The sequence below is a fragment of the Phacochoerus africanus genome, chromosome 1 (genome assembly GCF_016906955.1).
Source record: "Phacochoerus africanus isolate WHEZ1 chromosome 1, ROS_Pafr_v1, whole genome shotgun sequence".
NCBI lineage: Eukaryota > Metazoa > Chordata > Mammalia > Artiodactyla > Suidae > Phacochoerus > Phacochoerus africanus.
The window spans coordinates 248,783,988-248,928,166 of record NC_062544.1 but is presented as its reverse complement, the minus strand read 5'-3'; the positions used below and the strand labels follow the sequence as shown (position 1 = coordinate 248,928,166).

Here is a 144,179-nt window from a genome sequence, read left to right as displayed (position 1 = left end):
AGATCTGTGCTCTGGGAAAACTGGTAGAACAGGTCTTCAGATAGTTAGATATTTTCAGAAGATTTTATGAGTCCAATTCTTGCATCTCTTTGTATCTAGAAAACACTAAAATCCTTCATAATGATGTCTACTCCTCCTTGTAACTAGTAATAACATTCAGGAGACCAGCAGCAAACTTCTGTAAAATGTGTGCTTGACTGCATGCACCTCTCCCTTCACCAAAATTGCACATCCTTTGACATTCCCACCTACTTCTTTGAAACAGTTTTTCAGCACTATCTGAAATGCTGCCTCTCAGGCTATAGTCCTTATTTTGCCCCCAATGAAACTTAACTCTCAACTTTTAAGTTGTACATACTTTTAAGATGACAAATGTAACCAAAAATAAATAAATAAATAAGCTGTGTAAGGAGATCAGTAGAGATGTACAAGCAGGTTGGTCAGGGAAGACCTCTCTAAAGAGGGAACATTTAAGCAGAGTCCCTTCTTTGATTCTGGTGGGACTTTTTAAATAATTATTTAATATTTTTATTATTCCTAAATTGAGGAGAAGCCAAAGCTACCAGAAAAATTTAAAATATAAATGGAAGCATTCTATTTACTGTAGGAAGCCACAGAAACGTTTTTACTTCACTTACACAAAAAATATATTGTTTAAATGGCGCACTGGGAGATACATAGAATTGATTTTTGATTATTATGAACATAATCACATGAACCAAGAATTCTGGCAGAGCTCAGCTGGGATAGCCTATATGGTTTTGACGAAGGCCACTCTGGTATTCAGCAGGAGATAGGCTAGTCTGGAAGGACCAAGGTGTCTTCATTCACATATCTGGAGCCTTGGTGGGGATGACTAAAAGGCCAGTCTCAGCCAAGGGCTGTCAAGGAGGGTACCCTCACAAGCCTGTCAGCATGGCAGTCTCTGGGTACTCACAATTCTATGTAGTGGCTCAGGAATACTGGAGAGGTTGTTCCGAGAAAGAGTAAGTAGATGTTTCTATACTCTTAAAACCAGATCCAGTGCCTGCCCACAGCATCACTGTAGTTTTATGATATTGATCAAAGTGGTCACAGTGCTTACACAGATTCATAGGCTCTGATTCTTCATGGGGGCACAAAGTGTTTGTGGCTACCTTTAATCTGCCATACTACTCATTTAAAAAATTACAAAATATTGGAGTTCCCATTGTGGCTCACCAGTTATGAAACTGACTAGTATTCATGGGGATGCTGGTGTGATTCCTGGCCTTGCCCAGTGGGTTAAGGATCCCAGTATTGCTGTGGCTGTGGCTGTTGCAAAGGTTGGTAACTGCAGCTCCGATTCAACCCCTAGCCTGGGAACTTCCATATGCCATAGGTGCGGCCCTAAAAAGCATAAATAAATAAATATTATGAAACTTACTCAAGGAAAAATGATCAGAAGCAAATTCCCCTAAAGTGTTTGGATACCTCTTTAGCATTTTTCATATTTGTGTCCTTAGTATTTGAACCAAACCTAAAATGACATTGATGTCATAAGAATACAGAATTTTTCAAATTGTATACTTTAGAATCCATAAATTAAAATCCAGTCAGAGAAACATTGTGTAATTACATATTGAGTTGTGACAAGCATCGATAATAAGGCAGCAAAAAAAAAAATGTACTATTGGTATTTCTCCTATAAAAGAGGTTTTTATAGATTTCCATCTCAATGTTGATTTTAGCATGTTTTAATTCTTACATAAAAGATAAAAATGACTGCTCATTGTGACATAATGATCTCCCTTATTTTTAAATTCCCACGAAAGAAAGTTATAATTACAATGCACATATTTGACTTAAAGGCTGTGTTTTGTCTGCTTGAAAATAAATTTGCAAATCATTCTTTTAACAGCCTAAGCTACCAATACAATCAGTATGGTCTCTGCTTCTAATGTCTTTTTTGACACATAATTCTATATTCCAAGCAAATTACTCATTTAACCAATTTCACCTATAGTAGTGCAACCAAGCAAGGTCCTGTGGGGTTCCTGGGCACAAAGGCCTTTATGCGTCCACCATTTCTTATTTTCAGCCTCCATATTTTTCCCTGAGTTCCAAGGGACAGGTTCAGACAATTGCTGATTGGGGAAGGAAGTGAAAGCGAAGATAAGGGAGGAAAGGTCAAGAAATAAACAGTACAGCTTTGGAGCAGGATCTTGGTCCCCTCAAGGGACACACATAATGATGTAGGCATCTTACACACCTAAGAGAAAATTTGTATTCCTTATGCTTCTCTTAGAAATGAACACTTTAAAACTGAACAGCTTGGAGCCCTTCCTTGTGCTTCTCAGTAATTTAATTGCACCCTAAACACAATCACCCTTAAGCAACAGATTAGGCATCCTGAGCACAATTGCCTGTGGGTTAAATATTATTAGCACATTATGTTTTTCAGGAACTCTCACAATTTGGTTCTAATCTCCAATCAATATGGTTCTAATCTCCTTTTCGCAAGTACTGTTATTCTAGGCAATAATGCAGAAGACCCCCACCATGATCAGGCCAAGATCTCCTGACACCACCTTCAATGACTAAAATTTTCCCCAAAGAAGGAAGAACAAATTTTTGCCCCATCCTGACTTTCACCTGAAATTCTGTTTTTCTCCTTTTTACAATAAAACTTCCCACCATAATTCTTCCCAATGGAGGGCATAGTTCTTAAGGCATTAGCCCACCATGGCCTCCTTCTCCTGGCAAAGCAATGAAAGCTCTTTTTCTTCTTCACCTTAAACTCTGTTTCTGAGTGTCTATTTGGCACCAGTGGACAGAGGCCGAGTTTCACTAACAGTAGCAATAAAACCATCCTACTCTTCTCCCTAACTATGGTACCTTTTGTATTCACCAGACTTAATTTAATAGGACAGATAAGATCATTTAGAATATATGCTAAGCCATAGAAATCCTTACTCTGGGGAACTACTAAGGACACATACTAATTGGGATCTAATGAGTCCAACTACAGACCACAAGAGAATTGAACTAGAGAAGAAGATAGCTATGTGCACTATTAACCTGGATGCAACACACTTGCTTTAGACATTTTCTTTTATTTTTTCCATTTGAAGTCCTTCTTACACTAGGTATGACTAGAGCCTCTGTTAATTAGAGAGGATCCTTCAAGACCTAACTTTTCACAGCATTTCTTTTTAAGGTAAAGAACCTGGAAGACATATGTCTGAACAATTTGGAAAACAAAAATTCCACCTGCATTTTTTTCTCATTAAATATAAAAAAATTATGCAGAAATTGACCCAGGACACATGCCAGTTGAAATAAAAAAGGAAACTCCTTTACTTTCTCCTTTGCTGATCTCATGGAACAGTCTCACTTACTCTTTAAATATGTCTCTAAAGTTTGACCTCAGCCAGGAATTTGAGAGAACAGTCTATCTCTTTGAACTGGGTGGGTCTGCTGGACAACTCCTCTTTTGGCATTCGCAGGTTGAAATTAGTCCTGCAATTAATTAATAAATTCTTTAATTCCTTTCTTGAAAAGCATGATAAAAAGTCAATCTCAACACTTAAATGCCTAGCATTTAATGTCATATAATCACCTGGAGGTGAAAACAATATCTACCTGGCTCGATATCACTGTTAAAGGAAATATTTGAAAGCCTAAATAAGCTTTTGTGTTTCTTTCAAAGTCTTTCTCTTTTGTCTGGGCTTTTACCATTAGATAAGTCTATCTAGAGATGATTTGATAAGAAATGATTTTTACAGGAAGTACTCATAGTGTTGAGCAATTTATAGGAAATATTCATAGCACTGAGTGTTCCTTTAAATCACTGATTCTATTTTCTGGAAGCCGAAGAATTTTTATAGCAATGGATCCATGAGCACTTAAAAAAAAAAAAAAAGTACTAACTTTTAGCGAGGTGTTACTCTAAATTATTCTTTGGGTATTTACTCAACCTTCATATTACCACTATAAGGAAGATATATTTTTGGAAAAGAATAAGTCATCCCCAAATATAGATGGGGCTTCTGACCCAGAGAAGGTTACAAATCAGTACATAGATGAAGGATGATTTGAAGGCGGTTCTAATTAGTCTGTCTTGTCCTTATGTGCCTCATTGTTCTTCCTCTCTATATTACATTTGTTTGTTTGTTTGTTTGTTTGTTTGTTTGTTTTTGACTACACACCCCTGCATGCAGAAGTTCCTGGGTCAGGGATCAAGCCCACACCACAGCAGCAACTTGAGCCATGGTAATGACAACACTGGATCCTTAACCCACTGAGCCACCAGGGAACTCTTCCTCTCTATATTGGATTTAGGAAGAAACTATTTGCAAAAATTCAGTGACCTGAAAATAAGTCATAACAGAAGCAACAAATTCAGAATTTCTTGGTTTGAGTCATTATGTAGTTTTCAATTTTTCAGGTGTATTAACTTTGTTTAAGCTAAACTCAACACTGTAGAGCACATAGGAATCTCTAATCATAACCTCTTTCAGTGATGGACACTTCTGTTCATAATTTCTCATGGGTAAAATATGACTATGATTTGTACAGATATATGTATATGTATGTACGTATATATGAGGGAGATAATATTTTGATTATTAGATTTTTTTTATGGTCACACCTGTTGCACATGAAATATCCCAGGCTAGGGGTAGAATCGGAGCCGCAGCTTAGGCTCACACCACAGCCACAGAAACACCAGATCTGAGCCACCTCTGTGAACTACACCAAAACCATGGCAATTCAATGCCAGATCCTTAACACACTGAGTGAGGCCAAGGATCTAACCCAAATCCTCACAGAGGCAATGTTGGGTCCTTAACATTCTGAGCAACAACTAGAATTCCTGATTACTAGATTTTAAAATACAGTTTTCCTTTTAGGTTTACCTTGTTCTGAAGAGTTTCTAGAGGGAAAAAAAAATTGAGTCAAATTGCATTTTGGAAATTTTTTTCTAAATTAATGTTCTACCCTCAGAGTGAAAACTTGAAGATATTCCAGAAAGACTGGGGGCAGAGCCTATTTAAAAGGCAGAAGTTTTTCACATATTTTGGTGTTCAACAACATGTACTTTTAAGTGACTAAAGCATGGCTATGAATGGTAGAACTGATGTCAAAACAATAATTGCATTTCTCATATTTACTATTGGTCATAGTACTTAAGTGAAATTTGATCTTATGGAAATATTGGACATATAGTACTAGATATACAACAAAATTTACTTCAGGAAATTTACAAGATGATTTTAAGAATTGTTTAAAGATAGTTTTGCATTAGTAGTTACAATCATGAAATTATTTCTTAAATATAATGACAGAAAAATCAAGTAAAAATTTTCAAATTGACTGTTTCTTGTAATTTGTTCAATGGAGCCTTTCCTGAAGAATTTAAAAAATTAACACATTAGCCAAATATGCTAGCAAATTTCAAGTGTTTATGAAATAACACATTTTATTTAAATTGTTATTACATGGTGTGATTTTTCTGCTCTTACAATCTAAGGTTTGGACTTATTAAAAAATAAATTCAAGAAATTTCTATCTGGAAAAATAATAATTAGGTCCCCAAATGGGTCTTCCTTACGATCTCTTCTGAAGTGAACTTTTTTTTCCCCAGACATAATTTAGCTTTAGCATTTTGTCAGTAAATCAATAAATGTGGAAGTTATGACTTCTATGGATATCATAAAAGACTCAATGCTATGTGTGGATATTAAAGAGCAGGAGTTTTTGAGATGTTAGCTTGGCCGTGTTCTGTGGGAACATCAAAAGCTCCCTGAGGTTGGGACCATATGTTTTTCATCTTGAGTCTAGCACACTCTGACACATAGTAGGCAGTTTAAAATATTTGTTGAATGGAAAAAATGACAATAGCTGAATGTACTAATCTGTTCCTACTTAGCATGTGGAGGTTATTTTTAAAACTTTTAGAGTGATGAATATACTCATTGAAAACAGCAGAAAATATTTTCCTTTCACAAATCTTCAAGATTTTTTGATAGGTATGCTAGTTTCCCAAGTGTGCCAAAAGCTTCGGTCACTATTTTCTTTTAAATACAAACACCTGGAAGTCTTAGGTTAGCTCTCAAAGAACGTAAGTTTTTATATCCAATTGTTCTCTTTGTGTAAATGTTAACTTATATATTGGACTTTTCATTTTTTTAAATATCATTAATGGTTTTTATGCATGATGCTTGATAGTTATAAGCAATCTTTCTTAAAACAATTCTGCATATTAAATACAACTTAACCATTAGTTATAATGGTATATTACTGTACATAAACTTCACATCAATCCTAAAATGTAAGTATTATAATTATATTCTTCTTAAACTAGACATAGAAATGTTACAGAATCTGTCCTAGTTTATTCAGCTAGTAACAGGGTGAGACGACAGATTCTAAATTTCTGCCAATAAACTATGGTCTTTGAAAAAGCTACTTTTTCTGGCATTTTAGTATGTGTATATACCACATTCATAGCTTTAATTTTTTAAATAATTTGTTCCTAGGTTATGTATAATTGATTTAGAGTGCTTGCTTTAGCAAATTCAATACTTTAGGTATAGAATCAAAAGTACATGACTAGAAATGTCAATTTGTCAAAGTATTTTAAGTGATGTAATTCATTTTTCATACTTTAAAATCTATTTTCATTTACTTTTCCATTCCTAAGGGTATATGACCAGAGACATAAAAGCTCAGAGAATAAAGACACATTTTATTTTTAACCACCAGATATGCCTTTCGCATGGTAAATTTGTTTTTAATTTGTTTTGTTTTCGTGTTTTGAAAATGCTTACATAGTGGTGCCTGGATACAGGTGTAGTTGTTTATGAAATTCTAGTATTTTTCAGGCAAAGAAAAGTTTCTCTTGTTTCATACCTTTCTTTTACCAAAGTCAGTATACCACTACAAATTCTACAAAAAAGACTGAATTAAGGAACAAATAGAAACCATTATTGTCCAGAAATGAGTAGAAAACACATGGATTTAAATCACCAAAAAAATGTGCTAATATTACTTCTTCAATTTGAACAGTTCCGAGATGACTAGATGGAACAGACTCTGAGAGACATAATTGTATTCCTATTATGTCATTTGGATGCTCTTAGCTGCTTGTGTATCAAGAGAGCCACATCATGACCATAGAACAAACTGTTTCTTGTCAAAAGCAGCAGCACTGTAACATATTCTCCATAAAAAGAAAGGCAAAGTACTGCCATGTTTGCATTTTCATTATTTTTATAGTTGCTTCTATTTTTCAAAGTTGAACATTCATTAGGGTAATTATTACAGCCAAAGAATCAAAAATAGCTATACAAATCAAAACATTTTTATTCTTATAGAAAGGTAATAACTGATTTAGGGGCTTAATATAAAACTCCAATTCTAGTATAATACTCTTAGTATCCATATTTTTGACCACCTCAATTTATATGTAATTTATAAGTCAATAAAATTTGTAAATGTGTATGGCTAAATTTCCCTCATTATGTATACCAGTAATCCATATCTCAATACATTTACATATCTGTTAGGTAAACTAGAGACTAAATGAATGAACTAAGCCCACCTCAGCTGTTTATGAGAAAAGCCAAATCAATGAGGCAGTGAGAACACAGTGGGAGACCATGGATGTCCAATTGAATACTACAGGTACTAAAAGAGAGAGGAACATCTTCCCCTTAATTATTGGTGTTTGTTAATGGCATAATTTGAAGATTGTTGATTTAGGAGACAGAGGCCTGAATGCTGGTTGGTTCTGCACGCATTCTGCCATACTGCGTTACCTACTGCCATTTATCTAATCACATTGGGTCCCAATTTCCTCATGGAAACTATCACAAATTTCTTTGACTCATGACTTTGAGGTGACTATCAAAAGATACAAGACACCACACAAATATATGTAAACTATGAAGAGCTTTACTAAGAAATTTTTATTAAAATTGAAAAGTGTCTGGAATTTGCCTACTTTAGATGGAATCCTAATCCATAGTACCCTGTTGCTTTTTAAATATTCAGAATTTTCTATGTCTACCCCAAGAATAACAAATGGAAATTTCCCTTAATGAGCTTACAGATTGTAATTTTAAACAAGGCAAATGTATACATGTCATTAGGTTAGATGACCGAACTAAGGCTATCATTCCAGATTTCCTTAAGTCTCATGTACTCAAACCAACATCAGTAGTCTTACATACATGTGTTATGTGAACAAGCTTGTATGTGCTTGTGTATATACCTATCTGAATTTTTATCTTAGTAATGAATATTTATCCTTTCAAAAATATGTAAATTTCCAATACCTGAATAATCTACTGCATGTTGGAACTATTCTAAGTCAATACTCTACATCTTAGGGGAAACCTCTCACACAAAGAAAATAGATTTATGTTTCCCACAAGACAGCAGAGCTGGAAAACATTATACAAAAGAAACAACAAGTTTGTCCAAAAGGACTAGTATTAAAATGAAACATGCTTTATGTTAGCATATAGAAATGATGAATGACAGTTTTCTTGTAGATATGGAGCATATCTGATAGCTACAATATTGACACCAGTTAGACAAAAATGGAAGAGCAGTGCCTAATGGACAGCACACATCCATTCTTGTAATGTGAAGTACTTCATAGAATTTGAGACTCATCCAAGAAAGAGTAGGGGAATTTCACACACTTTGACTTTGTTTCTAGTTAATATTTCAGAGGCAGAGACACCAAAAACCTGTGTTGATACTAGAGAGACAACACTCTACAAAAAAAATCTAAATATCGTTAAATTAACGTTGTGATTTTAAGAAAGAAAGAAAATGTTGTGTATTTAGGGAAGAACTTTGTTTTCTGAGTAGTTAACTAAAAGAATATATACTGTTTCTTCCGTTGCAAAAGTAGATTCAGTTTTGAAATATATAAAAAAAAAAATTAGCAATGCAAATGGAAAGGAACTTTTTTTTTTTTTGGCTTTTTAGGGCTGCACTTGCAGCATATTCAGGTTCCCAGGCTAGGGGTCTAATTGGAGCTACAGCTAGCGGCCTATGCCACAGCCACAGCAATGCAGCACAGGATTCGAGCTGCATCTGGAACCTACACTATAGCTCATGGCAACACAATGCCAGATTCTTAACCTATTGAGTGAGGCCAGGAATCAAACCAGCAACCTCATGGTTCCTAGTCAGATTCGTTTCCGCTGTGCCACAATGGGAACTCCCAAGGAACAAATGTATGATCACCACATAGATATGTACTCTTTTTTATTAAGAAATTAAAGAATGTCAATGTTTAAATTGTACTTTGCTTCAACTGCTGTGATTGTTTTTATTATAATCAGCTATCTAACTATGTGGTAATAGAGAAAAATTTTTTTGTGTTTAACAGCCCAGTGGTCAAGATACCCCAAACTAACGCAATTAGAGATTTGAAAATGAAAGTAACTTACTCTAAAAGTTTTTCAAAAAAATTTACATATATTTTTGTAAATTAGCATAAAACTTTTTTTAGTGTTCATTTATTGTTCAGTTTCAAATACACCTATCTACTTTCCTATTGGAGGGTTATGACTAAAAATAAATTAATGACCCTTTCTTCAATCAGCACATTTAATGCAAACAAAGTTTTCCAATGCAATGAACAAATCGATAACTGAGTACTGAGCACATATTCTGAAACCTCTGCTATTTGATATTTTTTTCAAATGTTAGGAACAATGACATAAAACTTAAGAAATATAATTAATAAACATACAAAAATTATGCTGCTGTATTTTCTTCTATAAAATTGGCAAATAGTGTATACCATGAAGCCAATACTGGCATTTGGTATGCTCTCTATCCCATATTTTTTTTTCAGTGCACTTTCAAGTTTCCCTAAATTACACATGATCTTTGGGAAAGAGAAACATAGGCAAATTTAGTGGCATAATTGAAAATGTGTGGTCCATCATTCGTGGTTTTAGTGTAGAATGTTTGAAGAATAAAGCAAGTAAAGCATCATGGTTTAGATAGGTTGCTCTCAAACTTTGTGCCCATCAGAATCACTCAGTAGTGATTCCTGAGTAGGCTCAAGAAGTTTCAGTTCTATCAAGTGACCAGGTGATGTTATTGCTTCTGAATCAGGGAGCATACTTTGAGAACTACTAGTTTAGAGGCATACGAGTTGCTAGCTTTATTTCTGAATTAAAGTTAATTAGATTTAAAAAATTATTGTTTATAATTAGTAGAACAAGATGCTCAATTTTGGCCTACAATGTTAAAAGCTTATGAGTGAAAGGGTAATTGAATATAAGTCTAAAGGGTCTATTGGGAACAGATTTATTGCAATGGAGTCTGCAGCTCATATGACTGTATAATGGAGTGACTGCTTAAAGCCCTAAAGATGAAAGCACTGTTTATATTGGCATGAGACCAATACACTCATAAGAGCAATAATTAAAGCAACAATCAGTGCCTTGGTTGTAGTAACATATCAACAATACACCCAAAAAGGAGACTAGAGCAGCAAAGTAATACCATGTGACATAAGATAAAGGAGATGCTGTGTAAGAAGAGACAAAAGAAAGATCTTTTAAATTTCTATTTGAAAAATTACTACAAAGGGTCATGAATTGGTACATGCCTCAAACATGTCCAGCTGAAGTGGACAGGGGTCTTAAAGTCCACTTCCAATCTTTTCACCTTGACACCAGACATTGAGGCAGGGGTGCAGTTTTATCCATACAAAATCGTCATATGTCCAAAAGGTACATTTTTTTCTAATTCCTCTCCCCTCAGGAGTCTATTTTTAATTTAAATCCAGTAAGTGAAAGAATTTAACCAATATGTTAGTTTCTGAAATATGGAAGGAAAGTAACCACAATCATAAGGCCGGTATTGTAGTAACTGGTTACTTGATCTTAAGTAAGTAGTATTACTCTTCTATGGTATATTTCCCTAAAACATAAATTGAAGTAGTTGGAATAAGTAATCTCAAATGTTCTTTCATCTCTGAAGCCTCATAATCCTATGTTTTAAAATAAAGGAAGAGAGTATATAAAAAGAGAAATATTATGAACATTGACACCAGGAAGACTTGAGTTCATATCCAAATTCAGAATAATTTCTTGCTGGATGGCTTTAGATGCATCATTTAATCTGTCTCAGCTGACTCATTTGCAAAATAGAGAAAGTAATTCTTACACCATAAGAACAAGTAAAACTGAAGAATAACGAGTTCTAATATAAATATTTTCTTAAAATCATTGAAGAAAAACATTCTCACACTATTTCGCTGCTCTTGGTAAGATAAAGAACCACATAAAATAAAAAATCACACTCACCTCTATGTCAAATCTCCCCTCTCCCAATACTTCAAGGCTTATTTCAATAGATAAATGTCTTTAAAAACGTAGGAAAGAAGGAAGACAGAGTTAGAAAGACATGGAGAAAAGAAAGGAAGAATAGCTGTAGGAAAAAAAAATATCTTTTAATTCCAGAAAAGAACACTTTCTCCTTAATCCAGAATGACTGAGTTAAATCTTGATAGTACAAAGATATATAGAACACCTGGAAAGTTACATATTACAAAAATTAAATTGTCAACAGCTATATATGAAAGGTATGACACAAAAAGGGTAAACAGCATTTTATGAAATATTGAACAAGTAAATACTATTTAAAATAGTTTCGGAAGTCCTGGTCAAAGCAATTAGGCCAGAAAAACAAATGAAGTCTTCCAAATTAGAGAGAAATAAGTAAAAATGTCACTCTTTGTAGATGACGTAATATTACGTAAAGAAAATCCTAAAGTCGCCACCAAAAAACTGTTAAAACTAAGAAATCAATTCAGTAAAGTTGTACAATACAAATGAATATAAAAAATCTGTTATGCTTCTATATACTAACAGCAAACTATCAGGAAGAGGAATTAAGAACGCATTTCCATTTATATTTGCACCAAGAAGAATAAAATACTTTGGGGTAAATTTAACCAAGGAGGTGAAAAAACTGTATTCTGAAAACTGTAAAACGTCAATGAATGAAATTGAAGAAAACACAAATAAATGGAAAGATAGCCAAAGCTTATTGATTATAAGAATTAATATTGTTCAAATATCTACACTACCCAAAGCAATCTACAGATTCAATGCAATCTGCAAATTCCCTTGGCATTTTTCCACCTAAATAACAACAAGAAAAATCTAAAACATCTGTGGAGACACAAAAGACCCCAAGTAGACAAAGTAATCTTGAAAAAGAAGAACAAAGCTGGAGGCATCACACTCCCTGATTTCAACCTATGTTGCAAAGCTATAGTCATCAAAACAATATAATATTGGCTTAAAAACAGAGACAGAGATCAATGGAATAGAACAGATAGTCCAAAGATAAACTCACATATTTTGTCAATTAATTTATGACAAAGAGCTAAAAATATACAATAGGGAAAGGACATTTCTTCAATAAATGGTGTTGAAAAAGTGGAAAGCAACATGCAAAGGAATAAAATTGGAGCACTATCTTACACCATACACAAAAATTAACTCAAATGTATTAAAGACTTGACTGTAAGACCTGAAACCAGAAAACTCCTAGAATTTCTTCCTATGAACACAGGAGTTAAGATTCTTGACATAGTCTTGGTGATATGAGGGGGAAGGAGAATTTGACACCAAAAGCAAGGGCAACAACAGCAAAAATGAATAAGTGGGACAACATTAAACTAAAAAGTTTCTGTACAGCAAAAGAAACCATCAAAAAATGAAATGAAAACCTACTAAATGGGAGAAAATATATTCAAGTCATATTTAATAAGGGTATCCAAAAATATAGAAAGAACGCATAGAACTCAAGAGCAAAATACAACTCAATTAAAAAGTAGGCATACGGCTTGAGTAGACATTTGCCCAAAGAAGATAAGCAGATGGTCTATAGGTACATGAAAAAGTGCTAGCATCATTAATCATCAGGGAAATAACAAATCAAAATCATAATATCACCTCACATCTGTTAGAATAGTATTTTCAAAGAGACAAGAGATAAACAATGTTGGCAAGGAGATGAAGAAAATGTAATACTTGTGCACTGTTGGTGGGAATGTAAATTGTAGCAACCACTTACAGAGTATGGAGGTTATTCAAAAATTTATAATAGAAATATTTACCATATAATCCAGTAATTCCACTTCTTGGCATTTACCCAAAGAAAGTAAAGACACTAACTCAAAAAGATATATGCACCCCCATGTTCATTGAAGCATTATTTAACAATAACCAAGATACGGAAAAAACTGAATTATCCATTGACAAATGAATGGATAAAGAAGATGTGGTGTGTGTGTCTATTTATACATGTGTGTGTACATTAGAATAGTTTTCAGCAAACAAAAAAAAAAAAATAATAAAATCTTTCCATTTGTGACAACATAGGTGGACCTTGAGCACATTATACTAAGTGAAATAAATCAGAAAATGACAAGTACTACATGGTCTCATATGCAGAATCTAAAAACAAAAAAATAAATAAAGAGGTTTATAGATACAGAGGACAGATTGGTGATTGCAAATGGATGAAAGGAGTCAAAAGGTACAAACTTCCAGTACTTATAAATAAGTCATAGGGATATAATGTACAATGTGATGACTATAGTTAATAATACTGTGTTGCATATTTGAAAGCTGCTAAAAGAGTAGTTTTTAAAAGTTCATCCATCATAAGAGAAAAATTCTGAAGCTGCACATGCTAACAGGTATTTACTAGACTTACAGTCACTATTTCTCAATGAATACAAATATTAAATCATTAAGCTGTACAGCTAAAACTAATACCATATTGTTTGTCAATTATAGCTTTATAAAACAATTAAATTGTCACAGCTCTATATGAAAAGTATGACCACAAAAAATATATGTAACCATTATGAGAAATATTCAACAGGTATTTATAAAAGCAAGATCAATGATTAAGATGCAAATTTTTAAGAGTATCATTACCCTTGATGAGAAGTGATACACTGTTTTCTAGGAACATTGGAAATGATGTGGGCATAGAGATTCACACAAAATCCTGTTTGAACCTTGATTCCAACACTGTGCTCCAGTAATGTGACTCTAGGCCAGTTATTTGCACTCAGCATCTATCAGATGTAGATTATATTCCTTTTTCTCTAATCAATCTGTTGCCTATAGCCTAGTGACTGAATAACAAAAGGAATTTATTTCCATTTTGTGATCCATCTCTAAGCATTCTTTCTTCTTGTATCTTAAATGAGATAATGCACAAAAGCTCTGTAAACAATAGCCATTCAATGAATATCAATAGTAATATAAAGATTAGCATAAAGATATTTACATATGTATACCATTATTTCAATCATTTTAACGGCAAAGGATTTTTAGCTATGTCAAATTAATCCAAAATATCTATTTTTTTCTTCAAAAACTGATGATGTTTAAATGAAGATGAATTAATTTTCTACAGATTCTATTACTATTCATGGAACAAAGGGAAAACATGGCTACCTCAAGATTAAGGTTTTCCATGGAAGTCAAATGATAGCACTACCATATCGGAATGTTAGTCAATGTATACAAACATCCAAACATAATAACATAAGCAGTACTTTCCCAAAACACAAATAAGTCAGCCATCTATGCTTAGGCCCTGAACTTTGTAACCTTTTCTTTAGAAATTCCAAGAAGATAATGATGTCCCAACAAATATCCTTTTATCTTCTTAGTATCTAAAATTCCAAGTTTTAGTGCTTCCTTAAGTTAATTATATTATATTCAAATAGTCCTAAAAAATACTTTTTAATACACTCCTTGGCTCTTCAAACTTATTCTCATTTATAATCATGATTTTGACCAACTGCTTCATCTGACACAGCCAGCTTCATAATCCAGGTGACTTTTCCACTCCTCTTTGGCTGTGTGCTTTCAATCCATAAGTAAGCATATTTGAAATGATTGAAAAGTAATAATACTCCTTAGACTATGAACCAAATATATTTTATTTTTGTTATATTTTATCATGTTTTATAAGTAAATATGTAGGTTTATTTTATAGATCTCAAGTCAAAGAAGAAAATCAGTATCATCTTTCACTCAGAGATATCCTAATAGCAACAAGAACTCATACCCTGCTATTTTCATGTATCAGAAGTATTTTTCCTCATAATTAAGCATTTTTATAAGTAACTCGTCTAATAATTATGTAGTATGCACATTTGTGCTATAATTCTCTTCAACTCCTACTGTTGATGTCATTTTTTATGTGTTATAATAAATATATTTATAAATAAAATATGTGAGGATTTATGTATTACTTTAAAATAGCTTTCTAAAAGAGGAATTCCTGATTCAAAGTTAATAAATCACCTAGTTTTTCTAAGTACTTTATTTTGCCTTCCAGGAAGATTATAGAAGTTAACGTTAAATAACACACTATTTAAAATCTTCTCAGTAACATTCACTTTTAGTTTAATGCAAATATAACTAATTGACAATTTTGATTTAGGTCTTGTTCATGATTTCTTTTCATGTGCATTATATTTTCAAGACCCTAATTAAATTAGAAAGATATTTTAAGGACCAAGCCTTACATTACAATAGATTATAAGCATACAATCTAAAAGAGATTGAGTCAAAATCCACTTGTATCTAGTATTTTTCTGTATTATTTTCAAGGAGAAAACAAGTAGCACATGTCACACAATATTTTGAAAACTAACAACCAACCAGTTATATTTACTAAGATCATAGGTTATAATAATCAGAACTAAGCCTGATAAGAAGACATGAAAGAAAAAAGATATAGACTCTAAAAAATGCTTAGGGCTTTCTTGAGTTTCAGACCACACCTCCACAAGCTTATTTAAAAATGCTTGAAAATGTATAACAGGCTATAATTCAGAGGATAAGCAAATTAGAGCAACACAGTGCCATTGGTATAAAAAATACATAAATGAAACCAGTAGGACAGGATTTTCTAGCTCAACATTGAGTTATTTCTTTCTTTATTTTTTGGCCACCCTGTGGCACATGGAGTTTCTGGGCCAGGGATCAGATCTGAGCCACAGTTGTAACCCACACAGCAGCTGAGGCAGTGCTGGATCCTTTAACCCACTATGCTGTGCCACGGATGGAACCCTTGTCCCGGCACTGCAGAGACACCCTGATCCTCCAACGATGAAATATTTCAGATGTGACTTTTAATTCATATTATAAGGTCAGACAATTGTACTAGGATTTGAATAGAGAAGTTTAAAAATAGCTATGAGCGATGAATAGCACACTTAGTCAAGAAAGAAGAAATAAAACATGAACTGAAAAGAGCTTTTGGGAGGATGTGAAGCAGTTGGCAAATTCTCTCTGCCTGACATTTTATTAGGAAATAAATAGGTGAGTATACTACAAATCCTGGAAGTCTCTTTCCACACAAATCTTTAAGTAAAAGTGAGTGAGACAAAGCCACTTTGTAGATGAAGCCACTTTGTAGATGAAGATGTAATAAACATAAGTATTCTTGTAATGCCACTAATGTTATTATAAGGCTTATAACAACAGTAATAATAGTAAATAATAACATAATAATAGAATTACAACTAATTACAATGATGAAGGTGGTAAGATTACCTTTATATTAATAGACTAGGGGAAGCAAGATATAAGTTCAAATATATAAGTATAAATATATATATATATATGTATGAATTCTAGATTATATTGTTTACATACTTGAAAAGCCGAACACCTGGGTATCTAACATGAACTATACCAAATAATATGCTATTACTTTTCTAATAAAAAAGAAAGATATTAAAAGGCAAACAAGTAATTTCCAGTCTTTCGGTCTCCAAGTCTCTCTTACACAAGAGGAATTTGATGAGTTAAGTGTAAATGCATAAGAAACATGTGGATTACATTTTCTTTAAAAATACACAAGGGTTTAAAAATTAAGGAGAAAAAGTGTTTGGCACAATACATTTTTCATGAAGCCAAACCAAAAACATTTGAGATAGTTTTAGATTATAGTAAGACCTTCAACATAGTTGTGTTTGTCTATTAACCTAAAAATAAACACTATTTTTCAGAAGGAGAACTGAGGCAATAAAATAGACATCAAGGTATGGATTTAAATGAATAATTTCTTAACAATTTTACTGACTTTTTTTTTAAATAATCTCCCATCCAGAGATGTTCAAGCAAATGCCCACCATATGTGTCACACTCTGTGTCTATTCCATTATTTCTTCATAATGTTTCTGGTACACGTATTAGAGGAGACAACATCTGAATATGTGTAAGAAAAATGTCAGCTGTCCCCTCATGGTAGGATTAAGTTAACCACAAATTCTACATTTCAAATAGTTCAAAATATACTCAATTTGAGTCACTTTTTAATACTTTGGCCCATGTTTTATTCCAATCACTCCCTATATATCTGTTGGAAAGACACTTTCTAAGATGACACTCTGTTCCTCTAAATAGGCAAGAGTTATTATGAAATTTGAATAGCTGGGTTATTTTGAGATTTACTTGTGAGTAAGTCAAATTTATGAAACACACATTATGACAGGAAATGTCCATCTTGACAGGCAATGTCCATCTTGACAGCCTGCAACAAGTGTAAATAAATAAAATTAAAATAAAATAATAAAATTGATCTCCAAACTACCTCCACTACTTTTTGAAGCACACAAACTCTCCATGGTAGGCAGAATGGCTCTACAAAATGTCCATCCCCTAATCATTGGAACCTATGGATATGTCATGCTACGTAATAGAAGAAACTTTGTAGATATAATTATGGTTACAGACTTCAAAATAGGGCATATACTATGGATTATCCAGGTATGTACAATGTAATCACATGAGCACTTAAAAGCAGAGACACTCTTCTGACTAGAGGCAGAAAAAAATGTGTCAGAAGGAAAGCAAGATATATATGAGAGAAGGGAAAATCAGAGAGATTATAACCATGAGTTAATTTGATATACCCTTTCTGACTCTGAGGTGCAAGGACCCACAGGGAAAGACCTTAGAGTCCACCAGGGGCTAATGACAACCCCAGCAGACAACTAGCATGGAAATGCAGACCTCAGTCCTACAACCACAAGGAACTGGATTCATCCAGAAACTTGAATGATACTCTTCCAGGACTTCCTGATAAGAGACCAGTTGGCCAACATTTTTATTCCAGAGCAGAAAAGAGAAACAGAGCAGAGTAACTAGCCAAGCCAACAGAACTTTAAGATAATAAATTTGCTTGCTTTAAGCTAAGGTTTTGTAATTTGTTATAGCAGAACATAGAAAACTAGCACACTCTTAAATATTCTGTCCTTGAGTTATGTTTATGTGTGTCATTATCTCTTCACCTCTGATAGACATGCTACTTACTTATGACAGTAACAAATTTTTATATCACTTCCTAATCTGACTCTAATCCATAGAAACTTATTTTTAAAAAATTGCACTGGGTCCCTCTCAGCAAAGTATTTTAATTAGTTAAGGTTTGTAAAAGAAAACACTTAGAATTTCTTTGGTTTTTTAGCTAAAAACACAATATACACTTTTTATTCATTTGATATTATGTATAAGAATTTCTCATTTGGAATTCCTGTTGTAGCTCAGTGGGTTAAGAACCTGACATTGCGAGGATGTGGGTTTGAACCCTGGCCTCACTCAGTGGGTTAAGGATCCAGAATTGCCTAAGCTGCAACATAGGTCACAGCTGCAGCTGCTATTCACTTTTGTCCCAGGAACTTCTACATGCCACACGTGTGGCCATAGAAAGGAAAAAAGGAAAAAAAAAAGACTTTCTCATTTGATTTATGACTAGAAATTTAAAAAGAAAAAAGCATTTCAAGCCAGTGCTCAGAAACCTACATCTGCATGTAGATATCCTATTAAGATGTTGATTCTGATTCGGTATGTTTGAGGTGGGACTGGAAATTCTTCATTTCTTGTGCTCTTTAATTACATTCTGTCATTTACTTTTTTTGTGTGACCTTGGGTATATTACTTCAGAATCAGAACCTAAATTTTCTCATCTGTAGAATGGATATAAGGAGAAAAATGTGATCATGAATATAAGGGAAATGCTTCTTTTGTGCCCTATGACATATCCCCTTGCCCCACGTCATCTAAGCTACATTTTCCACAGACAGAGCTTATCACATCTATCATACCCCATATGAAACAACCATATTTCTCTACTTTTCTGTTACAGCAACTCAGGCAGTATCAGCAAAGCAGCCTAGCAATGCAAAGAGTTAATGCCTTTGGATGACTCCATTAATCAGTGGAGCTAGAGGTTAGTGACCAAGGTCCAAGGCTCTGGTTCTTCATTCAACAAGTACATACAACACAGTTCTTTAGAGAGTGAAGCCCACAGTGGGATTAAAGGCCAATTGTTCTCAGTGAAAACAAATATTTCCCATCCCTGTATCACTTTCCCTACCTCTTCATTTCTGTTTCTGAGTATCCGCTTCCAAATAAGCTACATGCTAATAAGTCCTTGTCTCAGATTCTGCTTTTCACACCACAATCACTAATACTTTCACCTGTTTTGGATTTGGATGGGGAGCAGGAGATAGAGAAAATACTGGCTTATGGAATAACTCTAAATACTTGAAGTATATGGGGGTAATGATCATTTTAAAGAATGTAGAATTAGATAACTTTTTAATTTGCTTTATTTATTTATTTATTTGGAAACCTTGAAGAAAGACGATGGCATCCTGAATTTTTCTACCTATTAACTTAGGGAATGCTATATAGCTACATCATCATTTCCTATAGCTAGAGGTAGATTGAATAGTAAAGATAGAAAAACTGCAAAAGAGACTTAGTGTTCAGCCTTGATGGGTCTTCTATGCTAAAATTATGGTGATGACACAGAATAAGCAGGAGCCTGAAGTCTGGAATGGTGATGCCTGGCATACTACATAGTAGTGAAGAGAAATCTAGCATCTTTGAGAAGTTCAGTGAGGCTGTCCTCTGTAAGACAGAATTAGCAGCAAGAGATGATGCCATGAGGAAGATCCCCTCCCCCTTGTCAATGAAGATGACAGGGTGGAGGCACATAGCCCTCAGGAGCAAAGTCAACATAATTATTTTAAAGTACAGAAATACTAATAAGATACACAAGGGCTCCTTAACTCATAGGGTTCTGTGATGATTGTTAGAGACCGTGATATGTCTAAGGGTGAAATAAATGAGCAGCCAACAAGAGTGCTGCTTGATATGCTCAAGAGATAGTAAGCCAAGGCTTCTATTAGCCTCTACAGTGAAAAACCACCATCCCTTGCCCAGTTTCTAGATCTGAGCTAAACTCACACAAAGGGCCTAGTGACCAAAAGGGAGATAAATTCTCTTAAGACTCTGTTATATGATCAAAAGCATATGTAGCAAATGTTTCACCAATCTCTCCTTGAAAGGATCTGTGGCCTTAAAGTAACTGCATGTTGAGGAGGAAGAATACCAAAATCCTTCCTGAGGTATTGAAAATTGAGCCTTACTGAAATTAAAGTGAGCTTAATACCTACTATATCATTGCAAGGCATTAAGTGGATTTCTGGCCTAATCTATCCAGCAGTGGATCCAATCATTTCATGGATTCTTCCTGTGTCATTTTCCAAAACCCTGAGTTTACAATCAATGCATAATTATTTATAAGCTGTTAGAACCCCTACATTAGATTTCCAATCCGGAGAATGAGAGATAATAAGATGATAAGGGTAATATATTGACAGCAAATTTGAAGTTACCCTAGTCATGTCAGTCATGACAGTGAATCAGACGTAATGCTACAACCAGGGTAGAAGCCTGTGCTCCCAGGATCATAGAAACTGTGACAGAATGTGAGAATATCCTCATAAAAGCTCATCTAAAATGCCAGCATGGGGAAGACACCTTTTGTGGTTAAGATACTGCTTTCTAGGATGCAATATTCAAATTTAATCAACAGCTATTATATGATGCCTGTACCCAGTACTGGAATACACAGGTATGAGAATCAAATATTCAAAGAAAATAAATAACCACTGTCACCATGCCAATTTTAAGTTCTGTAGGATTCTAGATCTTTAACCCTAGCAGGGAAGTGTTTCTGCTAAGCTTTAGGATTGGAAGACTCCTTAACTTCAGCCTAGTTATTCTGAGTTCCTTATACCTGAAGACCAGCAAAAGGAGTTAGTAAAGTGACAGCATTGTTGACTGTGATTATCATGAGCTGTCATGGTCACAGCCATGTAATGAAGGCATGGAGGAGTATCTGGGATGTTGAGGGGATTACTGTGGTATCAGCTGGTGTTTCTCTGCTCAGTTATAACAGAAAAAAATTTCAGCAATAAATGCCTGAAAAGAGGGTAAGGCAAACAAATACTCAGACACCTAAGGGATGATGGTCTGTGTTTCTCTCTCAAGCAAGCAGCTTATTTGTTAACTGCAGAGCTGGCCAAGTGGCAGGGGACTCTCGAATGGGTATAAGAGCAGGGAGACAATGAATATGAGTCATAGCCTGGGGGCTCCCAACTGTAACAGGAACTGGAAATTTCTATTTATAAACCTGTTTGGAATCCTATTTTTCTCAAGAGATGGTGGCCAGTGACACTTTTGAAAAGTTATTAAAAAGTTAAACTTCCTCTGGGGCAGCGACATTTCTGAGCGGTGAAAAGAGGAGCTATAGGGAGTTCCTGTCATGGCGCAGTGGAAATGAATCCAATTAGGAACCATGAGGTTGCAGGTTCAATCCCTGGCCTTGCTCAGTGGGTTAAGGATCCGGCGTTGCCGTGAGCTGTGGTGGAGCTCCCAGACACAGCTCGGATCTGGCATTGCTGTGGCTGTGGTGTAGGCTGGCAACTACAGCTCCTATTAGACCCCTAGCCTAGGAACCTCCATATGCCTCAGGTGTGGCCCTAAAAAGGCAAAAGGCAAAACAAACAAAAAAGAGGCGCTAGAGCTCATTTAAGGGCCCTGTGTTAAGGTCCCCTTAGAGAATCTACAATGTCAACTGTGGTAGTGGAGCACTCCCTGCCAGGCAGCCTGGCAGCGTTTTACCTTATGTGCTAGATGCTCTGCTCTTCTGTTTGATGGTTTCTGCAGATGTCAGAGGAAGTTTCCTCACCCTGCACACAGGGCAGCTTGGAAGTGAGGGATTGCTAATGTCCATAGGCCACAACCCTCAACAGTGACATGATGGTCAAGGACCCAGCTTTCTCTCCTTCAAAGAGATAATTCTAAGGGGTCCCCAGCTGAGGCTCCGTGGTCCACAGTGGTGATCTATACTTCACTGGCATCTAGTCTTTCCAAGTCTCATTCAACTTACTCCATCATGCAATCTGTCCACTGTCATTACTTCTACAATAGTTACATGAACAAATATGGAATATCTTTAGGTCCCGTTTTTCTCCAGGCAGCTGGTTAAAACCCTACAAGAAATGCCTGCCCCTTGGAATATTTCATCACCTTCCTAGCAGCACCTCTCTGAATCTAATGTGTTTTTAAAATGTGTGAGTCTAGCATATTCAAACCTGGAATAAAACTTTTAAGATCAAGGCAGTTAGAGTTTAAACTTTGGGTATTACAAAATTCCAGATTCAAGGTGACTTCTAATTGATTCCATTTAAAGCAGAACCACTTATCTCAAGAAAAATGAACTTGAATAAAATTATAAGTAGGTGAACATATGGGTAGGCATGCTATGGTTAATTAATAGGAAATACAGTCATTTTATCTGACTGGATATGCCCAGTGAATAAATATGAGTAGTTAGAACTTTCTGTAAAACTTCTGAAGAAATAATATCTTTATATATTATTTCTGCATGTATTAGATTCAAAGACTTAAAGAGAAATCCTAGGATCACAGAATATTAAAGACGGAAGACCTTAGAAAACTTTCAATTCTGTAGCACTAAAGTTAAATGCAGAATATGGGGTCAGATAAGCTTGGTTCCAGGCTTGGCTGTGACCAAATTACCTAACTTTTCCATCTCTCAGTTTTTCACCCTGCAATGGGGATGATAAAAGTAGTAGCTAATTATGGGGCTATTGGATAATTGAGTGACTTAATACATAGGGAATCTTAAAACAATTTATCACAGGCTAATAACAAATAAGTTTTATTATTATTTTTTTGTTGTTTTCCTTCCTTCAGCAACTGTTTATTGAGCACCCACTATATGCAGTCACTGGCCAGGTGCTAGAAGTATAAAGATGATTGTCAGGGTCTCTGTCTTCAAAATGCTGAGAAACTGGGAAGAAATGAATACAAGATTGCACAGGACACCACAATGGGATAAATGAACATATTTCCCTGGAGCAATCTTTTCAGATGAGATATTTTAAGGCAAGGTAAGGTAATCCCTTGAAGGTTAAGTAAGAGTTTTTCCTGTTGATGATGATAAAAATGATGACAAAAATAGTAATTAATAATATAATCTTTAGTTTGTGGGTAACATTTACTGGGCACTTATGATAGGCCAGATAATTTGTAATATCTATAGATATTATTTTCCTTAATCCTCAGAAAGATTCCATTAATTTGGTTTCTTTTTTTATCTGTTTATTGAATTATAGCTGATTTACAATGTTGTGTTAGTTTTAGGTGTACAGCAGTTATTCAGTTATATAAATATATATACATATATGTTCTTTTTCGTTCTCTTTTCCATCATACATTGTTACATGATATTGGATGTAGTTCCCTGTTGTTGTAAACGACAGCAGGACCTTGTAGTTTACCTATTTTAAATATAGTGATAGACATCTGTTAGTCACAAGCTCCTAATTTACCCTGCTCCTTTCCCTTTGGTACACATAAATTTATTTCCTACAATAGACCTAGTCAGAGATTGTCAGACTAAGTGAAGTAAGTCATACTGATAAAGATAAATATCATATGATATCACTCATATGTGGAATCTAAAAAAAAATGATGCAAATGAAATTATTTATAAAACCGAAACAGTTTCATTTCTCTCTAGTCTTGAACGTAGGAATCTGAGGCCCAAAGAGATTCTGACATTTTCCCAAAGGAGAGTAAAAGGCAAATCTGCACGGTGAGACAGGAGAAGAAATACAATTTAAGCAGTGAGATAAACAGTAAAGAGTATGCCTATTTATGAAAAGTGAGGCTTAATGCTGATGGAGAAAAAATTCAGAGTACCTTGAGTACTGAATGTTCAAGTTATTAAGGATGGTGAAAAAAAATAAAACATCTTCAATATTATGCTGGGTCCAACACAGAAGGACCCAGCAGGAAAGGAGAAGCTTGTGGAAGTTTATGAGGAGAAAACCAAGAGTAATATTATCATTTATCAAGAAATTTACATACATTTGTTATCTCAATTTTTTAACAACCTGTGATCTATGTAATAATACACTTGTTTGAAAAAAAGGAAACATACATTTAGAAAGATCAATTATTTTCCTAAGTATTTAGGGAAGACAACTCTGAAGGCAGTACACTTGAGTGAGTCACATCTTAGCTGCAGGCAAGGGTAAGAATGAGGAAGTGGTGAAGTAAATTGTGACTGTGGTTTCTGGAGTTGGGGACCAAGTTAGAAATAATAGTATTATGTGAGATTTATAGGAGACTGTGAAGAGGTGGAGGAGGATGGAAGGAATTCAGATTTTGCTCAAAGACTTTGCATTGATTTATACAACTTCTAGGTAATAGAAATTTTTAGATGGGTAGCAAAATATACATCTAAAATCAAAGGAGAAAACAGACAAAAGTGTCAATGAAAGTAATGATTTGAAAAGCAAAGACAAATACCATATGATATCACTTATAACTGGAATCTAATATCCAGCACAAATGAACATCTCTTCGGAAAAGAAAACCATGGACTTGGAGAAGAGACTTGTGGCTGCCTGATGGGAGGGGGAGGGAGTGGGAGGGATCGGGAGCTTGGGCTTATCAGACACAACTTAGAATAGATTTACAAGGAGATCCTGCTGAATAGCATTGAGACCTTTGTCTAGATACTCATGTTGCAACAGAAGAAAGGCTGGGGGAAAAATGTAATTGTAATGTATACATGTAAGGATAACCTGACCCCCTTGCTGTACAGTGGGAAAATAAAAAAAAAATATTAAAAAAAAGAGAAAAGTATGAATGAACTTTTATTTTTCTGAGTAACTAGTTACCTGAGCTCCAGGGCTATAAGTGTCCGTCAGTGGGGGATGAGAAAAAGTATCTTTCAGAAGAAATGCAAAGAGAAAAAAAGGTAATATTACAGCAATGATATTTTATAATAAGACAGTTATCTTAAATTCCAACATTGTAGAGAAAAATAAAGTTTAGCTCGATTCCCTTAGTTTCATTTAATATATGAAGGGCTAAACTAGGTATTTTCCAATAGTTAGAGAAAGCAATCATGTTCTCCTAAAGTTGATACAGAAAAGAAAGTGGCAAAGTGCTCAGTGAAATAACATTTCACCCTGACCTTGATGGTTGGTCAGAAAATGGAGGTGGGGAGAGCAGGAGATTGCCTTGTGTCTCAGTATTTCCTCTGGGGCTGAGAGTCTATTAGACAATTTGAAAAGAATATCAAATTCAGGGACTTGTGACTCACTCCTTCCATTGAGATCATTTGGGTGGAACCAGTATGTTCTGCAAACTGTGCTGACATGAGGCAGCCTAGTCTGGTAATGAGGCAGAGACATGGTTGTCTCCATGTGGTAAGAAAGACATGGTTGACAGTTTCTTTGTCCTGCCATATAGTTCTATAGTAGACAGACCACATGGCAAGTCACCAGGTCTGTGAGTATCCCTACTGAAGGGAGATGAGTTAACTCATATCAAGACCAGGGAGATGCATGGAAAACTGTAACTCTCTGCCAATGGAAATTGAGGGTCAGCTGAATTAACCAAGTAGGAGATGGCTATGTTCCTGCAAGGACTGTCACAACCATATGTTCAAAATCTCAAACTTTAGTTTCAGAGGCATGTAGGAGGCCCAACTACAAAGACTGACAGAAAAGATATCAACTAGTGCATTGTGCAATAAACAGAGGGAGGCCAAACCAAAATAAGATAAAATTAGAGCCCTAATGAAGATATATGACAGACATACCCCTTCCTCTGTCCCCAAAATCCAGCTTCTTAGCAAATGAAGTAGAATAGCTGAAACCAATTTCTATTTGTTATTCTTGTCCTTTGCTCCTATTTTTTGACTTTTACTTTCTTCATTGTGTGATTTTAATTGAGCATTTTATGATTCCATTTTCTCTTCCTTCTTAGTACATCAGTTTTATTTCCAAATTCATTTTTTTTCAATTTAGCATTTTTAATTGAGGTATAGTTGATTTACAATATTATATTAGTTTCTAATGTACAAAATAGTGATTTAATATTTTCATAGATTGCATTCCATTTAAAGTTATTATTTAATATTGGATATACTCCCTGTGCTATACATTACATCCAAGTCTGCTTTCAATTAATACTTCATGGGTAGTGTGAGTTCCTTAAAATAACAAAATAATCTTAATTCCTTCCCCCATCCTGTATATTAATATCATCATTCGTTTCACTTATATATAAGCATACATAGCAAGTATACATAATATACTTACATAAGAATACATAATTAAAATATTTTTCCATTAAGTTGACATAATGTTAGAAAAATGAATAAGAAAAATACATGTTTTTATTTTACCTTCATGTATTTACTTTCTTTTTGTAGATCTAAGGATCTGAACTATATTGTTTTTTTTCTTGGAAGGTTTTTTCTTTTTTATATTTCCTGCAAAGTATGTTTTCTAGCAACAAATTTCCTCAATTTTTGTTATCTAAGAATGTTTTTATTTCTTCTTTACTTTTTACAGTGTAGCGAATTCTCATTGTTGGGGTTTCCTATCTCAGCATTTTAAATATGCCATTCTACTTTCTTCTTCCTTACATGGTTTCTAATGAGAAGTTAGATGTAATTCTTATATTTACGCCTCCAGAGATATGGGCTTTCCCCCCCCTCTGGCTTGTTTCAGGATTTTTTTATATCTTTGATTTTATGTATTTTAAAATTTTTATCCCGGGGTGTAGTTTGTTTGTTTTTGTTTGTTTTTGCATTTATCCTGTTTGTTGTTTTCTGAGCTTCTTGGAGCAGTGGTTTGATGTCTGACATTAATTTGGGGGATATTCTCAGTCATTATTGTCTCAAATCTTTCTTCTGGTTTTTCTCTCTTTCTCTCTCCTTCTGGTATTGCCAATATGTGTATGCTACACCTTTTTTAGTTTTCTCACAGTCTTTGGATACTCTGTTCTGTTTTTCTTGGCCTTTGTTCTCTTTCCCTTTTAGTTTTTGAGGGTTCTATTGATTTATCCTGTAGGTCAGAAATTCCTTTCCCCTGCCATATCCCGTCTACTAATAATCTCATCAAAGGCTTTTTTCATTCATGTTGCAGTGTTTTTGATCTTTAGCATTTCTTTTTTATTCTTTATGAAGACTTCCATCTCTGCTTACATTGCCCATCTGTTCTTGCATGCTGTCTACTTTATCCATTAGAGCCCTTGGCATATCAATCACAGTTGTTTTAAATTCCAAGTCTGATAATTCCCACATCCTTGCCACGTCTGGTTCTGATACTTGCTCTGTCTCTTCGGATTTTTTGTTTTGCTTTTGGTGTGCCTCAAAATTTTTCTTGAGAGTTGAGCAATGACAATATGAGCAAAAGGAATTATTATAAATAAGCCTTTAGTAATATGGCAGTGAGGTGCAGAGGGAAGGGAAACTTTCTATATTCCTACAACTAAATCTCAGTCTTTCAGTTATCCTTTGCTTCTGGACTATGAAACACCACAAGGTGTTTCACAGGGATTTTTTTTCTCCCCATTTAGCTGGAACAAGATGGCTAGAGTGGGGGTGAGTTAAGTATCCTCGCAACTTCATATCCGTGGGGATTGATTTCAGGACCAACAGTGGATACCAAAAATTGAGGATGCTCAAGTCCTATAGTCAGCCTATAGTCCACAGTTCTTCATCTGCAGATTTGACCAGCCATGGACCATGTGGTACTGTGGTTATTTATTCAAAACATTTCATCAATTGGTGAACCCATGTACTTCAAATCTATGTTGTTCAAGGTCAACAGTATTTCCCTTCTGCCACATGGAAGGTTAGAGTAGGCTGGAGTTGGGTATTTCCTTTCCTCATGTCACTTGGACTCTGATAAAACCCTACCATGCTAGTTTTCACTGACTGCAAGCTTTATTAAAAATTATAGATTATAGGTATCCCCTGCTTTTTGAAAGTTCACCTTATACTACTTCACCTTTATGAGAGACTTACCTTAGTACCTGTTTTAACTAACCAAAAGAAATCCAAAGAGGATTCTCACATTTATAGAAAAAGGCAAAAAGCAAAAATAGCTTTTTGTCTGTGTTCAGTGTTTGTTTTGCAGTGAACCATACAGAGGCAGCATATACTCAGAGAAAGGAGAGTGGCCCTACCAAACTCCTTCCCCAGGAACCACATTCAGGTCTCAGCATCAAGCCATCACAGCTTTGAGTTGTGCCTGTGAGCATCTGTGCTTTATTTTGCTTTATTTTCTGGATCTGTTAGCAAAACATGTCCTAAGGTAATTGCTTCTTCACCTTACACATTTCAGTTTACAAAAGGTTCCGTAGAAATGCTCTGCTTTCAAAAAGTGAGAGAAATTCATACTCTTGGGTATTTCACAATGGTTCCTTCACCTCCTTCCATTGTAGGAAGACTCAGAGGATTTTTCTTAGACATTATTATGAGAAGGTGGGCAAACTCTTAAAGATAAATCTCAAAGTATTTTGGGGATATCCCCATGACTTGAGGTCCCCTTGGAATTTTTAACTCTCAGATTTGTCTACCAAGAATCTCCAGAAATGTATCAACCATAGTTTAGGTTTTCCTACCCCAGCACTGGTTCCTGCAGCAGTTTCTGCTGATGAGCCTCTGTTCCTGTAGCCTCTATGTATTTGCTTTGATGTCTCTCCAGTTTTGAGGGAAACAGTTTGCCCTGTGGCTTTCCTCTTTTAGGGTGAGTTGTAGATTTTTCAGTCTGTTCAGCTTCTTACTTGTTTTTAGGACTGCGTAGTGACTTCCAGTCTTCTTATATGCAAAATTGGAAACCAGAAGTCCACCCGTGCTCTTTTGCCATATGCTAAAAGGCCTTGGCTGGGAGGGAGGGTCTGTGTCACTATAATTGTGTATGCATGCTTGTGGATGAGAGGACAAAAATCATCATAACAGCAAAGTAGTATTTAAGCTCTTCAAAATGAGAAGGTACTTTGAATGTATTATAGCAAGGGAGCACACTTGCTGGGAACTGGGAATTCCTCCTCTTGCTGCAGGAGATCCCTGGACATACTCACTTCAATTTAGAGTTGAGATACAAAAGAGAAATCCTGGGTCAGTAGCCCCAGAGGACTGCAGTAGAGTCTATGCTACTCACTTTGTCCATCCATAAGCCTTCACAGAATCAGCACCAAAGTCCTGAGGGTAGAGAAAAAACTATCCTTGAATATGTTTTGAGAGAAATATGTCTTTGAAATACATATACTAATAAAATCTGATAGAAATGTGATAACAACAAAATCTCCTTGATACAGTTATGACACAAACTACTTTAGATATACCTTCTGTGGAGGAAATACGTTGCAAAAAAAAAGCTATATTAGGCACTTAAGATGGAGAAAACGCCAAAAGAATTTGTATATTTATTAGAGGGTCAGATAATGGGAGGCTACAGATAGCTAAACAAGAGTAGACTGAAGAATCATTGGTCAGTGGGAATTCAGATTCCTTCATTTTGTTCTTAAAAATATTTCCAGGAATTGCAAATAATGTTGAAACTTTAAAAAATCTCAATAGAAAGCCAAATGTTTATAAAAATGGTTGGACCACTTCAATTGCTGCAGATTTTGCAACTATGTTATCAGGCAATCCGGGATGTTCCTTCAAACTCCCTGGGCAATAAGTAGTAGAAGTAGGTATAAAAGGACCAAGCTTGTGAAGTGTTTTCAGATTTTCCTCCTGTTTCCAAACAAAGATTAATTTAACTATCATAAGGAGAAAAAATGCTCTTACTTAAAAATGGGGCAAATCCTCTCTCATCAATGCTTGCTTTTAAAAACTAGACTTTGGCTGTCAAAACATAAATTTTGAGTTTAGACTTTCTAGGTAGACGTCTGGAAAAAAAAGTTACTTCTAGAGACACTCTAAAGAGAATCTCAACCCTAACTTGAAGTAAGTATGACCTTATAAACTGAGAATTTAAGATCTTACAGAAAATAGTAAATAGTAAAAGAGTTCAAATTTACACTTCCAAGGTAGAATGGAAAGTTAAAAAACATATAGCAAATGCCTATATTATGATAGTGGCTTTTACATGTACCTCTTTTAAAGTAATTCTTTAGCCTATGTATGAACTGGAATTTATTGTCCAGCTAGAGATGATAAAAACAAAACTCAGTAAGGACAGTACCTAATTCAATATTCACTGAAAATCAGAGTCTGGGTTCAAAGCCACCTCTCTCTTGCAGAAGCTATTTGATGTGACCAAACCAATACTTTGTAATGAATTTTTCAAGTATATGTGATGATATAAATTCAAATAACAAAAAAATACTGAAAAATGGTATAATTGTGAGAGCATAGTGTACTTTTTATAAGATTTTATGTTTCAATATGTATTTATCTTGTCTCCAAGACTATCAACATCCTCAAAATCAATGGCCCCAGGATATTTAGTTTTCTTATTCAAGTTCTATTTAAGTTCTTCCCCAAACTCACTGACTTCCTATTTTAATTTTATTTACTTGGTTTCTACACTATTTAACCTTCTATTCAGAACTTTCTATTTAGTTTCCAGAATCTAGAAGATGGTTCTTAAGTTCCCTATTTCCTTTTTCTTAGATTCAGGCTTTATTTTGCCAGATTAAACTTTTATATACTTCTTTAAGGAAGGATTTATAGGTGGTAAACTATTTGAGATTTTATATTTCTGAAATGCCTTTGTTTCTCACCTTGATTAATAGTTTTTCCATGGACAGATATCAATTTTTAAAGCCACTTATCCTAGACATCCATTTGAAGGAATATTCCATCATCTTCTATCCAATGATGATTTTGAAAATATGATGTCCATCTTAAAATTAAAAATTGATCTTTTGTATGTGACTGTTGTTTACTATATTGTTGCTTTGATTCTTATTTTAAATTCTTCTGCCAACAATTTTAAAGATCTTCTAAATTTTGTGATGTACCTAGTTGGTTTTTTGTTTGTTTTGCTTTTTAGGGCTGCACCTTAGGCATAGAGACATATAGAAATTCCCTGTCGAGGAGTCAAATTGGAGCTACAGCTGCCAGCCTATGCCATAGCCACAGCAACACCAGATCTGAACCTCGTCTGTGACCTATACTACAGCTCATGGCAACACCAGATCCTTAACCCACTAAGTGAGGCCAGGGATTAAACCCACGTCTTCATGGATACCAGTCAGGCTCATTATCACTGAGCCACAATGGGAACTTCCCAGCTATTTTGTTTTAAAAAATTCATTTTATAGTATTTATTTTGGTGCTCCACATTACCATTATTTTGATGGGATAGCGTAAAAGCAAAATAGATCTTGATTAAAATCCAGCAACTCCCACAATCTGTAAGTAAGATAGATGCTCTTGGTGCCGCACCAACTGCCCTAATGCAACTATTTTCCTGCATATCAGACTAACTCCCAATAGCTAGCACTTGAGTCTCTCTACCTGAGTTCTTTTTCTGGCCATCAAATCCTTCTCTGCCCATGTGAAATAAGCTAAAATGTTGGACATTAGTTCTGGACATCAGAAGTCCTAAAATCAAAGTGTCAACAGAGCTGCATTTGTTCTAGATGCTCTGAAACAGCTCCATTTCCTTTCATTTTCCAGCTTCCAGAGGCTACCTGCCTTCCTGGGCACATGCCTCCTTCCTCAAGTCATTTAGACTTCTGCTTCTGTCATCACTTTCTCTGACTCAGACCTTCCGGTCCTCTTCTTATAAAGAGTCTTGTAATTACATTGGGCCATTTGAAGAGTTCAGGATACTCTCCCCATTTTAAGATCCTTAATTTAATCACACTTGCAAATTGTTTTTAGCCATGCAAGGTAGCATATTCATAGGTTCTAGGAATTAAGACAGAGCTATCTTTCAAAACCAGCTTCCATTTTCTTCCCAGAATGACTCTCTATATCTCTAATACTTATTTCTTACTTTTTCATATTTTTCTTTTGGTGTATATTCTGGTAATTTCCTAAATGTCTTCTTCAAGTCTATTTTTAACATTTTATGTTGGTGATGGTGTTTTTTTAAATATAATAGTCTATTTTTATTTTATGAAGTTTTCTTCTTTATTACCTTTAAATTTTACTGCTCATCTGATTCATCTTTCAAATAATTCCATCTATATTTCATTATTCAGAAATTAATCTAAATATTTTTTCTGATAATAGCTTCACTTTACTCAGCTCTTTTTTTGTTGCTGTTCATTTGTATTATTTCACTGAATTTACAGGAAGGAAGTGAGATAAATACATATGCTTTGTCGTACAATGAGAACTGAAAGTTCTATAAGTCTGGATTTTAGTTTAACATTGCTTTACAATTAATAAGAGATCTTTGGTGATGAATGGAGGAAGTGATAAGAAAAGCTGAAAAAAAAAGCATCTCTAGGAAGAGAAATAATGACAAATGGAAATGCAGATGAGTAACAGTGATGGGCAACAAAATGTAAGAAAAGGGGGGGGTGAAAGAGAGGCATCCTGGTAGTAAGTGGACTCAAAATATGAAATATTTGAAAGAAAATGATTATACTTCAGCTGAAAGTTAAACTGACTTCCTATACAAGGATGATAGAAGGAAACATAAACAAAAAACAATACATTAAGCAATAAAGACTCTCTTACTCTTGCTGCCAAATGAGAAAATAAACTTAGAACATTATATGGGAGCTGCAATGGTCGATATTTAGGCTTTTAATATTTTGAGATGTTGAAAAATATGTAAGGATATAAATTTTAATCCAGATAAATTGACTTGAGCTATGTAATAGTTCTTGTTTTGTATTAAACATTCAACAAAGAATTTGAAAAATAATGGATATGTATATATGTATAACTGAATCACTTTGTTGTACAGCAGAAATTATCATAACCTTGTAAATCAACTGTACTTCAAAAACTTTTAAAAAATGAAAAAAAATAAAACATTAAGCACTTTAAAAAAAAAACATTCAAAATAATACCAAGATGTGATGCATGAATATAGTGGTGTTTTTGCCATCTAATAAGCATAAGAAGCATGATGTTTCTAAAAGTACTGTAGGTGTGAAATTTATTAGACAAGGGTGGGACCTTTATTCAGTTCTCTAGTCTACTTTGTGAGTCAACTAACAGGCACGTAGATAACCCCAGGGCATCTTTACTGACAACACATAGAACATCTGGCTTGAGGAGGGAGCCACTGCTGAACAGGACTTTCTATCAGCATCAGAATCACAACCTTGCTAAAGCCAAATATGTCAAAGAAACTTGGCTTCCTGGACTGTTCTTGGGCAAGCATGACTGCCAGCACCCAGCTTGCTTATGGCCAAAGACTTGATACATTACCAAGCAAGGACTCTAAGAATCTATTAAAATACATCACAGAGGTACCTTCATTCAGGACCAGAAAGAAACCTTTGGGTAACAAATGTACTAGTTGCCTGGCTTTATCAAATGCTCTCAAAGTCCAGTTGTTCTATTCAGATTACTAAGTGTAAACTTAGAATCTGTCCCATTCTTTCCCAATTCTTGTTGCAAAACTATTTGAAATAGCCAATGACATGTGAGGTGGCTTAGTGCAGGGGTTATGGACCTGCTCCTTGGATCCAGACTCTGTGTATTGAATCCCATTTCCTCCACTCACCAGCCACATGTGAGCTTGAACTTATTGCTCGACCTCTCCATGCCTCTGTTTTTCCTTCTGAACAACTAGGATAACAACAGCACTTACCTCACTTACCTCTTAAGGCTACTGTAAACTTAAGAGAGTCAATATACGCAAATTCCTCCAAAGAGTGCTAAGACAAATAGGCACTAAAAGAATGCAAACTTGATGACCTATTTATTTCCTGCCTCCCTTCCTTACAGGAATAAATGAATGGCTAACAAATCAGTGCATCTATATGTTTATATGAATAGCTTTCACATTAATAATGACTTTAAATTTTAGTAGTCATGTAGCTGACAGATAATTGAAGTGTTTCCATGAGAGTCTTGGACAGCCAACAATACTTCAAACTCTTTCTCAACTCAAACAGCCCCATGGAGGAAATAAGACCATACTTAGCTTCTTCTGCTATGGCTTCTTTAGTACACAAGTAGATCTGGACCCCATGCACCAAGAACATATTTGAGGCCAACCACATATTTTCTTCCTCCAAGCTCTTCTTTCATCTTTCAGTTCCAACTTTTTTTCTGCCTACATTTCCAGTATATACCTGTGTTTTAATTTTCACAGTTGTAAGGGTTAAGCTACTTTCTCATTTTTGCTGAGAATTGCATTGCATTCCACCCTCTTGTGGGAAAAGTTAAAAAACATGCAAACTTGAATACTACTGAGTCATGATAAATGGTGAAATTTAAGCCCACAGGACTTTTATCTTTAAACATATTTTTACCCTGACATCTTGAAAATATTATATGATGCAATTATCTATACAAGTAATTTTAACTGTTTTTCCATCCCAAATATATTGTTCCAAATGGAGCCCCAAGTTATTATCATCATCTTCCTTTCATGAACTTCTACTCTGAGTGAGGTGCCTCAGAGATACTAACATTGAGAAGTGTATCACATGATCTTGGCCATGGAGAGGTTAAGAGTCTATTTGGGAAAATTGTACTATTCCAGAAAGCTTATACGCCCAGGTAGAATTTTCTGTGTGGCTTATAATTGCAGCAGGTAATAAATGCTATATGCAGAATTAAGAATGGCTTTGAGAGTCTTAAAAGATGAGCATGATTGAGATAAAAAAATGATTGTATCAGAACATCTTCAAATAGAGGTATGTAGTAAACACACGTTGTGGAATCTGGAAGGTATGTAACATGTCTGAGAAACAAAGTAGGGTGATTTGGCCACTGTGAGAAATTTTAATATGGGGACATGTTTTTCTATCTAGTAAAAGCTACATAGTCCCTAAGAGAAAAGGAAGGAATCCCAAACATCAACAAAAACAATATGGATGGCCGGTATTAGCTGGATATTCTTCTTGCTGTCAACTAGTATTTCTTTTGTATGTTTTTCTCTTTTCTCCTTCCTTTTTGATGGGGACCTAATGTTCCAAGAATCCATTTGACTTTGACAAGCTACATGAGTCACCAAGATCATGTTTAATTTGCTTACATGAAACAAATAAATAGAAAAATTTTAAAAAATACAACAAAATAGAATGATCATCAACTTAAGAATCCCCAAACTGAGAAAAGCCTGGATAATGTACCCAATATGAAATGGGTGCATATGTCTCTAGAAAACCCCTACTTCTGCTCTCCAGGCCAGCTTTGTTGTACTTCAGGAAATGGCCAAGCTCTGAGGTATATTAGACTCCTTCTTTTTCTCCTTCTCTTCGAAGATTAAAACAAATAGGAGAGACTGGAAATGATCACAAGAAGAATTTGACCGTGGAAGGAGTGAAAAATCAGTTCCTGGGACCTGAGTTGGTTTTCCCTTGAATGACTGGAAATCACAATACGACCTGATGACCAGAAAGTGCACCAAGAGTTTGAGTAGAACTTATAGGCCAGGCCCATAGAAACAGTATTCCAATCATCCTTTACTCATGTTTGCCAAAACAATCAGCCAGGAGAAGAATGTCCTTTTCCCCTGAGGACTTGCTTCTTTCTCCCAGGATGTATTATTGCCTATTAGGACAATTGGGACAGCTTCAAACACATCCTGACAGCTGCAGAAGATTTTGATAACAGCCCTAATTCTACTTTCCCTTCCATCTGTCTGCAGTTGGTTTAAATTTGACCCCTGGGGGGTGGGGGAAGGTATCCTACCAAGAAGCAATTACTATGCTTGTAGATTTCCCATTTTAAAAAATGACAGGATTGTGATTTGCAGGAGTCTTGTAATTGTAGATTATGTTGGGAGTTTGACACTCATTTTGGACATGGAGGTTTTGACACTTGGAGCTAGACTGCTAATATTTCATGAAGATTTATTCAGATTGTCAATCATAACAACATAGAAAATAATCAGAAATGTCAGCCAGAATGCTGAAGGAAGTCAGTCCTTTCAAAACTATTAGCACTGCTTTTGTTTTTCTTTTTCAAAATACTTTCAACTACAACAGGATGATACAATACCAGAATGTTTCTGTTTATGATATGCCATCTGGATTTCCTGTATTAATTATATAATTCTTTTTACAAGATCTTTCTCCTAAAAATTTCAAAACAACTTAAAGGTATTATTTTTCCTAGTCATAATACTTTAAGGAGATTATCTCAGCATGAAAAACATACCTGAAATAATTTAGGAGAAGTACAAATATGAATAGAGTCCTAGGATATTTCAAAGAAGATGGGATCTTTAAATCCCCACAGCCTTAAAGTTCTCTAGTCCAAGTCTCTCCTTTGCTAAATGGGGAACTCATGTGCAGGGAGGGTTGACATGTCCTGGACCACTCCCTTTGTTTGCTACTGAGCCAGAATGAGACACCAGCTGTCCTAATGCCCAACTCAGTACTCCTTCTACCACATTTTCCCGGAGATATTGTGACACGTAAGTCATAAGAGTCATGCTTTTAAAATAGTCAATTTTGTAATGATTTCATATAATATCCAAATAAAAATCTGTGAAATAAGAAGGAATTTCATTGTGAACATATTCAAGCAATATTTTAGGGTACTTGCTTTGTGAACAGTGTTGTAGAGCCTACGAAGGAAAGATACTGTCCCATTATGTCAAGAAGCCTATCACTGTTTGGGAAAATTGTCTTGGGGAATCAAGGCCTAGGCACATTAAAATGTAATTAAAACTATAAGATTAATATGATTGAAAATTAATGACATTATAGATACAGGAGAGAACAGGGCTTGTCCTTGGCTTTCAACAGGTGCTCTGTGGAGAATTGTTGAGTTGCATTGAGTGTTTTCACTTGGAGAGCTGCTTCCTTCAGGGAAGAGAGGGGAATATCAATAGTGTCAGTAAAAATTCTGTAGACTTGACCTTAATCATGGATGTTTTAAAAACATATTTTTTCCTATCGTGGCACAGAGGAAACAAATCCAACTAGGAACCATGAGGTTGCAGGTTCGATCCCTGGCCTCGCTCAGTGGGTTAAGGATCTGGTGTTGCCATGAGCTGTGGTGTAGGTCACAGACACAGCTTGGATCTGACATGCTGTGGCTCTGGTGTAGGCCAGCAGCAACAGCTCCGATTAGACCCGTAGCCTGGGAACCTCCATATGTCGCAGGTGTGGCCCTAAAAAGACAAAAGATAAAAAAATAAAAACATTTAAATGGAAAATGAGTCAGAAAAGACATTTAAGTGTTTTTCATTTATTCTAAAAACTTTGTTAAAATTACAGATTACATTAATAGGCAAAATAATTCTATCTTTAAATAAAATTTTTTAATTTATTATGAAAACACATTTTTAAAGTATTTTTACCAGTAGCTTTCTGATCTATAGTAGTGATCACATGTGTCAAACTAGGTAGCCCACAACACTCAGATATTTGGTCAACCACTAGTTTAGATATTGCTATGAAGATAGGTTTAGATGAGATTAACATTCAAATCAGTAGACCATGAGTTAAGCTATTAGTAGTATAATGGGGTAGACCTCATACAATCAGTGGAAATAAATGTTCCTTTGAGTTGGATTAGGTACTATTGGTTTATTTGTGTCTTTACTGTCATCATTTTAGGAGGTGGATCAAACAAGATGTTGCTGTGATTTATGTCAAAGACATTTCTGCCTATGTTTTCATCTAGGAGTTTTATAGTGTTTGGTCTAATAGTTAGGTCTTTAATCCATTTTGTGTTTATTTTTGTATATAGTGTAGATAGTGTTCTACTTTCATTCTTTTACATGTAGCTTTCCAGTTTTCCCAGGATCATTTATTGAAGAGGCTATCTTTCTTCCACTGTATATTCTGTCCTCGTTTGTCATAGATTAGTTGCTCATAGGTACTTGGGTTTATATCTGGGCTTTCTATCCTGTTCCATTGGTCTATATTTCTGTTTTTATGCCAGTACCACACTGGTTTTTGTTTTGTTTTGTTTTGTTTTGTTTTTGCTTTTTAGGGCCACACCTGAGACATGTGGAGGTTCTCAGGCTAGGGGTATAATCAGAGCTACAGCTGCCAGTCTATGCCACAGCCACAGCAATGCAAGATCTGAACCACATCTGCAACCTACACCACAGCTAATGGCAACACCAGATCCTTGACCCACTGAGAGAAGCCAGGGATCTGAACCCACGACCTTATGGTTCCTACTAGGATTCGTTTCCACTGTGCCACATTGGGAACTCCCATACCATACTGTTTTGATGACTGTAGTTTTGCAGCATTATCTAAAGTCAGGAAGCTTGATTCCTCATTTTCATTTTTCTTTTTCAAATTACTTTGGATATTCAGGTCTCTTGTGTTTCTATACCAATTTTAAAACATTCTGTTCTAGTTCTGTGAAGAATGTCTTTGGTAATTTGATAGATATTGCACTGAATCTGTAGATTGCCTTGTGTAGTACAGTCATTTTGATAATATTGATTCTTCCAATCCAAAAGCATGGTATATCTTTCCATCTGCTTTTGTCATCTTTGATTTCTTTCATCAGCATTTTATAGTTTCCAGAGTATAGGTATTTTGTCTCTTTAGGTAGGTTTATTCCTAGGTATTTTATTTGTTTTGATACAATTGTAAATGGGATGTTTTCTCTGATTTCTCTTTCTGATGTTTCATTATTAGTAAAAGGAAATGCAATTGATTTCTGTGCATTAATTGTGTAGCCTGCAACTAATCAAACTCAAAAGCTTTTGCACAGCAAAGGAAACCAAAGAAAGAAAAGACAAACCAAAGGAAGGGAGAAAATCTTTGTCAATGACACCACAGACAAAGGCCTAATCTCCAAAATATACAAACGACTCATGCAAATCAACAACAAAAAAAAAACCCAATTTAAAAATGGGAAGAAGACCTAAATAGACATTTCTCCAAAGAAGACATAAGGATGGCCAACATGCATATGAAAAAAATGCTCAGTATCACTAATATAGGCAAACCAAAACTACAGTGAGGTACCACCTCACACCAGTCAGAATGGCCATCATTAACAAGTCAAAAAAATAACAAATGCTGGAGAGGGTGTGGAGAAAAAGGTACCCTCCTCTGCTGTTGGTGGGAATGCAAATTGGTACAACCACTGTGGAAAACATATGGAACTACCATATGACCTAGCAATTCCACTGCTGGGCATATATCTGGACAAAACTTTGATTGAAAAAGATACATGCAGCCTTATGTTCATAATAGCACTATTCATATTAGCCAAGATATGGAAACAACCTAAATATCCACTGACAGATTAATGGATTAAGAAGATGTGGTACATATACACAATGGAATATTAATCAGCCATAAAGAAAATAAACTATTACCATTTGCAACAACATGGATGGATCTAGAGACTCTCATACTAGTGAAGTTAGCCAGAAAGAAAAAGAAAAATACCATGTGATATCATTTGTGGAATCTAAAATATGGAACAGATGATCCTACCTGAAATAACAAACAAACAAGCAAACAAAAAAAAATAGGAACAAATCATGGCCAAGAAGAGCAGAATTGGCATACCTGGGGGAGAAAGGGGAGGGAATAGGCTGGATGGGCATTTGGGGAGTTTGGGGGATGCGAGCTGTTATATTTGGAAGGGATGGGCAATGGGATCCTACTGTACATCACAGGGAAATGTGTGATTGGGTCATTTTGTTGTACAACAGAACTTGGCGATGCATTGTAAATTAACTATACTTTAATAATAATAATAATATAAAAATAAATAAATAAATAAAAATTCCTTGCATTAAGCACCTGAGGTCTGATGATTATAATCACAGCCTAACTCTCCTCTCCTGTCTAAAATAGGTCTTAGGTGAATTAAGAATGACATCTCTCAAGGAAGAAAAAATTCTGCCTGCAGTCTGCAACACTAGCTCTTCCCTGGGGTCCCCCAAGTTGCAGCATACCTACCAATTATGGACCTGCAAAATGAATGAAGGAGCAAATGAATGAATGAATGAATAAAGTAAAAACACACAAAGACACACACACAAATCCTATTGCTTCTGTTTATCTGCTGAACCGTGACTAATAACACACCATCAAATTACAAATCTAATAAACTATCATAAAAATGGACTGCTCAAAGGAAGATTAATCTTGGTGCTTTGATAGCACACAAGTGACATGGCGATCAACAAAGAAATATCACTATGGCCATATTAAATTTGAACTGTGATAATTAGAATATTCTTTTGCAGAGGGAAACCTGCTAAGTTCTACCATAAAGGCAGATAGTCTAGGCTCTGGAAATATTGTACCTTGTCTGGGTATTTATTGGTTATATGTGTTGAGTGAGACACATATGCTCTCTGAATTACAAGCTCATAATTTAAAAATTATAATTGATTTTAAAAATTACATGTAATATTAAGAAGAAGAAGGGAGAGGAGGAGAGGAAGAAAATATATTTCCATCCATAGGAAAAATTCTCTACATTTTTTTTTGCTTTTTTTTTGCTTTTTTGCTCACCTGTGGCATATGGAGATTCCCAGGCTATGGGTCTAATTGGAGCTACAGCTTCCAGCCTACACCACAGCAACGTGGGACCTGAGCCACATCTGTGACCTACACAACAGCCCACGGCAACATCAGATCCTTAACCCACTGAGCAAGGCCAGGGATTGAACCCGCAACCTTATGGCTCCTAGTAGGATTCATTAACCACTGAGCCATGATGGGAACTCTCCAACAAATACTAGTTTTTTTTTAAAAAAGTTCATAATTGGGGGAAATTACATGTGCTAAATAAAAATCATGACAGTCAGAATAAGAGTATATATATCTAATTATTCGATGTCTAGAAAATCAGAAAAAATAATGAATTTTCTATGTGGAATTAGTTCATTCAGAGTAGTCTTAATAAAAGTAGTTAAGATCTTAAGACTTCTTACATGATGTAGAGTAAAAGAAGCTGCTTCGGGGACTAAGATGATAATAACCACACTGGCTCCCACATGTCTGAAGAATAAGAAGATAATTAGATATATTTTCCTATTTTATAGATCCTGAGCTCCTGTGAAATGAACTCATGTCTGAATAATTTCTCTCTCCTAAAAACTAACCTCAAGGACCAACCATAATTCCACATACTCTGCACATAACATACATTAGTGGTACTACATCTTCAGAACTTGAGAATTACGTTATTCAACACTTATAACTACATTACTCTTATCCTCAGCTATACCTCAGACGGTCAGGTTCATTACCTACTGGGGTGATCAAACCTGTTTCTGAAGAGTTTGTGTTCCTGAGCCTGCCTTTATATGTGTTAAATTACCTTCCATTTGGTCTTTACTATGAACTATGGAAGTAATAAGATGCACACTAAGAATCCCCTGAATTCCACACACATTTTTTCTTGCCACAAATTATTAACAATCTATTTTCCCCTTGGTTTTATAACTTTCCTTCATTCCTGATGGTTCAGCAGCATGAGGAGTTCAAAGTAGCCAGATGTTAGTCTCTATTCCCAATTTAATAAAATAATTTTTGTATCACCTGGATCAAAATAGTTCTTTTTGAAAACTAAGATAAGCCAAGCAGTATTCACATTTGCAGGAAGGAAAAGAAAAACTTGCAAAGTGAATTGTTTGTTGCAAGGGAGTCATAAACACACACCATGAGGAACACATGTATTATACAAAGTGTAAACATATAGTGTTTATTAGAGAAACATATATAGAATCATTGGACAATACTTCACAATTGAGAAGTAGCACAGCACACACTGTCCCCTGATCTCTCATTTTTCTCAGAGCTTAGGCAGGGTAGAGATGTTCTGAATGCACTCTGGTCACTGTTCCACCAAAGGGGGCCTTGCAGGACTAGAAGGCTAGAAGAGTGACCAAGAGCATTCCAAAACAGCAAATGAGCCTAAGACCAAACTGCTTTACAGATTTACAGCTGAGCCCAAAAATAGATACGAAAAACTTTCACTAAGAGATAAGACATATATCAAGATATCTATGGGCTTATGCACAATGTTATAGAGGATGCAGAAAAATCATGCAATTCTACATACTGAGTGCCCTGGGAAAGTCTTGCATGCCAAGAATGTGTGCATAAGTTTTGTCTCTACAGGATCTTAATACTAGGAGCCAAACCTCTGCTGGCCTACCAAAAGGGGAAAGAAAATGAGCTTTCAGGGCCATCTAGACTTCTCTCATCAAATTTATCATGTTTATTTCTTATCTTTTCAAGAACTAGTGTGATGGGACATTCATTCCTACTTCCCTTAGTTCCCAGACCAGTTGTATTCTGAAAATGAAAATGTTAACACCACATATCAGTCACTATTTCAAAGAAATTCAGCAAAGTTCATAAAACAGCAAAACCAACCTTGGAAGGTTTTGTGCACCAGGTGGTCCCCAAACTGAATCTTCAGTCATTCCACTATTCTGCCAGATTAGCTAGTACATGAGATAAGTACATTTAGTGGATGTGGATTGCCCTCTTCTCTCTCTCACCATGAATTGGGTTTCTTGGTTGGAAGCAATGAGGTGTAATATACATGACTTGAGTAAGGCACTCTGTAACTGCATGGATGGGGAGCGGAAGGAAGAAGCAAGGTGCACAGCTAAGGCAAATCCACTTATGAAATACGTATCTATTTTATGAAAATAAATTTTGTTCCCCAAGAGTTGTTTCTCCTTCTAAAGAGTACATTGTAGGGAGTTCCCGTCGTGGCGCAGTGGTTAACGAATCCGACTAGGAACCATGAGGTTGCAGGTCTGATCCCTGCTCTTGCTCAGTGGATTAATGATCAGGTGTTGCCCTGAGCTGTGGTGTAGGTTGCAGACGCGGCTCGGATCCCGCGTTGCTGTGGCTCTGGCGTAGGCCAGTGGCTACAGCTCGGATTCGACCCCTAGCCTGGGAACCTCCATATGCCGCGGGAGTGGCCCAAGAAATAGCAAAAAGACAAAAATAAATAAATAAAAAATAAAGAGTACATTGTACAAGTTTGCAGTAAACTGCTTTTCATCTGAGAGACTATTCCTATTCCCTTAGAAATGTCCCTGACAGAGCAGAAGTTGAAATTATAGTTGCTTTTTCTCTTACTTCCTACCCACAAATAATGCCCTGGGCATTTAGGTTCTTTTTTCCATACCTGTCTCACCAGATACAATCAGCATCAAGGTCATGGACCAGTGGAATATTCTGAAGACTCTCCTGATCAAGTCTTGAGAATCCTACTATGACAGAAAACGTACCTTCAGTACAGTGATGTCCATGACAAGTGAAAGTGATCTGTTTCTGCTCATCCTTTAAAATCATTATGAAGAAGGAAAATAGTAAAATATTTTTCTAGCCAGACGAGTTATTGTATACTAAGTTTCAAAGGCTGCTTTGATTTATTGTACCCAGGATATATGGCTGGAACAGTAGTTAAAATTGTACCGCTTAAGTAGAATTATCTATAGGCATTCTGCAACATCTCTTCTGCTTTTTGCAGGTGAGTTAAATATGGAGGGATTCTAAAAATAGATATTCCTTCATCCTTCAATCCTTTGGAAGGAAATATAATATATAGAGTTCCTTCAGGGTTGGGGTTTTGCTTTTGGTTTACAGTTTAAGTAGAGATGGACTCTTCCACAAGCTAACATATAGTCCTTTTATAATAATGGCCTCTGCAGTGATTCTCCAATTTTCTATTAATTTGGACGCATTTTTTATTGAAGTATAATTGACTTACAGTATTATATTAGTTATAAAACATAGATATTCAATATTTTTATACATTATGAAATGATCACTAAGATAAGTCTATTTACTGTCTGTAACTATGAAAGGTTATTGCAATATTGTTGGATATATTTCCTATGCTATACATTACAACCCCATAACTTATTTATTTTATAACTGGAAGTTTGTACTTCTAATACCCTTCACCTATTTCACTCATTGCTCCACTCCTCTCCCTCTGGAAATTACTAGTTTGTTCTCTATATTTATGAGTCTATTTCTGTTTTGATATATTTTGATATATATATATATATATATATATATATAGTTTTTTTAGATTCCACATGTAAATGAAATCATATCATAACTATCCCTATGTGGATTATTACATTTAGCATAACCCACTATCTCAAATGGCAAGATATACTTTTTATGACTGAACAATACTATCCCAAATCTTTAGCCCTTCATCTATCAATAGACACTTTGGTTGGTTCTTTATCTTGGCAGTTGTAAATATTGTTGCAATGAACACTGGGGTGCACATATATTTTTTAACTACTGTTTTTGTTTTCTTCAAATATATATCCAGAAACAGTATTGATGGATAATATGTTAGTTCTATTTCTAAATTTTTGAGGAATCTCCATATTGTTTTACATTTTAATCATTTTCAACAATGCACAGTTTCATTTTCTCTACATTCTTGCCTATACTTCTTATTTCTTGTCTTTTTCATCACAGCTGTTCTGACAGTTGTGAGTAATATCTCATTGTGGCTTTGATTTACATTGACCTGATGAGTAATGATATTAAGTGTTTTCTTCATGTGCCTGTAAGCTATCTGTATATCTTCTTTGGAAAAATACCTATTCAGGTTCTATGCTCATTTTTAAATAAGACTTTTTTTTTTTTTTTTTTTGCTATTGAGGTGTATGAGCTCTTTATACATTTGGACATTAATCCCCTATGAGACACATGGTTTGAAAATATTTTCTCCCTTTCAATACGTTGCCTTTTCATTTTCTTGATGATTTCTGAACAGAAGTTTTTTAGTTTGATGTAGTCCCACTTGTTTGTTTTTGCTTTTGTTGACTTTGCTTTTAGAGTCAAATGCAAAAAAATCACTGATTGACATAAAGGATCTTACCACCTATAGTTTCTTCTAGTAATGTTATGGTTTCAGGTCTGATATTTAATTCTTTACTCAATTTGGATTTTATTTTTATATATGATGTAAGAAAGTGTTCAGGTTTCCTTCTTTTCCATGTACCTCTCCAGTGTTTTTCAATACCATTTATTGAAGAGATGGTCTTTTCCCCACTGTATATCCTTGCCTTCTTTGTTGTGGATTTACTTACTGTATAAGCACAGGTTTATTTCTGGGCTCTCTATTCTGTTACATTGATCTATGTTTCTATTCTTATGCCAGTACCATACTGTTTGAAATCAGGGAGCATGATGCCTCCAGCTTTGTTCTTCTTTTGGCAATTTGGATTCTTATATGGTTCTACATAAATTCTAAGATTAGTTATTCTAGTTCTGTGAAAAATGCCACAGGTATTTTGATAGAACCTTTCTTTATATATAACATTTCTTTATATCATCAACTCCTTTCAACAGTGTTTTATAGCTTTCATAGTACAGGTCTTTTATCTCCTTGGTTAAGTTTATTCCTAGGCATTTTGTTCTTTTCAATACGATTTTATTATGGGATTGCTTTCTTGCTTTCTCTTTGTGATAGCTCATTATCAGTTTATAGGGAAGAAAGAGATTTCTGTGTACTAATCCTATATCCTGCAATGTTACTGAATTCGTTTATTAGTTCTAATAGTTTCCTGGTGGATAATTTAAGGTTCTCTATATAGAGTATTATATCTTCTGAAAATTGTGACAATTTTACTTCTTTCCTTACAATTTGGAATTTTTTTCTTATCTGATTGCTGTGGCTGGGACTTACAATACTATGCTAAATAAAAGTGATGAGAGTGGATATCCTTGTCTTGTACCTGATTTTAAAGAAAAAACTTTCAGTTTTTCCTCACTGAATATGATATGTAAAGTTCCCAGGCCAGGGGTTGAATCCAAGCTGCAGCTGCTACTTACACCACAGCTGTGGTAATGCTAGATCCTTAACCTTCTGAGCAAGGCCAGGGTTTGAATCCAAGCTGCAGCTGCTACTTACACCACAGCTGTGGTAATGCTAGATCCTTAACCTTCTGATAAAGGCCAGGGATTGAACCCCTGCTGCCCAGAGACAACATTGGATACTTCACCTGCTGTGTCACACCAGGAACCCCCAGATAATTATTTTAATCACAACTCACAGAGCAAAAAAAGTTTATAAATTTACAACAAATTATAAAGTTATAAATTTATGAATAAAAACTTAGAAACTGATACAGAACTGATTTTTAAATGTTTCCCTCTAAATGAGAGGATTATAAACTATGCAAATCTGCTACATTATTTAAAATGGAAGAAATTAAAAACTATACTTAGTGTACAAGTATAATAATGGTATTCACGACTAAAAAGTTCTTCACATGGTGTCTGGTGACCCCTGATAGAGGGGAAAGCCTTTTTCTCTGGAGTCCAAAGGTAAGATGAAAATTCTCTGATTTGAAATCAGAATTGGTTTGCCTCTCTGCTAGCCATGGCCTGAACATTGCCATAAACCTTTGATGGAGAATTCCCTAGTATGAAGTTGCAGATGGCAGTTCTCACAATCTTGATGTTTTGGAAAGAACCAAGGATGTGATCTTTCACATCAGCCAAAACTATCCACGTCCAGGTCACATTTTCGATGGTGGGTTTGGGTTTTCCTCCTTTGCCAGCAATTCTGCCTATTGACCTCTACGGGTGGTCTCCGTTTAAGGGCTTAACATCTGTAATTTCGAAAGCTTCTACAAATATGTCATCCAGCCTAACAAGGGCAAGTACATCCTCCACCTATAATCCAAGAATAAAGGCTTTTACAAAATCAGGTGCTTTTGTCAGTGCACTAGCATCCTTGGTTTCTTTACAAGTCCTGATTTCTACATTCCTCAGTTTCAAGTTAAAGCATATCTGAAGTCCTAAATGCTCCACAAAAGGAGTAAATATCTTCATTTAGTTCTCTTTTAAAGGCATGTATCAGTTAGCTGGGACTGGTATTTTCCTGGTTTCTTCTTTCTCACCCAGGAACCCATTCACAGAGAGGGGAAAAAACTGGCCCCTTCACCAGCTGAGCTGCTTCTGTGTCTGTGCAGCCCATGCCCCCTCTTTCCTTGGGTGCAGATAGAAGCTCAGCCTACCATTTCTTTGCTCACCAGCCACCCTTACAGGTGACCAGGGTGAAGCTATTCTTGGCTAAGGGGCTCTGTGCCTTCATCCGGGTTTTCATCCTCAGGAATCTCCAGCCCCAGCGAACACATGTGGGGCTGCCCCAATCAGGTGTGCCTAGCAGGACTCCAGTCTTTCCCAACCATCCCAGGGCTCCTTCCTCTTTCCTCTCTCATTTTTTTCTTACTAAGCCTGGTCAAAGTTTTTGTAAATTTGATTTTTTCCTCTCTGATCTTTATTATTTCCTTCCTTCTGCTGACTTTAGGCTTGTTTTTCATTTTTTTTTTCCTAATTCCTTTAGATGATTAATTAGGTTATATATTTGAGATTTTCCTTTATTCTTGAGGTAGGCCTGTATCCCTGTAAATTTTCCTGTTAGAACTGCTTTTTCTGCATGCCATGGATTTTGGAGTGCTGTGTAACCATTTTCATTTGTCTCAAAGTATTTTCTGATTTTCTCTTTGATTTCTTAATTGACCCATTGACTTTCTTAGTAGGATGTTGTTGATAGATACATACTTGCTGTATGTTGTTTTGTGGTTGTTATTATAATTCTTCTCTGCCCCTTTCTTCTTCTCTATGTTGCTTATCTTAAAGTTTAAAGATTTTCTTTAGTGTCAGTAGTGGGTTCCTTTAGCTTTTTTTGTGTGTCTGTGACTCTTCTGCCCTTATTTATGTTATCCTTCTATCTTTTGATATGAAGGAGCTATTCAACTAACCTTCTGTTAATCTTCAGGACAGATTGCTCTATCTGTAGGTATAGGGTCTGTGCAATTGTGCTATTTACTTTTTTTTTCTTTTCATGGCCACACCTGTAGCATATGATATTCCCAAACTAGGGGTCAAATTAGAGCTATAAGTATGGCCTGTATCACAGCCACAGTAACACCAGATCCAAATTGCATCTGTGACCCATGCTGCAGTTTGCAGCAGTGACAGATTCTTAACCCACTGAACAAGGCCAGGGATCAAACCTTCATTCTCAGAGAGACAACATCAGCCCCTTAATGTACTGAGCCACAATGGGAATTCCCCAACTGTGTTATTTTCTTCATCTACTTTACCCAACTATGTAGTCAGGAACTAGAATTATAACCAAAGGATGGATTTGATCAGCCCAATTTGATAGACTTGGGTTAAAACTCAATGTACAAGCCACTTAAGTACAAGGTTCAGTCAACCAGAGTGGCATTCAGGTCCACAGGGATTAGAGTCAACTCAGAGCCAGTGTCTGAGGTTTTTCCCTTTCTCCAGTGCAGAGTCACAAGCAAAATGACTATCTGATCAGGTGATGCTTAGAGGACGATTTACAGTCTGCACACATAACTATTGCAAAGCCTTCCCCAAGGGTGCCTAGTCTCTCCTTCAGTCAAAGGGTTTAGGTTATAGATGAGCTTGGGTAGAGGACTCTGGTAAGAGGCCATGCATGACATCTTTTGGCAGTGATGAAAGATTTTCATTTTACAGATTTTTTGTAATATAGATCAAGAAATATTTTGTGATTATTTATTTTTTCCTAGGACCCTGTGATAAATCAATTATGCCCCAGATCCCTCGACATTAAAACACACTGAATGGCAGTCTATTGCTACAGCTAGTTATAGAAATTGAGTTACTCATCACTGATGGTTAAGTACTATCACTTGGCATCTGTTCCTCTGGTATCCCACAATTCCTATTAAAATCATGTAGACCACTTCAAGGGTAGCAATTTCTACCATCATTCCCAATCTTTGGATGACAGCTAAGTTTTTAAAGTTTCTACTGCCTCCTTCATAATAAATTTCTTAATGCCCCAGGGATGGGAGTGTTTTCTGTAACTTTCAGGCAACATTGTCAGAAGGAGAGAAAGCAAGTTTCACATAATAATTTTATTCTAACATCACCAGATTTGTAAGTTTGTTGGACTCATTCCTCTAAATAATTACAGGGAAGTTCTGGCATCTTGATCTGATAAAACATAACTCTTTGTGGAATCCATGCTTTAGTCAGTCAACCAAGCAAACTATAAGACATTTTCAACCAATTAAGTTGGTACATTAAATCCTGTATCCAATGGATACAGCTTATCTAATTTTCTAGTCCATCTTCTTAGTCTAACATATTCAGGATCCACTCATGTACATGTTTCTCAGGTCCCAAATAGTAAATATGAGCAAGTTCTTTCAATCTTAATGAGGGGTAAGCTGTCTTCTCCCAATATAATCAATGATTCCCCTCTCAGTTTTATTAGAATATGACATTAGTTTTCGAGGTATGAGGTGGGTCTTTTATGAAAGAAGGCTATTATCCTCCAAGAGAGAAAGGGATTTGTTTCAAATGACAAATGAATTTTGGGACTCAATTATGGGATTTATTTAATTATATCCCAGGTTTCTTTGAGAACACCCAAATATTTCTGCCCATGTCTAAGGGAATCATTTCTTCCTCACTACAAAATTTGGTAAAACTCTCTGTTCAATGTGCTTTAAAATTCTCCAAACTGTACTATAAGACTTTAATCCTGATCTTCATATGTATCTACAGCTGAATTTAAAAATTCTGTTGCTGTGATGAAGTTTAATGTTGTTATGAAGTTCTCTGATTCTTTGAGTTTGGGGCTAAAAGTTAAAAACTTTGAATTAATCTTTTTCTTTTTTTTTTTGTAAGGCATTCAATGTTGTTTCAAATCTTTTTCTAACATTTACAATACCTATAACCATTGCTGCTGCCATAATGGTCAAGTTCAGCAGATTGCTTAGTTTCTTAGAGCCTGTTCTTAGAGCCCTGATACATCTGGTGGTTGTGATGTCATTACATACCATGGATTACTAAAATTCCCATTTGTCTGCAAGGAGGTCATTCCTACATTCATGTGAAAAACTCTATGCCAAATCCTTTCTTGGTATTTGTTTTGTAGGACCATGACTTATAGGCAAGTCTATCTGCCACATTTTCACCAGGCAAAGGGAAATCATTTTGAGTACTTAAAGTAGGAAAATCTATGCAGGGTATTGTATACACAGTGATGGTAGAGCTAAGGAAATAGTGATGCAAACCAGAAATTAGTAAAACCAGGAAGCCACTCCCATGGAAAAAATGAAGATAAATAGTAAGGGGCCCTGAGTCCAGGGTATCAGACAGAATCTGGGAGTGCAGCAGGAATGGAGGCCACAGAGAAGCCATAGTGACCACTGGAGACATAGCTGCTGCCAGAGACATTGTTCAAAGTAGAGCAGGGGAAGGAGAAATACCCTGGCTTCTCTCTATCTCCTGGTCTCACCCTTTAATCTCCTGCCATTTCTGGGGGTCAATTTTCCCATGAAAATAAAACACTGGAGGGGCTAGGAAAAGATCGGAGAGCAAACTGTCCCTGGATCTACAAAGAAACAAATGTGATTGCACTTTCCAGAATAGAATGGTTTACTCAGGAGGGGAAACTATTCCCCCGTTTACCTTGGAGTGAACTGCTCTGGCCACACTGAGCAACTACCACCAAATAATGAGGAGGGCATCAGGCACCCTGTATATAATCTACCTTAAATAAAGCCATTAGGAGAATAAAACCAACTAAGTATGCATTAGGACATTTACCAGGAGAAAGGAACTGAGATGAAACAAACGTTTACTTTTGAGAAATGAAGGAAAGAAGATTTGGTCAAATTATTGATAGAGGACAATGTGATAAAGACCCAAACATACTGCATAGCCAGGCCAAGGAGGCTGAGAGTGTTTTCAGGAAAACAGGGACTATATCCATTTAACTTGCTTTACACTATATGAGTGATGGTATCCTAAGGAGGTGGTAAATATTTTTAGATTACAGTGATAATTGTTTTCCTTCATGAAACGGTGAATGATATATGAATTACATGGAATTTGGGCATAAGGAAATCAAGTGGTCAACAAATGTATATTGACATAGAAATTTATGTAATTATTAATTTTATACTGGAAGTCATAGAAGACAACATGGGTTATTAAAATTAGCCTGGACACATCACAAAGATTTTGCTTTTAAAACTAGGCAGAACTAAGCGATTAGGGGCAAGGCTGGATAACCTGTTATATGTTTGGTGAAGTATTCTGTAACTTTACTGTATTGGACTTCATTTGTTATAGAAATATTGTAGGCTTTTTTTTTTTAATTCTACATTTCTATTTTCTAACCATTAAATAATTTAAACCAGCAAATGAACACATGGGATGAGCAAAAAGTCTAAATTATACACAGGTTTGGACACTGGCTCCTTGAAGGACAAGCTGTGTTAAAAATACAAATTCCAGGATAGAAAAAAATACAAATTTCTAAGGGAATTGTGTCTCTTCTTCTTCTTCTTTTTTTTTCTTTCTTAAGATTACATAAACAACAATGGCATTTGTTGCAAATACATTCTTTGGAATTTTTCTTTGTTACACTGTGTACAACATTGTCATTATTGAGTTTTTATAGCCTTCCATGGACATCTGAAGAAGTTGTCAAATAATTTTTCCAATTAGCACATTCTTTCCAAAATATTCTAGCTCCAGGAAAATATTAATTCTGATGTCTAAATAGGTTATAGCTTTATATTGTAAAAAAAAAATACACATAGAGTCAGAGAACTTAGAGGTAAAAGAAGTCATAGATATCATCTAGTTTTATTTTCACTATTTTATAGATGAGAAAAAATAGCAAGGATATTTAGTGATTTTTCTTCCAGAAGCACATAGGTTGTTAGTGACAGGCTTTTTTTTCCCCAGATAATCTAAGAGAGCATTCTTTCAGTAGTATTTCATTATATAGTAAGAGTTCATTTATTTTTAGAGTATGTTATATAGTTGTGCTTTGTGAATGGTTGTAAACATCACATAGCCTTTTTTATTCTTAAGAAAAGCAAGACTGGTTTACCCAGGGGGTAACTCATTCCTCACTGTTCTCAGCTTCAGGTTATTTGCACATAAATTCTTTAGTTCAGAGTCATCTTTCAAACTATTTTTCCCTTGTTTGTCTATGTTGAATTCCTTCCAAAAATGTTTGGCTTTCATTTATGCCTTCCTCTCTCAACCTGAAGTCTTTTTTAATCTTGGGTATTCAAAATAGAACTCTCTTATAATCTTTGAATTTACAATATAATATACTGCAAGAGATAGAGACCAGAAAGTAGGAAATGCAAAGTGAGAGTCTAGAAATTACCCATATACTAATGGTTACTTAATCTACAACAAAGGAGGCATGAATGAATATACAATGGAGAAAAAACAGTCTCAATAAATGGTTCTGGGAAAATTAGTCAGTTACATGTAAAAGAGTGAAATTAGAACAGTCTCTAATACATATATAAAAATAAACTCAAAAAAATGTATTAAAGACCTAAATGTAAGACTAGAAACAATTAAACTCCTAGAGGGAAACAGGCAAAACATTCTTTGACATAAATTGTAGAAATATATGTTTGGATCTGTCTCTTAAAGCAAAGGAAGTAAAATAAAAAAGAAACAAATGGTACCTAATTAAATTCAAAATCTTCGATACCACAAAGGAAACCATCAACAATACAAAAAAAAGCGACTGAATAAGACAAAATATTTGCAAATAATATGATTGATAAGTGGATAAGTGGTCTATATCCAAAATATATAAAAAGCTCATACAATCAACATAAAAAAATCAAACAATCCAATTAAAAAATATAAAGTAGACTTGAATAGACATTTTTCCAAAGAGAACATGCAGATAGCCAACAGGTATATTAAAAGATGCTCAACATCACTAATCAGGAGGGAAATGAAATGAAAATCACAATGAAATATAAACTCACACCTGTCAGAATAGTTATCATGAAATAACAAATAACAAATGTTAGTGAGGATGAGGAAAGGGAACCTTCATACACTGTTGGTGAGAATGTAAATTGATGGAGCTACTATAGAAACAGTATGGAGGCATCTCAAAAAGTAAAAACAGAACTACCATATGACCCAGCAATTCCACTCCTGAGTACACATACAAAAAAAAAAAATTAAAACACTGATTTGAAAAGATACAAATGTACCAATGTTCATGGTAGCATTTTTAACAATAACCAAGATATTAAAGCAATCTAAGAGCCCCCTGACAGTGGAATAGATAAAGAATATGTGGTACATATACACAGTGGAACACTACTCGGCCACAAAAAAGAATAAAATGTTTCCATTGGCAACAACATGAATGGAGTTGCTGGGTAGTATGCTAAGTGAAATAAGTCAAAGAGAAAGGCTGATACTACGTGATATCACTTATATATGGAATCTAAAGAGAGAGAGATGACAGAGTAGGAGGATATAGAGGTTATCTCTTCCCACAAATACATCAGGAATACATCTTCAAATAGAAAAATCCTCACAAAACATCTACTGAACATGGTAAGAAGTATTCAAAACACCTGAAAGGACAAAAGAGATCTCCACATAATTGGGAAGGACAAAAGCAAAGAAAAAAGGAGAAGAGAAGTAACTTCACTGGGGGGAGTTGCCTCACCAGCTACAAAACTAGGGGACAGGAAAAGATTTTTTTTATGATTTTTTATTTTTTCTATTATAGTTGATTTATAGTATTCTGTCAATTTCTAATGTACAGCAAATGACCCAGCCATATTTTCTCATTATCAGCAAATTTTTCACCAGAAACTATGCAGGCCAGAAAGGAGTGGCACGATATACTTAACTTGATAAAAGAAAAAAGATCTTCAACCAAGATTACTTTACCCAGAAAGGCTCTCATTCATATTTGAAGGAGAAATCAAAAGCTTTACAGAAAAGCAAAAGCTAAGAGAATTTAGCAACAATAAACTAGCTTTACAACAAATACTAAAGAAACTTCTCCAGGCAGAAAAAAAAAAGCCTACAACTGGAAATGAAATTAGCACAGATGACAAGGCTCACCAGTCTTGGCATATATGCAGTAAAGGTAGGAAATCATCCATGCACAAATATGCTACCAAAGCCAGAAATTGAGAGAAGAGGAAGGTACAAATGCAGGACACTAGAGGTGCACTTGCAATGAAGAGAGCAACAACTTAAAACAAACTAGAATATAAATATATAGACACCTATATCAAAACTTCAGGGTAACTGCAAACCAAATATCTACAATTGATACACACACAAATAAGAAAAATAAATTCAAAAATAACACTAAAGATAGTCATCAAACCACAAGAGGAGAAAATAAAGAAAGAAGGGAAGAAAAAAGAGTAAGAAAAACAAATCCAAAACACTTAATAAAATGTCAATAAGAACATACATATCAGGAGTTCCCGTCGTGGCGCAGTGGTTAACGAATTCAACTAGGAACTGTGAGGTTTCGGGTTCGTTCCTGCCCTTGCTCAGTGGGTTAACGATCCGACGTTGCCGTGAAGCTGTGGTGTAGGTTGCAGAAGCGGCTTGGATCCTGCGTTGCTCTGGCTCTGGCGTAGGCCAGTGGCTACAGCTCCGATTAGACCCCTAGCCTGGGAACCTCCATATGCCACAGGAGCGGCCCAAGAAATAGCAAAAAAAAAAAAAAAAAAAAGAACATACATATCAATAATTACCTTAAATGTAAATGGAATAAATGCCCCAACCAAAAGACACAGATTGGCTGAATGGATAAAAAAACAAGATCCATATATATGCTGTCTTCAAGAGATCCACTTCACTTCTAGGGACGCATACAAATTGAAAGTGAGAGGGTGGAAGAAATATTCCATGCAAATGAGAAAAGAAAGCTGCAGTAGCAATACACATATCAGACAATGTAAACCTTAAAATGAAGAATATTATAAGAGACAAGGAAGGACATTACATAATGATCAAAGGATCAATCCAAGAAAAAGATATAACAATTGTAAATATATACACACCCAACATAGGATCACCTCAGTATATAAGGCAACTGCTAACAACCTTAAAAAGAGAAACTGACAATAACACAATAATAGTGGCGGACTTTAACACCCCACTTATAGCAATGGATAGATCATCCAGACAGAAAATCAACAAGGAAACACAGGCCCTAAATAAAGCATTAGACCAGATGGACTTCATAGATATTTATAAGACATTCCATCAAAAAGTAGCAGAATACACATTCTTCTCAAGTGCACACAGAACATTCTCTAGGATCAATCATATTCTGGGCCACAAATCAAGCCTCTATAACTTAAAAAAAAATTGAAATAACATCAAGCATCTTTTCCAACCACAATGCTATACACCCAGAAATCAACAGGAAAAAAACTGAAAAACAAAACAAACAAACAAACAAAAAAACACGTGGAGACTAAACAACATGCTACTAAACAATTACCGGATCACTGAAGAAATCAAAGAGGAAATTAAAAAAAACCTAGAAGCAAATGATAACAAAGATACACTACTACACAACCTATGGGATGCAGCAAAAGCAGTTTTAAGGGGGAAGTTTATAGCAATACAAGCTTACCTCAGGAAACAAGAAAAAGTGCAAATAAACAACCTAACTTTACATTTAAAGCAGCTAGAAAGAGAAGAACAGACAAGACCTAAAGTTAGTAGAAGGAAAGAAATCATAAAGATCAGAGCAGGAATCAATGAAAAAGAAATGAAGAAAACTATAGAAAAGATCAATGAAATTAAAGCTGGTTCTAAGTTCAACAAAAGATAAACAAGAGATCAACAAAACTGATAAACCCTTAGCCATATGTATCAAGAAAAATAGGACTCAAATCAATAAAATTAGAAATGAAAAAGGAGAAATAACAATGGATATCACAGAAATACAAAGGATCACAGGAGACTACTATATGCAACTATATGCCAATAAAATGGAAAACCTAGAAGAAATGGACAAATTCTTAGAAAAGTGCAATCTTCCAAGACTAAACCAAGATGAAATAGAAAAGATGAATGGACCAAACACAAGTACTGAAATTGAAACTGTGATTAATAAAATTCCAACAAACCAAAGTCCAGGACCAGAAGGCCTCACAGGCGAATTCTATCAAACATTTGGAGAAGAGCTAACATCTATCCTTCCGACACTATTCCAAAAAATTGCAGAAGAAGGGATACTCCCAAACTCATACTATGAGGGTACCATCACCCTGATACCAAAACCAGACAAAGATACCACAAAAAAAGAAAATTGCAGGCCAATTTCACTGATGAACATCAATGCAAAAATCCTCAACAAAGTATTAGCAAACCACATCCAACAATACATTAAAAGGATTGTCCATCATGATTAAGTGGGATTTATCCCAGGGATGCACAGATTCTTCAATATCTGCAAATCCGTCAGCGTGATACGCAACATTAACAAACTGAAGAATGAAAACCTTATGATCCTCTAAATAGATGCAGAAAAAGCCTTTGACAAAATCCAACACCCATTTCTGATAAAGACCCTTCAGAAAGTGGGCATAGAGGGAACCTACCTCAACATAATAAAGGCCATATATGACAAACCCTCAGCTAACATTCTCAATGGTAAAAAGCTGAAAGAATTCCCACTGAGATCAGGAATAAGACAAGGATGTCTGCTCTTGCCACTACTATTCAACATTGTTTTGGAAGTCCTAGCCATGACAGTCAGAGAAGGAAAAGAAATAAAAGGAATCCAAATTGGAAAAGAAGTAAAATTGTCACTATTTGCAGATGACATGATACTATATCTAAAGACTCCTAAAAACACTACCAGAAAACTGTTAGAGTTCATTCCTGAATTTGGCAAAGTTGCAGGATACAAAATTAATACACAGAAATAGACTGCATTTCTATATACTAACAGCAAAAGATCAGAAAGACAAATTCAGGAAATGATCCCATTTACCATCACATCAAAAAGAATAAAATACTTAAGAATAAACCTACCTAAAGGGATAAAAGACCTGTACTCTGAAAACTATAAAATGCTGATGGAAAGAAATCAAAGATGACACAAATAGATGGAAAAACATGCCATGCTCTTGGATTGGAAGAGTCAATATTATCAAAATGACTATACCACCCAAGGCAATCTACAGATTCAATGCAATCCCTATCAAATTACCAAGGACATTTTTCACAGAACTAGAACAAAATATTTGAAAGTTTGCTTGGAAGCACAAAAGACCAAGAATGCCATAGCCATCCTGAAAAAGAAAAATGGAGCTGGAGGAATCAGGCTCCCAGACTTCAGGCTATACTACAAAGCAACAGTCATCAAATCCATATGGTACTGGCAGAAAGACAGAAATACAGATTGGTGGAACAGGATAGAGAGCCCAGAATTAAGCCATACACTGACAGTCAACTAATCTATAGCAAAAGAGGCAAGAATATACAATGGAGAAAAGACAGCCCCTTCAATAAGAGGTGCTGGGCAAACTGGACAGCCACATGGAAAAGAATGAAATTAGAACACTTTCTAACACTGTACACAAAAATAAAATCAAAATGAATTAAAGACCTAATTATAAGACAAGATACTATAAAACTCTTGGAGGAAATGTACACATAAACCACAGCAACATCTCAGATATGCCTCCTAGAGTAATGACAAAAACAAAAATAAACAAATGGAACCTAATCAAACTTAAAAGTTTATGCACAGTAAATGAAACACTAAACAAAACGAAAAGACAACCCACAGAATGGGTGAAAATATTTGCAAATGAAGTGACTGACAAGGGATTCATCTCCAAAATTTATAAACACCTTCTACAGCTCAACACCAAAAAACAAATAACCACATCAAAAAATGAGCAGAAGATCTAAACAGACAATTTTCCAAAGAAGACATATGGATGGCCAAAAAACACATGAAAAGATGGTCTACATCACTCATTATTAGAAAAATGCAAATCAAAACTTATGAGGTACCACCTTACACCAGCCAGTATGACCATCATCAAAAAGTCTACAAACAGTAAGTGCTGGAGAGGGTGTGGAGAAAAAGGAACCCTATTTCACTGTTGGTGGGATTGTAAATTGGTGCAACCACTGTGGAAAGCAGTATGGAGATTCCTCAGAAAACTAAATATAAAACTACCATATTATCCAGTAATCCCACTAATGGATATATATCCAGACAAAACTTTAATTCAAAAAGATACATGTACTCCAATCTTCATTGCAACACTATATACAATAGCCAAGACATGGAAGCAACCTAAATGTCCATCAACAAAGGAGTGGATCAAGAAGATTTGGTACATATACACAATGGAATATTACTCAGCCATTAAAAGGAAAAAAATACCAGCATTTTCAGCAACATGGATGGACGGAGGTTTATCATGCTAAGTGAAGTCATTCAGAAGGTGAGACTCCAACATCATACACTATCACTTACATGTGGAATCTGAAAAACTGATACAATGAACTTCTTTGCAGAACCAATACTGACTCACAGACTTTGAAAAACTTCTGGTTACCAAAAGAGATGGGTTCGGGGGGTTGGGAAGATGCACTGGGTGTTTGGGATGGAAATGCTATAAAATTTGGTTGTGCTGATCATTGTACAACTATAAATGTAATAAAATTCATTGAGTAATTAAAACAACCAATATGGTACTGGCACAAAAACAGAAATACAGATCAATGGAACAGTATAGAAAGCCCAGAAATAAACCCACACATCTATGGTCAATTAATCTACAACAAAGGAGGCAAGAATATACAACAGAGAAAAGACAGTCTCTTCAATAAGTGGTGCTGGGAAAACTGGACAGCTACATGTAAAATGATGAAATTAGAACATACTCTAACACTAGACACAAAAATAAACTCAAAATCAATTAAAGACCTAACTGAAAGGCTGTAAACCATAAAGCTCCTAGAGGAAAACTTGGAATACTGTTTGACATAAATCACAGCAACGTCTTTTTGCTATTTCTTGGTCTTGGGCCTCTCCCGCGGCATATGGAGATTCCCAGGCTAGGGGTCCAATCGGAGCTGTAGCCACCGGCCTACACCAGAGCCCCAGCAACGCGGGATCCGAGCCGCGTCTGCAACCTACACCACAGCTCACGGCAATGCCAGATCATTAACCCACTGAGCAAGGGCAGGGATCGAACCCGCAACCTCATGGTTCCTAGTCAGATTCGTTAACCACTGCGCCACGACGGGAACTCCGCAAGTTCTTTTTTGATCCATCTTCTAGAGTAATGGAAATAAAAACAAAAATAAACAAACCACATTAAACTTAAAAGCTTTTGAACAGCAAAGGAAACCATAAACAAAATGCAAAGACAACCCAACACATGGAATGGGAGAAGATATTTGCAAACAGTGCGACCAACAAGAGATTCAAAATATCCAAATATCTCATGCAGCTTTATGCTAAAAAAAATAATAATAATTTTAAAAAATGGTTGGAAGGTCCAGATAGACTTTTTTCCAAAGAACATATGCAGATGGCCAAAATCACTTGAAATGGTGCTCAATATTGCTAATTATTGGATAAATGCAAATCAAAACTACAGCAAGATATTACCTCATACCAGTCAGAATGGCCATCATCAAGTGATCTATAAACAATAAATGCTGGAGAGGGTGTGGCAAAAAGGGAACCCACCTATGTTTTTTTAATTGGGAATGTAGATTGTCCCAATAACTATGGAGAACAGTATGAAGTTTCCTTAAATAACTAATATGGAACTACCATCTTATCCAGCAATCCCACTTCTGGGCCTCTATCCAGAGAAAAATCATAATTTAAAAAAGACAGTGCATCCTAATATTCATAGCAACTCTATTTACAATGGCAAAAAATGGAAAAACATAAATGTCCATCAACTGAGGAATGGATAAAGATGTGGTACATATATGCAATAGAATAATACCCAGCCATAAAAAAGAATGAAATAATGCCTCTTGCAGCAACATGGATGGACCTAGAGATTATCATATTAAGTGAAGTAAATCAGACAGACAAAGAAAAATATCATATCACTAGGTGGAATCTAATAAAATTGATACAAAAGAACTTGTTTAGAAAACAGAAACAGACTCAAAGATTTCATAAAACTTATGGTTATCAAATGGGAAACATCAGAATGAGTGATAAAATTAGGAGGCTGGGATTAACATATACACACACTAGTATATATAAGTGACAGGGACCTACTGTATAGCATAGGGAAATCTACTCAATACTGTGTAATAACCTATATGGGAAAATAATCTCTAAAAGAATGATTATATGTATATTTGTAACTTATTCACTTTGCTGCGCACTTGAAACTAACTCTGTAAGTCAACGATACTCCAATAAATTATAAAAAATAAAGATAAATTAAAATACAATATACTAGTGAATGTAACAAAAAAGAAATATATTCACAGATATAGATAGCAGCCAAATGCTTAGAAGTTGGAAGAAGGAGAGAGGCAATATAGGGGTTGAGGGTCAAGAGCTATAAAAATGTATGTACAAAATATGCTACAAGGGTATTTTGTACACGAGGGGAAATATAGCCAATATTTTATAACTATAAATGGACTATATAACATTTAAAAATTGTGAGTCACTATATTATACACTTGAAACTTATATAAGATTGTACATCAGCTATACTTCAATTTTAAAAAATTAATAGTTGAAAACCACCTCCACAGGCAGGAACATTAAAAGTAGAGTTAAATGTTTGCAGGTTCTCAATCCATGGTACTTTAAAAGGAAAAACAGATACAGCCTCTGACCCAAGACAGGGCATTCATCTGAGAACCTGCCATTTCCCCCTTCTTCCTCCTCCTGCTTTGGGTTATATTTTCAGGCAAAATTATGTTGAGGAATCACATCTGCATCTTGAGAATTTACCTTCAAAGGCATCAGCACAACTCCTTCACCTGCTCCCACTGCACCCAGGTAAAGAAGGACCTCAAAATGCTGAAAAACATGCCGACTGCTCCAGTGTTCTGTCTCAGGAGATATTCAGGAACACTGAGTTCCTCCATGAACAGCTGGTGATATTTTCTTTCCTGTTTTCACATGCTCTCCCCTCACATAGACATCCCAAAATTCTGCTATAGCATCAAGTATGTGGGCTGCACTGACCTGTCATTTCTAAACCGAAGTAGAGCAGATTCTGTTATCTCTCCTTGGACCAAAGCCTGGATACAGCTCTCACAGATATACGCAGTCACTCTCACGGTTAATCCTGATCTCACCATAGAAGCACCTGGAGCAGTTAAGTTAATTAGAATAGTATTGATGTTTCCACCCAGATCAATGGACAGACTCAGAGGGGAGGGCACACAGGTGATATAATTTCTCAATACTCATCACGTGACCCTAACGAGAAACTGGCTGGGAACTACTTAGCTAAGACTTCCTTCTGAAGCTTTAAAGTGCATACAAATCTCTTAAGGATCAGGGTCCCATTCTAAGAAGTTATGATTTTGAAGGCTTGCCATGAGGCCTATGAAATGGCATATTTAACAAGTTTTTTGTTGTTGTTGTTGCTGCTGGTGTTGTTCCCACAGACTTGTTTTCAATAGAACTGAGTTAGGATGTCACGCATAGCACATCTGAGTCCTCTGCATAGTGTGACAGTTTGGAAAAGGAACATCCAGAATTGTGGGCTTCCATGGGCCAATTCCTATAGTCTGAGATTATTCTGGGATTGGCTTGGATGTTTTGTTGAGTAGAGCACATACTGCAGCCATGCAGACAGTCATGTGGTGGTTTCAGAGTTGAAAAGTTACCCCTAAAATTCTACCCAAGTATACCTTTGTCCTCATGTCTTTAAGCTCACTCTTTCCTCAGGGCCCACTTGATTCACAGGGAAATCCATGGTATGAGCACCTGTCCACGGTATGAGCACCTGTCCACAGGTGAGCAGAGCCTCCATCCCCAGGATACGCAAGGCACAAGGGTGTTTACATCAGAGATTTTCTGGAAAATAAGCCAAAGACAACAATAGAGGATTGATTAGTATTTTGTTGGGAATGGGGTAAAGCCTTTGCAAGTGATGCCATGAATGCACATCTAATGATACACAAAGGAATCTGGATCTATGCTAAGTAATAAACGAGATCATAACAGCAACAAAAAAATACAAATCCATACTGATGTCCTGTAAGTGGGACTTCCCCTTTTACCATAAGGTACATATTTAGGTAGCATGTACACAGAGAGATTTGCCCTTTAAGCTAAGGAGGCTAGAGCTTCAGGGCCCCTTCTAAAACTCTGAGATGGATCTTAGTATTCATGTTGACATATGTTTTTCCAAATTTTTCAAAAATAAGCTATTTTAACCACAATCATTTAAGAGTACTCTCTTTTTTACTCAGATGTCTTTATCACACTTACTCTGCTTGTAGTGGCAGGGATCAAGCAAAGGGAAAAATGAGTTGGTAGATATATTCAGTTTGGATTTGAATTTAGTGGGCTATATTTATACCATTCTCAAATATTTCCAGTTACAGGGAAGTAATCATCTAATGTATGAATGGCTTCTAGAAATATTTGATCCACTCACCACACAGTTTCAAAAGTGGCTGAGAACTTATTACTATATGAATGGGTACTATGAGTGTTCCATTACCAAGTCCAAGAAGGTACTGGAAAAGGTAAATGTTTGAAATCTGATGACAAAAGCTAGTTGTTTGAAGGGTAAAATTTTATACCATACTTGTGACTTAAGCAGGTATTTAATACACATTTACATAATTTTTCTATGTTTTGTGTTTATGGTATCCATCAGCTTTTTAAAATCTATTAGTTGTGATACCCCATTCCAAATAAATATTCACTTTCATACATAATTCAGTATTCATTTTAAATTCTCTTTTTTAAAAGTCCCTCATCTCCCCAACTTTTATGTTTCAGGCATCACAAATCATAGATCAGCCCTTGAATGATTAACTTTCCAGAGATAATCCTTTCAGGCTTCAGAACAGCCTGATGCTGGCTCTTTACAAGAGCCAGAGCTCAGCAGGGTGAGGGCAGGAAGGATCTATTATGAACAACCAAAGAAGTCAAAAACAGGGAAAAAAAAAACTCTTCTAAGAAGTGTAATAAAAAGGGAAATATCAGAAAGTTGAATTCTGCTGACAAGTCTAAGTGGGTTGTCATGGGGCTGGTAAACAGAGAAGCCCAGAGTTTCACAGGCCCAGATGTACTACAAAGAGCAAGGAGCAGTGGTTGCACCAAGGAGCATTTCCATGAAAAAGCTTGCATTTCTAATACTTGTTTTTATGAATGCACACTGCCTAATAGGAGGATATTTTAGCCTATTTCATAGTTAGTACAGACACTCTGTCCACTGACAATTTTCAAGGGAAAGAGATTTAACATACCCATGACTTCAAGACAACAGCCCATATGGATTGAAGTCACTGTTTTGTTTTACTTGTATTAGGTTTCTTAATATATGTAGTTGATCCTGTAGAAAAACTAAATGGAGAAAAAAATTGATACACACACAATAAACACAAACACAAATTCTAGGGTTCTAGGACAAAGAGGTTTCTCCTGACCTATTTGTATGTGATTTGGAAAAGAAAGAAAATGGAGATTGTTCCCCTCTTCAACAAGTCTATGATAATGTGATTTCTTATGCAGAAATTGGACTAGACTTTTCAATTACTCATCATGATATCTCAGTCATGAAATTAGCTGCCCAGTAATTTAGTTCAGGAAGTACAGATAGTTTGTTGTTGTATTATCAGTTAAGAAGCCAGACATCAAAGCACCCAGAGTAGTGTGTTTACTCTTAGTATACTCTTTCTTACTTATATTTTATGTGTGAATGTGAGCAAACAGTAGGTACATATATTATTTTTTTCAGTATATTGAGAGGCAAGTGAGCACAGTGGAAAAGATGTGTTATGAAGTTACATTTAATATTAAATTCTGCATTTAATCCTAAATTCTGCTTTGGGGAAGTGATCTAAAATCTCTACAACTCAATTTTCTCATCTGCAATGTGGAAATTAAAAATCCCACATGAAAGTCATGTGAGGATTTCATTGAGCAACTTTTGTAAAATTCCCCTTGTTACAAGCACCTAGTAAATTGGAGCCATTAGAAACTGATGCAGGAAATCATATGCTTCTTGGGAAGTCTAGCATTTAATAGTCATTTATACATCATCTCATTTAATTCAGGGATCTACTTTATAATGTAGGGGTTATCATATCTTGTTTACCAGTGAGGAAGAATACTTTTTCCCACATCAAAATAAAGAATAAAAAGATAAAAATGAAATCTTCTTGTAACTTTTTAGCTTTCTGACAGAGAACCTACAAGTTAAGGTATTTACTGCAGACAATACTAAAAAAACTATAGTCATCAAAACAGTGTGGTCCTGGCACAAAACAGATACATAGATCAATGGAACAGGATAGAAAGTCCAGAAATAAACCCACATACCTATGGTCAATTAATCTACAACAAAGGAGGCATGAATATACTGTGGAGAAAAGACAGTCTCTTCAATAAGCAGTGCCGGAAAAACTGGACAGCTCCATATAAAAGAATGAAATTAGAACACTCTCTAACACCATACACGAAAATAAACTCAAAATAGATTAAAGACCTAAACATAAGGCCAGACACCATCAAACAAGAGGAAAACATATGCAGAACACTCTTTGACATGAACCACAGCAATATTTTTTGGATCCATTTCCTAGAGTAGTGAAAATAAAAACAAAAATAAACAAATGGGACCTAAATAAACTTAAAAGTTTGTTGCACAGTGAAGGAAACCATAAACAAAATGAAAAGACAAGCCACAGAATGGGAGAAAATATGTGCAAATGGAGCAACTGACAAGGGATTAGTCTCCAAAATATGCAACAAATCATACAGCTCAATATCAAAAAACCAAATAATCCATTCAAAAAATGGGCAGAAGATTTAAAGCAACTGAGTAACTGACAAGGGATTAAGCTCTAAAATATACAAACATCTCATGGAGATTTGTATTTAAAAAAGTAAAAAATGGACAAAAGATCTAAATAGACATTTCTCGAAAGAAGATAGACAGATGGCAAAAGAAAACTTATGAGAAGATGCTCAACATCACTAATTATTAGAGAAATGCTAGTCAAAATTAAAATGAGGCAACACTTCACACCAGTCAGAATGGCCATCATCCAAAAATCTATAAGCAATAAATAAATGCTGGAGAGGGTGTAGAGAAAAGGGAACTCTCATACACTGTTGGTGGAAATGTAAAATGGTGCAACCACTGTGGAGAACAGAAGAGTGTTTCCTCAAATAAACTAAAACTAGAATTTATAATCTAGCAATCCCACTTCCGGGTATCTATCTAGAGAAAACTATAATTCAAAAAGAAACACCACAGTGTTCATCACACCACTATTTACAAAATCCAAGAAATGGATACAACCTAAATGTCCATCAACAGAGGAATGAATAAGGAAGATGTGGTACATGTGTACAATAGAATATTACTCGCCATAAAAAAGAATGAAATAATGCCATTTGCAGCAACATGGATGGATCTAGATATAATCGTACAAAGTGAATTTAGTCAGACTGTGAAAGACAAACATCATATGATATCACTTATATGTAGAATCTAAGAAAATGATATAAATCAACTAATTTGCAGAATAGAAACAGAATGGAGATTTAGAAAATAAATTTACTGTTACCAAAAGTGAAAGGAGGGAGGGACCAATTAGGAGTTTGGGACTAACATATACACACTACTATATATAAAACAGATAACCAGCAAGGGACCTACTGTAGAGCACATGGAACTATACTCAGTATTTTCTAATAAACTACAAGGGGGAAGAATCTGAAAAAAATAGATATATATTTATGTATAACTGAATCATTCTACTGTCCTCAGGAAACTAATACAACATTGTAAACTAACTATTCTTCAATGAAAAAAAAAAGATATTGTGTTTTTAAATGATTTATTTTATCACTATTAGTCTTGCCCCAACACATAATCAAGATGTGAGAAATGAGGATATCACACAAACGTTATTTTTAAAATTAGGATTAAAGTTAACATTAAAATTGATTTTTTTTATCAGAGAAAATGAGAGCTCATCCCTACAAAGATTAGGGGACGACATTTTGAGATGAAAAATATAAGATCTCTACAAAAAGAAACTATAATTTTTCCAATTAATTACTCACTATTTTAATGAGATTTGAGGTTGATCTGAATAGAAAAAAACCACGATCCTTCAGACCAGGCAAATATGTTGAAAGGATGGATTCTGGATCCTCAAGTTACAAATCATGCTCTACAATTGCAAAATCTGTCAGGACTCTATTTGGCTCTTAAAAAGCATATTACTTTTGCTAACTCTTTTTTAGAACCTTTCTTTTTCTGGCCATTTTTTAGTTCCTCCTACTGTTTCTTTTATTCCAGTTGGCTAAGAGATTATCAAAATATGTTCACAGCAAACACATTCAGATGTGACAATAGCAAAAATTTTGGGGGTAGTGTGGTGTTATAAGATTCTCTTTTGGGAGGTTTAATCCTGGCTTTGTAACTTGTGGCCAGTGCTCTTGGCCAAGAACCTATCTGATGATTTCCTCAATTACTGGAATTACTAAAAAATAAGATTAATTTTTAAAAATATAGTATTTAGTGGTAAATGATTTGCATACTTTAATCATCATAACTCCATTAAGTAGTTATTTTAAAAATCTTCACCTTATATTGGAGTTCCCGTCGTGGCTCAGTGGTTAACGAATCCAACTAAGAACCTATGAGGTTGTGGGTTCAATCCCTGGCCTTGCTCAGTGGGTTAAGGACCCAGCATTGCCGTGAGCTGTGGTGGAGGTTGCAGAGGCAGCTCGGATCCCGCATTGCTGTGGCTCTGGTATAGGCTTGGCAGCTACAGCTCCAATTAGACCCCTAGACTGGGAACCTCCATATGCCATGGGTGTGGCCCTATAAAAGACAAAAAAAAAGTAAAAATCTTCACCTTATAGATGAGATTTAAAGAATTTTCAGGGAGTTTCCTGATGGCTCAATGGATTAAGGTTCCAGTGTTTTCACTGCTGTAGTGCAGGTTCAATCCCTGTCTTGGGAACATCTGTATGCTGTGGGTGGGGTAAAGATAGGAAGAAAGGAAGAGAGAAAGAGAGAGAGCGAGAGAGAGAAAGAAGGAAGGAAGGAAGGAAGGAAAGAAAGAAAGAAAGAAAGAAAGAAAGAAAGAAAGAAAGAAAGAAAGAAAGAAAGAAAGAAAGAAAGAAAGAAAGAAAGAAAGAAAGAAAGAAAGAGAAAGAAAGGGAGGGAGGGAGGAAGGAAGGAAGGAAGGAAGGAAGAGATAAAGAGAGAGATAAAGACAGAGGGAGGGAGGAAGAAAGAGGTTATGGAAATTGTCCAAGAATGTACAACTTCTAAGTAGCATCACTAAAACGCAATCCCAATTCTTAAAATAGTTAACAGTCTCACAATAATGCTATGTACACATTACTACTTGTGCGAATTCCTTGAAATAATTCAGAGTGTTCATGGCATATAGAAGACGTTTAGTAAATATCACTTCCTGTCTCTGTGTATCTACTTTGTTTTCTCGAAGCTGTTTACATCTTTTATTTAATTTGATCTTCATCTGACAGATGCAGAGTCTTTGGAGATTTGGAACTACATGATATCAACAAATTTCCAGTAGGACTGTTGAAAGGACCCAGGGTTTCTCCTTTCACATTTGCCACCTTATCCTCTTCAATCCTGCCAAAATCCTGTAAGAAGTAACTCATTTTTAATGTCTCTTGAGTCTTCTCTTCATTTTTTGGCTTTGGGCAGAAAGGCATATGCTTATTTGCAGAAATAGATGAGAGCCTTGATGTTGCAGAACCTGATAACACAATAAAATAATTACTTTGAACTTTGGAATCTTCATGGCAGGAAGGCCACTCTCAATAGGACTTTCCCTCCCCTTGCCATGACAAGGTTAAATGGAATCTGGCCTGTGCAGTGTCTGGGCTGTGAGTGTGGCTGGTGTCAGAGCAAGTGCAAGCAAGTTCCATGAAGCTCAGCCTTGACAAGGCAGTGCAACTCAAACGTTCCTTCAGGACACCACTCACCTTTTCCAGAGGGAATCTACTGAAATGATTCTCTTAGAAGCTGTGTGGAAGTATGGGGTGAAGCTGCTAAGTATGTGTTTTCAGAGGAGGTATTGAATGGGTGGGTGGGGACAAAATGGGAAAACAAGACAGAAATAATAACCACTCCTGCCGCCAAAATATTCCGTTCAAGGATGAGGAAAGACACCCTACAGCTGTTAGCCCTGTGCAGCATATTTTGCATATTTACATATACCAAGTATTTCCAAACAGCCTTGTGTTTGTTTTAAAATCCCACACAGAGATGTCTGGTAAAGCCATCAGTGTGGAGAGCTTATTTTCTTGGTGATGTTTGCAAAATTATTTTCAAAATTCTGTATATACAATCATGAGACAGAAGAGTCCCTGTCATTGCCCATATTCTAGAGATATCTGGACTAGTCCATTTACCCACCAGAGCAATCAGAATGAAACACCCATGTTCTAAGTGAAAGAAAGCACCTGGTTGGTTGTAGCTAAATTTTTTTTATTATTAATTTTGGTTCGATACAAAACAAAACACAAAATATCACTCACTGACTCTCATCTTTGATTTAGGACTTGTTTTTTGTAAGAAAAATGATGACAGTGGATGGATTTCTCATATAGCCATTTTCTTTTGGAAACATAAAACTCCACAAAACCACACATAGGCCATTTGAAAAAGATTAGGGAACTTCCAGCAGAAGGAGTGGGGAGTTTAGAGCTATATTTTCCTTTTAGCAAGATCCACAAGAAAAGGATTGAGTGTCATGCTTAAAGGGGAACAGATTTTGTATTTTTTGGCAAGATATTAAATCCTCTGTTTCTATATTTGTCTCCCTGAAAATAGTCTCTATACAAGTGCAAAGCAAAGATCAATGCTGGTGTTCTTCATTCAGCCACAGCCAAACTTGGTATGGAAAGTAGAACAGTTGGGCTTAACTGTTGTTCCTAAGAGATTCTAGCTCACTTATTGATCAACGGCATTCTAGAGTCTAGGTACTTACTTGCCACATTAAATGTATCAAAACATGTTTGCTTTCCATAACAGTTTTTCCACTGTTTAACCAATAACAGATGTAATGATTCAATCTGGACAGAAATGTAAGAGTTTTACCACATCGATATAGTCATATATGGATATTTAGTCCAATGTGTATAAGCAGGTCAACTAAGATGCTTGGAGACTTAGGACATCATAGGATGGGCACATATTCCCAAAAAAGGAAGCAAAACAATTAAATGGTAGTTGATTTTCCCCAGAGAAAACACACTTCAGCTGGGAAGAATCTACACCAGATGTCCTGTTTGCCACCCCCTTGAGTGCCTGTATGACATAAATCAATATAACACTTTGGGTTCCAAGGCACTGTAATAATTATGTAAATGTTTTCAATAACTACAAAAACTTCCTGTATATGCAATTATTTGAATAAATGTATATGAATCTTACACAAATGACCATTGCAAACTTGAACCATATCTTGCTAGTTCCAGTGATAACATTAAATTTGTTACCTTAAAAGGATGATAAAAATTAACTGAAACCTAATAGTAATTGTGGTAGGTTGAATAATGAGTACCCAAGATTTCACTTTCCAACCTCTAGAACCTGTGGATACCTTATATTTAATGACTTTACAGATGTAATAAATTAAGAATTTTGAGGTGGAGAGATTGTCCTTGGTTATCCAGGTAGAGCAAATGCAATTACAAAGGTCTTACACTTAGGAAAGTGAGTCAAAAGAGTGAGTCAGTGAGATCCATGTAAGAAGGACCTGACCAGCAGCTGTTGGCTTTGACGATGGAAGAAGGAAGCCATTAGCCAAGGACTCTAGAAGCTGAAAACACCAAAGAAACAGATTCTCCCTTAGAGCATCTAGAAAGAATGCAGCTAACATTTTGATTATAGCCCATGGAGGCCAGGATTGGATATATGACTTACAGAGTCATAAAATCATAAATTTGTATTGTTTTAAGATTAAAATTGTGGTTACCTTTTTACAGCAGCCATCAAAAACTCATAACACATTTCTAGTCTAAATATGGAAAACAATTAAGAAGGCTGTGCCTAATTATTTCACCTATAAAGATGTCCTACTAATTGGAATACTGATTTCCAGGCTTTGAATTTCCGCATTAAAGATTCACTTAGACATTTCTCCAAAGATGACAGATAGACAGCCAAAAAGTCTATGAAAGGAGGCTCAACAGCACTAATTATTAGAGAAATGCAAATCAAAACCACAATGATGTATCACCTCACACCCGTCATAATGGCCATCAGCAAAAAGTCTACAAACAATAAATGCTAGATAGGGCATGAAGAGAACCTTCCTACTCTACTGGTAGGAATGTAAGTGGGTGCAGCCACTATGAAGAACAGTATAGAAGTTCCTTAAAAAAACTAAAAATAGAACTTCCATATGATCCAGCAATCCTCACTCCTGGGTACATATCCAGAGGAAATCATAATTTGAAAAGATACATGCATCCCAATGATAATAGCAGCACTATTTCCAATACCCAAGACATGGAAGAAATCTAAGCATTCATCAACACAGGATTAGATAAAGAAAATATGGTCCCTTATGCGGCGGGCACAAAACTGAGATCTCCCTACTAGGGTGGAGAAAGTCACATTGGAAACGGGGAAGACTCCTCGGAGTGCACAAGTACCTTCCAGGTGAGTGCAGAACCACAACTGGCCTAACACACAGATTGTGATTTGGGAAATAGAATGGAGGGCCTGGAATTTGCAGGAAGCTTCCTGAGCCGCTGGGGACCTCCAGATTTCCTAGGGGGCAGAGAAAGCTATTTCTGAAGCAGCGCAGAGGGGCAGAATCCCACAGGTGCCACCTGGGGAGGGTACAGAGCTGCAATCTGCTTACTGGGGTGGAGAAATTTACCTTGGAAAGTGGGAAATCTCCTGGGAGTTTGCAAGGGGCCTCCAAGGCAGGTGCAGACCCACAACTGGCCTAGCATACAGAACATGATTTTGGAAATAGCGTAGAGGGCTTGGAACGTGGCAGGAGGTCTCCTGAGCTGCTGGAGAACTCCGGATTCCCTAGGGGGCAGAGGAAGCAATTTTTGAAGCAGTAAGGAGGGGCAGAATTTCACAAATACCCTCTGGGAAGGGTATAGAGCCACAGTCTCCTTACTGGGCATGGAGAAAGTTACCTCAGAAACAGGGAAATTTCTTCGGAGTCCACAAGGAGACTTCTGGGTAGGTGCACCCTATAATCTGCCTATGAGACAAAAGGGTTTTTTGGAAACAGTCCAGACTACCTGGAATTCTGCAGGGAGACTCCTGAGTTGACGGAAACCCACAGATTTCTTTGGGGGTGGAGAAAGTTATTTCTTAAGCAGTATGGAGGGACAGAACTCTGAAGGATGCCTTCAGGGTGGGCACAGAGCTACAATCTGCCAAAGGTACAGAGGGTGATTTGGGAAACAGCACAGGCTGTGCGGGTTCTGCATGGGGCCTCCTGGGTGGAAACAGAGCCATGATTTGCCTAGGGGCAGTGAAAAGTATCTTGGAAGAAGCACAAAGAATCCTAGAAATGGGCAAGCGTCTTCCTAGGTGGGTTGAGAGCTGTGAAAAGCCCACTGAACTGGTAAAGCTGTTTCAGAAACAACACAAAAGGTCCTGGGAATCACAAAAGGCCTAGTGGGCAGGTGAAGAGCTTCAATCTACACAGAAGATGGAGAAAGAGAACTTGGAAACAGCACAAAGGACCCTGGGAGTTGAAAGAGGCCAGGTGGGCATGTGGAAAACCTAAAAAGGCTTACTGAAGGGGAAAAAGTGAACTTATAAACAATGCACATAGTCCAGGAGACTCAAACAGCCTAGTGAATTGGTGAACTCAGAAAAAGCACAAGCTCTGTGATCCCTGCCAACATTCAACCAGGGAACCATGAAAGCAGAGTATGCTGCATGGCTAGCAAAAGGAGCTGAGAGGGGGCCCACTGGTGCAAGTTTTTATAGCTCAACAGCTACAGGGAGTACACTATCACAAGCCTGGTAGGAGGAGGGACCACTGTAACAGTGCAGGCCTTTCAGCTACAGAGAAAGCCTTTTAGCAACAGTTAAGGAGCAGTCCCTTCCCCTTGAGAATGCCCCCTAGACTGGACAAAAAAAAGGCAGTGATTACAGAGAGACCCCTTCCCTCCCAGCTACAGAGAGCAATCCCTAGAACCTCCCTGTCAAAGGGAGGGATGGCAGGATCAACTACTGATTGTGCCAATCACAAGAAACTGTCCTGAGAGCTCCCTGGAAGCAAGAGGAATCACAGGAGCATCCTAATCCCCCATCCCCTGCCAAGAATGCAGTTCTGTGAACTGTGAAACACTACCAACATTCACATGAACCCCACCCATAATAGTCACCCAGCTTCAGATGAGGTAACATAATACCACCACTCCCATCACATGCTCTAGGCACACATAGCCACTAACAATTCTGCAAACTTCATGAAAAGGCAACAATCATGGCATCTACATAGCTGTCATCAATGGGGACAGTAAATATAGAAAGTTAAACATTATGAGATGACAAAGAAATAAACTTCAGACAAAGGAACAAGACAAAAACACACAAAAACAACTAAATGAAGATGAGATAGGTAATCTACCCGAAAAAGAATTGAGTGATGATAGTAAAGATGATTCAAGACCTTGAAAAAAAGATGGAGACACAGATAGAGAAGTTATGAGAAATGTTTAACAAAGAGCTAGAGGACCTAAAGAATAATTAAACCAAGATGGATAGCACAATATCTGAAACTAAGAATACACTAGAAGGAATCAATAGCAGGATAACAGAGGCTGAAGAAGAAATAAGTGACATAGAAAACAAAGTGGTGGAGATAATTGCCACAGAAAAAAATTAAGAGAAAATGATAAAAAGAACTGAGGAGAGCTTAAGAGAGTTCTGGGACAGCATTAAACATACCAACATTTGTATCATAGGGGTTCCAGAAGAAAAAGAAAGAGAAAAATGGTCAGAGAAAATATTTGAAGAGATTATAGCTGAAAATTTCCCTAATATGGGAAAAGAGACACTCACTCAAGTTGAGGAAGCACAGAAGATCCCAAATAGGACAAACCCAAAGAGAAACAAAATGAGACACATACTTATCAAACTGACAAAAAATAAATACAAAAAATATATATATAAAGCAACAAGGGAAAAGCAACAAATAACATATAAAGTAACCCCCATAAGGATAACAGCTGATCTGTCAACAGAGACTCTGCAAGGTAGAAGGGAGTGGCAAGATATATTTAAGGTGATAAAGGGTAGGAACCTAGAACCCAGAATACTATACCCAGCAAAGCTTTCATTCAGATTTGAAGGAGAGATCAAAACCTTTTCAGACAAACAAAGCTAGACAAATTCAGCAGCTCCAAAGCAGTTCTATAGCAACTACTAAAGGAACTTTTCTAAGCAGAAAGAAAAAAGCCACAACTAGAAACAAGAACATTTCAAAAGAGAAAAATCAGTGGTGAAGACAAAAGTAATATAATGGTAGAAAATCACCATTAACAAAAATGATATAAAAATATTTATGAGGAGTTCCTGTCATGGCGCAGTGGTTAACGAATCCGACTAGGAACCATGAAGTTGCGGGTTCGGTCCCTGCCCTTGCTCAGTGGGTTGACGATCTGGTGTTGCAGTGAGCTGTGGTGTAGGTTGCAGACGCGGCTCGCATCCCGCGTTGCTGTGACTCTGGCGTAGGCCAGTGGCTACAGCTCCAATTGGACCCCTAGCCTGGGAACCTCCATATGCCGTAGGAGCGGCCCAAAAGAAATAGCAATAAGACCAAAAAAAAAAAAGACAAAAAAAATATTTTGAGGAGAAGACAAGTACATGATTAGAGGAGAAGACAAATGCAGAACATCAAAAATGCATTTGAAAATAAGAGAACTGCAAACCAAAATAATAAGTACAATAGACACACACAAGAAAGAAAAAGCGATCCAAACATGACACTAAACACAGTCAGCAAATCACAAGATAAGACAACAAAAAAAGGGAAGGAAGAAAAATACCCAAAATAACAATTCAAAGCAATTAACAAAATGGCGATAAATACATACTTATCCATAATTACACTGAAAGCAAATGGATTAAATGCTACAACCAAAAGACACAGACTGGCTGAATGGATACAAAAACAAAACCCATATATGCGCTGTTTACAACAGACCCACTTCAGACCAAGGACACATACCGACTGAAAGTGAGAGGGTGGATAAAGATATTACATCCAAATGGAAATCAAAGGACAGCTGGAGTAGCAATACTCATATGAGACAAAAAATAGACTTTAAGATAAAGAAAACCACAAGAAACAAAGGAGGATACCACCTAATAATTAAAGGATCAATCCAAGAAGAAGAAATAACAATTGTAAATATATACACACCTAAGTATATAAGGTAACTGCTGACAGCCATAAAAAGGAGAAATTGACAGCGGCACAATAATAGCAGGGGACTTTAACATGCCAATTACATCGAGACAAATCATCCAGAGAATCAACAAGGAAACACAGGCCTTAAATGATACTCTAGACCAGATAGATTTGACTGATTTTATAGAACATTCCATCCTAAAGCAACAGAATATACATTCTTCTCAAGTGCATATGGAACATTCTCTATGATAGGTAACATTTTGGGCCACAGATCAAGCCTTTGTAAATTTTAAAAAGTTGAAATTATCCCATTCATTTTTCTCTGACCACAATGCTATGGGACTAGGTATCAACTACAAGAAAAATACAGAAAAAAAAAAAAGAACTCCTGGAAGCTAAACAATTACTGAAAAATCAATGAATCATTGAAGAAATCAAAGAGGAAATGGAGACATACTTAGAGACAAATGACAAGAAAGATACAACCCCACACCTATGGGACACAGAAAAGCAGTTCTGAGAGGAAAGTTTATAGCAATACAATCTTACCTCAAGAAAGAATTGGAGTTCCTGTCATGGCTCAGTGGTTAATGAATCCGACTAGGAACCATGAGGTTGTGGGTTTGATCCCTGGCCTTGCTCAGTGGGTTAAGGATCCGGCATTGCCATGAGCTGTGGTGTAGGTTGCAGATGTGGCTCGGATCCCGCGTTGCTGTGGCTCTGGTGTAGGCTGGTGGCTACAGCTCCGATTCGACCCCTAGCCTGGGAACCTCCACATGCCGCGGGAGCAGCACTAGAAATGGCAAAAAGACAAAAAAAAAAAAGAGGAAAAAGCTCAAATAAACAACCTAAACTTACACCTAAAACAATTAGAGAAGGAAGAATAGACAAAGCCCAAAATTAGCAGAAGGAAATCATAAAAATCAGAGCAGAAATAAATGAAATGGAGACAAAGAAAACAATAGAGAAGATTGAGGATTGATGAAACCAAAAGTTGGTTCTTGGAAAAGATCAACAAAATTGATAAACCTTTAGCCAGACTCATCAAGAAAAAAAGGGAGAGGGCTCAAATCATATACATACACACAGTGGAATATTACTCAGCAATAAAAAGGAACAAAACAACACTATTTGCAGCAACAAAGATGGTGCAGCAATATAAATTACCATACTAAGTGAAGTAAATTAAAGAAAGCTAAGTATCATATAACATCACTAATATGCGGAATCTAATTTTAAAAATGATGCAAAATAACTTAACAAAACAGAAACAGACTCAAAGATTTCAAAACCAAATGTAAAGTTACTAAAGGAGAAACGTGAAGAGAGGGGAAATATATATTAAGGGTTTTGGGATCGACATACACAGCCTACTATATAAAAAATAGGTAAAAAGGACCTTCCATATAGCACAGGGGAATCTACTCAATACTGTATAATAACCTATGTGGGAAAAGAATCTGAAAAGGAATGGATAGGTGTATATGCATAACTGATTTACTTTACTGTACACCTGAAACTAACACAACTTCAATGTCAATGAATTATTAGGAAAGTTTTGTTTTCCCACACCACTTAATAGCAAGTTCCATATCAACAAATGTAAAAACAAAATATACCTCTCCCTGAGTCAATTTAGAAGCATTGTATTAAAAATTCACAAGCCTCCTGCTGTTATATAATTGATATAGCCTATTTCACTTGCTCTTCTATTATAAACACTTGTTTTGTAACCAAATAATCTTCACTATAACATGTAAATCCCTTGGCTCTAGCAATTAACCTCATTAAAAAAAAACCTAAGACATTTTAATTTTTAAAGATATTTGTAAGTTGCTTAATTGAATAAGAGGAAAACAGAGCATAGTTAACTGTTAAGAAATGCAGACAAAACCAAATTGCTACATTCAAATATAAACATTAAGTTCACATTGTTATTTATTGAGCAAATTAAGATGACATTTGTTTTTATTACAAAGTCCTCCATCATCTTATATCATCAACAGAGTTATGAGGCCTGCATTTGAAGAGTGAATAGAAATATGAAAATGTCTCTTCCTCCAACCCCACGAAAAACAACAAAAAATATGTATGATTTTATAATTAGCTTGCAAAGACAAAGGTTTTATGAATTATGTATATTTTGTAAATTAAGAATGACAACAGAGCTAAAATTAATTTCTCTTTTCAGACAGGTAAAATTAAGATAGCATAAAATGTCTCACAAAACTAACAAATCTGTAATTTCTTTTATATTTCAAAGTTGTAAGATAACATTTCATTATTAGTTTTGTTTCCTTAAGTGACAAATATAAAGCTCACCATACTATGTATTTTTTTATAAAATCTTTTCACCTTATCTAGTTCTATGTGATGAAAACAAATTGAATCAATGTTTCCCTTTCAATATATGCACTTTAAAATGATACAAAGAATTCACATGAAAACCCTTCCCTATATTATATACCCAGAAAAATGCATGGAATAGTATTTTTAAAACAGATATAATATCCAAGGTTGCAAATATTCTAAGAAATTAAATCAGGTGTGTAAATAATCATTATTAATTTTTGCCCTAGCCACAGCATAGAAAAAAAATGTACATCTCTATTAGTATAAAGAGACACCATGAGAAAAGTTTACATCTTATGCATATACCAAAAAAACTAAAGAATCTTGTATTCTAAAAGAATTATTCTTAGGTTAAAATTTAGTAGTCCAGAAAGGAATTGTTAAAAAGGAAGCTAAATGATGATGTCCTGACATTTTCTAGATGGTATCACTATTTATTTACACAATAGAATTGGTGAATTATACTTAATTATCATTTCCTAAAACTTTAAAAGGACATTTGGATAATTTTATTGGATCAAATTAATATGCAATTTCAAGAGAATGCTAGTTTGATCAATTGCTTGAAACTCTAAAAATATTTTCCATAGACATAAAAAAAGCGCAATAGACAATAAATGAAATAAGAAAATTAAGATATTTTAATTTGATGACTATTTCTATACTTTGGAAAAAGTGTATTGAGTGGAATTCCCGGAGACCACTGAAAGAAAAAAAACTACCGAGAAATTCTGAAAGATCGTCCCATGCCCAACCTCTATGACAAAGTTACCAATTATATTTTGGAGCCATTGGAATTGAGGCTCCCTTGCAGGTCTCCCTCATTCCCCACTTTCTAGAGCCTTCCATTTTTGTGTAGTTTACATATCCTTCTTCAACATACATATTGAATTAAATTTTAACCTTATTTTCTCTAAAATGACTTCCGTAATAGTTTTTAATGCTTTAATACTAGTTTTAAAGGGCTCTTGGGCCATGTTTTCAGAGAATCTATTTTAATTTCTCCCTCAAACCAGGCTTCAATTTTTTGAAAGATATGTCTTTTATCCTGAAGGAGGAAAAAAAAAAAAACAACTGAGTCCTTAGGGTCCTGTGTATTAAAATCAGCAGGCTGATTTCAGTCTTGGTCTCATACAGTTTCAGCTTTTCTGCTGTCCTTCTGTCTGCAGTGAAGGTGATCAATCACAGAAACTCTAACAGCCATCAATACCCCTTTGTAACCACAATGGCTCAAGTGAATGCTTTCCATCTTCAATAACTGACACAGTGTCACATCTGCTTCTAATGAAGTTGTTTCTTTTTTTCTCAAGTAGAATAAATCTGCTGACTGAGATCGTAAAGGGTTTTTTTTTCCCTATCCTTTTCATGCAGAAATTTTTTTTCCACCGTATTTTGCAATTTTTTTCTCTAAGGCAAGTTAAAAAAACAATGGGATAACTTTAAAAAAGATGTTTCTATTCTAGGTGTTAAGGAAACCCAAAACATAAAAAATAAGAACTTTGATGATTTCATGAAACTGTTCTTTAATTTTGGAGATAATAATACACAGGATCTTAGATGAATAAAAGTTTGGAACATATAAGAAAACTCAGGGTTGGACCTACGAACCTCTAAGAGGTTAATTTATTTTCCTTCATAAACAGCACACTAAAATATCAGAAGTAATTAAGAAATTTACATTTTATTTGCAACATCTAGTAGAAGGCAAAAATTCTCTTGCCACAATTCCTTATAGAAAAGCACAGTCGTATATCTATTTGCTACAGGCATGGGTACAACAAGGAAAAAGAAGGGACATTTCGGAGCTCAGTTTTATGATCTACTTGCTCAGCTGATAGATATCTGTGGTATCTGTCATTTATCGAACATTTCTTATGAGCAAGATGATTGAATGTGTGTGTGTGTATATATATATATGCATACATATATGATTTCCAACCTTCCCAGCCTATCAATTAGATATTATTAACCCACTTTTCTCATGAGATAAATAAATTAAGCCCCAAAACACACATCTAACTGTGGCTAAGACAGAATTCAGAAAATGACCTCATGCCCAAGCCAATGTTTTTTTTCCATTAATTCATTCTGCTTCACTATTCATCCCCCAGTCAGAACTGGAACATAAATACTTTCCTTTTCCACTACTTAGTGCCACTGCCCCATTGACTTAATTTAGCAAACATTATGTAACGAAGGGACACTCAGTAAGGGATAGAATGTGGTTTCTTAAGCTATAGTTTCTGATACCATTTGTATAATGAATAAGGAGCTCCTCAGGGCATGTTTTATACCAGTCCCTAGAATTTTTTTTAAAGGTTGTTACAACATTAAGGAAATTAATTCTTCAATTATTTGCAATCCACTTGTTTTCATACGCAAAGTGTAGAGCAGTCTTGGACATTTTTGCTTAAAATAATAATGTAAATAACTTTAAGAGGAAAGGGAGAGGAGGAAAGTTAGGAGGGATAGTCAACCTTTTTAAGACGAAACTGTGATTTTCAAATGTTTAGAGGTGTTTTTTTCAAATAAATAGTGAGGAACCAAATAACATATTAAGATCTAATCATGATTTTGTTGTTCCTTTTTTTTTTTTTTTTTTTTTTTTTTTCTTTTTAGGGCCAAACCCGTGGCATACAGAGGTTCCCAGGCTAGGGGTTGAATCGGAACTACAGCTGCTGGCCTACGCCACAGCAATGCAGGATCCGAGCTGTGTCTGTGATCTATTCCACAGCTCAAGGTAACACCGGATGATCCTTAACCCACTGAGCGAGGCCAGGGGTCCAACTTGCAATGTCATGGTTCCTAGTCAGATTCGTTTCCACTGTGCCACAATGGGAACTTATTTTGTTGTTCCTTAGCTCGTGATAGTTCAGTGGTTGAAGCACAGATTAGGTGTCAAATAAATGAGATTATTTTCTAGGGTATAGCTCATAGGTCTTTAGAAAGCTTAAAGTTCAATTGTAAAATAACCAAAGGTGGAGTGGTTCCAAATGAAATTGGGGAGGGAGAGGATAGCCTTTCATAAAGGAATCTGGAAGCCTCTGGGATTAATGCAAGAAAACCAAACCCAGAGAGCGACAGCATTTTAAACTTAAACGCAGAATGTCGTGTTAAATTACAACTCATTCTCTTTTATGACTTTTGGTGGTAATGCTAACATGATTGTAACAATGGAATGCCAGACAATTAGAGATACTTGCACTCAATTCTTTTTTGATTTAGATTTTGATCCACTCCTTGTATATTCAAGGATCTAATCCTCACAATGTGTCAGCAACACCTGATCCTGTTCTCAGTGGAGGATCTCACATACAAATCTCTCCTGCGTACCACAGAATTCAGGTCCCCAACTTTTCCTGAGTCCCCAGAGCCAAGGAATGTCTTATCAGAGAGTTACCAGGAGAGACACAGGGCAGTCTAAATTCAGGGTGAAGCCATCTAATTGTCAGCTCTCTCTCCTTCAATTTGACTCAATAGAAAGTAAGGAAAGGAAAAGAGTTAATACCCCCCCCCCATAATTAAAGAAATCCAATTGGATGATCTGAATGAGTTGGAGGACAACACTGTTCTAAGGAAGTTAATAGGTTCCAAGGAAAGAGGAGGAAAAAATGCCTAGTGAGTCATCCCATGGGAGTTACTGAATATTTGTCTTTGAGAATTCAAAATGAAACTAATTTTATGGATTCATTCAAGTCTGTACACCACAAACTTAGGCAAATTATAAATAATCATATCAAATCAAATCATAGATCAAAATGTGGATAGCTAATTTAATCAAGCTGCTCCCTAGAAATGTAAGTTCCTATCATTGGTAAGTGGAAGATACTTAACTTTGGACCTTAGGTTAGTAAAAAAATTATATACTGTGTTCAGGGGAGTCTGGTTAAGAAGAAACAATACAGTGATGAAAATATAGGAGTGTATAGATTTATAACTCATAAGATGCATCAGGAAAGAATACTACTACATAACAATAGAGTTAAGGGAAATATTTGAAAATTACCTGTGAGAATTCTGCCTAGCTAAGCAGGGATTATGTTGCTCTTATATCTAAATTGTTTGCACAGATGAGATATACAATTTAAGATGGAAAATGATATTTCACTAAATATTGAATTTCACATAGGTGAGGACAGGATGAGAAAAATTTGAGAAGTGTTTTTTAACAATCTAAACTTCTATATAACACTACCTTTTTAACATGATCCATCTTTGGAAGCATCTGAAAGAAAGAATGGACTTTTCATTGAAAGTCCTTAAAAATCCCAATAACTGCTACTTTGATAATCCTAATATTTTCATAATAACATCTTAATGATAAATCCAACTTATTATTTAGATCCTCAGGGCCATGTCAAGGTGAATCTTGAGTTATCAATAGTAAATTTCAAATAATAAACTGTAAATTTATTAACTGAATTTCAGTAATTGTAGTATAAATCCATGTTTAAATTTATTGCCCCCAATTTTTTTCCTAAAAAGAATTAAATCAACTGAAACCAAATTTAAAAAGACAAAGAAGATTTGCAAAAACCTCTGTTTAAAATATTACATATACAATACATTATTTTTCAATTCACAATGATGGATAATATCCTCAGAAACAGCCATTGAATTTGAGGCTTTGTGATGAGTGTAGTACCTTCACAAATATTATCCCTTCAGATTATCTTCAGGAAAAAAAGAATCACTTAAAATATAAAAAAAATTGTGATGGATGAATAATTATAAACAACAAAAATAAGTCACTGGCACTCAAAGTTAGCATGGTTAAATGCATTTTTTTTTTTCCAGTAGATGGATATAAACTCTGGTTCCATTTATCAAAGTCAGATTGACTAGAAAGAGAATTATATACTCTAGGAAAACTCTCCATCTGATTGAAAGTTTATGCAAACTTTCTTCTTAATGTCAACCTCCAAGCACTCTTTGGGAGAAACTGAAGTGATGAAATAACCTTTCTTTAGTGTGGTCATGAAAAAACTTCCTTTTCAAGCTATACATATAACTCAGAGCTAAGTGAGCTAACACAGAATTAAATCTTCACTGAGATTTAATGTAAAACAATACTATATTGGCTTGGCTATGGTGCTACTTTTGTAAAAAAGGAGAAACTATCAAACATTTGAGGTAACCTAGAAAGCACAGAGCATATCACAGACATCTTAAAGATAAGCATTTTAAACATTTGTTTTTTTTGCCAGTGCTTCTCTGAGAGCAAGTTCTTTAAACAGAACTCAACAATTTTATATTATTAAAAAAAAAACCACTTCCCTCAAAAATAGCCCATCCATGCTAAACCAAACTTTCTGTATTTCTACAAAAATAGATGCACATAGAGCTACAAAATTGTATTCCTGAAAGAATGGGCATTTTCTTTGTATTTCATCTCTTCCTGATAAGGTGGTTGGCTTAAAAAGAAAAAAGAAAAAAAGTCAAACTGAAACAAAAATTAAACTGTATATTGATAAAAGCAAGACAAAAAATAAAAGAGAGTTGCACAGTTGGCAAAGGCTCAGATGAGGGAAAAAATAAACAAAAATGCTTTTCTTCAATGTCTAGGACCCACTATGCTTTCTCAAGCAAAGTTTCCAAACCAAAGTCAGCTGGATAACATTTCCTCTTCTCCTTCCACATCTACTGTGTCCCATCGCAGAATGACAAACCCTGGCAGCATCTTCTTCCAGTGGGTCCATGGATTCACACTCTAACCTGACTTGCTAATACTGTGTGTTTCAGTACCATGGGGATTCTTTGCTCTTGTCTTGATGTTGTAGACCTAAAAAAAGGTGACAATGAGAAAAAAGAAAAACATCAATGCATGTAGCATGCAAACATGTGTATAAATCTACAATGGATTGGCTATTAATATGAAAAAAAAACCAATCTAGGCACCTGTGAGGTATATGGTCTAAGGATGATCTGATCTCTAAGGAAATTCTATACTAGACCTCAGAATTTTCAAAAAGCCAACCAACCCAATAGGTGACAAAAAAAAAAAAGCTTCTAGATTAGAGCAGCACTATTTGCACAGAACAAATTCTTTACTGTGGTTTTTAATCTTCCTAGAGTAGGAGTGAATAATAAATTAAAAAATTATATAAATCACATTTTCTTATTTCTAATTTGAAAAAGAACTGATATTGGGAGCAAATTATGTCACCAAACTTTAAGGCATTTAGCACTTCAGTTAATACTTTTTCAGCAACCATCAAAATGATACTTTGGATTAAGTTAGTAACTAAATTTACTTATTTTTATCATCTCTGCCTTCAAAAAATATTTAAGAAGGCTTATAAAAATCCATACCTCATGGCAAGAAAATAAAACTTACAGATAAGTTTTAAAAAATAGTAGTACAAAAGAAAATATGTCAATATGTATGAATTCCAAATAAAAGCTAGAATAATTAGGAAGAAATAGATCAAAGAGGAAATACAGAAAATATGACTCAATATAATCAAATGTCTAAATTCTACTGTAGGCAATTACCATAGCACCTTCAGTTTACACCCATGTGATGTCACTTTCTTTATTTAACCTAAGGCATAATTGTTTAGAAGAGTAAAGACACAGAATAATGGTTGCTCTTAAGTTGCTTAAAACCAAATACCAAAACATGAAGAGAAGGCTATTAAATAAGACGGTAGAAATGCAGTGTGATTGTTTTATGTGGGTGTGAGGATTCAAGTCTGTCTTCTTGATTCTTGATCTAAAGCTATTGTAAGTCTGGACTGGATGTCAGAAATTGGTGAAATAAGCCAGTATGATTTTCAATTTTAAGTCAATAAAGCAGCTGCAGTGATTTCTTTTCCTTCAACTTGTCCAAGAATTTTATAAAACAATGGATATCATTACAAAACACATACATTTAGTGAGTCATTGATAGGAGACATTAAGATAACCTACAAAACAGACTATATTAAGGGAGAGAGAACATAGAAGGAGAACAAAGAAGCACCTCATAGAACCACAAGTCAAGAGTTCTGTTCAATAGTGTTTATACACTGGGGGAAAGCAACACTTCACAAAGGCCAAAAGATTAGTTCCATCTTAAGTTTTTTCTCATGTGTACTAGAATTTGTTTAAATATAAAGTCAATAGTTTTCCTTTCCCATTTCAAAAACAAGAAAAGGATGAGAAAGAGGAGGAGGAAGAAGGAATAAAAAGATTTGGGGCATACCAATTCACTCTAAGTTTGCTTTACTTATTTTCAAATAATTTTATGGTCAGATTATTTCGCAACCTGACAAAACCTCTACTGGGTGACTCTCATAATCTAAACCACCTTAACTGACAATCTGCTGACTGCATAAATATTTTTTTCATTATTAAAACGTCTCATCTTCTGTATGACTCAGTATTTTCCACACTTGAAACCTCCATCAATCTATAGAATGTCAGCACTGCAAGTCATGAATAGTGTTGGAATCACTGAGTGGCTTGAGTGTCTTTTTTTCTTCTTAAATAAAAGCAATCCCTATTTTGCCTTGCAAAGATAGATGACTCCATCAAAATCACATTAGCCTTTTTCTGTGGACAAGTATTACATTACTTAACATAGCCCTAAATTTCCTAAATAGAATAATGGGTTGGAATAATTCTCATTATAACTTAATCTCTTCAAATTTTTTTTGATTCCAAGTCTCTGCAGATGTTAATAAAATAGCTTTAGCGTCTTTTTTTTTTAACTATACATTTGAAATGTTTTTCCTAAAACACAGCAAATTATTTGATTCCACAGCAGTTTGATATACTTCAGATGAAGAAGACTACTCCAATCATGTAACAGGACGTCTTACTAACTAACGTGTTTTTTGACATGTATCTTTAATATAAACACCCCCTACCCTGAGACTTCACCACTGTGAACTCTGAAGACATAAGGTGTCCAAAGCAGTCCTTAAAAAATCAATTCATCTATGGCCCCAAATATATTAAATAGCTAATGTAATCCTTGTGGTTTAGCTTCTTCTCAGTGATGGGACATAAATCAAACTTTCACTTTGATTATCAGGTATCCATACCTATAAAATTTAAAATAAGTATAAGTGAAGCACAAGTAAATGAATAACCACAGACAAAAGACCCTATGATTAGTAAGTTGTAACAGAAAAGCAAGGCTATGATTGTTCTTGTTAAATGTACATTAAGGCAGATCAGGGTATTTAAGAATCAGCCAATACACTTAGTTTTCCCAGGAAGGGTGAAAGGGGACAAAACCATTTACCCATGATCCTTACATGCTCTATATACATCTTTAACCCATGATCCTTTACCTTATCTACAAACATTTGAGGTTTCCCCAGACTTTCTGAGAACAACACAAAATCCACTCTAGAATTATTTTGCTCCTATTCAGGCTTTCTTTGCCTTCTTACTTCCCCAGCTCAAACTTATACAAAATGTTTATGAAACATTCTTAAATCTTCCCACTGGCTAGGTGAAATCACCCATGTTTACCTCAGTATTAGTAACTCAGTTTTAATTTGTGAGATTTTCAGTAGAAAGGAAAATAAACATCATAAAAATAACGTTAGCAAACATTTTCTTAGGGCTGAATATGCCAGTCAGCCATTGCGTTAAATGACTCATGTGAAATATCTCATTTAATGCTTCCAATCATTCTACAATATATATAAATATCCATTTTGCAAATGACAAAACTGAGAAGAAGAGAGGTTATGTCAATTATCAAGTGTCAGAGCCAGAAATGAAAATGAGGTAGTCCAATACCAGAGCCAATGGTCTTGACCACAACAGGGCTCCCCCTATATAGACTATATTGGCTGTAGGCTATGACACTGGCCTATATGCCTACAGTTACCCAAGTCAAAATCCTTTCAATAAATTAATCCAAGGAAAACTCAGTACATTTTCAATATTCCTTTTTTGCACTGTTTAGAAACAACCCAATTTAACAGAACTGATGCAGATGTTAATAAAATAGCTTTAGCGTCTTTTTTTTTTAACTATACATTTGAAATGTTTTTCCTAAAACACAGCAAATTATTTGATTCCACAGCAGTTTGATATACTTCAGATGAAGAAGACTACTCCAATCATGTAACAGGACGTCTTACTAACTAACGTGTTTTTTGACATGTATCTTTAATATAAACACCCCCTACCCTGAGACTTCACCACTGTGAACTCTGAAGACATAAGGTGGCAATTTGACTCATGAGGTAGTTTTCAGAAATGGAACCAAAGAACAAAGATATCATATTGTTGATTTCCGAGTTTGAGAGTCTGGTATTGAGTTAGGAGAAAAGCCTGAAAGGAACTGTGAACCCACAAACCCAGGCCCTCACTTTAATTCTAACACCACCACCACCTGACCACCAGATCCAGGAATAGAAGAAAAGGAAGTATGAACATAGGAAAGAAATATAGAATAATTAGGAGCAGTAGAGAAGTATTAGTCAAAGATCATATTATTTCCCTTTAAAATTTGAAGTATCTGACTATAAAACAAGGCACCATAACTCATTTTTGTATTTTCTAGCTGAGATTCTGGGGAGGCTGTTACTTCCCAAATTCACCTCCTACAAAAGGCTCTGGGAATAAGGAAGTAGAGATGGCAACAGGGTGTGTCTAAACACAAAAAGCTTGGAAACTTCCCCCTCCTTAGTTTCTCTCCACTCCTAGGTTTCCAGTAAAAGATCCTAAAATTTCTATGGGCTACAACAAGGGTCCAAAAGTTAGCTCACAGAGAATTCTGGTGGCCTGCTGGTGTGTCCTATAGCTATGATGTGGCAGAAGAAATGGTAGGAGCCATGCCACCTGAGCACCCTGGAATAATCACAAACATTGGGAAGCTGAACTTGAAGTAGTCATTATCCATTGCTGGGGTGGGTGGGAGGTGGGCACTATACAGAGAATGCACAGAGAAATAGAGTGGGGAGAGGGGATATGTTTGCAAACAAAGGCCAAGATGAGAATGAAGTGACAAGGCCAAGAGGCAGACAACAACAACCTCTTAATCAACAATGTTCTTTATGTGACTAATTCAAGAAAAAGAGAGGCAATTCCTAGGGAGAGGATGAGCAAAGAATCTGAGAAGAGGCTTCAACTCTAAATGGAACAGTGTTTTAAATTGAGAGCAGGAGTTCCCTGTGGCCTATAGGTTAAGGACTTGGCATGGTCACTGCTGTGGCTTGGGTTGGATCCCTGGCCTGGGAACTTCCACCTGCTGTGGGTGTGGCCAAACTTTTTTTTTTAATTAACTGAGATCAAAGAAAATGTCATTAGGTTGGCCTACAAATACTCAAAATTGATGAAGTTAAATTTTCTGCTAGTGGGCAGATATAAATAATAAATTGTGTTACTAAAAATGTTACATTCCAGCACACTTGAGATTTAGGGACAGTGTGATTATCAGGGTCATATTCACTTTTAAGGAAGCGTATCCACTCGACAACATCATTGACTATAGCTCGTCAGTCAGATGAATATGCTTCCAATTAATTTTATCGCTGGAGATAAAAGAGGTAATGTGGCAACCAAGCACTGGTGAACATGCTGTTGAAAAGAAGAGAAGAAAAATAGGAACATAAAAACTGGACGTATGGGTAGAACATTTTAAAACCAAAAAGTAGAGAAAGTACTTAAGTGAATTTTTTATTTCATAGATATTAGGAGTCTAGAAACCCTTATGTATCAGAATGCTTGCTATTAGAGTCTAAGAAGCTGGTAACTTATTTCTACATTGAAAATAAAAAATGAATCCCTGCTTCATCTTTGCTTTCACAAAGTCATAATTATTACAAATATAAACATATACAACACCGTATTAGACACTGTATCAAAATATTCCACCTTCACCAACAAACTGATATCTAACACTAACACACTGTCAAATGATCACAGACTATGTGATGTGAGACACAGTCATATTATCTTCTCCTACTTTATAAAATTATCGATGCTAATGACCACAAAACTGCATTTGTCTGTCTGAGCCCTCGGGCAATCAGTTTAAATGCCAGTTAAGAATTTCTAAAAAATATTTTCATGGGGGTAACACCTTAACACTAGTGAAGGGGAAACAAATAATAGCAAGTGCTATATATTTCAGAAGCTATGATTTCATTTCAGGTGACCATCAAGATAGATCATGTTTAACAACCATGGAGATATCTTTCCACTTGTTTTTAAAAACCACCAAGGAGATATCCTTTCACTTGCTTTTAAAAAATCCTTTTTTTTTTTTTTTAAACTTCAGAACATTTCTTGTTTAAAAATCAAGTTAGAAATTTCACTCACAGCATGTGGTAGTTCCCAGGCCAGGAATCGAAGCCACACCACAGTGGTAACTGCAGCCATGGCAGTGACAATGCTGGATCCTTAACTTGTTGAGCCACCAGGGAACTCTAACTCATGGAGTATTCAGAATGTGAGAGTTCTACATAATACCCCCTATCATCTCACAACTTGCTGAGTACACTTTGGATGTTCATACATGCTTACACAACTGTTTATACGACATATTTCTTTCAGCAGCAACGTTATTTTGGAAAACCATTTTCTGTCAGTATATGTAGTTCAACGCTTTTGGAGGGCTGCACAATATTCATTCTTCCCTATACTACAAATTACCCAATTCTCTATAGATATTTATCACTTGGATACACACACACATGTGCTAATATATTTGTTACTTAAATGAATATTTTAGTAGGGAAGAAAAATTCCTGAAACTATGTTTGTATACTTACTTAACCCAAGCATATATATACATCACATTTAAATATTTCTTGGAGTTCCTTTTGTGGCTCAGGGGAAATGAATCTGAGCATCCATGAGGATGAGGGTTCGATCCCTGGCCTTGCTCAGTGGGTTAAGGAGCTGGCATTGCAGTAAGCTGTGCTGTACGTCACAGACGCAGCTCCGATCTGGTGTTGCTGTGGCTCCAATTCGACCCCTAGCCTGGGAACCTCCATATGTCATGGGTACAGCCCTCAAAAGACAAAAAAAAACAAAAAATTTCTTTGTGAGTGGTATATGTTTCAGAAAGTTGGTACTAATATTCATATTTTTACTATTTATTATCATTATTATGGATTACTATCTAATTGTCTAATTGTCTCCATTTGCATTTCTTTAAGTATTAGTGGAGCTGAATATTATGTGATCTTGGCATTTCTTCCCTGTTTTATATGAGGCCAATTTTCTATGTTTTCAAAAAATGATTTCCTCATTGATTTCTAAATGCTTTTTATATATTAGGTATGTTGGCATTTTTTTCTCTCATGTATTACAAGTACTTTTTGCCAATTTGATGAGCACTAAGTATCTCCATACTTAATATTTATATTTTGGACAATAATTATTTTAAGTCATCACAAGTAAGATGTATTCTTGAACAGATCAAAGATTAAATTTATTGACACGAATTATAATTATCCACTTATCATTACAACTCTTACACACTAAAATAATGACACCTAATTATGACAGCATAATAACTGATTAGCAGAGGGAAGGTTTTCAGTGTTTAGAGATGTGGAAATGAGGCACAGCTAGAATTGCCTTAAAATCTCCATGTAGTAGTACTGTCAGAGGTAGTGAGGTTAAAATTGTCTGAACCTGTCAAAATATCTTCAAGTTTAACTTCAAAAAAGGATAGAAATTTAAACTCTACTGAACCTGACCTTACTAACTGACCATTAGTCACTACTTTATCGGAAGAAGCTCAGTACCTGTACACCTGAGGCCAACATTACAGGTAATGAGCAGTTCAGTGGCCAAGTGTTTCCCACTGCTTCTGGCCCAGACACCAGGCCCTCTCAGCTTGCTTACCCTCAGAACCTTCCTCCCCCTGAAACCACAAACTCATGCATTGAATCTCTAGCCTTTAGCGACAGCTGCCTGCTGACTTGCACACGTTGAAATGCCCAGCTGGAAGGGAAACTGGCAAGTACTTTAAGCATCAGGATATGGAGTTACAAATCTGAACCAGCCATTCTAAAAAAATGACTGCCTGGGCAAATGCAAAATGTGAATCACAGAGGTAGGTAGTTTTTTATCATAATGGCATTTTACCATCTCAAAATACAAATGTCAGTGTGCTAACCTCTTGGTTGAGAGAAGCTGGGTACCAGAAGGTGCAACATGGCATGTAGACACCCCTCACCAAGTCAGTGACCTCAGTTTCAAAAGCATATAAAAAGAAACTTTGAAGACAGAGACAAAGAATAAAAGAAAGAGGGAATGGGGAAGAGTGAAATGAAATACCCTCTGTAATTTCTTCTACAGACTTTCTTCCAGAACTGGAGAGGAGAAAGACCAAAACGCTTGGATCACTTTTTGTAACTGAAACCACAAGTTATAATACTCTCAAGGGATTCTAACTATCCAGACATCTGTTGGATAACAAATGCAGCCAAACATGCATCTTTAAAGAGGTTTCTAGGTTATTCAGTGACAGCTTTATGATCCAGAAAATAGATAATCCAACTGGAGGAAGAGCTAATCTGGATCCATTGTTTACCCGTAAAACCTTAATTAAGGACACAACACCAACATAGCAAACATTCTACCAGAAACTAAGAGTTAGGGAAAGACTCTAAAGTTTTAAAAATTACTTCAGAACTGCAGAAATACAATGTACTTTTTATGCCCATTTAGTTTAAGTAATCAATCTCCCCATGAAATCAAAACATATTGGAAAATATTCAGTAAGAATGAGGTATGTTGCATATAGATCAATTCTACACTGACATTAGTAATTTTTCATCTCACTTCTATGTGACACGAACACAAGCTCTCTCTCTGACATTTTCCAGAAACGTCTGTCTAATCCAAGCAAACATAAATAGGGTTTCAATGATTGTGAAGATATTACGTGTCACCTGATACTGCTCAAACAAGGCAGCTACGAAAATAAGCATTATAACACATGCTTGTGGTTGACAAAAATTAAATTCCCAGTATATCAGCCTGTAACCAAACAATAAATGGCATATTTTGCCTCTCATCTGTCTCTTGCAAGACTTTTTTTGGTCATCTTTTTGCCAAGGAATTCAGACCATGTTGGCCACAGGCAACTGTTTGTGAAACCTTATATTGTTGATAAATAAAACAATAAGAGAGGAGCTAGGCAGCCAGAAAAGAGAATAAAAAGAATCTGTGCATTCCACACACCATATAGAATTTTTGTATATAATCTCTGTAGCCTATTTGAAAGTCGATAAAAAATTGTCTGGGGACAAATTCCGTTATAGATTTTTTTCATTAGAGGTGTGTTTCTTTTAGATGTACCCCATATGAGATATAAGAAACAGGAAAGTATTACTGGGAAGATAATTTGCTTATACAAAATACACTGACCTCTGAAACAGGCCCTTCAATGCATTGTGTGGTTCTCGTTCAGTCATGTTAGAATTAACTAGGAGTTTTTTCAATCTCTGTAATTTCCCTCTCGGGCAAGCATATAAGCATCTCTTGGGAAGATTTTGTGTAGTTTGACAAAGTCCCCAATCTCAACTAGAGTTATTGATTGCAACACCTTCAGGAAAATAGAAAGATAATGGTGTTACCCAATTTTGCTTGTAATTTTTAAGAAAACATTTTATAAAGTAAGAGATGCCACTCAATTTATAGAGTTATCAATAGAAACTTGTTTCCAAAATTAAAACTAGAAAATGAATCATTTTTTAGTTTTTTGGGTTTTTTTTTTTTTTTGGTCTTTTTGCCTTTTTCTAAGGCCGCTCAATATATAAGAACAAAAGGATAGAATGTATTTTTTAGTACTCTCTCATCCCACATGATTGAGGGTTTTAAATGGGAAAACTGTTTTTAAAAATGCCAAAGACATATATCCCGATAACTTTTCAAATCCTTATTATCTTGATTCTTTATCCCGCCTCTCATTATCTGCCCAATCAATATAAAAGCACCCAGTTTTTGTTTTATGGCCAATACCAGCAAACACCACTACTGGGAAAACTGGCTTCAACAAATATCACAGATACTCTTTAAGAACAGAAACAAGCTCAGTTAGAAATAATCAGAAAGTGTCAGAAGAATACAGAGCTTGCATTTCAATTATACGTGAAGCCTCACATCTCCAGTGCGACTTTTTTTTTCTGTTTGAAAAGCATTGTATTTACTTATTTAATTTTTTTCTTCTTTTTGCCTTTTCCACGGCTGCTCTCTGGGCACATGGAAGTTCCTAGGCTAGGGCTCTAATCGGAGCTGTAGCCTCTGGCCTACGCCAGAGCCACAGCAACACAGGATCCGAGCTGCGTCTGCGATCTACACCACAGCTCACCGCAATGCTGGATCCTTAACCCACTGAGCGAGGCCAGGGATCAAACCTAAAACCTCATGGTTCCTAGTCTGATTCATTAACCACTGCGCCATGATGGGAACTCCAAAAGCACCGTATTTATTAAGAATAATGAGCGCTTTCATTCTGCACCAGGTGTCACTACCCAGAAAACAGGACCATGTGCATTAGTGCATTGGACTCTCATAGTTACATCAGAGTAGGCAGTATTGTTTCCATTTTGCTTCTAAAGAAGAGGAGCAGAGAGGTCCTGAGACCTGCTCACCATAATACAGTAAGTGAAGATGTGGGTCCCAGAATCTATTTTTTGGTCCTCTGTTTTTCTTAGATACCTCTCTGGACGTGAATTTCCACATCTCTGCAAGGACTAAGGTTCCCTTATTTACCATCATTTTATGAGTCCCTAAATTTGCAGGGGAGAGTAAATTACTAATAAAATCAATCTTTTTCTTCTCTCCCCTTGTCTTTTTCTCTTACACACACATATGCATATACATACCTACATATGTTTTTCTTCTAAACTCCACCTCCTCCTCTCCTCCTTAAACTCATATTAGTGACCCTAATTTTCTTCAGCCTCAAAAGGAAACACAAGTCGACAATCCAGGAGTCTCTGCTTTCACTAAATTGTTAAGTACATGCATACACTATAGACATATATATACAGGATTTCCTGTCATTCATTTTTAACGTGCTTCCTCATTTTTTTATTTTCAGTCAGCATTACCACATAAGACAGAATCCACTCACAAATTCCCCTCTTGATGGGAGTCACTTGATTCCACTTTTTTTGCTACAATGAACATTGTCACAACCAACAGTTTTGTGCCTAGAGCCTCATACACTGCTGCTTGTTTGTATTTGTGTGGCATAAACTCCGAAGAGAAAAAATGCTGGGCCACACAGTTTTCAGATTACTTTTTGAAAAAACCTACAACTCTTTAATTTTGTACCAACAATGTATGAGAAATAGCATTTCCCCTTAATCAAGATATGTTTTATGAGAATTCACATATGCACAATTATTTGTATAATCATGCAAATGCATCCTTAAACATTCAGAATCCTCTCAGAAGGCTTCTGCACTCCTCCTGTAAGATCAGAGATGCCTGTGTGAGACAAAAGCCCCGAGCTTCGGGCACTGTGCCATTATGGCACCACTCTAGGGATGAAGGGCCAAGAGAGAGGGCAAGATCTACATGGCCCTGGGAGAACAGGGGAGTTGCTCAAGGTCCTGCAGAATCCAGCCACAGAGACTTGAAACTGACAGCAGCACTCTGGAATGCACTTCTCCCTCTGATTCGCCATTCTGCTCCTTTTCATGCAGATCTCACTCTCTGGCTGTGATCTCCTGGCGTTTTGCATGCGTCTCAAAGATGGTTTCCATTACCCTCCTGGTCAGGAAACTGACATTCTGGACATGTGCCTTTTATACTAACACCATTCGGGAGTGTGTAAATATTTTAACATACCTTTGGTGTTTTTTTGTTTTTTTTTCTCTCAGTGGAAAATAGGCTTATGCCCTAGGTCAAAGAAAAATAAAAAGGTTTGCAGAAAGTGGGAAGCAATCAGTTGTTAATTAACCAGTCTTCACTGTTACTCAATCATCATAAACTGTAAAAAAAAAAAAAATACACAGAGAGCATTCGTTTACTAACATTCTGCCTAGTATTTCTTTTCTTTGTTTTAATTCACGTCTCCCCTTCTAACATTTTAACTGTCCTAATTGAGATAATACCCTCAAGGTAAGTATCCAGAAATCTATTAGTCTTTATTGACCCTCACAACTGTCATTGAAAATTCACACAGTTTTAGGCTGGCTTCTATATTAAAGTGCCATTTAATGTGTCTCCCTGCTGAAATCCAATGATTAGAAGTAAGCTTCTTTGACTGTTGTATTTTATAACACCATTAAATAAAATTTTCTAATTTCCTCATCATTTATAAAAATCACTATCAGGAAAGACTTCAGTGAATCACCAACCCCATAACCTTTATACATGTATATATAAATCAACTAATTGATATGTTTCATGAGAAACAGTAAAGTGAAAGGAGGGAAACTACTTGTAGTTGAGCCCCTGCCATGTATGTTACTTTAGTGCTTCCTCATCTCTACACTAAAAAATAATCTTAGTACTTTAATATTTATATATATATATATATATATATATATATGTATATATTTTGCTTTTTAGGGCCACACTTGGGGCAAATGGAAGTTCCCAGGCTAGGGTCAAACTGGAGCTACAGCTGCTGGCTGATGCCACAGCCAGAGTAATGTGGGAGCCAAGCCAGGTCTGTGACCTACACCACAGCTCATGGCAATGCTAGATCCCTGACCCAGTAAGCGAGGCCAGGGATCAAACCCGCATCCTCATGGATCCTCGTCAGGTTCGTTTCCACTGTGCCACAGTGAGAATTCCTTATATAACTATATTATCCTGTTAAATATTACTGTGATTCTCAATGTTTTCTTTCCAAATTTACTATATATCTCCTTGTAAAGCCTGGAGATGGAGATTATTATGCTATTGATATTCAAATGTCTGAGTTTGCGAACTCTTGGTTTCCTTTTACTCTTTTTTCGTAAATGTAAAAGCTTAGAGAAAGAAGTGATTTCCAAGAAGTTATCGTATGCACATCTCCATGATTTTAAAACCCTTCATACTTATAATGAAATTCTAATATTAGTGACATTTTAAAAAGAGATGTTAAAATAGTTAAATTAGCAAGGTTACTCTGAAAACTTTCACACCTAAGTTCTGCCCAGGTTTGTCAGCTCCAGACTGCATGTAAGAAAGCATGGGTCCTGAGAGGTGATCTAAAGAGATGGCAACTTACAGGCTGGATGGAAAAGCAAAGGATAACGATGTCTATCTCTCTTCCATGAAGAGAAACAGCTTCTCCATTTGCTGCTCTAGTGTATTAGCTATTTTTCACCCTGCTGTTTTATTTCCTGTACTTGATAAAACTAGGATATTTATGTTTCTAATGGATTCCAATGTAAAGTATCTATATAATATTAAGCAATACTGACTGCCTTGATCTTAACCAATGAAGTAATTGGCCTATTTCAAAGGAAACATTACATAATAATTTTGAGCAATAATAATTACAACTTAGACTGCATTAAAATACAATTTTTTCAGGGAGTTCCCTTGTGGTGCTGTGGGTTAAGGATCCAGTGTTGTAACTGCAGCTGCTCAAGTGGTTGCTATGGCCCAGGTTTGATCCCTGGCCTGGGAATTTCTGCATGCTGTGGGCACAGTCCCCCCCACCCCAATGTTTTTAATGCATTTTTTTATTTAAAAATGATATCCCTTTCACAAAATATTTAGATTAGAAGATTCAGATTAAGCTAGATTTAATCTAGTAAATATACAAGCCTTACCTTATTAAAAAAAACTCAGAAAACCATTTAAAGTGATTCTACTTCTATGATATTATCAGATACAAAGTATCTATAAAGGAAAAAGAATAGATGAGAAGGACATTTGTGAATTTATAACTTCCCAACAGGTGCTCAGAGCTCCCTATTCACCTTCAAAATTTAAAAGCTCGGAAATACTTTTTCCAGAATATTTTTATTTGCAAGTTAATGAAGCCCATTTATACAAAAGTCTCTTTAGAAATAATTCTGTGTATGTCTCAAATTTGAGTGAATATTAGAAACACAGTTTCCCATACTTATGGAAAATCACACAACCTGCATTTAGCAAGTCATTTTTAGTCTATTAACTATTGTAGTTTAGTTTTCCTCTGTCTAGCAGGAACTTATGTCCCATTTTATGATATATAATCTTGATTTCACTCAATATTTGAAGATATGTGATATGTTCATTAATGAGAAATACATGTGTGTTATTACGCTTTAATCATATTTTGGGTTCAGAATCATACCATGATTCACTCACTGGATCTACTACTTATGCAAATATGTGGTTAATGCTTATATGATAATTTTTTGAGAAGCCAGATGGTATATCAACATATGTTAATTCTCTTTTCGTTCCAGATTTCTTGAACCGGTGATATTGTACACAGTATTGTTTAAGTTTATAATTTTAGGCTACCTAAATGTATCTTAGCAAAAAAAACATGTATACCTCAACTCTAAGTAGCTAATGTAGATTTTATATTGAGTTATTGTGACATTTGTTCAAAGTAAAAAGAAATAAATAAATCGACAACAAAATTAGAGCTAAAATAACATGAGGGATCCTGAGAAAAATAAATCTGTGGATTGAGAGATGAAAACAATCTCGAGCCGCCTGGAGCAGCTTGTGTTTATAGAAAAAAAGTCATACCACAAAGCATGACTCTTTCTCTTTTCTGTAAATTTGAATACAGTGGATGAAGTGGAAGTTATAAATAAAGTCAACTTCGTATTTCAGTAAAAAGGCCTCATTAACAAACCTTTACTTGAAAAATTGACTCAAACTGGCTGGGATATGCAAAATTTTATGTCCTAATTAGATAAATTATTGGTAGTAACAGAGAATTATTGGTAAGAATGACAGAGGAGTTCCTGTCGTGGCTCAGTGGTTAACAAGTCCAACTAGGAATCATGAGGTTGCGGGTATGATTCCTGGCCTTGCTCAGTGGGTTAAGAATCCAGCATTGCCCTGAGCTGTGGGGTAGGTCACAGACGCAGCTTGGATCTGGTGTTGCTGTGGCTGTGGCATAGGCCAGTGGCTACAGCTCCAATTGGACCCTGGCCTGGGAACGTCCATATGCTGCAGGAACTGCCCTGGAAAAGAAAAAAAAAAAAAAAAAAAAGAATGACAGAGATGAGATGCATTTTTTTTGGTTATGACCACTGAAAGATGAATTATAGGTCAAAATTTAATATTATCACAAAAAAAAATCTAAGCATGATAAGAAGAGACATATTCTTGCATTCATATATGCATATCTAATAATACATTGTATCACAATCACAAACATTTCCACATTTAACTCTTTTCTTCCAGACACACAAAGGGGCATAAAATGCTCTGAAATTACTGAAGTTAACCCTCCATATCCTGGGTCCTCCCTTCTTCAGTTTATCCTTCTAGGTCTTGTCTTAGCTGCCCCAACCCTTCCCAAACTATACATCTTCACAGCAGCTAAATGCTATGAAAAGTTACTGATAGAAGTTGAAAACTATATGACTTTTTTTTTGCCTTTTTTTTTAGGGTCACACCCATAGCGTATGGAAGTTTCCAGGCTAGGGGTTGAATCAGAGCTACAGCTGCTGACCTATACCACAGCCACAGCAACCACAGCAATGTGGGATCCAAGCCAGGTCTGCGACCTACACGACAGCTCAAGCAATGCCAGATCCCCAACCCACTAAGTGAGGCCAGGGATCAAACCCACATCCTCATGGTTACTAGTCAGATTGTTTCCGCTGAGCCACAATGGGAACTCTCAAAAGCTCAAAACTCTATGACTTTTATTATGGTGACCAAAAAAAAAAAGTTGAATAGCATTTCCCAAAGAGCATTCCATGAGAAGTTATTATATGCTAAAAACAAACTGTGCCCAAAGAAAATCAAATGCAAAATTTCGTATTAGGCAAAATTTAACAAGATTTTTAAAAAGAAAAAAAAAAAAAACCACAAAAAAACAATGACAACAAAAAAAACTTAAAAAGGAGTTCTCATCATGGCTCAGTGGTTAACGAATCCTACTAGGAACCATGAGGTTGCGGGTTCGATCCCTGGCCTCGCTCAGTGGGTTAAGGATCTGGCGTTGCTGTGAGCTGTGATGTAGGTCGCAGACATGGCTTGGATCTCTGGTTGCTGTGGCCCTGGCGTAGGCCAGCAGCTACAGCTCTGATTAGACTCCTAACCTGGGAACCTCCATATGGCACGGGTGTGGCCCTAGAAAAGACCAAAAAAAAAAGTTTATTTAGTAAAAAACTGCATAAGAGCTTTTTTTTGGCATGTGCAAGTTCCTGGGCCAGGAATCAAACCCGTGCTGCAATTGTGGCCCATGCCACAGCTACAGTGGCAATGCTGAATCCTTAACCTTTTATGCCACAAGGGAAATTCCAATAATAGCTTTTTATATGCTAAAGAGAATTCTGATCTCAAAAAGATGTATGTAGCAGGCAATGTTAACAAATTCAGTTCACCATTGACTTTTTCATTTTTCATTTAAGCCCCTATTAACACATTCTGGAACAATTGTTCCCAGGGATCCAACAGAATCTAATTTTGAGACTGCTAAAGGAAAGGGGAAAAGTGTTGCATGGGGTTTGTGATAACAGCCTTCTGGTAAAGATGAGTATTTTCACAAGGAGGGCAGATACAGATGCCCTAATGATCATATCAACACACTGAGCATCCCAAGGGCCCTGTATGCAATATCCATCCAACAGAGGCAACAATGAATGACAGTAAACCAGGCATGACAGGAAATCAGGGCCAGGACAGGGTGAGGTGAGCATGGCACCCTAGGTGCAGAACTTAAGGAGTTCTGTACTTGCACATCCCTGAGAGTGAATATCCTTTAAATTTTGTGCTGAGGAACCTCACTCTTCTCACTCCAGGATGGACCCTTCAGAACAGATGGACCATCTCACTGCATTCTCACAAAATAAATTTGCCTACCAGACCTCAGAACACTATTCTAGTATTGTATTATGTAATAAATTTTTAAAAAAATTCATTACATAGGGAGAAAGCTGAACATGACTGTAAAAAAAAAAAAATGAATCCTTTTTCAGCTTTCTTCCAATGCCTCTTGACTACCACAATATCTATGATAAAAAGGAATAAAAGCATTACCAAAAAAATTATAGAGATAGTAAATGCTCCCTGAAAAAAATGCGGGAAATATAGAAGTATATAAAATAAACAATGAGGTTCTCTCAACATCATTAATTCTACTCCGAGGCACATACCTAAGTGAAAATATATGTGCACATACATGAGTGTTCATTACAACATTCTGTGTATTAGCCAAAAAGTAGAAATAAGCCAACTACTAAATGGGTAAACAAAATGTGGTATATCCTTACAATGGAATAGTACCCACCCCTAAAATGGAATGAAGTTCTGATATATCCTATATGGAGGAATCTCAAAGACAAAGGCCCAGGGAAAGAAGGCAGACACAAAAGGCCACACACTATTCATCTACATGAAATCTTCACAATGGGAAAATTCACAGAGGCAGAAAGCAGATTAGTGATTGCCAGGGCACATAGGGAGAAGGAAATTGGGAGTGACTCTTTAGAGTTATGGGATTTCTTGTTGAGGTGATAAATAGTGGAAATGGTTTGTAGAACATTGTGAGTGTACTAAAATCTATTGAATTGTATACTTTAAAATGGTGAAGTGTGTGATATGTGAAATACAATTCAATGATAATTTTTTTAAAAGCTAAAAAATGAGTCTGATCACCTTACCTTATATAGCTAGAATTTACAGAGTACCTATTATATGCAGGGCACACTTGTAAATGTTTAACCTCATGAATTCATTTAATCCTCAGAACTACCCAATGAGATATCTCTTAAAGATAGGGAAGTTGAGGCACCAAGTAGATTAAGTAATTTGCCCAAAGTCCTGTAACTAGTAAGGGACAGAGGTGGGCTTATAAAACCAGGAAATCTAACTTTGAATCTCACATCGCACACTAATTCCCAGGAGAAATGGCCATAAAAAGTTGGGGTATATACTTTGAGGTGTGTAGAAATTATTTGCATGGGACTCTATATACAGACTATATATATTAGAGGTCAGCAAACTATAGCCCACAGACCAAATCAGGCCAAGCATCTGTTCATACATAGCTCATAAGCTAAGAATGGAAGAACAGGTATTATGTTTCTAAATGATTGAGAAAGAATGGAATAAAAGAAGAGTAGTATTTCATGACACATGAAAAGCATAAAAAATCATATTTCAGTGTCCATCAATAAAGTTTTATGGGGACATAGCCGTCATAATTTATTTAATCTTGATTTGCAGTGGCTTCTACATTACAAAAGCAGAGTTGAGTAGTGGAAACAGAGATAGTGTCCAAAGCATTAAATTTTTCTACCAGGCCCTATACAGAAAACTTTGCTTACCCTTGAATTAAACCATACAAGGTACTTTAAAACTTTCTTTGGTTACTAAATATTATATCATGTTCATTATATCATGCTCTAGCTTTAACTAAATGGCTGCAAAATAAAAATGCACCAACAATTATTAAACATTTCCCTTACTGATGAAAATTGTATATACTTTACCAGATTGCTCTTGAAACAGTTGGAATAAATTAGTTGTCTCCTAATGGAATATGAAAATGATCTACATTTTGGTGGCCTAAGTACCTGGGCTTCAGGAAGTATCATACTGTCTCACCTGAATGCAGGCTCTTTCCTTAGTTACTCCATGGCCAGCTAACATCTAGGTTGAGTTCTGAGCCGTCTAGGGCCACATGGCCAGGTCAACATTGCATAGCGTATATGGAAGGACCATCCCTCATTCTCTTCAACTATGCTGCCTTCCTAGCTTGGGCCTATTTATTATATAGCAGCTTCTGTTCTTTTATAAGTGGTTACAAAAGTGGAAGAGTAGCTACACTCTTGTTGTTGCCTTGTAGTGGATGCTGTGGTGGGTTGTCAGATCCCTTCCTATTCTATGTTGAGATATTCATTTTCCTTCTGTTTTTAGCTTATGACCTTCAGTTGTTTTACTGTGGGAATTGCTTTCAGCTGACAAGGCCACCTTGCTTAATGTCATAACCCTTTTCAAGGGGCAAACCCATCCAAAAACTGGTCAATGCAGGAATATAAAATCTCATCCACCTGGATTTAAGGCAAGACAATTATAAAAGGCTATCCTAGCTCCAGTACTCCCTGCAGAAGCCACCAATGCACAGATGAACTTAACCACAGTGAGACTTCTGCTCAGTTCATCACTCACTGAACAAACAATACGGTATAAATATTCCACAACAAACACTGCATCTTAGGGGTGTTTCCTAAAGAAACTGAACTAAAACTCTACTAACTCTTCCTAACAGGAGAGAGATGTGATATCTGATGCAAGGCCTGAGTCTAGAAGAGGAAAATAAGTCTGTATGGCTTAGCTGCTTCCACTCTCTCTTCATGGGCCAGCCCTCGTGCAGGGAGGCACATGCCCTTCCCGCCACCTTTGTAAGGTAATGCCAAGGGTCATGCCTCAGACTAAGCTTTCCTGAGGCAAATATGAGCAACCATCATATCTTTTCACAGTAATGAGGCTTTGAACTATGTGATAAGGGAGATGTCTGTGGGAATCTCTCTCAAGACTAGATTTTCTCTAGGATTGGATCTCCCAGAATCTAAATTTAGCTGAAGATACTAGGAAGTTCAACTGTAGTCATAGCCTAATCGAAGATCTATAATTTGACCTGAACAATGATTATGCTAATGATTTGATTTTTATCTGCTTGATTTCTTTGTCTTTTTTTTTTTTCCAATTGGGTCAAAACTATGGAATGGGCATGGATCATGATCACCATTTATGGACAATGAGTAGAACTACATAGTCCAAGAGGTAAAGCTCAATATTAACAATTTACATCTAATTTAACAGTTTTAACTCATAGTCTCATTTACTTATACATACAGAGAGATGCTACCCCACCAATTTCATAGATTTGGATAGGTCTTAGTTCAAATCCAGCGGGCATTTGCAATTCAGGAAGCAGTTTTCAAATAGGAAAACTGAGCTGTTTCCTTATTAGAAACAGGAAAGAGCCACCTCAAGTACAGTTTAAGGAGTAAAAGCAATAATATATATATAAACTATTTCTGACAATACCTTATATTACAGGTACTCAATATATAGTAATTCATAGCTCAGTAAGTATTAAGAGCTATTATATAATATGGCCATATGGGTCCTCTCTATACTCTTTAACGAAAACAAAAATCCTCTTTTCTACTCCCAAAAGGTAGGAGGATGACTTTTCATTTTAAAGAGATTTCAAGCCAAAATTCTGAACAACGAATCAGTGAATCAAGCTCACACAAAAATTAACAAGTACAAAAGTAGGTAACAAGTGACAGAGACTTAGAAACAGAGAGCAAAAGCAATCACTTCCCCCTTAATGTTATAAAATGCACAGGGAGGGGCACTATAGATGAATGTTTCTGTCTCCACCAAATTCATATGTTAAATCCTAACACCCACAGCGATAATATTAAGAGATGAGGCCTTTGAAAGGTGATTAGGTCATGAGAGCAGAGCCTTCTTGAATGGAATAAGTCCCCTTATAAGTGAGAACTTAGAGAGCTTCCTTGTCTCTTCCACTTAGTGAGGACACATTAAAAAGATAGTGTCTGTGAATGAGAAAGCAGTCCCTCACCAGATGTTGAATGTGCTGGTGCCTTCTTCTAGGATTTCCCAGCCTCCAGAACTGTGAGAAATTAAATGTTTTCTGTTTGCCCCACCCAGGGTATGGTATTCTTTTGAAGCAGCCCAAACTAAGTAAAAAGAGAATGTTCCTTTTGCCTGCTAAAAGCACTGTTAACTCCAGCCACACAGGTACCTGGAAATTGAGAGCCTCCAGAGACAGGTAGCCAACGATGGCAGCTACCAAACTAGGACTATAGTTAGATCTGGCCCCAGGCATCAAACGACTCAAGAATTGTGTTCATAAGGCTAGTATGTGGCTAAGGAGGAAGGGAAGCCTGTAGCAGTTAGTGCCATCACATTCTCTCTTGTAGAAAGGGAAAATCAAGTCCCCTTACAGTTTAGAAAAGTGGCTTGAACCCAGAGACTAAATAGGAAGCTGAAATGGGTGAGGTTAGGCCATGGCCAACATTGGAAAGCTCAGCAGAGAACCAATTTACCAAGATAAGAATGTTCCACTTATGTCAGGGTGAACGCAACTCAATGCTAAAGATTTATTACTCTGGGGAGTTCTCTCTGCTGTGACCAGCATTCAGATGAAAGATCCTGTGCACGAAGAATGAAAATGAGAAAAACTATGAAAACATTGAGTATTCTCATCATGAGGACAAAATAAAGGGCAGAATTGAAATTTTAAAAAAAGAAAAGAATGAATTTCCTCCCTTAAACTTCTAGAGAGAAAGTCCTGATTGGTCACAAAGGGTTCCAGGAAAAGAACCTGGGACTGGAGGGGAGAGGTGGATGACTTTGGAATGTAGATTCTGGGGATATAATCGCTGACTCGATTGCTCTTTTTTAGCCTCTGTTGTTTGTAATTTTGTGAACACAGAACTATTAATACTATTAATATGAATAATATGTTCCAAAAACCAAGCTCAAACTTTTAACACCATGACCTTCAGAACTAGCGAATTCCAGAGAGGAGCTGAGTTCTCTGAGAAGAAATATTTCTCTTCTAATTTTTTTTTTTTTGTAAATCTGTTGAATATAACCCTTAGTCTCTTAAGATTGATGCTTCAAAATAGAGAGAGAGGGAGAGAAACTGAAAGGAAGGAGGAAGAGGAGGATGAGGAAGAGAGGAAGGAAGGGAGGGAGGAAGAAAGGGAGGAAAATAAAAGGCAAAGGAAGGGCAGAGAAATCGATTCCTTTAAAATGTGTTCTCTAATTTTTTTCAAAGACCATGATTATATTTCAGAAAAATAGTTTGTTTTATAAATCATAAATAAGACCTAACAAAAAAGGGAAAGATGGAAAAATTATTGAAACATACTATTTCTGAATCCTGTTGGACATTACACATTACTGATAGAGAGCACAGAGACATGTAAGATTGAAAAAATGTGCTTAAATCTTTGTAAACACAAGGTACCAGAGATTCCAGTTCAAAGAAACAGAAGACTAGCTGAAGAAATGGGAGAAAAGCTCTGAGACCTCTCTCAGGTAGTCATACCAGTTTCTGCAGGAATGCAGGAATTCTTGCTAAACTGTGAGTTCTATAAACATGGGGCAAAGCTTAATGTTCCAGGTAAGAGAAAATATTCCCAAGTATTTAAAACATCCCCCATTTTTAAAATATCTTTATTTATTAGCATTTCTTTTCTTTAGGAAAATGAGGAACTCGCCCGGCTCACCTGTATCAAACCCCACACTTGGCACTAAGTCCACGGTTCCGTGAAAGGCTCCGGCCCACGCTGAGGTAGCAGTGGTGACTGTAGTTGGATCTGTCTTTGTGATGTCACACTGGGGAGCAGGAATCCTGGCCGCACGCACAGATGGCATCAGCAGGGGCCCATAGGCTGGATCCAGGGCAGAGCCAGCAGAAGGGTGGTGGTGATGGTGGTGGTGGTGGTGGTGGCGGTGGTGCATGTGGGGATGGTGATGTCGCAGGTACATGTCATGCACGTGGCTGTAGGACGGGCTCACCTGAGATGCCAGAGGGTAGTGCCAAGACTCAGATGCAGGAGGGGGAGGGGCAGGGCCAGTCTGATGCAGGCCATGTCCTGGCCAGGGGCCCGGGTCGCCTGCAGTAAATGTGCCAGGGGGTGCAGTGACCTGGAAATCAGGATGAACGCCCCCCAAACAGGGGGCAGGTGGGGGCTGGTAAGAGCCGGTCCAAAAGGAAGTCGGGAAACTACTCCTCTGGCTTGAGAGAGCTGAGCTGTCTGAGAAGACAGAAGAAATTACATTATTTACATGAGATTCAGTTCTGGGATAGACATGCCTCTACTTGTCCAATATTTCACAAACAGGCTAATTAGTATGCACTCTTTTTCTCCCAACACAGAGGTGAATCGCTAACCAGGTAAGCCTCTGGGCTCCTGCGCCAAGTCAATATGCAGGGGTCCGGGTGCTGAGTGAATCCCCCACTTTGCTTGCTTAACTTCAGCCAGCATAGTCTAGGCTGAGGTTTGCAAGTCAGGTATTGGAAAATTTCCTCCTACGTGTCTTGCTGCCATCCGGTCTGAGCAGAGGTCACAGGAACATGTCTCAGGTAAAAACACGCTTATGCCATAGACTTGATTCAGGTAGGTGGGAACTGATGTAGGTGGGAAATGATCTTCTAAAGGAAAATTAAATTTTCACCCAAACTGAACATTTTAATGCCAAATGTCACAAATGCAAGTAAAATCACACTTAATAATGCTCACCAACACTCATTTTCCATCAAGAAGGGAGAGTGTATTCCAAGTGTATTTTTGCTATAGAGGTCTGGGAGTTTCTAAACTGGAACTTAACGTCAGTGACCAGTGAAAAGCCCAATACTATGTCAGGGGCTTTTCATGGATAATTGAACCGGCCCTGTGAGATAGTTATTGGTATTTCCTCCATTTTAGAGATGTGGAAATTGAGACAGGGAAGAAGACTAAGATTTCACGGCTGGAAAGTGGGACACAGGGCTTTGAAGACAGGTAGCCCACCTAGATGGATGGCATGCATCATGACTCTGTCATAAGACTTGCAACTATATTTGCAACCATAACCTGAACATCTAGAATCTGGTGAAGATTCTTTGGAAATCATGAAAGGAAGAGACTCAAGTAAGGGTAATGGATTTGAGGAGGTATTTAGGGAAGTGGACATGATATCAACAAATAGCACTTGGAGATAAATAAGCAAGAGAAGGAACTGTCCACAAGTTTGCTTCAATTCAATTTCTTCACTCAATCATCATAGCATATTTATAGATGACCTACTATGTGTGAAACATAGGGCAATCAGGGATGACTGGACAGATGTCACCTTTAATCACAATCTGGCAGAGACAGATAAGGAAATGGACATTGCCAATATGACTTGGTTGGTGCCTTCAGAAGGGTAAACATAGAGTGAGGGCACCAATGCTGCCTAAAAAAGTAATAGCTAAATTGAAAGGGTGAGTAGGGCTAGTCTTTTAGAGAGGTAGGGTAGTGTGTTTTAGGTTAATGAAAAAAAAAATATGTGAAAAGAGGCCAAAAATATGTATACACGCACAAAGTAGCATGTGAGAGACAAAAACAGAGTTCAGTTGGCCGAGGCTATAAATAGAGGTTCAAAAAGGACCCAGATGGGTATGGCCTTGCCAGCTGGGCACTAAATGTGGGCACCAACCCAAGGAGGTCCAGTGAATTTAGAAGGGTTTCAACCTAGAGAATGATAGAGTCAGACCTGTATTTAGAAAGATGGATACCTCCAGCCCAGCAATAGCCTGTTGCCTCTAGGGCCTAGTAACTGAGCAAGCCCTGGCCTGGGAGTCTGAAGAGCTCAGCCAAGGAATTACACTCAGCGATTACCTTATCTCATTATAGATCCTAAAAAGATGTTGACTTCTCTGTGGCTCAGTGTCTTCCAATCAAATAGGAGGTATTTGAGCTTGTTTAATGTCAAATGTTCTCTGGCCCCATACTACTAAGCATTCTGTGATGTGTCCTAGGATTATTTCTATCTATAGATAAAGACAATGTTCCTTAGCACATTAGTCAGAGTTGTATAGTACAACGGTATATGTCTACTGAGTTCCACATAAAAGAATCTTGCTAGATGAAGGATACCCTAGGACGTACTGGGAAATAAAAGTATTCAGAAGTCTGACATGTCCGTATTCTCACTTCATCAACTTCCAGGACATGGTTTTCTTGCCTCAGGGAAAGCTTAGCTCACTTGACTTAACCCCCACACATGTAATTTGACTAATGTAATTAGGATATCACGGTGGTGTTCAAAATTTCCTTTCTCTAGCTTTCCCAAAGGCTGCAGCGCTAGCACTACAAACTCTTCTACTCTCTCCCCATCAGCAGAGCTCTCACCTAACCCATTCGTCCTATAGATAGATGGCTTTTCAGTGTCTTGCAATCAAGTCTCTCCCCTCTTCTCCTCCCCCATCCAATCTCATGGATCTCAAAAATCTAGGTGATGATGTTCTTCGTGAGGCAAAGGATGGAAGCATGTACCATTTGTCAAAACTTCGGATAGTCCCGGTAAACTTTTAATTGAATGACTGTTTTGTCACAATCACAGTCTACCAGAAAATAGCACTTAAAGTCAAACTGACTGGCACTAAGGCAAATATGTATTATTTAAGAATTGACTTCCTTTGACATACAAAATATGGCTGCTAATGATGAAGGAAAATTGTGTAAGCTGTAGGAAGAAAATTTAATTTGCCTTAAACTGTGGTCATTTGTAGAATATTTCTATCACAGTCCCAAGTGAAAGCTGTCAATGTTTAAAGTTTAAAACTCTCATAAGGAGTTTATGGAGGCTTCTTATATTACACAGTGCAGCTTTACCACCACCAACCTGCCACTTTGCTCTCACAGATCCGATCTTTGGTACCAAATCCTTCATTCTGCTCATAACTTTATCTCTGGTGCAGCCAGAATCCCATTCTGAAAATAGCTGAGCTCAACCCACAGGTGTGTGCCAGTGATACAGAGTTCTCCTTATTAATATCCCCCATTAAAATGTCAAAAGTACAGAGAATATGTCATTTTCCTAAATGCTTTCCTTTTATTTCTTTTCATTTGTATGTCCACAGACCTAATTTTATTTTACAGATGCTGACACATATGAGGTATACATGCACGAATGTGGATAATGAAAAAATTCCTTACCAAAAATATTATCCTATTTATGAAGTATTATATTTTGATTAGTGTACATATTATCATTGGAAGTAGAAATCTATTCTAAAAAATGCACCCCATAGAGGGGGCTAAACAAAGCTTTAAAATGCTCTAGGGAAAAATAAAATTAGAGGTAAATTATTTTCTCCCAAGATTAATATCAAGTTTGTAGAGATCTATGCAGCTCTTTTCCAAAATAACGTTGCCTTCTATAAGTAAATGAAAAGATACTGAATAGAAAATATGTTTATGGACAAGTCTACACTTCAAAACCACTCTTTGGTATCTTGATTGTTAAAAAAGAAATTCTTGATACAAAGAAACAGATGATAGTCTTTGTTTCATGCCTGAGAATCAGTGTGCTTATTTCATATGTATGTAAATTTTTTTCATTACATGACTCTTTGCTTACAAGTATTTAATCACAGCCACATTTTTTGGATGAAAAGGCTTATGAAAAACTGCCCATGCTATTTCCATGCAATATTACTTTTCAGCAATTCAGGACTGTGATATTAACACTCCATGGTGACTTTGGGCTCAATGATACTGGATATTTGGATGAGGTTAACACTGAGTCTAATGCGTAGAAAAATTCTAAATATACTTTGGTTTAGTTTGCATTTCAGTTTAAAAAATATTACACATACATACACACCCTATTTCGAAATGGCAAGAAAAAAAAATTGTCCAATACAACCCACCCAAGCCTACCCAGTAATCTCACTGGCTTGATTTATAGCAGAACTGTGTCTTAGAGACATAAGAGCTTAACACATAACATCAGTGGTTCTTTATTAGCTGGGACACTTTTTACATTAACCTTTATTGTCTCTGGAAAAAAAAAAAAAAACCTAAGGGCAAACAATTTATGCAAAAGAAAATTCAACACATAATTTTAAAAATTAAACATTGTATTACATAATTTTGAAAAAATATATATTAGAAGGAAAAATGGGACTGTAAAATATTGTCGAACCTCTACCTTAAGTCATCTTTAAAATATCCAGAAAACACATTCTTAAAGTAAATATTTACTTAAAACATCAATATTTACCTTTTTTTAAACCTCACTGAGGAAAAAAAAAAAAATGCTACTCCATTCTCAACCTAGAGGGCCCTTGCTGTAATTTTAATTCTTTTCCTCTTGGTCTGCTTCTCATAAAAATAAATCGTTGGGTCAGAGGTGAAATGATATGTGTTCCAGTGTTTTCTGTCACTCAGGAATTAAGCATTACCATTATGTCCAAAGATTGCCCTCCAGTTATTTTGTTCTAGAGTTGCTCAAAATGGGCCTCGTGACTCTAAAATGAGTTTCAAGGGGTGATGTCAGTTGCCCATACTCCTTGGAGGCAGGACAATGAGATAAACCAGGCCTCAATCTCCTAAACTTCCCAGCAGTGATTGCCTCCTGGAGATGCAGCCCAACCCTCTCCTTCCCAGTCTCAGCCAGCCTGAGAGACAGGACCTCCTTTTCCTTCTTCCTCTCTACAATCTAAGTTTATTGCTAGGTCCTTCTTATAAAAATGAGTTTCTCCAAGCAGACTCTATGTGGATCAATCAAGCAGTAAATACTTGTTTAGCAACTACAAGAAAAAAAAAATCACTCTTACCATTCAGCATAGTTTATCAGTAAGTGACATAATTGGCTATGTCTTGACTTTATTCCCTTTTCTTGCAGACATAGACACACACACACACTTTCTGTAATAATATTTGGGCACTGACATCACTGAATAGACATTCAGCGTTTGAAGTCAATGCTTGTATTTGGATGGGTAAGGTGACAATCAAGTTCATTAGGTTTTCTTAACTGAGAAGCCTGATTCAGTCCCTGTTAGGAGATACAGGAGAAGAGATAGTTGATGTGATGTGTGCCAAATAAAATACAAATAAGTCCTGTCAGTTTTTTGCCTAACAGCTGCAAAACACCTAAAGAGGACTTTCCTAATCCCATCAAGATAAAAACTCAAAGTGTGACCACTATTCCATCATTAGCTGGCCATGCTATCATTTGCCTAAAGATTTCCTGTGGAAATATATTCTGAAATCAGACATAATTCAGTTTTAAATTCCTTTGAAGCACTACAGCACTTGTGTAGCACTGTAAAAAGCTCAGGCCATAAATTAGACCCTTTAATTTAATACAGCTGGTCAGCAGCCCCTCATAAAGTATTACTGCCATGGCCATCAACATTGTCAATAGCCTTTAGTACCTATTATGTCCAAGACACCGTGTTTTTGCCAGGAATACAAACTTACAGAAAACAATGTTTCTGAATAAAGATCCAGTGTTGGTTTTCTATGTGCCAAATGAGTGGAAACCTACTTAAGGAAGAGAGAAAAAGTATCTGACTTTTGGTTAACACCTGTATAGAGCCCTATGCCAAATTATCCATATATGTTATCAATAAATCTCTACAATAACCCTAGACATGGCTATCAATAAACCCATACTGAAGTTAAACTCAGAGAGACTTTAAGAATTAATCCAAGATCACATATCAACCAAGCAGTAATAAGGTCCAAACTTGAACACAAAACAAACATAATCCAACCAAAGACTGCAATATGCAGACCTGTGTTGATTTGACAATTAATGCAATATTCCCAGCAAATCTCTTCACTAGACACGGGGATTTCAATTTATTATACTTCTTATTAACATATTTTCTAAATCCTTAATTAACATTTTGTGAATATCCTATGAATTTTATCCAAGTTATGTGTACTTAACTAAAAACACTAAGTCCCAACTAGAAACAACTATGGCAAGGTTTTATCCATAGGGGAAAAGTAAAAAATACATCTGACATCAGAAAACTTCACAGAGAAAAAAATTTCAACATTTAATCCCCTTATTTTAAAAATAAGAAAACTTTACCCAAAGATTTCATAGAACTTATCACTAATAAATTCTCTAGTAAGGACTTTTTTGTTTGTTTTCTAATCCTGGGTATATGTTATGTATATGGTTCATTTAATTTAAACAATCACTCAATTCATATTCCATATTTTTATATAGAAATGCATTATTCTGAATACTGGAGAAAATTATATGAGATAACTAGATAGATTATATCTAGTCTTAGTGGAAAAGGGAGAGATGGAAATTGCAGAGTGTGCTATGTTTGCCTGAGCTACCCTGATAAACTAAAATGACCTACAAAGTTCTAAAAATTCTGGCCTCTACCTATCCCTTTTCTTTTCACTCCACTCATATCAGCTTCTTATTGAATATTCAAGTTCAGTCGTGTCTTAGGGTTTTTTGCACTGGCTGTTCCCTCTGCCTTGAATAATTTCCCCCTAGATATCTGTGTTATGAGAAGCACTCTTGTTTTCTGGTCTGTGCTCAAATGGAATAGTCCTAAACCATCTATTCTCACCCTGTGTGAAACAATACTTTGTATTTCATTTTGTATGTATTGCCTGTCTCTTCCACTAGAAAGCTCCATGGAAGCTTAGACTCTCTCATTTATGATATATTTCCACTAACTGAAACATAGAAGGACCTTAACAAATATTTGATGCATAAGTCAATGAATGAAACAGGAGATAGATTTGAAGGCTAAACTTTATAATGCCAAGAAAATGCTAACAATAGTTAATAAAACATTACCGTTTACCCACACACTCTATACTGAAATTCAATGTCTGTCCAAAAGTCTTCTATACTTAGTAATGCAAATCACACCAAAAAAAAAAAAAAAACACTGAATTATAGAGTTTTTGCAAATACAAAACAACAACACCTCACTTAAAACTATTCTGGCAATGATTTTTTTTTTTTTTTCGCTTTCTAGGACCGAACGTGAGGCAGTATATGGATGTTCCCAGGGAGGCTAGAGGTCAAATCAGAGCTATAGCTGCTGGCCTACACCAAGCCACAGCAACAGGAGATCTAAGCCGCATCTGTGACCTACATCACAGCTCAGGGCAACACTGGATCCTTAACCCACTGAGCAAGGTCAGGGATCAAACCCGCATCCTCACAGATTCCAGTCAGATTCATTACTGCTGAGGCATGACAAGAACTCCTGCAATGATACTTTGGATATTGACTCTCACATCTAGCTATAATTTTGGACTTTCATTCCTATATTACAAGTTGAGTCACTAGTGGGTTGCATGTGTCAGTATGCTAAAAGAATTAGGCATTGCATTCATTACTCTCCTGGGATTGATTATCCTGATAGGATTCATTATTGACATATAAAACTAATTTTTAAAGCCAGCTAATTCACTAAAGATTTCTTATTTTCATCCTCCACCAGTTATTAAGTATTCACCATGTGCTATCAAATAGAACATTGGTTGGTTCCATCAGGATCTTGGGCTTCCAAGGACTAAGTTCTCAGTTCTTGTGGGAAGCTCATAATTACTCATCAAATAAGCAGTATGCTTTCCCATTCACCTCGATCAAGGTCTGGGTCATTTGAGTACGGATTCCACCTTCCTCTTTACAGTCACAGTGTTCATGTTATTTATATTTAATATAAGGAAGGAAAAAAGAAGGGAAGGGAGGGTAGGACAGAGAAGGAAAGAAAGGCAGACAGGCAAGTAGGCAAGAAAAAACTATTCTTTTGATGCTACAAGGGAACCAACTGCTCATCACCTCTCACCTGCCTCCTGCCTCCGACCACAGATGACCTACCACACGGGCTAGCCTTTCCTCATCATAGGATCACCTAGGGACACTTGTTGCAGTGTGATTTCTAGAGTGCCCCTCTGGAGCCTCTGTCTGATTCAATAGGTCCAACTTAGGGGGCTGCAATAGATGATTTTAACAGCACTATCAATGACGATCAAATTTGAGCCCGCCTCTGAATCTCTGGGAGGGCGAGTAAAAACACAGGTTACTCTACCCCAAAGGTTCTGATTTGGTAGGTCTGGGGCTTGGCCTGAAGAATTTGCATCTCTAACAAACTCACATGTGAGGCCTTTCCTGGTCCTGGAAACCACACTTTGGGAAACATTTTACCAGATGCTTCTCATAACCGGATGAGTTCTAAAGAAACGTTCATAACACACTTCTCTAAAACTACCACTGGAATGATGCAGTCTTTTTTTCTCTAATGTTGTAATTATCCCAATTAAGTTGTCACCCGGTCATTTTCTGTGAGTCAGAAATCAGATTCAAACACACCTCTGTGACCTTTGTATAGAAGGAAATAAAGGAGAGGAAGCCCAACCTACTGCTTTGCTTTACTGAGGTTAAAAAAAAAAAAAATTAGCCTAAGTCAGGCAGATACAGTCAATCATGTCTGGGTTGTATGCTACAAAGAGTTAACACTACAACAAAGCAGGACAGAGAAAGCTCTCAAGAGAACACAGAAGGCTTTCAAAGTCTGTATTCCTGGGTCAGACTCAGATCACTGCTATGTCACCACGTAGCACCTAGTGGAATGAGCAAGAGCTAATTTTTAAAAGCTGATCCAGGCACGCCTATTATTTAGAGATCCAAATTGGGCCATCGGGGCTTAAGGAATGGTGCTTCGCAGCTCAAGCCTGCCACTATAAACTCAGGCTGGTTGCATCACTACTTTCCATGAGGAATTTAAGGGGTGTGACTGCATCCTTTCCAACCCTGCATTCCACATGTGACAAAACTGATCCAGCTGTTTGTCTGAAAGAAATTCCTCGCTGTCCTTAAAAATTAAAAAGCAAGTGGATATCCGTCCTCCAGGGGCAAGTCTCCAGCTGGAACCTGGTACAGGCGGTTGCGAAACAGAGTCAGTGCCCTGGAGAGCATCTGCTTTGGAATTCTTACCTCGCCATAAGGGGGTTAGCCCCATCTTGCTTTTTGAAATGGCAGATTCTGGATGGAGGGTGCTGGCTTGGCCCAAAGCTCTTGAGAAGTGTTCATCCACTACTGACCCAATGTCTCCCTGGAAATAAGTGAAAAGGACACAGCGAGAGTTAAGGTACTCCATCTCGGCAGGCTGGTCTTTCTCCTCCTCCTCCTCCTCCTCATCCTCCTCCTCCTCCTCCTCTTGTTTGCTGGGAAGGGTGACTTCCAGAGAGTCCTGCATCTTGCTGTATACCGCTAACTTCTTCTGGGATGGAATAAACAAAACACAGTATCAAAGACGGTCTGTAAAAAAGCATCAACTAGTTAACTTTTCACTTTAAAAATTCTATATATTAACATATGTTTGCAAACGGATTCTCCTTTGCTTTACTCCATCTCCCCTTCCCCAAACCAGTCTTCTCCTCCCCACTCTGAAAAAAATAATGTTATTTCATATTTGGTGGCCAAAAAAAAAAAAAATCATCCAATGGTTTATTTTCAGACTGTGAAAGGTAGGTTTGTTTTCTTCTTGATCTAGATATACCAAAAGGAGAATGACTTTAAAAATAAACAAGTCACAGAGTCCTTCCATTTTTGTTCTCATTTTCTATTTTAAAGATTTAATGTATAGCAATATTATAGTTTGGGCCTGGGAGAAATGGAGAAGGGAGGCCCAACTGTCTGGGGGAGGGGTGGAGAAGAAAAGAGCTTTTCATAAATGAAATACACTAAAATAAAAACAGGAATGTAGCATCTTATAAAAGGATTTGGCAGATGTGCTGAACTCATTTCTCAAAAATCAAACTAAAATGACAAAATAAGTCTGTGTGAAGATCCATTTTGCATGGAACATATTTTTCAGATGTTCCACTTACCACCATTATCATAAAAGGGGGAAAAATGGGTATTATGTTGACTAACTGAAAATAAGACAAGATACTCTCAATGGCCAGTGTGGCTTTCAAATTAAAAAGTTTTGATAATTTAAAAATAATTTTCAAAACATATGTTCATAGGTTTAGCAGTAGTTTATATTATGACTGATACTCATATTTATTACCCCATTTAATCTCTACAATTCCATAACATGATTAGTATTACTATATCTATTTTAAAGATGAAGAAACCTAAGGCACAGAGAAGTGGTGGACCCAGAACGCATAATAAAAACATGCAGATGCACATATGTGTGTGCATGTATGTGTTGAAGGAGGGCAGGGAGGGATATCTAACACGGAAAAAAGAATCACCAAAATGTTATGTTTTTTTTTTTTTTCTCGGTGGTATGCCTGAAGTTATTTTCTTATTTCTGCTTTTCAGTATTTCCAAATGTTTTTTCATTGAGAACATATCATGTTCATAATCAACACTTTCTGCATAAATTATATATGATAACCTGAAAATTATAAAACTCATTATCTTAATGACAAAATGAGCATCCTATCATCTGCATCCCTAAAAAACCTAACCTTTTGTGGTACCGTTTTTCTGTTTTCCAAAAATCTGCATGCTGGAAAATGAATGCGAGTAGAAAAAAATAAATCATTCTAGAATATTCAGTAAGCACATAGTTTTGCAAGCAGTATCAAAACACATAACCCAGGCCCTTGATGTTTCTAATGGTAATTATTAGCCCCAAATTATAAATGCACCGTTCAATAAACTGAACTCTTTCCCCCAGCAATGAGTATGTTGTTCTGGTGTGACATGGGCTCCGAAATGTTTGGGCCTATTGCGAGCTGTTTATTATTATTAAAGGCTAATAATATATCTATAGATATGTTTTACTTAAATATATGTCAATATGGTTATCACTTCTTGATGAATAGATAATTCATGCCCTTTGAGTGCATATGCTGTGATGATGAATAGGTGATGGTAAGGACTAAGTGGTTATAAAATTCTTAGAATTTGTTTGGCACAGATTTGAGCATGTTTATATTTATCTTCAATAGTAAAAACACCACATTAACATAGGTTATGTATAAAATGAGGGGACTGAACTAACCAGCCTCTAAAGTTACTCCTGGCTTTAAATTCCATCATAAAACTAAATGAATTTTACAATTTATTAGTCAAATCACAGCACTCTTCTCCATGCATGTGTGTTTACTGAAGTTATACCATTTTAAGCAAATATGCACACTCTGCCGAATACTCAGGCATATAAGAAAGAAGCATCATTTTTATATAGGAAGAAAATTAAAATTGATCTACAGAGTGGCTTCACTGCACAAGTGTTCAGTATTATCTGTTAAAATGATTTCTTTTTTCAGTTAAACGTCCAGCACAGCATCAATCTGTGAGAGTCGGGCTTTGCATTTACTTGTTTCATTACTTTAATTTTAACATTTTATTCCTTAAATAAAAGAGCCCTGGCTATGTTAATAATCCAAAGAAAGACAATGTTTTATTTTATCCCAATTAGCACTTAATTTTTAGATAAAATAAAATTATAAATATGTGAAAAATTTGAAAACTGCAAATCAATTATAAATACAGCCTACATTTGCATGCAAATGCAGCAAAGTACTATGATCAATAATGATAGTAATAAAATATCTTAATTTTTACGTTAATGGCAGTGGAATTTAAACTACAGATTCTCTTTTTTTTTTTTTTTTTTGTTTCAGGCTGCACCGCAGCAAATGGAAGTCCCCTGGCCAGGGATCGAGTCCAAGCTACAGCTGCAACCTATGCCACAGCTATGGCAAACTGGATCTTTAACCCACTGCACTAGGCCGGGATTGAACCCACGTCACCCCAGAGACAACACTAGATCCTTAACCAGCTGCACCATAATGGGAACTCCTAAACTACAGATTTTCAATCTATTTAAGATTACACAGTTTTCTAAATGTTGTATAATTCACGTTATTCTTTTTTGACCATTTGTTGAATGATTGGATACAAATAAATTAAAAGTTACACATTTTTCACTATGAAACGGGAAAAAAGTAAGCAAAATCTCCCCTTGTATCAAAATACCTTTCATCAGTCTATTTTCTAAATATCAATTCTTCTCTCCATGAATGCACTGATTATAATCTTTATATTTCTTATATATGTAATATAGATCTATATATACATGTTTTTATATAAGTATATATTGAAATATTCCTTTTTGATACATAAACACCTGTGGTACTATAAAAATATCTATATTGACCCCTCTATTTAAATACAATTTTCTTGGAATGGTCATAAAATATACTTATTTTTTTTCCCCCTCTCTCTTAGCTCTTTAAGGCTGGTCTTCTATTAATTAAGTAAATTTACTTAGAGACTATCAAACAAAAAAATAAAAAAAGAGTCTCTGATATATCTACCAATGGACAGGACATAAGGCATATTTATCATTACCTCTTGTACTTTTTTCAGATAAAGTTGAGTCAATTTTCACAAATTTTAATGAACAAATTTAAATATTTATGTTTACACTACATAGGCTCGTTTATGTCCTCACCATCATCACAGATTAAAATAAGAATCCTAAAGAATCCAAATAGTCTGACACCTTCCTAAAATGCCAACTCTGAATTTATACACATTTTTTAAAACATCAAATGTGAGAATGAAGAAAACAGGATCACAGAATTTAAACAGCAATTGATTCATATACTGACATTCACACCACCCTAATATTCTTCCCCACAGACACTTAGGCCTCAACTATTTTCTGTTATCTGTGGTTTGGTGACCGTAAATTCCTTGTTTTTTTTAAAAAAACTAAGCATATTCTGTACACTATTGCCATATTCTATATTCACTTAATGACTGCTCCTTGGAATGGAACTTCCCTAGTGTTACGGTGTTATTCTTGAACATAATATATAAAATACAACTAAATCTCATTGCAACTAAATCTCAAATCATCGGAACCTAGATTTCCTGAATCTAAGCTGAAAGACAACCCAGTTCATATTTTTCTCAAAGTGCACTATCACTTCCTGAAATTAGCCCACTGTCAGAAAAATTCATGCTCTTCTTACTAGACACTTAAGAACTGTTAACAAAAATAAAGTCATCAGAAAGGACTTCAAAGACAAGTTGGTTTAGTGAATGCACCTTAACTATCTCTTCCCCCATTGCAGAGTAATGACAATTTTCCTCAAGGTAAAACAGCCCTTGAATGAGAGTTAACAGCCCTTGAATGAGAGCCCTTGAATGAGAGTTGACGGAGTTAACAGCCAAGAAGTTAAAAACTAACTCACAAAAACGCAAAAGCAGCAGTGTGAAGGAGTCTGCCTAGGCAGTGCGAACCATACCCAACCACCTCAGAGCCTGCCATCAGGCACAACAGAAACAATCCCTTCACAGGAATGTGCAGGGGAAAGGATTTGTCTGACAAGAGAAAGACTTCCACGTCAGGAGCCAAATACCACTAACTCCCCAAGGCTTAAGCCTACAAAATGCCAAATGATTACTGTGCATATGTGGAAACTTATTTCCTAAGGAAACAAAAGTATTTTAATGAATCATTGGATATTTGGAAATAACTTTTTTTTTTAAATTTGTACCAGCTAGCTTCTCTAAATGCAACAATCCTTTCATCCTGAGAGAGGTGGTCAGAGCCTGTAAGAAAGGACCACTAGCCCAGAGTACAGGTTTCAAAGCTATAAAGGCATAAAGCAGTGTGTTGCTCTTTAATCATATGTATCTGAATTTACCTGAATAACAGATTTTTTTTAAATGTATCTCAGAGAGACTTAAAGTTTTAGACCTTAGCCTGTTTGGAGAGGGAGGGATCAAATTGTCAGAATGTTAGTCAAGGATAAGGAAGATAGTTCACCGGCCTTTTATACATTTTATTTCACTAACTCTCACATACACACAAATATTTTGTCCTAATAATTATTTTAATTTATAAGCACAAAAACCTCAATCACTTGGCTAGGATCATCTAACCAGTAAATGGCAGAGATGGGATTAGCACCTATTTCTTCATGACTAAAGCATCTGCCAAGAAAATAGACTGAAGAAAATGAGCCTCTGTATATTTAGTTTAATGGAATAAACAAATAGAAGCCCACAGGCAGCATGCTATCATATACTAACTAAGGAAAGTCTAAGTTATCTATAACACTTTTAAAAATTAGGGATATTAACATATATCAGAGATAAAGCCATTAAATAATGCAGTGCTCTTCAAAATATATGTATTTCTAGATGAACCAGCCCTTCTATACCTAGATATATGTTTTCCCCTTGGCAAGTCAGATATATAATACAATTGCCTATGATTTTTCTGGAAATCCTATCTTGAAAATGTGACCAGAGCCAATTTGTAAGACAAAGTCACACCTCGAGATTCTGTGTTTGTTTGCCTTTTCTTGTTGTTTCTAATTTTCTTAACAGTAGGAGGAGCAGACCAAAAACAATATTCGCTATTTTTGAGCATACTTGTCTCTCGGTGATTCTGGTTATTATCAACAAGCAAATCCATCCCCTTGAAAGATGAAAATTTTCCAGTTTTGAGGATGTTCAAAAAAAAATGTGCCACAGGCTGGGAGAGATTTTCAAAATTTGCATTCCCAAAATGTTTTAGGCAATGACCACATCATGAGGGTATGTGTTCTCCCTTAAACTGACTACTCTGAATGAAGCAACAGTTTCTGATGTATAAATTTCTGGTATGTTTGTATAATCCTATTATTAGATTTAGGGGATGATTTCACTTTTAAAATTTGTTATTCATTGAACTGTCAATTAATTCCTATTTTATATCAGTCATTATGCAAACACTTGGATGCACAAAACTGAAAGTCACAGCAGTTGAGAGAGGGTTTTAAGGAAAATGGTAAAGAAAGAGAACTTTAAAAGCCCAGACAGGAAGAGAACATAGTAGAAAGAGAACTGTAATCGGTAAGAGGATTTGACCAAAACTAGCCCATGAATCTGGGTAACACACTGAAACTGTAGGCCCTCAGTTTTGTCTTCTGGAAAATGAAGAATTTTGACTTGATTATCCCAGAGGTCTTGTCCAACTTTATATCCTAATAGGCAACATGCTGGAGCTCTAGACAAATTCACACTTAATTTTGTTCTTACATTGGCTGCCTCTTCTGAATTTTCAGGACACTGGCCAAAAAAACCCACAGACCATTGAAGACTAATTCATTTGCAGACATAGGTCATCTAGTCCAATTCCTAGGAATTAGTTTGGGTACTTCCTTTATCTCTCTTCATGGTAACGAGAAAGGAGGCATCCTTTGAACCTCACCGCCCCCCACCATCTCCCAACCACAAGTGTTTTAGCACACTAAAATGTGTACCATTTTTAAGAGGAAAGGACACCTGTTCACATTAAGCCATTCTTCCTTTGTTTTCTTTCCTTTTTTTTTTAACTAAAATATAGGACAAGTGAAAAATATTTCAGTTATCCCAGTTCAGACCCTACTTGTAAATTACTGGCATAAATCTGGTATTCACCGAAATATCTATAAACATGGTATTTATGACTTGCTTCTAGCAGCAGATGTTTGGGTCTAATGGTCCAGGGCACTCTTAGGGTCTTCCTAAATGAATAGTTAAAGCAGAAAACCAGCTGCTTAAAGAGGTGCTTTTTGAAAGATTCAGTGCAAAAGTTTTGACCAAAATTATTTCCTTCATATTTCTGCCAAAGTCTGAAATTCAAGTATTAGAGAGTTTTTGTTTCTTCAGTGAAAACCTGTTTCTAGAGATAATACCTTCAACTGTTATCTATTACTAGACGTATCCATTTCAAGATTTCTTTTTAAAGTCCCCTGGGAATAGAGCCTGTGGGAATGGGATTCAAGTTAAATTGCCAGGTTTGAGAAGGATAGTCACTTAACTCTCAAGTTTGCTTTAGGATCTGCCCTGAGCATCATGAGCATAATGCTTTTAGTCTCATTGAAAATTTCCTTTGCATAGAAACATCCAAGACAGAAATGTACATACTGCCAATGGAGTCTCCACAGCATTGCTTTTGTAGCTGCCCAAGAAGGCAATGAACAGGATCATTCTACCTCATTTTCTTTATTAGTCACATTTGGGTCATCTTCAACTTTCTAAGATGCGAGTGCTAGGTGAAGTAGGACTTCCTCACTTTTAATGAAAATGCCCTCTACTTAAATTTCCAAAGAGCACTAACTTGTCCTGGCATCTGGTTTCCTAGTGAATGTAGCCTCTCTACGTGTGATTTTATGGATTTCAAGTCTGCCCTTACTATTGGTATTGTAATCTCCATGCTGATTGACTGCCAGACGCAACAATCCAGTTTAGTTATTTTAAAGTTTAATTTTCCCTCTGGCTTTGAATTTTCTGGCTGGAAAGTTATTGGAAGCATAAAACTGTGGGGCACGTGAAGCTTCTAAGTCTCTACAGTGAAGTTACTTTGTGTAGCATGGAATTGGGGGGGTGTTCTTTCTCAAAGAAGTCCTGTATGAATTCTTATAAATCCACTTAAGTCCCTGCTTACACTTGCAAGAAAATTAGATCCTCCACCTTTAGTAAGTGGACTGTGTATTGAAACTATTTAGAATATAATTGTGTTCTTTCCTCTTAATAAATCTAAACTTAGGTTGGAATGACAATGATATATGAGATACTTAAAGCTGACTATTAATACTACTTCCTGCATATTATTTTCAAATAAATTAATGTTCATTTGCTAAGTGGATATTATGCTTCATCAACAAAGGAAGCAACATGGATAGCAAAAGTCATTAGCATAATACAAATGCTTGCAAAAAGGCTTTGGAATGCCAAAACTAAAAACTTACACTACCAAGGACTTGGAAAGAATTTCAAGCTCCAAGGCCAAAGAATCTACTGCATATTAATCTTCTTTATCAAAAAGTTGATTTGGAGCACTAAAGACAAAAATAAGCCTATTGTGCAATAGTAAAAAAAGAAATCTTGGGAGACTGAATGATATGGCGGAAAGATGTTACCATGCCAGGGAGCAGGGAATCCAGTGGTGCTAATTTTGTCACCAGTTAGCTTTGAAATCTTGAGTCAGGCATTTCAACCCCATAAACATCCATTTCCCCATTTGTAACGAAGGGTTGAAGTATGTTTTTCCAGGGTTTTTCCTAACAAACAGAAACTCGGAGAGATTTTATGACCCAACCAAGGTGGCAGAATCCACAGAAAGAGTTTGCAAAAAACTTACACACTTATGACTGGAGTTCTGCCTCCCTAGGGCTTTTAATTCTTTTAAGTGAAAGCACACTTGTTAATTCACCCAGGTGTCAACCTTGAAGAGGACAGAGTAAATATGCTCTAACTTATCTGAAACCCAAAGTGTGATTATTAAAAATCCCTATGCACAGAGAATGGGGGATTGTTCTCCTCTTCTTTCACCGCCTCATCAATGGACTACCGAAAGCTTTGCTTTAAATATCTTCCTAATGTTAACATTATGAATATAAGGGGGAAGGAAGATCAGATCTTAGACAACAACAGATTGTCTGCATTTAAGATGAGAAATCCACAGGGTATGAAGGGAATCTATGATTTCAACTGTTTTCCTTAATTTTTCCTGACACTTATTTTGAATTTTTTTTTCTCTTCTCTCCTACTGTCACTGTTAGAATACGAGTACATTCCTTTCTGCACATGTTTCTGCAGTGTCATCATGCCTTTGAAGCATGTGCTGAGAGACTGAGTCAAGAGTTCTCCTAAGGAGATGGTAGGGACTGACACATTAAGGCTACAAAGAGATGGTGGGCACAGGGACCAGAGGCTTCACATACCTCAGCAAAGCCTGGCTTTATAAAGCACACTGTGCAATTTATGCCAAGCCATGCAATTTCTAGGAATTAATGTCAGGATATATAAAATTGACTCCTCATATACATTTATATTTTACTTTGATTCCCTTAGCCTACTATATGCCTAAGTAACACATGACAGTGCAGCCTGATGTATAAGCTGTTTTCAAGGCACAAATCTAATACCTACAACGTATAACATGTTCAATTAAAAAATGAAACAGTATTTCCAGTGTACATTGTGCTTTCAGAGGAAAAGCTAAGAGTACATGTGCCTGGTATATGAAGTTCCACCATTTCAAAAAGAATCCCTATTATATAATCATACATTAAGAGGAAAATACACCTATGTGTTTAAAATCTATCATAATAAACCATTATGACATAATAATTTACAAGGCTTTCAGAGCTGTATGGATTTGAGAAAAAAATCAGTTCAAAGCTATACTTCAGTAGTTGAAAATACAGAAGTGATACAAAACTTGAATGCTCTCTTTTCTAACATTTTATAAATGACCATTAAACTTTCTAACATTTGTATTTCTTGTTCTCAACAAGTCAATTTAGCAAATGCAGTAGGACTTGTAGACCTTATTTTTGTCTCCCAGGCAAGATGCTATTAGGGGTCACTTCCCATGTACGGAGAAAACAATCTTCATGGATAATAATGATAAAACCTTATGGAATGCAAAAACAACCAAAATATGTATTCTCAGATGACTACGTTGGGGCCAAGTCAATATTAGTCCCACTTCACCCACGCACCGCATAGTCTAAAAATGCTGTCAGCCTGATAAGAATTTCCTGATTTATTCCTTTTTCCAATAGAAAATATAGGTCATCAAAATAAACTCCTGACAGTAAAAGAACAGTAGTTACACTACTGTCTTTTTATTTTGCTAGCCAGTTATAGACAAATAGTTTTCTTACTTGAAAAAAGAATAATCTGGAACAAGCCAGTGTAGAAAAGCAACACGAAAATTTCAAGCACACTTCTCAACTAAGTTCTTAAGGTCAACAAAGCCTAACATCAACTTAAACAAAATCTACAGAAGCCTAAAGGATAGTAGAAATTGATCACTATTTATTAATAATTGTCACTCATCAAGGTGGACAATTCAGGTGAAAAAAAGCTTTTTTTTTTTTAGTTTACTGATGGTCTTAGCAAAATAATGCAATTTGGGAAATGAGTTTTGGTGCTATTGAAAAAGCTAAAGTATCAGAGTTATTTTTTATTGAAAAATAAATGCCATAATTAGTTATTTATACTTTTCCTGATACTGAATCTTACTATCTAGCTCAAAAAAAGTATTTCAATTCTAACCACCACCAGTAATTCGTATTTTAATGGAAATATTTTCACAACTCTGGAAAAAAAAAACCTTATTCACAACTATTCTGCTAAAGTTATTTTTGAAGGGGAAAAATACCTTTCTGAATGTTTAGTAAAGTTTGAGTCTGTTGCCTGTCCACATTCCAACTGATAATTGAAGGCCTCTACAGTCTCTGAGATGGAAGAAAGGAAAGAAGGAAAGGGTGGTTCATCTGGGACAGAGTGTTCATAAAACACACAAAAAGTATATATCCTGCATCTCTTTGTCTCATTTGCTTGACTTGTACCTAAATGGCTTTCTCTCTTACTTGTATCTTTTATATTTAAAGCCAAAGAAAAGCAAACAGCATAACAAAATGTTTAACCTGTCACCCTTGATCACAAATTACAAAATGCTTTCCCAATCCCTTCCCTAAAAGTAATCTTGCTTTGAAATCCTAAAACTGCTGAATATTAAAAAAAAAAAAAGATAGTAAGAAAATGGGACTTAGTTGGTCCTGTTTAAGCTCATACAAGCTCATACTGTTTAGCAGATAAATCTAAAGTATATACCCTTCTGGAATCAGCTGAATTTCAGTCCCTAAATTCTGAACAGAAGTTACAATTTCTTTCTAAAGAGTAGCACAATAAAGGTAGTAAAGAGGCAGAGGTAGAGGAAAAAGAGAAATTAAGTGTCCAAATTAATTGAAGAGCCAAACCCTGAAAACCACAATAGAACACATGGTTTTTAAGAAACTAAAAAAGATCAATCAATAAATTTTGTGGATGTTAACACTGGAACCACATCTAAATCCCTGATAGGTGTCTCCACCTCAGAGAATAGAAATTGTATTTTTTTAAGTCTTACCAAATCAACACACCCTAATTCCCAAAGTCTGAGGACCATATTTTGGCACAGCCCCTGGCCACATGCTCACATACATATTCCACGTAACGCTAACTAAGCTTTGACAGACACTCTGTTGGCATCGAGAAAGGAATGTCCAGGGGTACCTTGTGCTAAATTCCCTAGGACCCTACTCTTCCTTCTGAAAGAAATGAATCATCTCCCTAATTCCTGAACTTTTTTTTTATCAGACAGCATTCAGTCACCCTTGGAGTGGTGTAGATCCAGCATCCACTGATGCAAGATTACACCTTGGCTGGGAAAGAAAAGGGTTCCAGCCAGTAGACTGAACCGTAACACTTCCCTGCTTTGATGGAATTAAAAATGAAAGAGGTATTCGGGGATCAATCCCTATCCTCTAAGTCACAGTATGGGAAGAAGACAGACTTTACAGAGAACTTCTAGTAACACTGGATAGATAATAAACTAGACCCATGTTCCACTAGCAAAGTCCCAGAAAAGTCATTCTATGAGTTCACTGTTCAGGGAGATTCCCCTAGGTCAGTGACACATTTCATCCCTTCAATCAAGAAAACCCTGAAACACTTTACCTTTCAGAGAAAACAAAATATTTGGTTTAAGTTTACTCACATACTCCTAAGACAGATGCCCTTGGCAAGCTTCAGAGAACTGAGCCCTAAGAGTAGGGTGGCTATGAGGAATAGCCTCTGAGCTCCAGTGACAACAGCTCAGTGAAGCCCCTAGCCAGGTAACGCCTCATTTCGAATCCCTACCTGTCCACCTGATTGCTTGTCCCTTTCTGAAGCCTTGTCTCCTCTCTTCTTATGGCTTTCCGCTCAAGGGCGCTCCTTCAAGTCTCAGAGCATCCTCCGAGCTACCCGTCCCAGAGGGACAGCGCGGGATCCCAAGACCGATACTCTCGGTGCCCCTCGCCCCCGCCCCCGGCAGGCTGCCCGGTCGCTGACTCACCTGCTGGCCAGGTTGGGGCGCCGGGTGGTAATAGGCTGTGGGGCAGGTTGCAGCTGCCACAGGGTTGGGCAGATACTGGGGCGCTCCATACGGCTGGGGGTGATACATCACCTCCGCACAACTCATGGCAGCCGGGGCAGCGGCGGCCCCGGAGCTGCGGCCGCCTCTCTACGCGCTAGCGCAACCGGCGCCGGCGCCGCAGCTGCTGCCTCTGTCGCAGCTCCAGCTGCTACTACGGCGAAGGCGGGTCCTCGGCGGCCGCGGGCTCCGCGCGGGGCGCGGGCTCGGGAGGGGTTGGCACTCAGCGGGGGCCCATGCGCGGGCACCCTCATCTTCAGCCCCTCCGGGTGGTGTCCCCTGGCCTGCGCTTATAGAGCGACTCGGGGACGCACTGGCCCGCCGCGCGGCGGGGGCATGACAGTGCAGGGCTCCGGCGAGGGCTGCGGCACCCCAAGCAGCGCCAGCCGCTGCCGCAGCCCCGTCCGGGTCGCACAGACCTGGGGAGCCGGCCTCTGGTTTGCATATACACAATGCACGCCCGGGGCTTGTCCTATCGCTGGCGCTCCCGGCTGGGCGAGGACCGGGAGGCGGGGGCAGAGGGAGGGCAGAGGAGGAGGGGGAGCACCTCGCCTTCCCGGGCTCTGAAGCGGAGCTCGGCGAAGTTCCTTCGACTCAGTCAGTGGCGGGCGGGTCACCCAGCAGGGGACCCCGGGGAGGGCCGGCCGCGGATTGGAGCAAAGTTGGAAGCCCTCTCCGCCTCCTGGCAGTTGGGCGGTGGTAGGCGGGAATGGTATGCGAGAGGCTCCACGCCCTTAAAGCTCCGCGGGTTCCCACCCTGTCTCCTGTCACCTGGCCGCCAGGGCAAGGGCTTCCCAGACTCAAGGAAATTTACAAGGAACACCAACGTAGAGGCCAAGGCTAAACGAAGGGCAAGTGCACGAAGGGGTAAAGCAGTGTAGGCGCAAAATAAACTGGGATTAGCTCCTACATTAAATATAACCATAAGTGAAAGTTAACTTCATTGCAAGTGCACACATGCCAAGAATGCAACACAGTTTTCTACAAGCAATCTCCGCTTCAAGTTTACACGTTCATGGTATGACGCCCTTGTGGGATGTCAACCTCTTCTGGCTTTTTCAGCCTGGTTGCCATAGAGCAACAGACAACAACAGACGATTAAACCCATCTAGCTATTATTTAAAGGTTTATTTATGTGCAAGTGGCTTACAGCCCTCTCTGAAATGAAAATGTTCCTAGAATACAATATATTTCAATATAATCAGATAAAGTAAAAAAAGAATTATACCTATTTTGTAAATAAACAAACTCTCTGACCTTTAACAAGTATATATGACACAGAACATTCTCTTTGTTTTACACAGATTGTCCTTTGAGGAGAAGCTAACCTGGATGTCAAAATACTGATGGTAGTAATGCGCTGACCTGTGTCCCCCAAAATTCATGTGTTAAAGCCTAGCCCCCAGTGTGACTGTGTTTGGAGACAAAGCCTACCAGGAGGTAATTAAGGTTAAAAAAGAAGTCATAAAGATGGGGCCCTAATCTAGGACTGGTGTCCTTATATGAAGAGGAAAAGATACTAGAGATCTGTCTGCTTTAGCACAGAGGAAAGGCCTTGTGATATCCAGTGAGATTCATCCTTCATCTTCCTCAGTCTACAAGCCAGAAAGAGAAGCCTCACCAAAAGTTATCTCTGAGGATACTATGATCTTGGATTTTAGCCTCCAAAGCTGTGACAAAATAATTTCTGTATTTAAGCCACCTAGTCTGTGGTATTTTGTTATGGCAGCCCTAGCAAACTAATACATAGGTACAGCACCAATATATTGTTTATATTCTTAATCTTTATATAAATGTGTATGTGGTTATGTATAACTACACAGACACACAAGAATATAAATGCATATATACTCACACATGCCCTCACTCATAAACTCAAATACACAAACTATAGTAACTGGATAGGAACTCTTTGCTACTCATAGCAGCTCCTATTTACTCATTCTTTCATCCATTGAATATTAAAAATATATTCAATAAGGGCTTTCACAGTTTAGACTTTGTGTTCTTTGTAATGGAAGAGTGGTCCTATCAGTAAGATATATGCAAATTTACTTGAAATGTTTATTACTGCCTTTTCTCAAGTTAACAACCATCAGTCCTACCCCTCTTCTGTGTTCTAGATTCATCTATTCAGCTTCTGTTTGGGTGGCTTCATATAGATATTCCATAGGAACCTCAGTCTTAATGGCACTAATATTTTCCCCACAGACCCAACGTGATTCTCCTCTTTTCACCTCCATTTCAGGTGTTGAAACTCCCACCCTTGCTGCTGAGCTAGAAATCTGGGAATATCCAACATGCCTATCTTCTTACAGTCCCAACTTGATCCCAACTTTTACTTTTCTATTGACTCTCTTCCCTCATCTCTTTATCTCTGCTGCTATAATCCTTAGTTCACTCAGCATCTCTCACCCAGAATCCTGCAGGAGGCACCTACCTGATATCCAGGCCCCAAAGTCAACCTTATTCCAATCCATTTTTCACACTTTATCCACCTATTCTTTTCCTTCTTAGCCGCTGCAAACCCAACAAATAAAAGATGCTTTGTCCCTCTTGTCAAGCAATTTCACAGTACCTTCCAAAGGTCCACAGTCCTAACTTGGATGGAACTAGAGACTCTCATACTGAGTGAAGTAACTCAGAAAGAGAAAGGCAAATACCACATGATATCACTTATATCTGGAATCTAACATATTGCACAAAAGAACCTTTCCACAGAAAATAAAATCATGGACTTAGAGAATAGACTTGTGGTTGCCAAGGGAGAGGGGAAAGGGGGCTGGATGGATTGGGAACTTGGGGTTAATAGATGCAGACTATTACCTTTGGAATGAATTAGCAACTCTTTAACATTCAAATGTTGGCCCCTAGGTGTGTCACAATCTTCGGCAACTGTCCATTCAGCCTTCTGAATTGAGACCTCCCTTTCTAGGGAGGAGTGTGATCACTTGACACCTCTAATTTTATCTTCAAATAAATTAAAATATCTGTAGTTGATAATTTTTTGTACAATTATGTGCCAAATATGTCTCCTCCACTAGATGATTGCTGAGACTATTTTTATCTTGTATATGTAACATTTAGAAGTATTCAGTATATACTTGTTGACTTAGAAAATAAAGGCAGAACTAAATCTAACATATATGATTCCTGCTAAGGAGAGCTAAATTGGAGTTTTGGTAGGAGAACAGAGGTGCCTGACTTCCCTCAGGTAGATATTTAGATAGAAAATAATCAAGCAAATCATCTAGTCTAAAACATCTTCTCTCAAAGATTAGCAAACAAGTGACTGATTAAAGTCTCCTAAGGAACTGGAGGCAGAACTAAAACCAAAGTCTGCAGATCTCTGGATCTTTATTTCAGTTCTCTATCACCCACAATAAGGATATGTATAAACAAATACAAGAGTATATTTACATGCATGCATATATTCTACGTAGGTGTTGCACACATGTATCTGTTCATAGATGTTTATGCATATAAAGAAAGGTTTTAGATAAGGTCATCCTTTGGGAAACTGGAACTCTGGAAAAGGAGTGATGGGGAAATGTAGGCCAATTGCGTTTGACACTGGTGAATAACCTAGACCAGAGAATTCGATCTGACTGCTATACTCATTTTCATGTCTATCATGCAGAAGGGTCATAATTACTTGGAATAACATAGTAATGGGATGGAACTTGTTCTTTTTCAGTTTCCTTGACCAATTTCCTTCTGTGTTCAACATAGTAGAGTTGTAGGGATAGTCTCTGTTGAAAGGTAGATCTTAATCACCCAAAATGAGGGTTATAGACTTATTGGATGATTTAAAATATGCACTTTATGGGGAGTTCCCGTCATGGCTCAGCAGTTAATGAATCTGACTAGTATCCATGAGGACGCGGGTTCAATCCCTTGCATCTCTCAATAGTTTAAGGATCCGGCGTTGCCATGAGCTATGATGTAGGTCACAGATGTGACTGGGCTCCCATGTTGCAGTGTCTCTGGCAGAGGCTGGAGGCTGCAGCTCCAGTTGGACCCAAAGCCTGGGAAATTCCATATGCCACAGGTACGGCCCTAAAAAGACAAAAAACAAAAAATAAATTAAAAAATAAAATAAAACAAAATTTATACTTTATGAGAGAATGAAGAATTATGAAGAGGTTTACACAGATCAGGTGTTTATGATTTTTGTGTTTTCGTAGCAAAGATGATGATAAAGGGAATTCACATTTTGTGAATATCTGCAATGGACCAGGCATTTATGCTAAGATTTCTTTTCTCTCACTCATTTACTTTTCATATTAAGCCTATGAAGTAGTTGGTATTAAATGGTAATATGAAATAAGCTGAAGATATGGAAAAGCTGAAATTCAGAGAAATTAAATATTTTAAAGATCACCTAGCTAGTGAGTGGCTGAGCCAGGATTTGACCCTAGGTCTAATTTCAAAATACATGTGCTTTAAAAAAATTATCATTATGCTGTATTAATTAATGAGCACTAAGTCTAATGAAATAGTCCATGTATTTTTAATGTCTATTTAACTTCATGTGTTTCTGTTAACGAGGTAAGATAGATTCAACAAAGAATTGATAAGCCTCATAAAAAAATTCCTAGATCAATTATTTGCCCAATGGTTCAATTTAATTAAAATTTCCTGCTGACCCCTGGCTTCTGGTTTTAAGAGCTAGTTTGGAAAGAAGCGAATAGGAAAGTTCTAAAATTTCTCAAGTTCAGTGGAAAAATTAATTACTAGGGATTATAGAAGTAGCTTCAAAATTTTCTCTTTAGATATAATTGAGAGCTTTTTTCTCAAAAGTGCTTTTCTGTTTAATTTTTTATCTTATTTTTGGGTTTTTCATTAATCTATTAAAAATTGACTATCATCAGGAGTTCTTGTTGTGACTCAGCAGGTTAAGAAGCCAATACAGTCTCTGTGAAGATACAGATTTGAACCCTGGCCTCACTCAGTGGGTTAAGGATCCAGAGTTGCTGCAAGCTGTGATGTACGTTTAGACACAGCTCAGATCTGACGTTGCCCTGGCTGTGGCATAGGCCTCAACTGCAGTTTCCACCATTTAACGTCTGGCCTGGGAACTCCCAAACGTCATAGGTGTGGCAGTAAAAAGAAAAAAAAATTGAATAGCATCAGAACTGTGGTTACCAGAGATGTAGGTGGGGGTAGGTGGGATTAGATGATGGTGCTCAAAAGTTACAAACCTCCAATTATAAGATAAATAAGTACTGGGAATGTAACGTGAGGTAACTGACACTGCTATATGTTCTATATGAAAGTTGTTAAGGATGCCCACTCTCACCACTTTCATTCAAAATAGTATTGGAAGTACCAGCCACAGCAATCAGACGAACAAAGAAATAAAGGTATTCAAATTGGAAGAGAAGAGGTAAAATTGTCAGTGTGTGAAGATGACTTGATACTACATATAGAAAATCCCAAGGAGTCCACACAAAAAAACTACTCGAATTGATCAATGAAATCAGCAAAGTAGTAGGATACAAGATTAACATTCAGAAATCACGTACATTCTGTATACTAACAATGACATACTAGAAAAGGAATATAAAAATATAATACATTTTAAAGTTGCACACAAAAAAATTAAATACCTGGGAATAAACCTGATCAAGGAGGTGAAAGACATATATGTTGAGAACTAGAATATATTAATCAAGGAAATTAAAGAGGATTCAAAGAAATGGAAAGATATTCCATGGTCCTGGCTTGGAAAAATTAATATCATAAAAATGGCCATATTACCCAAAGCAATCTACAGATTCAATGCAATCCCTATCAAATTACCCATGACATTCTTCACAGAACTAGAACAAACATTCCAAAAATTAAGAACCATAAAAGACTCAGAATTGCCAAAGCAATCCTGAAGAACAAAAACCAAGCAGGAGGCGTAACTCTCCCAGACTTCAGGCAATATAAACCCAAGGTAATCAAGACAGTGTGGTACTGGTACCAAAACAGACAGACCAATGGAACAGAATAGAGAACCCAGAAATAAACCCAGACACCTATGGTCAATTAATCTTCGACAAAGGAGGAAAGAATATAAAATGGGAAAAATATGGTCTTTTTAGCAGGTGATGCTGGGAATACTGGACAGCTGCATGTAAATAAATGAAACTAGAATACACCCTAACACCATGCACAAAAATAAACTCAAAATGGCTTCAAGACTTAAACATAAGACAAGACACCATCAAACTCCTAGAAGAGAACATAAGCAAAACACTATCTGATATCAACCTTACAAATGTTTTCTTATGTCACTCTCCCAAGGCAACAGACATAAAAGCAAAAATAAACCAATGGGACCTAATCAAACTGACTAGCTTTTGCACAGCAAAGGAAACCATTAAAAAAAAAAAAAAAGACAACCTACAGAATGGGAGAATATAGTTTCAAATGATGCAACTGACAAGGGCTTAATCTCTAAAATTTACAACTAATACAACTCAACAGCAAAAAAGCCAACAACCCAAATGAAAAATGGGCGGAAGACCTGAATAGACATTTCTCCAAGGAAGATATACAGATGGCCAACAAGCACATGAAAAAATGCTCAACATCACTGATTATTAGAAAAATGCAAATCAAAGCTACTATGAGATACCACCTCACATTAGTCAGTATGGCTATCGTTAATGAGTCCACAAATAATAAATGCTGGAGAGGGTGTGGAGAAAAGGGAACCCTCCTGCACTTTTGGTGGGAATGTAAACTGGTGCAACTACTATGAAAAACAGGATGGAGGTACCTCAGAAAACTAAATATAGAACTACTATATGACCCAGCAATCCCACTCTTGGGCATATATCCAGAGAAAACTTTGCTTGAAAAAAACACATGCACCTACATATTCATTATAGCACTATTCATAGTAGCCAAGACATGGACACAACCTAAATGTCCATCAAGAGATGAAGAGATTAGGAAGAGGTGGTATATACACAATGGAATACTACTCAGCCATAAAAAAAGAACAAAATAATGCCATTTGCAACAACATGGATGGAACCAGAGACTCTCATATTAAGTGAAGTAAGTCAGAGAGACAAACACTATATGATATCACATATCTTGAATCTAATATATGGCACAATTGAACTTTTCCACAGAAAAGAAACTCATGGACTTGGAGAACAGACTTGTTTTTTCCAAGGGGGAGTGGGATGGACTGGGAATCTGGGGTTATTAGATGGAAACTATTGCCTTTGGAGTGGGGATAAGCAATGAGATCCTGCTAAGTAGCACTAGGAACTATATCTAGTCACTTATGATGGAGCATGATGGAGGATAATGTGAGAAGAAGAATGTATGTATATATGTATGTGTGACTGGGTCACTTTGCTGTGCAGTAGAAAATTCACAGAATGCTGTAAACCAACTATAATGGGAAAAAAATCATTAAAAAAAAAAAAAGAAAGCTGTTAAGAGAGTAAATCCTAAGAGTTCTCATAGCAATAAAACATTTTTAAAATATTTATTTAAGGCTATAACTATATGAGATAATGTGTTCACAAAACCTACAGTGGTAATAATTTCATGATATATGTGAGTCACATCATTACATTGATTGCTTTAAATTTATACAATGTTTCATGATAGTAATATCTTAATAAAACTGGGGGAAGAATGAATAGCATTTGATATTACTAGAAACATGGCCTTAGTTTCAGGAAACAGAGACTTTGAATGGAATACGGCAGAGTTGCCAGAGAAGGTAAAGGACAGGACGATAAGCCACATAGGGAATGGTGACTAGGGACGTCACCAGGTGGCTGAGCTCCTTTATAGCAGGGCAGGGGCTGGCCATGCTGTGGGGTGACCAGTAAAGTCAGGGTCACAAATGGGCCCTCAGATTCTTGTATGAAGAATGAAAATAGCACAAACCTTGGCTCCAGACAAAACTCTGAACTTCAATTTTCTCAAATCTAAGTTGGAGATAGTTACATGTATGGCGCTTCTGTGAGGATTAATAAATAATGTATGTCGGATTTCCCATTGTGGCTCAGCGGTAATGAACCCAACTAGTATCCATGAGGATGCGGGTTTGATCCCTATCCTCACTCAGTGGGTTAAGGATTCAGCATTGCCGTGAGCTGTGGTATAGGTCGCAGATGTGGCTCGGACCTGGCTTTTCCATGGCTGTGGCATAGGACAGCACCTGCAGCTTCAATTCAGCCCCTAGCCTGGAAACTTCCACATGCCATGGGTGCGGCTCAAAAAAAGAAATAACAATAATATAGGTCAAGCTCATAGGGGAGAAACTGACCCATGCTGAACTTCAAAATGTTAGTGTATTTCCCTGTCACAAACCTCCTTCAGCAAGTTGTGAAACAGATTATAGAACAACTAAAGACTTTTTAAAAATACCATAATTTGGTGGTCTTTTTAAGAGTTCTGATCTAAAAATGAACAAGCCAACCACCCAGTCCTGTGAATTCAAGAATGGTCTAAGGGGCAGGACATGTGAGAGCTATGCATGGCACATGCCTGCTGTGTTTTACATTATTCTCTTCTCTTCAGCCTGGTGAGACTGAATGGGTAAGTATATGAGAGTCAGCATGTTCTCTCTGCAGAGTGTTTTAAAAACATCCATGCAAGAATGTCTTAGGTCCTGTTTCTTACAGAGATATTGTTTGTACTCTAATTCAAGGCAGTATTTTTTTTTCCTGATGATTCTCAAAATCTAGTAAAGGGCCACTTTTCTGTCTCATTTACTTCTCTTATGGTGTGTTTAGGTCAGAGCACACAGTGCAGGTTACAAGTTGAAAATATCGTATAAAGACTCCAACAACTATGGAAAACAATATGGAGATTCCTTAAAAAACTAAAAATAGAATTACCGTATAATCCAGCAATTCTACTCCTGGGCATCTATCTGGAGAAAACCCTGACTTGAAAAGATACATGTATGTTCATTGTAGCACTATATACAGTAGCCAAGACATGAAAGCAACTTAAATGTCTATCAACAGAGGAATGGATAAAGAAGATGTGGTACATATGTACAAGGGAATATTACTCAGCCAAAAAAAGAAGGAAATAATGTCATTTGCAGCAACATGGATGGACCTAGAAATTATCATGCTAAGTGAAGTTAGACCGTGAAAGACAAACGTCATATGATATCACTTATATGTGAAAATCTAAAAAAATGATATGAATGAACTTATTTGAAGAACTGAACCAGACTCACAGACTTTTAAAAACTTATGGTTACCAAAGGGGACAGGTAGGGGAGTTGGTGAACTGGGGCTTCGGGATGGAAATGTTCTAAAATTATGTTGTGGTGATGATTGTACAACTATAAATATAATAAAATTCATTGAATTAAAAAAGACTCCAAGGATAAAGTTTCTTCTATTTACAATTAATAATGAGGGTATTTTAAGTCCCCCTAGTTTGGTTTGTTTCAAAAAATAAAGTGAAATTTTAAGTATTTCCAGTGAACTCAGCAGAGACATACAGCAAATGCAGCTCCTGCTTCACCAATTTCACACTCACAGGAGGTTCATCACAACCCTCTCTTGGTAAATCTATTTACCACTAGAATGTATTCAGAAATAACCAGCATGCTTTCTCTGAAGGGAGAAGTTTTTTCTTTGATTTTTTTTTTTACTTCATAATTTTGATGGAATTGTAAAATGTTTTAGTACTTCTTACTTATATATTTTATAGAGATTTAATATTAAAGGAATCCAAGATGGGAACAGTGAAATGAGATGAAGAGATACCAAGACACTTCTTAGCCTGCATGGACAAACCAGCAAAGAGTATGCCCTTTGCCAGGAAATAGGATCACTTGTCCTCATGGAAGATAATGACAAACCATTCGTTCAATGTGTTCTTTGAGCTGGTTGCTTGTTTCTTTGCTATTTTTTCTGGTGGTAATAGCTGATCTGGGATAATCTAACTACATTCTTTCTGTCAGCCTCTGACAAGTAGAATATATTCACATGAAATCTGGCCTGGTGTGGGTTAGCTCTGTCCATGGAATGGAACAAAGCTAAACAGGCCAGGAGGGACTAAAGCCTTGATCTTGGCGTCATTAGCACTGTGTTCTAACCCACCAGACTAACAAGCCACAGACAAAGACCAATTGGACTAATAAATCACAGCAGCCGGCATAATCTGGTTTGAATTTATTTCTCATTTTTAATACATTAGTTTCATAATTTGATTTAAATATTTTAGGATACATGAAGCCAAAGGCCCATGTTACTATCATTCAGAAGAGAAAAGGCAGAGAGGAAACGCTGTCCCCCACGACTTCCCTCAGCCACTCGGCCCAAAGAGATACTGCAGGCTACACTCTCACTCAGAAAAGAGGTATCAGTCTGGGACACAGAGTAAATCATGAGTTTTACAGGTAGTTTACGTTTAATAAGAACAAAATAGGCTTTGTATCTAAGGAAAACTTTTGAACCACATTGAAGGCCAATCTTTTTTCTTAAGTTTCTTTTTTTTTTTTAATTTTATTTTATGACCACACCCATGGCATATTAAAGTTCTTGGGCCAGGGATTAAATCCGAGTTGCAGCTGTGACTTACACTGCAGCTGCAGCAGTGCTGCCAGATTCTTTAACCCACTGAGCTGAGCCAGAGATTGAACCTGAACCTCCACACCGTTGCGAGCTGCTGCAGTCAGGTTCTTAACCCACTGTGTGATAGCAGAAGATCCACCAATAACTTTTATGACACAAAGAATTACTCCTCTGTTTTGAGTTTGCTTTCTGCCAGATTTTCATGCATTGTGTTAATTCCATGCATCCAAAGATATGCATGCATCCTGGAGTCCTAACACTAACTTAGTTGTGTCCCAGGTACCCACCTGATTGTATTGTACAAATGGGTCACTGGAGAGTATTTCTTAACATTATTGTCCCTATGGATATAGATGCCTGATATATATTCAAAATCCCACCTATTTCCAAACTCATTCTAAGTAGCACTCCTTCTATGAAGCATATTTTAACATTTGAAAATTAACTTCTTTTATACCATTATAATTTATATTGCCTGTACCTTATACTTGGTGACTGGGTGTATGCAATCATTACTATTATTATTATTCTTTATTTTGCTCTGATCATTGTTTAAAAGGCAAATTACAAGAGGGAAGAGGCAGAGTTAGATATTTCTGTTGTGGTTCCCACAGCACCAAAAGTAGGTGCAGTGTAATCCTGCTTAGGTTAATTTGAATTAAATGCCTCTCTCTGTGATTAGTGAATGTTGTGGATTCACAATCTGTAAAGGTTCTTGCTTTGGTCTCTTTAAACACCAAATAGGAAGAACACAAAAGCTAAGGATTTTTGTATGTAAATGTCAGAAAGAAAATAAACCTTTCATTATTTCTAGCCTAATTTTCATATTTTCCATATAATAATGTCAAAATGTTGAATGTGATGAGTAATACTTTGGAATTTTTTTTCATTTTCTAAGGCTTTTAACATAAGCAGTTACTATAATGCAATTGTACTATAACCAAAACATATAAAATCCATTGAGATTTTAGGAGGTATATATCATCTCTAGTAACTACAAATTTAGTAGCTCATCCTTCATATGTGAGCATCCAGAGAGACAGCAAAATCATGTCCACTCTGGTGGTACAATTAGGGGTAGACTTGCTGAAATGACCCTAACAGAAACCTGATCAAGATAAGGGAATTAAGTTAACAGTAATAATAATAATCATAGTTAACCACTATATACTGCCTGCTACATGTCTGGCAGGTCTTAAGCACTCTACGTATACTAAGTCATTTAATTCTCACAACAGACTTATGAGGTAAGTACAATAAATCATCTCCATTATAAAGATTAGGAAATCAAAGCATCAAGTGGTTAAGTGATTTGCTCAATACTACTCACCCAAGGAATCTGTCTCAAAGGGGGTGTTGAAGAAAGTTGATGTATAATATTGGCAATTCTGAATAATTTTACCATTCTATTAGATGGAAACATAGTCTTTTGTCTGCAACATATTTTTAATAACTGAACAGACAACATTCATTTCTAATTTCTGCACTAATATTCTTTTTTAATTTTATTTTTATTAAAGTATAGTTGATTTACAGTGTTGGTGTCAATTTCTATTGTACAGCATAGTGACTCAGTCATATATATATATATATATTCTTTTTCTCATACTTTCTTCCATCATGGTCTATCCCAAGAGACTGGATTTAATTCCCTGTGCTATGCAGTAGGACCTCACTGTTCATCCATTCTTACGCATGCAGTGATGTTCTGTACTATAGACAGCAGTGGTCTTCACCAGAGTGATAAACACATGAGTGAGCACAACCTGTCCTCTGCATATATACTGCCTTCCTGGACTCTTGAGGACATAGGGATGCACACAACCTAATCGAAGGAAAACAGCACCTCTGTTGCTTTAATACTTGTCCCATTTTTTTACTTATAGTATCCAAATATAAATGTTATTCTTTCTTAAACATGAATAACTGAAATAATGGCATATCTGCTGCCAACTTCGTGGGACTAAATCTCATAAATTCTCAAGGACTGAACTGTTTGTTTATAATTTTCCCTGGAAGCACATCATGTTCTTTATGGATAATAACAAATATTAAAAAAAAACCTAAAAGTAATTTCAGAGCATTTGATAATCAGGTCATGACATAATCAACTTCAGATATGCTACAAATATGAGGAACTTGATATGAACAGATGGGAGAGATAAAGCTATTCTTGGCCAATGTGAGATGCAATACTGAATATTAATCGTTACTTCCAGCTCGGGAAATGTGAAAAAACTAGTCATTAACCAGAGCATTGTTCCTCAAAGTGCAGTCTATGGTCCAAGGATCATTATCATCTGGGAGCTTGTTAAAAGTAGAAAACCTCAGGCCCCAACCCAACCTGCTGAATCTGAAAGTGCATTATGATAAGATCTTCCAAGTGATTCCTATGCAGGTTAAATTTGAGAAGCACTGAACTGGAGTGTCTCTCTTTACCCAGTGTTAAAATGTTAACATTAAATCAAATATGTTAAATCTAGCTTAATTTTAAGACCACAGCCACCTGGCAAAAACAGCATAATGGTGATATATTTATGGAAATGTATATATTATAAAATCATGTCCCAGGCATTTACCTCATTTAATATCCTCGTTCTACCTATGAGGAATTCAGGATATAAATGTAATAAATGTGTTGCTAAGAAATTCTCAAGGGGTTAAATACATAGAGGAAGTGACTTCAACCTTAATATTCTAAATCCCAATCCAGCAATTTATCGATTCAAAACAAACTATCAATAGGCATCAAAACTTTTTTGAGTTGTGTTCTTAGAAACACAAGAACTGGTCACATTTTCCAAAAACACAGCATATTTCCTATTATATTTTTAAGTCCTCCTAAAGGCAGAAAAGGTAATCATAAGCAGGTACAAGTCAACTCAGTTACTTCAGGATTTTTTCCACTTTTTTTCTGGAAACATTCAATTGTTTCAGGTAAACTGAACATTTCAGATTTTCCCCTTCTACTCCTGCTTGAAATGATATTGGGCTGTTTGCAGGCCAGGAGAGAGAACAGGGGAGCAGTGCATCTATACCACTGAGAGGAGCCTGTGGTTGCTTGGGGCTCTCAGTCCTGACACCCCACTTAGCCATCTTTACTTACTTCCCATACTACAGTGACATTCCTGGAAGGCTGCTGCCTCTCTCAGCATGCCAGAGAGAGGGTTGAGAACCAGGAATTCTATCTTTTCAAACTCTACTGAGGTCTGACTTTTGTGGTTCCGCCTCCCTTTTCAGGGACTGACTTTAAAGGTGAGGGTAGGAGAGGAGTGGACAGGGTGCTGCGAGACCTGCTCTCCCATGCCTTCGCCAATATCTAAGGCTCTAGTTTCTTCTGCAACATTTCTCTACGTCTCCTATCCCAGAGGGTTCTTATCTCATCAAAGGCTGGAAAAACTTGATCTTCTAGTATTCCTGTGTGGCTTTTTTCAAAGCTTAGAAGTCAAGAATGTGCTGTCTTTGTTGTCCAGTATCCATAGCTGCCACTCCTCCTGGAGGCAATGCCTGCCTGAAGTCTAGTGACCTAAATGGAGGAGAGGTGACAAGGTAAAATGGAATGAAGTAGGCAGCAGATGTTAATAATGAAAAATAGTGTTCTTCCTGGTGTCCCTTAATTCTCACGAGATAGTGCGAAAGCCTAGAGGCACGGGTCTTTCTAGAGTTGAAATCATGGGAAGTGAGGCTTTTTCTAATCTATTCATCTGATATTTGAATATATTTAGATATATGCAGTTCTCAATGATACTTTTTAAATGTTGTTGACAACCTAAGGGATGTCCATAGGAAAATCAACAAAATGGTAAGGTATCTGAGAATGAGTTCATGTAAGGCCTAATCATGGGAATTATGGTTATCTAGGCTAGAAAAAAGTAGAGACCAAGGGGAAATAAATATTTGAATGTCTATCATATCATATGGAAAAGAGCAAAGTTTTGTTACTGTTGATGTTGTGTTTTGTTCCAAGAGAGGAATCAGAATCAATTAATGAACTTTAAGAAATCAAATTTTCATTGAAATTAAGTATGGCAGACACAACACTGCCATTTTCATTTTGCCCCTGTAGAGGACAACATTACAGAAGAGCCCCAATTTTCGAAATATCATTTGAATGAGAAAGCCACTAGGAAGGTGAGCATCCTAATCTGGATCGAATGGTGGTGTGAGAGAGAGATAAACATTTTATTATGTAATACCATTCACTGCTCTTTTGTGATTTTTATGTTATCACAGTGTAATACAGTAAGGAAGCTTGACTAATACAGTAAGGAAGAACTTCCAAAGAAAGAAGTTCAGCAATGGACTGGATTTTCCATGCAGAGGTGCCTACTCTATTGGCAAGCAGTAAAGAGAATACATTTATTAATAACTTTATTCATAAGTTATTTACACATGTATTAAACTATATATCCAATGAGCACATATTATGATATGTATGTATGCTCATTGGATATACACTGGAGAAAAAGTTGTAGGCATGAGCAGCATGACCTCTCAGCACTGGCAAGTAGTTGTAATTAATGATTTTCATGTTTGCTTCTAATTCTAAGGTTTTTAGTGTCAAGTCACTGAATTAATAGAAGATTTCTACCAAGGTCATTACTGTACAATGCTCCTGTAACATTTAGCCATCCTCATTTTTTCTATATAAAAAAGAATATGTGTTTATGTGTATATGCACATTTTTGTGTTTATGCAGACGTTTTACACTTCCGATAATTGACCTAATGATTGTCAGGAATTGAAATGAAACAGATTTTATCCAACTTGCAAGTTAACAAGTTAACTTGGATGCTAGCAGAAGGCAAATGACTCCTCAGAAACAAAAGATATATACTATTCATATCAATGGCTGCACTGAAATATCAGCATTTGCACTGACTGCCCAAGTCCCCAATTCCTACAAGGAGGAATGACAAGATCTAGATGACACAATGCTTTGCAATGGGTTCCAGAAAAGGAATCTCAAATTTAGGAAATGACATTCTTTCGGAATTGGCTTCAAACAAGCCCGCCCACACTTTGTCCCAGAGAGAGGCATTTTTTTTTATTTTTTAATGATGGATAACAAACAAACAGCTCTCTGCTCTGGAGAGAGACACTATATATATCTTCTAAGATTGTTCTCCCTATAAACATACCTGAAAAGATAATCAGGGCAGAAGACTGTCAGTGCTTCTGCTCACAAAAAAGGCAAAAACTACAGAGATCCACAGAGAATTACCTTGCAATAAGAACACCCACTAACTTAGAAACTGCCTTGAACCAGAACTTAAGCCCATCCTTTTCATCACCATACCTTCAATTCCTGGCAGTGAACCTGGGGCACAGGAAAAAAAGCTAGCAATTACTGAGGTCTTATCATATGCCAAGACTTTTTATTTTTTATTATTATTTTTATTTTTTGTCTTTTCCAGGGCCGCACCTGCAGCATATGGAGGTTCCCAGGCTAGGGAATCTAATCAGAGCTGTAGCCGCCGGTTTTCATTAGAGCCATAGCAATGCGGGACCTAGCCACATCTGTGACCTGCACCACAGCTCATGGCAATGCTGGATCCTCAACCCACTGAGCAAGGCCAAGGATTGAACCCACAACCTCATGGTTCCTAGTTGGATTCGTTAACCACTGAGCCACACAGGAAGTCCACCAAGACTTTTTAAACACTGCATATGTTAACTCACTTAATCCCAGCAACTATAGTTAAGGTAGTGACAATTACCACCTGCACTTTACATATGACGAAACTGAAGCCAAAAGAATTTAGCAACCCATCTAAGATCATAGAGCTAGCAAAGGGTAAAACTTAAGTATGCATTTCTGGAAGAAATAAACTTAACGAATGGAAACATAACTTTGAAAATAGAGAAGAAGCATCTAAAATGATATGCATCAAGCTATGTACCAGGATATAAGTTTGACTTTGAATAAGTACGGTTTTCCCCAGGCCTCTCATGCTACTAAAACTCAACTAAAACCAGAGGCTAGGGCATGTTATTATATATCTGTTGATTGCTATAACCGCAAACTTCTCAGAGACTCTACACATAAGTCTGTACTATAACATATCTCGCTGAAGCTTTACTGTCTAGGTTTAATTTGCCTGACTTGGCCAAACTTCATGGTAAAAGATTAATTCTCTCTGAAAAAAAATATGAGAATTTATTTCATGCTTATTGTTCTTAGCAGTATGTTCATTGGCAGAACATTAAAAACAAGTAGAATTGTTCTGTTTTATTAACTGTGGAATAAATGTACAATGGAAAAAGTAGCTCATGACGGAAACAGAAAGAAGTCATTTCTGTGCTATGTAGCCGTCTCTGGTTATAGACAGGACTGTAGCTACACACAGTACATACCACACTCTGTCTTGAGTTTTATTTTTTTTTAATGCAATCTTTTTTAAATCTCTAATTCGCCCTTCATAAAATTACTTCTTTTGTCTAGATTATAAACATAAATTGACCTGTACTAAGGTAGAAAGAAACTGGAAAATAGGTACTTTTGCATATCAACAGGATATATGTGGACAGCAAGGTAGGAAAGGGAAGAAAAAAGTTCAGAAAATCAGGGAAAAATTTACCCATAATTCCACACCCTGACATAAATCCACTGTCATATTAATTTGTGTATATCATCCAATATTTAAAGGATTCATCAATAAAGTCACATAACATATATTTATTGAACACTTACTATGTGCCAGGTACTGGTTAAGATGCCTGGGATACAGGAATGCACAAAATGAAACAGACAGTTATCCCTGCTGTACCATTCTAGAGATGGCTTTTTTAAGTAGCATAGATCAAATTTTGAAAACTACCTTTTAAACATATAAACATTTTCTCATGTTACTCTTTGTTTTTTTTTTTTATAACCATCAATTTTAAGGACAGAATTCTCTTACCTTAATTGCTAAAGATTTTATCTACTTTTCTGTGGTTGCTATATTCATTGTTTTTCATTTTTTGCTCATTTAGCAAATAACCCCATCATGAACAGATTGATTTTTCTTCCATATTTTATATTAGTATATTCAGCTCATATTTCACCTGGACTTGTGCAGGCCATCTTTGGCCACAATTCTGTTTTCATTTTGTCCAAGAGCCTCATTCAACATACTGAATTTTCAATACTTTGAAGTTTTGGAATAATCATCGAATGATTTGAGAGGTACAGAAGAGTGATGTTCCTGCAAGCTCCTTCATCCATAGCTGATAACTGAAATGTCAAGAATAGAGTTCTATATTTGTTCTCTTTTAAAATATCTATAACCACTGCATACCAATATCCTGCATATCTACAGTCATCCACACCTTCATAAGAACAAATAAGAGTAGACTATCTGATAAAAGAAGAAAGCAGAAGGCCAGTAGGGACCACTGTATCCTCTGCATAAATGTAGACAAGTACATTTCTGTGTATATATGTTATTCCTTGTTTTATCATTACTGTGAAATACCTGGTATGGGATTTTACATTGAAGTATTCTATCCAAGTGCAAGCATGTGTTTAGTTGGCTGGGTAAAGGGAGCAGGTTTGAATCTCATTAGTGCAGCCTGGAGTTAATAAATAGGAGTGATTTTTTTATACATCATCGAAATGTTATAATGCTTAAGGGTAAGAAAAATCTAGGGATGGAGTAGTTTCATAGATTACTATAATTATAGGGTCCAGTATAGTTATTTCATTTTCAGATAAAGAAGCTGAGATTGAAAAAAAGCTGAGATTGAGTTTTTCAAAACCTGCCCAAGCTATTAGAATAGTATAATATTTCCACTCTAGCATTCTTTCAGCTCTAGCTTACTGCCTCTGTGACTTGGTAAGTATTTGAACCTTTTATAGCAGTCTTTGAAAAACTCTAAAGTCTTTCATCTCTTTGAAGGAAAGAGGAAATCAGTAGATGCTTTTCTTTAATTTTATTTTTTTCCTTTTTACCTGGATCTTAATATTTTTTTTCTGAA

The 144,179-nt window shown here is 36.4% G+C and overlaps 1 protein-coding gene and 2 pseudogenes across 4 annotated transcripts; all 3 read right to left on the bottom strand.

Moving 5' to 3' along the window:
- Positions 1-46,576: 46,576 nt before the first annotated feature.
- On the bottom strand, positions 46,577-47,403 carry LOC125113466 (RNA-binding protein PNO1-like; annotated as a pseudogene).
- Positions 47,404-68,854: 21,451 nt separating this feature from the next.
- Positions 68,855-70,716, bottom strand: LOC125113460 (uncharacterized; annotated as a pseudogene).
- A 9,149-nt stretch (positions 70,717-79,865) lies between these two features.
- On the bottom strand, positions 79,866-126,332 carry VGLL3 (vestigial like family member 3). 4 transcript variants are annotated; one of them, XM_047794375.1, is made up of 4 exons: positions 125,572-126,332; positions 113,664-113,946; positions 104,423-104,953; positions 79,866-82,884 (listed from the first exon to the last, which is right to left on the bottom strand). In XM_047794375.1, the coding sequence occupies exons 1-4, from the start codon at positions 125,695-125,697 to the stop codon at positions 82,841-82,843; spliced, it is 984 nt and encodes a 327-aa protein (XP_047650331.1). In that variant the 5' UTR covers positions 125,698-126,332; the 3' UTR covers positions 79,866-82,840. The 4 variants fall into 4 exon arrangements, with proteins under 4 accessions (XP_047650331.1, XP_047650330.1, XP_047650334.1 ...); XM_047794374.1 differs by having other exon boundaries at positions 113,664-113,949; positions 125,572-126,329; XM_047794378.1 differs by having other exon boundaries at positions 113,664-113,781; positions 125,572-126,325.
- Between the last annotated feature and the right edge of the window lie 17,847 nt (positions 126,333-144,179).

Bases quoted from the DNA above. Each gene is read 5' to 3' on its own strand.
- VGLL3 (XM_047794374.1), bottom strand. From the start codon at position 125,697: ATGAGTTGTGCGGAGGTGATGTATCACCCCCAGCCGTATGGAGCGCCC. The intron at 113,950-125,571 runs GTGAGTCAGCGA...ATTCCATCCCAG, and splicing joins CGCCCCAACCTGGCCAGCAG to AAGAAGTTAGCGGTATACAG. The intron at 104,954-113,663 runs GTAAGAATTCCA...CTGTCTTCTCAG, and splicing joins GCTAACCCCCTTATGGCGAG to ACAGCTCAGCTCTCTCAAGC.